This window comes from Xenopus laevis, chromosome 5L, assembly GCF_017654675.1.
Source record: "Xenopus laevis strain J_2021 chromosome 5L, Xenopus_laevis_v10.1, whole genome shotgun sequence".
Classification (NCBI taxonomy): domain Eukaryota; kingdom Metazoa; phylum Chordata; class Amphibia; order Anura; family Pipidae; genus Xenopus; species Xenopus laevis.
The window spans coordinates 12878946-13023124 of NC_054379.1; the positions used below are offsets into that span (position 1 = coordinate 12878946).

General features: G+C 39.5%; 1 protein-coding gene across 2 annotated transcripts; it reads left to right on the top strand.

Moving 5' to 3' along the window:
• Positions 1–16512: 16512 nt before the first annotated feature.
• Positions 16513–91463, top strand: kcnk2.L (potassium channel, two pore domain subfamily K, member 2 L homeolog). 2 transcript variants are annotated; one of them, XM_018262591.2, is made up of 7 exons: positions 16513–16968; positions 26568–26878; positions 43819–43936; positions 71823–71983; positions 72970–73156; positions 73661–73800; positions 89967–91463. In XM_018262591.2, the coding sequence occupies exons 1-7, from the start codon at positions 16965–16967 to the stop codon at positions 90282–90284; spliced, it is 1239 nt and encodes a 412-aa protein (XP_018118080.1). In that variant the 5' UTR covers positions 16513–16964; the 3' UTR covers positions 90285–91463. The 2 variants fall into 2 exon arrangements, with proteins under 2 accessions (XP_018118080.1, XP_041418475.1); XM_041562541.1 differs by lacking the exon at positions 16513–16968 and adding an exon at positions 17397–17479.
• The last annotated feature ends 52716 nt before the right edge of the window (positions 91464–144179 follow it).

Consider the following 144179-nt stretch of genomic DNA (forward strand, 5'->3'; position numbering starts at 1 on the left):
CATTCATTTTTTAGAGTTGAATTCCTTATAAGGAAAATATAGTGGTAGGTAGGAAACACGACACATTTAGGTTTAATTGAATTGTCACAAAAAATTGTCAGACCCCTTGCTTTTCTTTATATCTTTTTGCTTAAAAAAATGATACAACCCATTACATATATATATAAAAAAGAAAACATTTTACTTTTCGAATGGACTTTGTTTACCAACTAACTCCAAGAGTGGAAATTTCCAGACCTGTATATCAGCCTGTAAATAATTTAATTTATTTCAAAGTCGCATTAAAAATGAGCAAGAAGAGACCAGTTCTGCCAAACATAGAGAAATAGGACTGACATGGTATTCTGCAGACTGGCTGCCCTTTATTCTCCTTGCATCCTAATGGGTTATTTATCAGGCCATGGGGGATACTATATTCCTCTTTAAGTTTCTTCACTCGTTGCATCAATGGAGGGATCGTGACAAGAGCAAATACTTTGTTCTTTTTTCTTCAACTGGCGTTACTCTTGGTTCTGTGACTTTAATAATTAATGCCTTCAATCTTATTTATATCTGGCCTTATACATACTGTATATGTATTTGAGACACTAACTTTAATCTAGCTATAAACTGATTTTGAATTTTGCCTGAAGGAAAACAAAAGACAGCAGTATTAGGTGTTTAAAGAGCAAAAACAACATTTAATACAGAGATAATAGTCTCTGGGAAGGGAGTGTGACTGTGGGATAGCAGGTATAGTAGGGAGAGATGGTGCCTATAGTAACAGTGGGATAATAGTCTCTGGGAAGGGAGTGTAACTGTGGGATAGCAGGTATAGTAGGGAGAGATGGTGTCTATAGTAACAGTGGATAATAGTCTCTGGGAAGGGAGTGTGACTGTGGGATAGCAGGTATAGTAGGGAGAGATGGTGCCTATAGTAACAGTGGGATAATAGTCTCTGGGAAGGGAGTGTGACTGTAGGATAGCAGGTATAGTAGGGAGAGATGGTGCCTATAGTAACAGTGGATAATAGTCTCTGGGAAGGGAGTGTAACTGTGGGATAGCAGGTATAGTAGGGAGAGATGGTGCCTATAGTAACAGTGGGATAATAGTCTCTGGGAAGGGAGTGTGACTGTGGGATAGCAGGTATAGTAGGGAGAGATGGTGCCTATAGTAACAGTGGATAATAGTCTCTGGGAAGGGAGTGTGACTGTGGGATAGCAGGTATAGTAGGGAGAGATGGTGCCTATAGTAACAGTGGGATAATAGTCTCTGGGAAGGGAGTGTGACTGTAGGATAGCAGGTATAGTAGGGAGAGATGGTGCCTATAGTAACAGTGGATAATAGTCTCTGGGAAGGGAATGTGACTGTGGGATAGCAGGTATAGTAGGGAGAGATGGTGTCTATAGTAACAGTGGATAATAGTCTCTGGGAAGGGAGTGTGACTGTGGGATAGCAGGTATAGTAGGGAGAGATGGTGCCTGTAGTAACAGTGGATAATAGTCTCTGGGAAGGGAGTGTGACTGTGGGATAGCAGGTATAGTAGGGAGAGATGGTGTCTATAGTAACAGTGGATAATAGTCTCTGGGAAGGGAGTGTGACTGTGGGATATCAGGTATAGTAGGGAGAGATGGTGTCTATAGTAACAGTGGATAATAGTCTCTGGGAAGGGAGTGTAACTGTGGGATAGCAGGTATAGTAGGGAGAGATGGTGTCTATAGTAGCAGTGGATAATAGTCTCTGGGAAGGGAGTGTGACTGTGGGATAGCAGGTATAGTAGGGAGAGATGGTGCCTATAGTAACAGTGGGATAATAGTCTCTGGGAAGGGAGTGTGACTGTGGCGATAGCAGGTTATAGTAGGGAGAGATGGTGCCTATAGTAACAGTGGGATAATAGTCTCTGGGAAGGGAGTATGACTGTGGGATAGCAGGTATAGTAGGGAGAGATGGTGTCTATAGTAACAGAGGGATAATAATAGTCTCTGGAAAGGGAAGGGACTGTGACTGTGGAATAGCAGGTATAGTAGGGAGAGATGGTCCCTATAGTAACAGTGGATAATAGTCTCTGGGAAGGGAGTGTGACTGTGGGATAGCAGGTATAGTAGGGAGAGATGGTGCCTATAGTAACAGTGGATAATAGTCTCTGGGAAGGGACTGTGACTGTGGAATAGCAGGTATAGTAGGGAGAGATGGTACCTATAGTAACAGTGGATAATAGTCTCTGGGAAGGGACTGTGACTGTGGGATAGCAGGTATAGTAGGGAGAGATGGTGCCTATAGTAACAGTGGATAATAGTCTCTGGGAAGGGAGTGTGACTGTGGGATAGCAGGTATAGTAGGGAGAGACGGTGCCTATAGTAACAGTGGATAATAGTCTCTGGGAAGGGACTGTCAACTTAGTTCAAACTGTATCCAATTTTTGGACTTACAGAGGGGCTTTAACTAAGAAACTCTGACAACCACTTAGATATTTGGGTCAGTAACAACCTCAAGCACAGTTGCATTTGGCCGCAGTCAGTGAAAAATCCCATTCATGAATGAATTAAAGATACAGTATTTGCCTCAACATGTACTCCTTACACACTTGAATAGTTACACTTGATGCAGATACTCTCCTCCTGTCTAATATACTGAATTTTGTGCAGTTGCATTAATTAATACAGGGAAACCCTGGGATACAAGCGTCACTCTCATGTAGAAGGACAAAAATGACATTATTTGGACTTTCAGAGCAAGTCGGTGTGATTCTAGCCAAATCATGTTTGTTTGCATCCAAAATTGCATTTTGGTATTTTATTTTACGAACCAAATAATATTTGTATCATAACTTGCAACAGAGGGACAGACAGACAGAGGAATTGGCCCCATTTTCTCCAAATTTCCTCATCACAGGGAACAGAATGAAAAGTTTAAAAATAACACAAATAAATGACATTAGGCGATGTTTTTTGGCTGTTATTTGTCTTTTTAATTGTATATCAAACAAGATCTTCTGCCTGAAAATGAATGGGGTTTGCCAATAAGATCCACTCACGTTTCTCTAAATATTTAAGTATCGTGTAAGTGTGTATGTGTGTGTTTATGTAAGTGTGTGTGTGTTTAATTGTGTGTGTGTCAGTGTGTGTGTTCGTGTAAGTGTATATGTGTGTGTGTAAGTGTGTGTGTCAGTGTGTGTGTTAGTGTGTGTGTATGTAAGTGTGTGTGTAATTGTGTGTGTGTAAGTGTTTATGTGTGTGTAAGTGTTTATGTGTAAAAGTGTGTGTGTGTGTAAGTGTGTAAGTGTCAGTGTGTAGGTGTGTGTGTGTAGGTGTGTGTGTGTCAGTGTGTGTGTAAGTGTTTATGTGTGTGTGTGTAAGTGTGTGTGTTAGTGTGTGTGTGTGTGTGTATAAGAGTGTGTGACAGTGTGTGTGTGACAGTGTGTGTGTGTGTAAGTGTTTATGTGTGTGTGTGTAAGTGTGTGTGTTAGTGTGTGTGTGTTAGTGTGTGTGTTAGTGTGTGTGTAATTGTGTATGTAAGTGTGTGTGTGTGTGTGTGTGTCAGTGTGTGTGTAAGAGTGTGTGTCATTGTGTGCGTGTGTGTCAGTGTGTGTGTGTTAGTGTGTGTAATTGTGTATGTAAGTGTGTGTGTGTGTGTGTGTCAGTGTGTGTGGGTGATTGAATGGAGCTGAGGAAAGCAGCAGGAAGTGTGAATTGTAAGACTCATCTCCCAGTGATCGTAGGGACCTCGTTACTTCCAGGAAAGACAAACAGACGCATTATATTAATAACGAGTTGGTCAGATATTGTGCTGGGATTGGGACTGTTATGTTTGTAGGATTAGTATCAATGAATGATTTTATAGTTCTTATAAATAAAGCTAAACATGAAATGCTGTAAGATTAACAACATCTGGTGATTTATGAAGTTGCAATAGAAACAATGGAAATATTAGACTCGTTCGTATAATCTGATTCCATATGTTTTCTCTTCTCCATTAAAGGACAACTAAAGGCTTCTGTACCAGCCCAAGGCAACCACATCCCTTTAGCAGTAAAGATCTGTGTCTCCAAAGATGCCCCAGTAGCTCCCCATCTTCTTTTCTGCAGATTCACTGCACATGCTCTGTGCTGCTGTCACTTACTGAGCTTAGGGACCCACTCACAATATACAGTACATATAGAATAGAAATGTCACAATATAAGGCTGATTAGTAATTAATACACATAATTACTACATGGCAGCACAGAAACCAGTGCAATTTGTATTGCAATTAATTTTTGAAAAACTCCCATAAACTACCATGAACTCGAAATTTAACTAAAATTCGACCAACTGCAATTTATTATAAAATTCAAATTTTTCAAACACAGGTGAATGAGATCAACCTGCAAATTCGAATTAAATTTTCTGAAAAAAACTTGATTTGCAGGAAGACTGCAAAAACTAAAAATTGAACCGATGATGTCCCCCATAGGCTAAAACAGCATTTCGGCAGGTTTAAGGTGGGGAATAGTCGAATTCAAATTCTTAAAGGGCCGGTACATGATAAATTTTTGAGATTCGAATTTATTAAAAAACTTGAATTTTAACAATTCCCTATTTTTTTCCCTAGACAGTTTTGGCCATAAAAAACTTGAAAATTAGAATTCGGAATTCAAATTTGAAAATTAGAATTTTCACTAAAACCCTTGACAAATGCAAACCGTCGACAAAAGTCGAAGTGAAAATTTTAAGTAAAAAAAAAAAATCAAATTTCAAGCTATTTTTGTGTACTTCGACTAGGGAGTAGTCCAAATTCGATTTGATTCGAATAAAAAATAGAACGTTCGAATATCTAAATTAATCATGTCTCTTTAAAACTTCGACTGCGACCATTCGCCATCTAAAACCTGTCGAATTGCTGTTTTAGCCTATGGGGGACCTCCTAGAACCTACATGGAGTCAATTGGCCTTTGAAAAATCAAAGTTTTATTTTTAAAATACTTCGAATCAAATTCAATCTTACTTCGATTCGAACGATTCGAATGCAGCCTATTCACCCGCAAAAAATTTTTTTAAAAATAAATTTCGGTTGGTCTTTTTTTATTCGAATTTCGAAGTTATGGGAGTTCAAAAAAACTCCCATTACTTTGAAATTCGACCCTTGATAAATAAGTGCCCTAAGTGTCTGGAACATAGACCTCATACCATTGCACCTTCCACGCAGAACCCACTTACCATCCAGATTTCTTGGCTGCAGCCCCTGTTTTCCTGGCTGCAACCCAACCTAATGTGATATGTGCCCACGTGCTGCACCCACGGATTGGAATATGAAGATTGTTATGGGTTTAGAAGGTAAGTTCATGCCTGAATGCCAATGCAAAGTGTTGGTAGCCAGGTACTTCTGCCTTACTCTTGCTCTGAGTTCAGCCTGCTCTGTAGGTGCCAGTATTTTTAGGGTTCCCTTAGCATGTAGCACCTACACATACAACTGACATACTTATAGTGAATCACAAACTGATGCTATTAATTACACTCTCGCACATTAGCACACTACACGTGACACCATTCACACTAAGGGGCACATTTATCAAGGGTCGATTTTCGAAGTAGAAAAAGCTTCGAAATTCGACCATCGAATTGGAATACTTAGACTATCGAAGTTTTATTACATCAAATTTGGCCATTTGCGGTCGAAGTAAAATCGAACGATGAAATCCTCGATCGAATGATTTTTCTTCGACTTCAAAAAACTTAGTGGGACATTCACTAAAATCCGAAGTTGCGCTCAGGGGTAACGTAAGGTTGCGAAGTTGCGCTACGTTGATTCGCTAAGCGAATCGAAGTTGCGCTAGCGATGGTTAATTTGCATACGGCGCCAAATTCAAATTTCAATGGAGGAAAATGTAGCAGCACTACAAATGGCTGGGAAACCTTCAAAATATCAAATAAAATATTTATTTTGCCCTACACATGTGCCCACTGTATAGTTAAGTTGCCATGAGTCAGGAAATGTAGGGGGGAAAGAGGGGAGCCGCAAAAAAAATTCGATCTTTTTCAGCCTATCACCCATAATATAGAAAAAACGCCAGCGTTTTTTGGGACTTAGATATAATTGTAACTTTTTTTGAAGCAATCCGTATCTACACTATTGCACTTCGCCTGGTCTGAGGTGGCGAAGGAAGTCTGGCGTAAAAGGTAGCGTTCAGTACAATGCGCGTTAGTGAATTTGCGTAGTTACGTCCGTTGCGCAAATTCGCCAGGCGTACGGGTGCGAAGTTACGCCAGCGTTCGTTAGTGAATTTGCGAAGTAACGAAAATGCCCAACGCTAGCCAATTGAAGCTAGCGTTAGGCGCTTCGTCGCTTAGTGAATTTGCCCCTAAGAAACATGCTCTAGAAGGTCCTTATAGCCTAACATAGCACTTCGGCAGGTTTAATTTGGTGAAGTATTGAAGTCGAAGTGTTTTAAAGAGACAGTACTTCAAATTGAATTCGAAATCGTAGTAGCCTATGCGATGGTCGAAGTATCAAAAAAATTACTTTGAATTTCAAATTTTTTTACTTCGATAAATACTTGATAAATCTGTCCCTCTGTGTCAATGGATGATCCAATGGAAGACCATGAGAACAACACATGGGGAAAGATTTACGAAGGTTCGAATTTGAATTCAAATTTTGGAGTTGGGATTTTTGGTAAAAACATTCAATTTCAAGCTATAAATTGCTCATCTTAAATTCAAACTCGAATTCGAATATGAGATTTATTACAGTCAGACCCTTGATAAATCTGCCCCAATGAAAACCAAAGTATTGCTAATTTGTGTGCACGCTTTTAAACAGACGTTCTCCATGATGCTGGAATTCTTGAAAAAAAACTCTGCACTCCGGTTAAAAACAAATTGCTTACATTATTTCCCTTTTAATCCCAAATTTATCTTATATTTTATATAATTTTTTTACATTATAATTTACAAATATTTATATTCCTCATTCAGCCACTAGGTGGCACATGCAGTGAGAGCTCTCTGCTAAATCTCTGACCATCGACATTGCTGCAAAGGCTTCAGATAATAGTGAAACCAGCTCTGTCAGCATTATTCCTCCCCCCAATCCCTTGGGACCTCTTTGTAGACATGAGAAGAGCAGAATCCAGCTCAGAGATGTCTACTTGCCACATACTGTATCTCGTAAAGATCTGGAAAATTTAGGCCACACCCCTGCATTCTAAAACCACACCCACTCACTCCCAGTACATTTGTTCTCAAATTAAAATTAAGAAGAATATCTTGGGCAGAATGTACATGTAAATTCCTCTGGATGTCACTTTAGGTGTTAAATCCACTGCAGGGCACCATGGGAACATTTTGTGGAGCGCTGCTTTCTTATCGATCCCTAATGGTTAACTTTACATGAGTGTTCTGAAATGCTTTAAGCAAATTTCCCGTCCCCATAGCAACCGCAGAACGTGGAAGAGATTTTCCTTCTGTAACTGACTTCTCCGGTGCCCCCTACGCCGACACAGACGATCAGGCCTTTTGGTCCGATGGCCCTTTCCGGGCTGGAGATGCCGAGGGCAAGTAACACACGTCAAACACTAACAACATCAATTAGGATAATTGTATTATTTATTTTGTGTGTTTGTTTTTGTATAAGCAAAAGCTTCGGCCCAATTTCTACATTTTTCTTTGAAAAGATGGAGCCGGCAAAGAAAGACAAAATAAAAACTGCCTAATTATCAACATATGTAAATATGTTTGTTTTTTTGGCGCATAAAGCCAAAAAATGATTTCTGTTCAATTTACTGACAACATTTTTCATTGGGGGAAAAAGGAGCAAAAAGACATTCGGGGCAGATTTATCAAGGGTCAAATTTCGAAGTAGAAAAAGCTTCGAAATTCGACCATCGAATTGGAATACTTTGACTTCGATATTCAAAGTTTTTTTATCGAATTTGGTCATTTGCAGTCGAAGTAAAATCATTCGATCGAACGATGAAATTCGAATTGATTGATTTGAAGGATTTCATCCATCGATCGAACGATTTTTCTTCGACTTCAAAAAACTAGAAGGTCCCCATAGGCTAACATAGCACTTCGGCAGGTTTAATTTGGCGAAATATTGAAGTCAAAGTTTTTTTAAAAGATACAGTACTTCGATTATCGAATGGTCGAATAGTCAAAGTATTTTTACTTCAAATCGAATTCAAAGTCGAAGTCGTAGTAGCCTATTCGACGGTCAAAGTATCCAAAAATTACTTTGAATTTCGAATTTTTTTACTTCGAAAATTCCCTCGAATTCACTTCGACCCTTGATAAATCTGCCCCTCTGTGTCAATGGACATTCCAATGGAAGACCATGATAACAACACATGGGGAAAGATTTACTAAGGTTCGAATTTGAATTCAAATTGTGGAGTTGTAAAGTTATAGATTCCTCATCTTAAATTCAAACTCGAATTCGAATATGAAATTTATTACAGTCAGACCCTTAAAAAATTCTAATTTTATTATTCTCCAACTAAAACTTGCCGAGTTCATGTAGAAGTCAATGGCAGAGGTCTCTTGAACTATTTGAGGATGTTAATAATAGTGATGAGTGAAATTTTTACCAAGTCTCACCACGAAAATGATTTCCCATTGACTACAAAAAGAGAAAAAAATTTTGATACTCGAAAGTCAGGGGTTTTTTTTGGAGGAAAACTCACTTTAAAATTTCATTCGAATTCGATTCAAGTTTTCGGGTTGGGACTATTCGATTGAATTTTAGACATTCTAATTTTTTGATGAATAACATACTATTCAAATTTTGAATAAAATCGAGTTGTGGTACAGATTTATCAAGGGTCCAATTTCGAAGTAATGGGAGTTTTTTTGAACTCCCATAACTTCGAAATTCGAATAAAAAAAGACCAACAGAAATTTATTAAAAATGTAAACTTATTTTCTTTGGGTGAAAAGTCCATATTTGATCAAATTCAAATTGTACAAATTGAAGTAATTGCACATTCAATTGAATTTGAATAGAAGTTTAAAAAAAAAAAAGTTTTTTTCCAAATCGAACCAATTGACTCCAAATGTGTTCTAGGAGGTCCCCCATAGGCTAAAATAGCAATTCAGCAGATTTTAGATGGCGAATGGTCCGAGTTGAATTTTTAAAGAGACAGTACATGATAATTTTCGATATTCAAATTTTTGAATTTTTTTCAAATTCTAATCAAATTTGGACTATTCAAAGTACACAAAAATTAGCTTGAAGTTCAAATTTTTTCAATTCAAATTTTCACTTCGACCTTTGATAAATCTGCCCCTCAGAGTTAAAAAAAATTCACATTACTCTAAAATTCGACCATTGATAAATAACCCCCTTATTCTGGCGTAAAAAATTTTTCGCCAACTTTTCAAAGCCATATCTTTATAGCATGCGGATAGTGTGTCTCTGCAATTGTAGCTTACCTTGTTCCATTGTAAAGTAATGAATTCTGGGACTTGAAGTCCCTCCAGATATTCACCCACTATGGAAAGCAGAGGGACGTCAAGTCCCAGGATCTATCAAAGTGAGGGGGGCGGTTGCATTACACTGTGAGCTTAAAGGGGTGGTTCACCTTTATGTAAACTTTTAGTATGTTATGGAATCGCCAATTCTAAGCAACTTTTCGATTGGTCTTCATTATTTTTTTTTTATATAGTTTTGGAAGTATTTGCCTTCTTCTTCTGACTCTTTCTAGCTTTCAAATGGGGGTCACTGACCCCATCTAAAAACAAATGCTCTGTAAGACTTCAGATGTATTGTTATTGCTACTTTTTATTACTAATCATTCTATTTAGACTCTCTCCTATTCATAGTCCAGTCTCTTATTCAAATCAATGCATGGTTGCTAGGGCAATTTGGACCCTAGCAACCAGATGGCTGAAATCACCAACTGGAGAGCTGCTGAATAAAATGTTAAATAACTCAAAAACCACAAATAATAAAAAACGAAAACCAATTGCAAATTGTCTCAGAATATCCCTCTCTACATCATACTAACAGTTAACTTAAAGGTGAACAACCCCTTTAAGGGATGCGGGAAATGGTTATTAAGGGTATCATGGCTTCCTTTCAATTAGTAGAATCAGGTGTGTCTGTGTAAAAAAAAATACTTTCTATGTATTCCTAGAAATTTAGATAGTGTTTATGCATCTCTTTATAAAATCAGCTGAAAGAGCTCATATCAAAAGGAATGGTATATTTTCCCTTTAAATAACCCTAGCATTAACAGCAGGAGGCACTTCCAATACTCCCTTGGTGTGTTGTACCTACACAAGCTTTTTGCACTAAATGCATATGGTGGAATCAAAAATTGGGCCAACTGGGGAGGGTGCATTGATGCCGAACCTGGAGGAATGTTGGTAGAAGAGGCATATGCCCAGCCCCCCCTAGTTTTGCCTGGGCGCGTGCCTATTATTATCTGGCTATTATTACCTACATAATTGACTTGTTGTCTATTTATCTGAACCTGCACCTGTAACATGAAGTTAGTTGAGAAAGCATTTCCAATGTAATGTCCTGTTGGATGGGGAGGAGCCAGGTGACATTGACTCTCACTGTGTGGCTGGTTGGAGCAATAAACATTGTATAAGACCATCCCAACCATCTATCTTGTTGAAGGGGGACCCACGGAACGTGGCAAATGATACTTCAAACACTATTGGATAAGACAGAGAGCTTCACTGGGGACAACAGACGTTCTGGGGCAAACCACATCAGGTAACCAAGGAATTAACAGACATAGAAAAGGCAGAAAATAGAAACATAGTGAAAGTCAAGCAAAGGATCAAAGCAAGTGTTAAAGGAGAAGGAAAGGCTAAAACTAAGTAAGCTTTATCAGAAAGGTCTATATAAATACACCAGTAAACCCTCAAAGTAATGCTGCTCTGAGTTCTCTGTCAAAAGACACACAGCATTTCTTTCCTTCTATTGTGTACTCATGGGCTTCTGTATCAGACTTCCTGTTTTCAGCTTAAACCTCCAGGGCTAGGGCTTGAGCATGCTCAGTTTGCTCCTCTCCCCTCCCTCCTGTAATTTGAGCCCAGAGGTATGAGTGAGCAGGGAGAGACTCAGGCAGGAAGTGATGTCATACCAAGCTAATATGGCAGCTGCTATCCTAAACAGAGAGAACTTCTAGAGCTGTTTATTCAGGTATAGTAAAGCATTCTGCAGAATAAATATAGTGTTATAGCTTGCACTATTGTGGCTCATCTATTGGCAATAAACAGCTTTGGTAGCTTTCCTTCTCCTTTAATAGCCAAATCTGAGAGACAGGCAATGGTTTGGGCAGCCACCAAGAGTCATGATCCAAGAACTGGCAAGGGTCAGATACGATGACAGAAAGGGGTGAATGAAGTCCTGGAGAAGGACAATAGAAGCCATTTGCCTTGTAAATCAGTAGAACACATGACAAAGGGGTTGACTACACCATATCTGCCTCCCAGTTGACTTGGCAGTTTATGACAACTTGTTCTTCAAACACTTTATTGCAAGGGAAAGCAATTTATTTCCACGGAGATGACTTTATTATCAGTTTCATTGTGCCACACGGCTCGGACCATTTTAGGTCCTTCAAATGGGGAATGTCCTTGCGAGGAGAGGCTGTGCTTCCCATCTCTCTTACATTTTGGTGCCCTTCAAGAACTAATACCTTACATTTCATTGAACGCTCTTTGAATTATTCCCCATTGTGAAAGTTCAGTCTGTAGATTTTTTTTTAATTGTTCCATACTTGTCATTGATTTCTTATGAACCAGCAGTTAATTGAAATAATTGCCGGTGTAAAGAAAAGGAGGGGAAAATGCAACTGAGGGGATTCCATCTTCAGGCTTAATCAAAAATGAAATAAAAAAAAACCCTCAGAAAAAAATACTTCCTGTGTTGTTTTCTGGATCAGTCATCTTAATGATTTCTGTTAGAATATAGATTTCGATTTCTGGCCTCGTTTCAGCGGCTGTGCGCTATGAAGGACTCATTAAAGGAAAGATATTTCAGATAGATCTGAAATTCCCATAAAATTGCTCAGAGTGCTCTTTTAAGCACTTTTGCCATTTACTTAATTTTTTTTTTTTCAAGATATTAGTCATTTTTACATTGTTAATTTGAAACAACTGCTGTTCATTTCAGCCAGATGTATCAGTCTGTTGAAAATTGAGTTATTGATAAAAGGAGCGTCTTCTGATATTGCTCTGAATAGAAAGTAATGTTAATAAGCATTGACTGACATTTCTAAAGTCAGTAAAAAGCAAAGATTTTCCTTGGCTCACTAACTTAATTTTCCACCAACTGTGACCACAATAACCAATGTGTGACGCTGTATTATATGTTTAAAAAATGTAACAATTATTTAAAGTGTTTGGAAGGGGACTCCAATAAGATTGTTTTGCCTCCAATAAGGATTAATTATATCTTAGTTTGGATCAAGTAAAAGCGACTGTTTTATTATTACTAGGGATGCACCGAATCCACTATTTGGGATTCGGCCGAATCCCCAAATCCTTCGTGAAAGATTCGGCCGAATACCGAACCGAATCCGAACCCTAATTTCCATATGTAAATTAGGGGTAGGAAAGGAAAAAGTGGAAAAAATTCTTCTTTTGTGACGAAAAGTCATGTGATTTCCCTACCCGCCCCTAATTTACATATGCAAATTAGGATTCGGTTCGGCCAGGCACAAAGATTCGGCTGAATCTGAATCCTGCTGAAAAAGGCCGAATCCCGAGCCGAATCCTGGATTTGGTGCATCCCTAATTATTACAGAGAAAAAGGAAATAATATTTAAAATGTGACTTATTTGGATAAAATGGAGTCTATAGGAGACCACCTTCCCATAATTCGGATCTTTCTGGATAACGGGTTTCGTGATAACAGATGCTATACCTGTATAGTGCAGGCTGTTGTAGCTCGGTCCTTGTACAGGTATTGGACCTGTAATCCAGAATGCTTGGGACCTGCGGTTGTTCAGATAACAGACCTTTCTGTAATTTTGATCTTCATACCTTAAGAGCAGTAATAGGTAAAAAACATTTAAACGTTAAAAAAACCCAATAGGATGGTTTTGCTGGTTCTGAGATTTCTGTACAGGGATGGGACCTGTTATCCAGAATGCTCGGGACCTGGGGTTTTCCGGATAACGGATCTTTCTGTAATTTGGGTCTTAATGCCTTAAGTCTCCTAGAAATTCAATTAAACATTGAATAAACCCAATAGTCTAGTTTTGCTTCCAATAAAGATTAATTATATTTTAGTTGGGATCAAGTACAAGCGACTGTTTTATTATTACACAGAAAAAGGAAATAATTTTTAAAAATTTGGATTATTTGGATAAAATGGAGTCTATGGGAGACAGCCATTCCGTAATTCGGAGCTTTCTGGATATCGGGTTTCTGGATAAGGGATCCTATACCTGTATAACAAGTTTTCGGATAACGGATCCTATATCAGTATAGTGCAGGTTATTGTAGCTTGTTGCTTGTACTATGTGTTTAAGCAAGGAAGGAATATTCCATTCCTGTTGTAAACCCTCTGATTCCATAAGGACGGTAATAGAAGATGTGTCTTCCCACAGTCCAAACACATAATTTTAGGTTCATGGGTTTGAAGGAGAACCAACCCCTTGCTAATAAAAACCCCTGCCCCCTACCCTACATAGACACCCCCTCCTAGACACCCCCACCAGTCTAGGTGGTACCTTTGGTAAATTACCCTAACTCTTTACTTACTCCTCGGTGCAGATTCAGGACATCGGAGTTCACAGGCACCATCTTCTTATCTTCAGTAATCTTCGGGAAGAGATCTGCGTTTTGGTGCATGGACCAATCTTCTGCTTCGCGACAACTGCGCATGTGCCAAAAGTCCCGGAAATCGCCGAAGCACCGAGTGAAGACCCGAAGATTACCGAAGAGAAGAAGATGGCGCCCGTGAACTCTGATGCTCTGAATCTGTACCAAGGAGTAAATAAAGAGTTAGGGTCATTTACCAAAGGTACCACCTAGGCTGGTGGGGGGGGGGGGGGGAGCAGAAAGGGGTGTCTATGTAGGGTAGGGGTTTTTATTAGCAAGGGTTTGGTTCTCCTTTAAGGGAAATTAGAGTGTAAGCTTACCTTTGGCAGGGACTTAAGTCATACATTCTTGGTAGGAAATTGTATCATCTTTTAACAAAGCAAAATAATATAATTATCATTTATTGTCCTACTTATTTTTGAATTCCTGGCTTGGAGGCAAGTTTTGGTTGCAAAAAAAACCAGATGTACTGTCAAACAGATCCTCCAGTAAGCTGCAAGTCCACATGGGGCAACCAAATATCCAATCACAGCCCTTATTTGGCACCCCCAAGGAAGTTTTCATTTTTAAGTTGCTCCCCAACTCTTTTTACATTTGAATTAAGTTTATGGGGTTGGGACCCCTGAGAAACAATAAATAATATGGTTTCTTTGAACTGCCCACCCTACTGAAACTTCACCAAAGAACACGTCCAAAACACAGGCTAAAGCAATGGTGCCATTGTATAATTTGAACTGTGGGGAGATGGAAGAGGTAAGCTTTACTATGGAGCAGCAACCCAAATTTTGTCTGTGTTTAATTTGTAGGCCAGGCCTGTCCAACTGGAGGCTGTGAACTGGATAGTGATTTTTGTGATCCCTCCAGAATTCAAGATCTCCTATTTCTCTTGGAAAGACTTGAAAGCCCCAACACCACTGTCTTATCTTTGTCCCATTTTACTAATAATTGACTTTACTAGGCCCATTATATAGCCGGCATCTGTCCAGGGCATGGCTAAATTGGCCACACAATTGTGTATCTGTGCCGTTTTCCAAAGAACAGGTGTGGTTTTCCCATTCCGTAAAACAGTCAAATCAGATAGATGGAAGTAGTTACAAGCACCAAGCAGAGCAGCTGGAAGGAAGGGGAATTCTTTCACGAGCTTGTGCCTAGATTAGCCCCTCAACTGGAACCAGTGTTTATTTATAAGGGTTCTATAAACAACATGGGGTGGCACTGGGCCAGGAGATTTCTTGCAAGAGATGTTCAGCTCTTGTTGCTAAATATTTGATATGAATCATATGGAGTTATTTTATTTCAGAATTAAAAGACTCAGCAGATGCTACCTTAAACTATTGACCAATGGAAAAGAAACAAGCTGAATTTATAGAATACACAACAGCCATGAAGAACCTGTAGAATATATCCTTATAAGCAGCGTTGAATGATGTCATCAGACCAAGTTAAGTCATTTCTATGCGCACATATACACGCAAATATGTTTATTTATGGAATAATGTATGCACTATTGCAAATTATGAGTTCCATGACTTCTATAAAAGCACTCAAGCTTTCGTGTCATCTCCATCTCTCCCTACTATACCTTCTATCCCACAGTCACACTCCCTTCCCAGAGATTAGTATCCCACTGTTACTATAGACACCATCTCTCCCTACTATACCTGCTATCCCACAGTCACACTCCCTTCCCAGAGACTATTATACCACTGTTACTATAGGCACCATCTCTCCCTACTATACCTGCTATCCCACAGTCACACTCCCTTCCCAGAGACTATTATCCACTGTTACTATAGACACCATCTCTACCTACTATACCTGCTATCCCACAGTCACACTCCCTTCCCAGAGACTATTATCCACTGTTACTATAGACACCATCTCTCCCTACTATACCTGCTATCCCACAGTCACACTCCCTTCCCAGAGACTATTATCCCATTGTTACTATAGACACCATCTCTCCCTACTATACCTGCTATCCCACAGTCACACTCCCTTCCCAGAGACTATTATCCCACTGTTACTATAGGCACCATCTCTCCCTACTATACCTGCTATCCCACAGTCACACTCCCTTCCCAGAGACTATTATCCCACTGTTACTATAGGCACCATCTCTCCCTACTATACCTGCTATCCCACAGTCACACTGCCTTCCCAGAGACTATTACTACACTGTTACTATAGGCACCATCTCTCTCTATTATATGTGCTTCAGTGATGCCAGGTCAGTTGAGAGGTAAAAATGCTTAGCATAACTGTGCTTTCCCACTCTTATTTGCATATACAGGTCACAAGGGACTTTGCATCCTATGGGCCTTGAGCTTGTGTGAAATACAGCTGGAAACAACATCCTTCTTTGTGACATAAAAAATATTGCAATAAATGACCCAAAATTCATCAGTAATTAAACATTAGGTTACACCTCTAAAAAAAAGTGTAATAAAAAAAAGGAGTAAAAAAAAGTGTCATCTGGCACCTGTTTAGTATTCAGATATCCTAATTAAAATTACCATATGTCGTTGAGTTATTCATGTTGAACCTATTAATCTTCTTCCTATTGAAAAACCCCTACCATTGCAATGTCTGCTGTATCCGTGAGTTGCAGTTCTACATCAGCAGGAGGGAAGCAGGCACATTTGATAATTGCAGTTCTCCCCCGGGTGAGGTGTCCTTGCAGCCCCCATGTGAGGTGTAAGCCCCTCTCCTCCCTCATTAGGGCAGGGTGGCATCAGTCAGAATGGCTCAGACAGGGAGGAGATGGGCTTGGAGTCTGTTCTATATCGGCTGAAACATTGAGTCTGTGGAGACCAGTGCTGAGGCTGAAACACACACAGAGATTGCTGAGCTGATCTGCTTCCTTCCTCCAGTTACATAACGACCCCCCAATCCTTGCACCTGCCTCTCCCCCTGTCCCTCCCCATTCTGCTCCTTATTCCCAGCTCATGTGGCCAAAGTAGACTTCTCCTCCTTTCACTCTTCCTTTCTCCCTCTATTCTGCACATTTCCCTTCTTTTCCTTTTCTGCTACTCCTCCCTTTTTTTATTCCTCCGAAGGGGAGCAGGAGACTAACCCTGTGGATTATCACCATTATCTATTTTTAATATTAGTCCTTTTTTTTTCCCTTTAAACAACCATTTATTCCTGAACTCGACAGCAGCCCCATCCTCAAACAATGTCTTGCTGTCCAGGAAAGAAGCTGCACAGAACGTGGAAATGAGTAAGTAATGCTCCTTCTCAACTGTGTCAGGGTAATGCTGCTGCTGCAACTGTCATCTGTGAGTCCTGACGGCCAGCGGGGGAGAAGGCAAGGGATGCAGCACCCAGGGAACTGTCTTATATATATTATTAGTCCTATCCTTGGGATTTCTGCTGTGCATTATATAGACAGCCTAGCATTTGAGACACTGGAATCCCCCTTGGCTTTCATGCACCGGAGAGTTTTGCAAATTATTACTTCCCCCCATCTGTCATTTTATTATTCTGAAAGGAAATTGTGGGGGAAACAGGGGAGGTGACAATAGATGGGAATATAGTGCAAAACTGTAAATATTTCAGTGCCTGACAATTAAGCATGGGCATAGGAATCTACAGGTTTGGTAACACAGGACGAGATCTGGTCAAGTCCGGACTTGGAGAATAGGGGACCCTGACAATATCGGAAAGCTCAGGACCTTCTCTAAGGGTCTCTGGATCCAGGGAGCTGCATTTTAGCACCAGTGTATATACAGGTATGTGACCAGTTATCCAGAATGCTCGGGACCTGGGGTTTTCCGGATAACGGATCTTTCCGTAATTTGTATCTTCATTCCTTAAGTCGACTAGAAAATCATGGAAGCATTAAATAAACCCAATAGGCCGGTTTTGCTTCCAATAAGGATCAATTATATCTTAGTTTGGATCAAATAGAAGGTACTGTTTTATTATTACAAAGAAAAAGGATTTTTTTAAAAAAAACTTTGAATTATTTGGATAAAATGGAGTCTATGGGAGATGCCCTTTCCGTAATACGAATTAATACCTAATTAACACCCTGTTGCATTTTATGCAATGGGTTTCCCCCCAAGACAATGAAGCAGCATATCCACCCCTCCATTTATGAGTGAGGCTGGTAACCATCTGCAGCGCAATACGAAATGCTAAAATATGCCTTTGCCTGTTAACAAAGTGACGGAGCAGAGGTGGGAATTACCATTTATTGATCCGATCAGCTCTTTACTGATGAGTGCAGAGTCTATAGCAGAGGTGCTTCTTGGAGATCCCCAAGCGCCACTTTAAATACACAGTTGGAGGAGGTTTGAGTTCAGCTTTTATCGAGGAAATGTTCACACTTAATATTTGGAGAAAACACCACAATTGATGCAGTTCTCATAGTGTGACTTTATAACTCCCATCATCACAAGTCCATGCCATACACCGGTCAGGAGCAACGTTCAAGGTGTGAATGAATTACCTCTCCCAGGATGGCAGTTGGGAAAAGTTGGGCATTTTAGGGGAGAGGAAGGGTGCTGGATGGGTATTGCTGCTTTAAAATGAATTCATATTATGGGTGATATGACATTATAACATCAATTATCCAGTATGTTTGGGACCAGAGGCAACAGGGAAATCAGCCAAAAAATAATGATTGGAAATTGGACCTCGTAGCTATAATATTTCATTGGTCACGGTTATAAATTCTTGGTTGAGAGTGTCCTGGTTATTATTGGAAAGTTCCCATCCTTTACATTCTAAGCCTAAGTTATTCTGAACATAAAGGATGATTTTTTAACTTGTACTGGGTCACTTGCCCTTAAAGGAACAGTAACACCAAGAAATAAAAGCATTTTAAAGTATATATATATATATATATATATATATATATATATATATATATATATATATATATATATATATATATATATATAAATAATGTACTGCTGTGCTGCATTGGTAAAAGTTCTGTGATTTCTTTAGAAACACTACTATAGTTTATATAAACATGCTGCTGTGTAGCCATGGGGGCAGCCATTCAAGCACAGGATACACAGTAGATAACAGATAAGTACTACTATAGTTTATATAAACAAGCTGCTGTGTAGCCATGGGGGCAGCCATTCAAGCACAGGATACACAGTAGATAACACATAAGTACTACTATAGTTTATATAAACAAGCTGCTGTGTAGCCATGGGGGCAGTCATTCAAGCACAGGATACACAGTAGATAACAGATAAGTACTATTATAGTTTATATAAACAAGCTGCTGTGTAGCCATGGGGACAGCCATTCAAGCACAGAATACACAGTAGATAACAGATAAGTACTACTATAGTTTATATAAACAAGCTGCTGTGTAGCCATGGGGGCAGTCATTCAAGCACAGGATACACAGTAGATAACAGATAAGTACTACTAAAGTTTATATAAACAAGCTGCTGTGAAGCCATGGGGGCAGCCATTCAAGCACAGGATACACAGTAGATAACAGATAAGTACTACTATAGTTTATATAAACAAGCAGCTGTGTAGCCATGGGGGCAGCCATTCAAGCACAGGATACACATTAGATAACAGATAAGTACTACTGTAGTTTATATAAACAAGCTGCTGTGTAGCCATGGGGGCAGCCATTCAAGCACAGGATACACAGTAGATAACAGATAAGTACTACTATAGTTTATATAAACAAGCTGCTGTGTAGCCATGGGGGCACCCTTTCAAGCACAGGATACACAGTAGATAACAGATAAGTACTACTATAGTTTATGTAAACAAGCTGCTGTGTAGCCATGGGGGCAGCCATTCAAGCACAGGATACATAGTAGATGACAGATAAGTACTACTATAGTTTATGTAAACAAGCTGCTGTGTTGCCATGGGGGCAGCCATTCAAGCACAGGATATACAGTAGATAACATAAGTACTACTATAGTTTATATAAACAAGCTGCTGTGTAGCCATGGGGGCAGCCATTCAAGCACAGGATACATAGTCGATGACAGATAAGTACTACTATAGTTTATGTAAACAAGCTGCTGTGTAGCCATGGGGGCAGCCATTCAAGCACAGGATACACAGTAGATAACAGATAGGTACTACTATAGTTTATGTAAACAAGCTGTTGTGTAGCCATGGGGGCAGCCATTCAAGCACAGGATACATAGTAGATGACAGATAAGTACTACTATAGTTTATGTAAACAAGCTGCTGTGTAGCCATGGGGGCAGCCATTCAAGCACAGGATATACAGTAGATAACAGATAAGTACTACTATAGTTTATATAAACAAGCTGCTGTGTAGCCATGGGGGCAGCCATTCAAGCACAGGATACATAGTAGATGACAGATAAGTACTACTATAGTTTATATAAACAAGCTGCTGTGTAGCCATGGGGGCAGCCATTCAAGCACAGGATACACAGTAGATAACAGATAGGTACTACTATAGTTTATGTAAACAAGCTGTTGTGTAGCCATGGGGGCAGCCATTCAAGCACAGGATACATAGTAGATGACAGATAAGTACTACTATAGTTTATGTAAACAAGCTGCTGTGTAGCCATGGGGGCAGCCATTCAAGCACAGGATACACAGTAGATAACAGATAAGTACTACTATAGTTTATGTAAACAAGCTGCTGTGTAGCCATGGGGGCAGCCATTCAAGCACAGGATATACAGTAGATAACAGATAAGTACTACTATAGTTTATATAAACAAGCTGCTGTGTAGCCATGGGGGCAGCCATTCAAGCACAGGATACATAGTAGATGACAGATAAGTACCACTATAGTTTATGTAAACAAGCTGCTGTGTAGCCATGGGGGCAGCCATTCAAGCACAGGATACACAGTAGATAACAGATAAGTACTACTATAGTTTATATAAACAAGCTGCTGTGTAGCCATGGGGGCAGCCGTTTAAGCACAGGATACACAGTAGATAACAGATAGGTACTACTATAGTTTATGTAAACAAGCTGTTGTGTAGCCACGGGGGCAACCATTCAAGCAGAAAAAAAGGAGAAAAGGCACAGAGAAAACAGATAAGCTCTGTAATAGCAAATAATGGGATTCTACAGCGTGCATCGGCTATGCAACCTGTACCTCAAATGGCTGCCCCCATGGCTACACAGCAGCTTGTTTTTTTTAAACTTTGTAATCTGCCTGAAGTAAACACACCAGGTATACCAGTGCAGGGAAACAGTAATTTCACTTCAAAACACTTTAATTTTGTTGATGTTACTGTTCCTTAAAATTGTCTATGGAAATCTGAAAGCCAATGTTCCTACTTAGCAGATTGAATGAGGAGGTGGATCAGTAACTGTGCATCACTCTATGAATAGATTGTATTGTTTGTGTAGACCAATATTTGCCAATTACTGTGCTTTGTTTTTGAATATAAAACAAAGAACTAGTGTAATTGTTGTGGCATCCCTATTGGACTAGGCACTTGAGGTTCAGCCAATATAATGCTATGGCTAGTCTTTAGTCTGACCCACTCTTGCCTACAAACTAGCCTACATCTTATATGGTTATAGATGGTGACTTACATCCCTATCCTTAACCCAGCAGTCCAAGGGTAGGATCGAGAAGGGTCCAACACAAATTTAGTTCTGAAGAAAGAAAGTTTCGCACAAACTACGCAGTAACATATTTGCACAAAGATTCCTTTATCTAAGCAAACCTATGACAATACTTAAACCATATTTGTAAATTTTCAAAACATTTGGGAGATGTGATTTTATCTAGCGTGGTGCTCTGAATTTTGAACACCTATAAAAATAATCTACTGTTTGTATAAATATTCATTTCTACAAGGCACGTTCTTTAAAAAAAAACTAGTCTTCTGCAAGTGTCCTTTGGGTTCTAGGAGATAAATCTTGAAGGTCTTCAAAATGCTCTAAGCACTGATTAACAAGCCCAAGCGGCATCAATCATAGCCATGTGCAAAAAAGTTTGGGTTGGTGGCAAACAAAGTTAGTAGTGTTGCTCAGTTTGATGTGCCCAGGGCTCTATCTTCAAGGAGTTTCTATGTCGATCCTGGATCTGAGTTGGTTTCCTGCGGGTGCTCTGGGTTCCTGCCAAATTCCAAAGACAAACTGGTAAATCAGTTTGATAACCCTAGTGTCTATGATAGGGAAACTAAATTGTAAATTCTACCAGGACAGGGACTGATGTTCTTTGCTCACTGGTGCTTCCTAAATTGAGCATCTATATGACAATTAGGGGATGCCTACGTACCTTCCCCTGCCTGCCACTCATGAGTGCTGCTGAATGCAGTGCTGTATTCATGTGGATAATGAGGGTCTCTGTACTTCATTTTGGAGTGTAGATATTCTAGGTCAGTGATCCCCAACCAGTAGCTCGTGAGTAACATGTTGCTCCCCAACCCCTTGGATGTTGCTCCCAGTGGCCTCAAAGCAGGAGCTTATTTTTGAATTCCAGGCTTGGAGGCAAGTTTTGGTTGCATAAAAACCAGATGTACTGCCAAACAGAGACTCATGTAAGCTGCCAGTCCACATAGGGGCTGCCAATAGCCAATCACAGCCCTTATTTGGCAGTGCACCCCCAGGATCTTATGCTTGTGTTGCTCCCCAACTCTTTTTACATCTGAATGTTGCTCACGGGTGAAAAAGGTTGGGGACCCCTGCTCTAGGTGCAGAGCAATGCAATAAACATGGTGGGTTGCACCCATTTTTTACACGTTGCACCTTGCCCTGGATGTAGTAAATGACCCATGCATTAAACCTTATTTGCTTATCTCTAAATACCAGGGATGCTACAGTTTTGCAAGCCTATACAATCATCGTTCTGATTATACAGGGGTAAAAAACTCAGTGTTCTCTGTATCCATCTTTATCTGTAGCTTCTTTTGAGTTTAGGCAAATCGTTTCTTCACTCTCAATCTGCAAGCTATACAGAACAAGAATGCCAGAGACCTTGAACATCTCTTTTTATGATTCCATAAATATCATTTCCAGATTTAATTTGCAATATATTTATATTATGATGCTCAGAGAGACCCACATAAGGAACACAATATTTAATGAAATGAATCCTGTAGAGCCCATACATTGAGAATGCTGTTTCTTGAATGGAGTTCGTACAAAGCATTTAAGATTTATTTTGCAGTTCTATTGACTCGTGATGTTACAGTCTGTCTAGCAACAGGTGTACGTGAAGAGGCAATTCAGCATATTCAGGAACCATTAGGAACGTGTTTTCTGATCTGGGCATCTGGCAGGCAGATATGTTGTCCCTTAATAAGGTGTTGGGAGAAGAGTTCAAGCAGAGTCACAGCTGGATGACGGTATGGGTTAAGCTGAGACATTATAAAGTCCCACTGATGCTTATTCAGTTAGCACTGAATTTCCCCCTCTGTAATAGAATTTCCCTACCGTGACAATACTGCTTTCCTCAGCTATTGTTGTGTGGGAAATAGACGGCAGAATAATATAAAGCAGTGTAATTACACTTGTCCTGGGATTCAGATCACTTGGTCAGCATAAACCTGATTAATGAATCCTGAAGATGTTAAGATGTAACTAGGCTCCTGAGTATCAGTAGAGGCATATTGGGATTATTATCAGGATAATTTGAACATTTTGGCAGATGTGTACGAAGTGATTGTGATTTGGATATGAACTGAATGTAAATCAGGGCATCATGGTGGCACAAAGTTCGTTTTGTTGCTTGGTAGGATCTTGGTTTGATTGTGCCCAGGGCACTATCTGTAAGGAGTCTGTATGTTCACCCTGTGTCTGAGTGGGTTTCCTGTGGGTGTTCTGGGTTCCTGCCAAAGTCCATAATGGTAAATCAGTTAGTTGATAATGAAAATAACTGTAGTGTCCATAATGATGTCTATCTGCCAGGGCAGGGACTGATGGCCTTTGCTCACTTGAACATCTAAATGAAGCCTACAAACTTTCCCTGCCTCTCATGAGTGCAACTGAATGCAGGCAGTGTTGTATTCATGTGGATAATTAGTGCTTCATCTTGGAGTAGAATTGTAATGCCTCTACGTGCAGGGCAGTCCAAGAAACATGGTGGGTTGTGCCCATTTTTTGCACCTTTCAACCCTTTCTTTAAAGGAGAAGGAAAGTCATCTTGCACTTGGGGCTGCCAAAGGTTAGGCACCCCCAAGTGATTGTAGTTACTTACCTGAAACCCTGGGCCGGTGCTCCTATCATCAGAAAACTGCACCGGCCCGGGGTTATACCAGTGAGTACCCTGGAGCGATCCTTTTCCGTCTTCCTCTTTCTTCGCGTGGCTGTGCATGCGCAGTAGAACAAGAAGCCGTACTTTAACTAAAAAGTCGGCTATTTTGTTTAACTGCGAATGCTTTTGCCTCAGGAAATTTGAAGCAAGTAGAAGCCGGAAGAGATTCGCTCCATGGTGCTCACTGGTACTTAATGGAGTGTAGAATAATATTCTTCCTGTTTTGATTAACAAGAAATGTGTGATAGAGACAGATATCTTGAATTTAGATCTAGAAGATGTCTATGTGTGTGCTTTGTGTATTGGTATTTAAAATGTTATTACATAATCCAGTTGAGAGACAACACGGACCTATGAAGCCTATATGGAACTATGGTTCAAAAAAGACACCAAGAACCTGTTAAAATTAGTCTTAATAAAAGAAAATAAATGTAGCCCCACGACTCAAGTGTGGACCATAAAAATAGGCCTAAATACAATGCTGTGTTTAAATGAACAGAAATGATTGGAACGAAATGCCTGCAGCAAAAGGACCAGATTAATTAATTACAGTTTCTGCTTATGGCATCAGATCTTATCATATTCACATTCATGCCGGCCAAATGTTTTCCCTGAAAACCGAATAAAAAAAAAAGAGAACACAGGGAAACATCAGGTTAGCGAGCAGGAAAATACCATTTGTCGAGAGAAAAACAAGTTGTTGTGGAGGAAAGAATAATTGTAGAAGCTTGTATCCTTGATGTATGTTTCCAGGAATCGCTTCCATCCATCACTCTAAACACATCGCCTGTTTGGGACTATTGCAACACGGAGCTCCATACTCATTGGGTCTGAAAAAGATGTTTGTCCATCAGGTTCTAAGTAAGTTAAAAATCCTTTTGTTGGAAGAGAAGGCAAGGAAAGTCATATGTAACATAATGTATTGTACAACAAAGTGAGACTCAAGTCTTAAAGCTAAAAGCCCTTGGAATTATGAAGCTATTCCTGACTCTACTTGATAATCCTAAATTGTTCACTGCGCACTGCCTGCCTACAGACTTCCATTTAACCTTCCTAGGCCCTCCCAGTGTCATATTCCCATTACAAGTAGCCTGCTAGTGGTATTGCCTAGTGACTGTATAAACCTATTTGGGTTGAATAAAAGACAAAAGGCCATTAAGTTCAACCTTTCCAAGTAAAACCCAGTGTATTTACACATACATATACAGACCTATAAAGCCAAAATGTTGACTTTGCATAAAATCAATCTGTTGGACCAAGATAAGACCTGTGAATGTTGACTTCCTTCAACACATGAATATCTGGAACATCAGGTGTTTCCTTTTTAAGTCAAGTTAATGTAACCTCCTTAGTTATCCCTCGTGTGATATTTTTCATCATGTTTGTAAAATGTATATATAGGCCTTCAAACTTACCATTCTCCATTGTCTCATCCTTATTGGCTTTATTAAACCGTTTTATCCCATTTCTAGTCTAGTTCTAGTGAAAGTGTCCACTGATGATGACTATTGATGTAACATCAAAGTATTCTTACCACAATTTTCTTTAATTAGTAGGTCTTGAGCAATTCAGTTAGATCTTCTACTTATTGTCTTTTGTTGTGTTTTTTTTGCATATTTCCCAAATGGGATCAGGGGATGGAAACTGGGGGCTGACACCATTGCCCCTTTTTTATGATTCTATTTTCCTTTTTTACATGAGATGTTTAGATCTTATTTATGTATGTGCAGTTATTGTATCTGTCTTCTGGAAACCCACAAGGGAATCATTATAAATTCTTTATTTTGACTGATTCCATTTTTTCTCTTTAATAATTAGGCAATGCCATGTACTTGCTGCTAACTAATCCAGCAGCAATCCATCTTAATGACAAATGACTGTAATTGGTATTTTGGGGGTGGGTGTTTAAATGCTATAAATTTAAGTCACAGTGCTTCTAATTATATAAATTCAACTTATCTAGAAATATCAGTCTATTTGGATAATTGTCCAATAGGATCAGCAAAACTTCCTTTGACTTCTATGGGACCTCAACTGTTTTTATTTGGAGAAATTTTGTATAAGAGTTTTTTGTGGTTTTTACACTTGATAAATTTCCAATATTTAGAGTTTTAGGAAAATAAAAAACAGACATTTTTAGAGAAAAAATACTATCTGTAAAAAAAAAGGAATCCACATGATAGTAAATAGGCCCCTTAAGGTCCCACAAAGGGTGGGGATGACTACATGCACCCCTCACATCCTTCATTAATACAATGCTTAGAGACCTATGGCAATTCATTTAGTCTGGGAGGTAAGATGTAAAATGCACAAAAATGTTGGATTGCCCCTTTTTTTGCACTTTGCACCTTGTCTTCTAAGTGCAAATGACTCCTACTCCCTGCTGTAAAGCAAGACAACACTAGACCAGATAATATTCTGATCGTTCTTGTATTATTTTCCCCAAAAATGGCCTACTATACAATATTTCATATTATTTATTCATTGTTTAACCTGATGACAGTATCCCTTTAATATGACAATTCTGTTTGATATATAATTATGTTTTAGTGGCCCAATAATAACAATAATAACAAACATAAAATTTACTATTCTTGGTGTTTTTTTTTTTTTTTTAGTGGCAGCACCAGATTTACTGGATCCCAAATCAGCAACACAGAACTCAAAGCCAAGATTGTCCTTCTCTGCAAAGCCGGCCGTGGTGTCCACCAGGGACAACAGGGAGATAACAGTTAATGTAATGAAATGGAAAACAGTATCCACCGTTTTTCTGGTAGTGGTTCTCTATCTCATAATAGGCGCCACTGTGTTCAAAGCTCTGGAGCAGCCACATGAAAGCGCACAGAGAACCACCATCATAATTCAAAAGAATAATTTCATCTTAAATCACTCGTGTGTCAATGTCACGGAACTGGATGAACTCATTCAGGTAACTTCAGGGAGAACCACCTCCTTCTAATTTCTGTTTTTGAAAGTTTTTGAATTCTGTTTATTTTTTCCCTAATGTGGACATTATGGAACATAATTTTTCACCGACTTACAGTGTCTTGCCATATAGTTACATAGTTACTATGTAAGACACTGTAAGTCAGTGAAAAATGATGTTCCATAATGTCCACATTAGGGAAAAAATAAAATAAACAGAATTCTCACCCTGGTTATGGTACCAATCCTTACCAATCCTTACCCAGTAATGCAATTAAATGATTCAATAGCAGGTATTCTATAAGAACACAATGTGCAGTCTGTGATGGTCTACCAGTCCTTATATATACATATTGTATTTAGATTATGTCAGCAAATTTTTTGCAAGATGTAGGAAGAAGTAGAACACTCTGTATCATAGCTTATTTTCATGAATGTTCTTAATGTTCTCTTCATCTTTTGCCTTCAATCCAGTATCAGTGGGAGCATGGTAGCCCTGTCCGTACTACCTGTCATACATGCTACCTAGCTTGAGCATCTGAATGAAATGTAAATTAGGGGGCAGGATGGTATAGGTCTATGTGCCTTTCTCCACCCACCCCCATGAATACAGTGCTGCTGAATGCAGCCAGGGCTGTATTCATTGGGGTAATGCAGGTCTCTGTGCTCTGTTTTGAAGTGCAAAGCTTAAATAAATAGCGGACTGTGTCTATTTTGTGCACTTTATGCCCTGCTTTGCATTAAAGGGTGGCTGTACACTGAGGACAAGACTTTTTAATAGCAAACGAAAGTTTAAATCACTGGGGGGGATGCCAAATTGTTAGACATCCTCCAGTAATTAAAATCCCTTACCTGATACCCAGACTGTTGTTCCTGTTTACTAAAAACTGCACTGGCACAGAGTATTTCTGCAAAAGATCTTTGTCATCATATTCTTTGGATTCTCCCATCTTCTTTTTATTCTGGTTCAGGCAGATGCATGTGCATTTTTGGGGGGTTTAATCAGAACCTTTAAATAATTAAGTTGATTTTGAGTTCAGATGAGGTTAGTATCCATTTCAGCAAATCTCATCAAAAACCCATAATAACTGAGGCAGTTCCTAAATGATATCTCATTCGATAAGCAATAATCTACTCAAACAACAGGCAAAATTGAAATGATTTTTTATCCAGTGTTCCTAGATTCGTTTTTCTTTCCCAAGAAAAAAATCCTTTGTTACAGGGATATATATTAAGGGGTTGCCAGGGGCCGACTCTCAATTTAAAAGGGTAATAACTGAATTTATCATGTGAATCAAGTGATAATTAGTCCCCGGACACAGTTAAAGCGCTGACAGATATTTGACTTATTTCAATATGTTTAGGGAGGGAATGCACAGTCAGTTGCAAGTAAAGGTCTGGCACTTTATTTAAGTGTTAATAATACCCTAGGGTTCTACCTTGACAACACCAGCATGTGACACAGTGAAATAGCATAACACCAGTGCTTAGCATCTCCATACTATCCCATTCACAAGTTTGCCTTGAACAACAGCCATTCTGTCAGATTATTATGGTTCTCCCTAGATGTTTGTGCATCTAGACAATTAGGCTCCACTGTGTTCCACCAGGGATTGTAGTTCTAGAAATCATTTTTTGATTTGAGCTGAGGTTGCTCTGTTTAACTGCCTGAGAATAAGAGTTCATGACATAATGGAAATCATTGTTGTTCGGAAAATATGTCGACATTTTGCACCAGATTTTAAAAAATATGCTTACAAATTGGCGTAGCAAGCAGGATTAAACTGGCACCACATTGAGTGCCTATAGGTGCCTTGTCAAAGCTAGTGTTAGTTACTGAGAATCCTTGTGCCTTAGTTTGCTGCACTGGCACCTTGGTAGGATAATTAAATGTGCATTCGGTGGGTGCAATTCTGCACCTAGCACTGCACCATATACCATTAAATGAACTCTATGACCTATTACTATTTCTCTCCTTATAGTTTTCAGAGAATTCTGGTTATAAGTCAGCTCCTTCAACCCAATTTTTTTTCTGTTACATTGAACTGATGCTCTGAACCCCAAATTGTATTATAAAGTAATTGCCCCAGGTGAAACCTGTTATCTTATAAGAGCATATGTAGGTTATAGACTTGCAGTCTGAAGTTTGAAATACCCAACTGGTGGAGAATTGAATTCTGCACCTAGCACTGCACCTTATGCTATTAAATGAGTTCTATGACCTATTACTATTTCTCTCCATATAGTTTTCAGAGAATTTCTGGTTTTAAATCAGCTCCTTCAACCCAATTTGCCTGTTATCTTATAAGAGCATATGTAGGTTATAGACTTACAGTCTGAAGTTTGAAATACCCAACTGGTGGAGAGCATAGTTGAGTTGTCTGCTTGGGTTGAGGAAGAACACTAATGATGCCTTTAATTTCTCATAAAGCACAATGAAAATAACTGGATGAATCCACATGGTTTGGCTGTATTATATAGCTATAGCTAAATCTTTCATGCCTTTTTTTGCCGCTGTGCATCAATAAAACCTGACAAACCTCTTTCACAAGCAAAATGGCTTATTTGTCTGCATAATTGGCAAGTCTATAGTGGCCGAGCCTTAGTAAATTGTTTTTGCATTGAATTTCAGAATGAGGTTTTTAAACTCAGTTTGATTGATGGGCTGATTTAAAAAGTAAACATTCAAGCTTCAAAGATTAGAAACACACCAAGTACTGGGCCTGTTAAATCAAAGTAGGAGCACAGACTATAGAGAGATAAGGGGAGGATGAAATAGGGAATGAAAGATAATTGGGTTTTGAGAAAAATGTTTGGATTGAAGGTTTAGGAAAAGTGATTAGTATGTCAATAAATAAACAATGTGAAAGAGAGAGATAAAATAAATTCACTGATTATATTGCATCAGATATTAGTGGTTTGTAGTCAATCCTGCAACTAACATTTCAGGGTTACTTTCAGGTTTGGGCAGCTGAGGAAGGGAATAAAGCAAAACCTTGGTTGAAAATCCCTGATTAACCCAAGGCTTTGGCTTGTTGTATATGTATTTATAATGTATATACCTGCAACCGGTCACCTGAACAGCAAAGTGCTACATGACTCCCTGCCTGGACCTGGGGATTATACTATCCAAATGATTACCATTTAAATTCACTTATTATCATATGCTGCCACTTCACTAGGCTATAGCTGTATGCCCCGAGCTTTTATTTTAAAAGTCAGTAACGGAAAAACTATTCGCAATGCGAAAAGTTATGCCTTTGTGCGATCAAATTTAGCTTTGTGCAAAATTAATATAGCGTTTGCGAACCCGGAAACTGTTTAGCGACCACTTCCGACAGTGTAAGAGAGTTTGCGAATTTTATAGTTTGCGCCATTGCGCAGTAAATGTAAAAAAACTTCTTATTGAAAAAGATGTTGGGGCTCATTTATAAACTTTGTGTAGGGCAGATTGGTTTGCGCAGTGAATATATTTGTCCTGCACATGGTGCAATGTCGAATGTCTATAAGAGCTTTTTAAATATGGCAAAAATTGCAAATTGCAAATATTTTGTGAACAGAGAAAATATTCGCAAAACAGAACAAAATTGCGAATTTATGTAACTGTAAACTCTATTTTCGCGCACAACAACCTCGCACTCACGCAAACAGCTGTCTCAACCATTTGCAAATAAATATGTGCTGTGCGAACTTTATAAATGACCTCCGTTATGTTTGCTCCAAAAGATTGCAACACCTTCCAGAATATTACATTGCCAGATGTGAATTTTTATTCTTATTGGTGCAAAATTGTTTTGCGACTTTTATTACATTGCTCCCATATATCAGAAACATCATTTATTTTATACATGAGAACACAGCAGATTTGGAAAGTTCTGTCTCCTGAATGTGCCAATACCAAATATACAGTATATAGTCTATGGAGATTTATCACTCGTATAAGTCAAAAAATCCAAGCAGTACACTACTAAATTTCCAAAGCACCACTCCACAAAACTGCATACTTCTGATTTCAAGGCCAAACATTCCACTAACATTAGGTTTACTGCACATTATTGGAAGGAACAAACCCATACAACACATACCTTTCCGATCAGTGCCACTGGTAACAAGCTATAAACTGCAGGATCTGGACAGCACTTTACTAGGAAATTAGATTATTTGTGCAAATCACTGTACTACTCCTCTCTGCACTGCCCATCCCAACGTTTTCAATAGTATGAGTTAACATGAATAAATTAATGAAACTGCTCTGCTTAAAGAGAAGGATTCTAGGTACTGAAGGCATTGCATTGCAGTTCTAGGTTGTGATAGGCGAATACATTCGGCTGGCGCAAATTCGTGGAGAATTTCTGCTTTTCACTGCCGGTGAATAAATTCACAAAACTGCGCCGGTGAAACTGTCGTGCATCAACACTATTTGGATGGCCATTGACTTTAATGTGGGCGTCAAAATTGACATGGGCGTCAAAATTCGCGTTATACTAATTTTTTGGGACAAATTCGCCCATCACTGATACAGATATCAAATCTGTTATCCAGAAACCCGTTATCCAGAAATTACGGAAAGGCAGTCTCCCATAGACTCAATTTTATTTAAATAATCCACATTTGAAAATAAATATCCTTTGTTCTCTGTAATAATAAAACAGTAGCTTGTACTTGATCCCAACTAAGATATAATTAATCCTTATTGGAAGCAAAACCAGCCTATTGGGTTTATTGAAGGTTTAAATGATTTTTCTAGTAGACTTAAGGTATGAAGATCCAAATTACAGAAAACTCAGGGGTTCCGTGAATTCTGGATAACAGGTCCCAGACCTGTGCAATTCAAAGCAGGAGCCATCCTAGAAATGAATGTGACGTATATAGATTACAGATACAGGGTCAATTAATGTGGAGACTAGAGAACATTTTGGATATTCATTGAGTCAATCACAATACAAGATTCCAAAGGAGATTTCTCTTGAGTTCATCCCATTTCTTTGACCAACAAAGCCAAAATTGCAAAGAGAGAGAGAGAGAGAGAGATAGATGTCTATAGGAGATTTAAAGAAATGTTCTCACAAGCGCTTAGATGAGACCACAAACACAGTTTTGTCAAGGAAGGTTACATATATTGAGCCTTTTAGACATTAGAAGAAATTAGCTTGATTTTGCTTTACCAAGTCTCCAAGCCTTACTAAAGTACATTTCAACTAATGACCAGTAACCGTATGTTCACGCTCTACTTTTAATTGCCTCACTGAATTCCATTTCTGTAGCTTACAATAATTTCCAAGGCCACGTACATAATCTTTTCTCGCTGCTACAGAATAGAATATTGTAAAGAAAGAGAAAAGGTCTGAATTTAAAGGAATTGTTCAGTGTAAAAAAAAAAAACTGGGTAAATAGATAAGCTGTGTGAAATAAAACATGTTTTCAAGTTAGTTAGCCGAAAATGTATAAAGGCTGGAATGACAGGATGTGTAACATAATAGCCAGAACACTACTTCCTGCTTTGCAGATCTGTAACCTGTTACCAGTCAGTAACCAATCAGCGATATTAAGGGAAGCCACATGGGACATAACTGTTCAGTTATTTTGCTTTTGAATCTGATGCTTGGGATCAAAAGCAAACTAACTGTGTAGTTATGTCCCATGTGGCCCCCTTCAAGTCACTGATTAACTAACAAGTTAAAGAGCATCAAGGAGGAGGTTAGAGGTTTGATGTCTCTACAAAGTCACTGCAAAGACCTGGTTTTGTCCTGTTGGGAACTGTCCATGTCAGTAGCCTGGGGTGTTGGGCATGTTAATTAATCCCCCTACTCCTTAGACACGAGGGTTATAGGGGTATATTTATCAAAGCGTGAAGTTAGAAATCTCCACAGTAGTGATGGGCGAATAAATTAGCCAGCGAAAATCCGGCAACGGCATAAAATGGAAAAGGCACGCGTCGGAAAAGTCGCTCGTGTCAAAACTGTCACGCGTCAATGTTATTCGGATGGCCATTGACTTTTTACGCTGGCATCAAAATTTATGCGGGCGTCAAAATTCAAGTTCACGGGAAATTCACGTATTTTTCGGCAAAACAGGAAAAATTTGCCCATTACTACTCCAAAGTCCTCAGAGTGAAATACCGCCTCTCTCCATTCATTTTTATGAGATTTTTAAAGGTGTATTTTTCAAATGGAGAACTTTCACTATCACCCTTTGATAAATACGCCTTTAAAAACCCCATAGAAATGAATGGAGAGAGGTGGTATTTCACTGTGGACTGTGGAGATCTCTAACGTCACTCTTTGATTAATATAATGTTAGCTCTACAGAAGAGGCACCCATTGCGCCTCAATATCTGTTTGCAGCACTGAATATACTTAATAATGATACATATATACAAGCTACAACAATAATATATAAAACGATAAAAAAAATACAGTATGAGGATGATAGTGGAAAATAGTCATCAGAATTTGCAATCTTACCATTATTTACGTTACAGATTACTTGGAGGGAAAGTGTAATTTTTCTTTGTGGCACCATCCTCCTAGAAATAAATCTTCCCTTCCGTTTTGGGATTTTGCCTTTACCCAAGTTCTGCTGGTAATGATATGAGTTTGTTTATTCTACCTGTATACATTTGTGCTCCCAACTATATCACTTTGGAAAATGTACAGATACAGACCAAATAATGTAGATTAAAAACAAACCTTTTGCAGAGAAACGTAGATGGTCAATAAATTCAGTTGGATCCAGTGAGAGGGCCAAGAATTGCCAATATCAGGATGAAGGGTAGCCAATAGTCTGGGTTTTACAGAGACAACCCGGTTTCCAGAATTTTCCAAATTAGGAAAAACAGGCAGGACTCCCATAGATTGACATGTCAATCACCATGTCACAGACCCCCCTCCATTACACCATCACCCTGCCCCGCGACATCACAACCACGCCCCATGTGACATCACCTGCCACCTCCCATTTTGCTTTTCGAACAGGGAAAGATGGTGATGATCTGGGAGACATAAATCCAAGCAGATTCTGAATTAGAACAATACCAATGGCTCATCTACTTTAAATTATTTTATGATACATTATGATACACTACACACCACAGCTGCCATAATCAATACTTATTATTATTATTATTATTATTAATAATAATAATAATAATAATAAAACCATCAGTATAGGTATTCCCTTGCAGGAGCAGCCCTCTATGCTATCTCCTCAGCTCTCTTGATGCCATAAACTTTATATAATCTCTGTAATCATTCTTTATTTTCCCCCAACCTGATCTGTAACCAGACTTTCATGCAGGTACAACATGCAAAACACAACATTGTTTCAGTGGACAAACAGCCTTTTCCTATAGGAAGCAGTTGTTTAATTAAAAAAATCTTTTCCTTAGCTGTCATCAATGATAATATCTATTTTGAGGAAATCCCTTTTAAAGAATAGTTTGTCAAAATTATGACAGAGCTGCAGAAATTGGCACTTTTTCAGCCAAAGGTCCCTGACTGACCCGAGAAGAGTCTATGCATTATGGTTTCTAGACAACTTTCTCTCTCACATAAAGGAGATACCGTATATACTCGAGTATACGCCAACCCGAGTATAAGCCGAGGTACCTAATTTTACCTACAAAAACTGGGAAAACTTATTGACTCTGGTATAAGCCTAGACACAACTACAGCCCCGTCTCCCAGCAGCGCACATTCTGCAAAGCGACCCCCCCCAGCGATCAACCGGACTTCTTTGCAAAGTTGATGGTGACAGAGAATTGCCAAACGGATTACTGTGTGCATTGTCCCACTGTCCCACTACCATGTGCAGAGGGTGCTGTTTGATATTGCCATCACTGTTAATCTTTCGTATAACCAACAGAGGGCGCTGTGTGATATTGCAGTCACTATTATTCTTTCATATAACCAACAGAGGGTGCTGTGTGATATTGCAGTCACTGTTATTCTTTCATATAACCAACAGAGGGTGCTGTGTGATATTGCAGTCACTGTCAATCTTTCATATAACCAACAGAGGGCACTGTGTGATATTGCAGTCACTGTTATTCTTCCATATAACCAACAGATGGCGCTGTGTGATATTGCAGTCACTGTTATTCTTTCATATAACCAACAGAGGGTGCTGTGTGATATTGCAGTCACTGTTATTCTTTCATATAACCAACAGAGGGCACACTGTTATTCTTTCATATAACCAACAGAGGGCACTGTGTGATATTGCAGTCACTGTTATTCTTTAATATAACCAACAGTGGGCGCACTGTTATTCTTTCATACAACCAACAGATGGCGCTGTGTGATATTGCAGTCACTGTTATTCTTTCATACAACCAACAGATGGCGCTGTGTGATATTGCAGTCACTGTTATTCTTTCATATAACCAACAGAGGGCGCACTGTTATTCTTTCATACAACCAACAGATGGCGCTGTGTGATATTGCAGTCACTGTTATTCTTTTATATAACCAACAGATGGCGCTGTGTGATATTGCAGTCACTGTTATTCTTCCATATAACCAACAGATGGCGCTGTGTGATATTGCAGTCACTGTTATTCTTTCATACAACCAACAGATGGCGCTGTGTGATATTGCAGTCACTGTTATTCTTTCATATAACCAACAGATGGCGCTGTGTGATATTGCAGTCACTGTTATTCTTTCATACAACCAACAGAGGGCGCATTGTTATTCTTTCATATAACTAACAGAGGGCATTGTGGGATATTGCAGTCTCTCCCCAAGTGTACTGTTGGTATAGGAATGATTAAAAGTGACTGCAATCTCGGGTCGGGTACCGCTGACCCAAGTATAAGCCGAGGTAGACTTTTTCAGCACATTTTGGATGCTGAAAAACTCGGGTATATACGGTACACTTTATTTATTTAAAGGAAGATATGTTCCAATAAATACATCATATATATTTTACAGGGACTCATAAGCACTGAGCACTTCTTTTGTTCCCAATCCAGAATTACCCAGGGTCCGACACACAGACCAGCTAAAATGTGTAGAGCAAGGAGGGTCAGATCTTTCCGGGCAATACAATGAAACAATGGTTTATTGAACAAATAAGTATTTTCTTTGTGCACTTAATTACTGGGGTGATAGATCCAGTAATATTTGTACAACATTCATTAATGTTTAATCTCACCAAAGTTGTAGCCTCAGTGCACTTGGATATTCAATGATGCTTCGAAAGAAGGTTCTACCCTTAGTCATATGAGCAACTGAAAGGGGTATTTGATTTGTGAATAATACAGATGAACACAGTGTTTGTACCAAAAGATTGAGCTGACACAGGTTGTATAATTTACAGGAGACAAGTTTTATTGTGGACATGAGCCCTCCCACACTGAAGTACCTATGCTGGTGGGAATACTAACCTCAGTACTTCTCCTTGGCAGAACACAGGACTTTTCTTGCTCACTAGTCCTGACTACTGTAAACCCTTGACATGTACTATAACATAATGTTACCCTGGTCTCACTAAGTGATGATAACCATAGGCTCCAACCTCTTCTCCTTGAATACTGAGGCCTACCTCTATTGCAGGTCTTCTGGGAGATCCATCTCCTGTCATGGTGGAATCAAGTGACAAGCACATGTTCTCTCCCCTTTAATACACTAGAGAACCAGGAAATGATGTAACACCCCAGGACCAATGGGGAATACTTCCCCCTCCCCAAAGGACATAGGTTACTAACAAGGGACAGTGGAAACGTTAACACTATGGGTCCTTTACAGAATCTGGAACTGGAGTGCCCTTATACAGCCAGTAATATGCTTGTGCTCTGTTCCCCTGTTCTATTTGTTGCCTAGGGGTGGTGGAGCAAATAACTTTTTGATTTTATAACTTTTCCAAGTCCCTGGAGATAATAGACTCACTACCTATATATTATACAGCCCATAAACTACTTCTCCTATCTGCCTAACACGCTCCATTGTTGACTTTCATGGCATATTCATAATAAAAGAAATCACCAGCTGAATCCAATCCTGCTGTTTGAGTAATGCAATGTTCTCGGCGAATATCTTTACAATCTCTGCTTTTCTACAATGTAATTCTGCTGCTGATGGTCTTATTTCTTTCTATTCTACACCGATCACCTTTCTGTGGATCCTTTAACAACTGCCCCCACTCTTACAGTTAAGATATAGCAAAAATGCTATCTGCTGTGCTTTACGTTTTTGCAGTTTATTGTTGGGATTTAAAAACCCAGAGAATTATCCTGGTAATAAAACAATTGTATACCTGCAGGGTTTGATTCTATATTAACTACAGGGTTATTTATAGAGAGACTATATTGACCAATTATGGCTTTGGAAGACCGTGAGTATTTTTTTGATTTGGCTTGTTACACTTACTAGTAACACTGAGGTACTAGATAATTAATTCAATAGTTACTAAATCCAAGCAACTATGATACCAGTTTGAGAAATCTTTGGCCACTTGAAGAGTCAGTTTCACATTAGAATTTATGGGTAAGGTTAAATATGAATGGCTGTCCCATTCAATAACATTATAGCCAATTCCTTGCTTTATACTTATATAAACTGTCTCTTGAGTCCAATAAATTATAGTGAAAAGATGTAGGTATAAAGTGTTTCTTGACGCCTCTTGATTACACCCCTTGATGCCATAGGGAAGGCTAAAACAATAATGTTGAGGTGGGTAAGAAAAGACGTGCTTTTAAGGCTTTCAAGTTAACTAGGACAGCCTAATCATTTATAAGATACAAGGAGGCCAATAAATCATGCAAAGAAGCTATAAGGCAAGCTTAAATTGATATAGAAAAGGATATTGCAGCACGCAATTAAAAAAATCTAAAATCCAAAAATCCATTAAATTACTATAAATATGTTAATAGTAAAAAAATGAAGCAGGAAGGGGTGGGACCCTTACTATCAGAGGGGGGGTCAGCTGGTTGATGAAAACAAAATAAAAGCGCAGATTCTGAACTCATATTTTTCATCTGTCTACACAAATGAGGAACCAGTAAATGAAGGTTTCCTTCTTAATAGTCCCAATTCTAGTAATACAACTAATGATGCATGGTTCACACATGAGGAAATTCAAAAGAGACTAGAACATGTTAAGATTAACAAAGGTCCGGGGCTAGGTGGTATTCATCCCAGAGTACTTAGCGAGCTTAGCTCTGTGATTGCCAAACCTCTTTACTTAATTTTTCAAGATTCATTGAGATCTGGCATAGTGCAGAGAGACTGGCAAATTGCTAATGTGGTGCCTCTATTCAAAACTATAGGCCAGTTAGTCTGACATCTGTGGTAGGAAAGCTTTTTGAAGGGTTAATAAAGGATAAGATACTGGACTTCATAGCAAATCATAATACTATGAGTTTATGCCAGCATGGTTTTATGCGTAATAGATCTTGCCAGACTAACTTAATTTCTTTTTAGGAGAAGGTAAGTAGAAACCTCGATTCTGGGATGGCAGTGGATGTGATTTACTTAGACTTTGCTAAAGCATTTGATACAGTGCCACACAAAAGGTTACTGGTTAAATTATGGAATGTTGGCCCGGAACATAGTATTTGTATCTGGATAGAGAACTGGCTAAAAGATAGATTACAAAGAGTGGTGGTAAATGGAACATTTTCTAATTGGACCAGTGTTGTTAGTGGAGTACCGCAGGGCTCTGTACTAGGTCCCTTGCTTTTTCAACTTGTTTATTAATGACCTGGAGGTGGGCATTGAAAGTACTGTTTCTATTTTTGCTGATGATACTAAATTGTGCAGAACTATAGGTTCCATGCAGGATGCTGCCCTTTGCAGAGTGATTTGTCTAAACTGGAAAACTGGGCAGCAAACTGGAAAATTAGGTTCAATGTTGATAAATGCAGGTTATGCACTTTGGCAAAAATAATATAAATGCAAGTTATACACTAAATGGCAGCGTGTTGGGAGTTTCCTTAAATAAGAAGGATCTTGGGGTTTTTGTAGATAATACATTGTCTAATTCTGGGCAGTCTTGCATAAAAAAGGGCATTAAAAGGGATGAAAACATAATTATGTCTCTTTATAGGTCCCTGGTGAGGCCTCATCTGGAGTATGCAGCGCAGTTTTGGACTCCAGTCCTTAAGAGGGATATAAATGAGCTGGAGAGAGTGCAGAGACTAAGTGCAACTAAACTGCTTAGAGGGAGGGAAGAGTTAAATTATGAGGGGAGACTGTCAAGGTTGGGGTTGTTTTCTCTGGAAAAAAGGTGCTTGCGAGGGGACATGATTACACTTTACAAGTACATTAGAGGACATTATAGACAAATAGCAGGGGACCTTTTTACCCATAAAGTGGATCACCGTACCAGAGGCCTCCCCTTCAGACTAGAAGAAAAGAACTTTCATTTGAAGCAACGTAGGGGGTTCTTTATAGTGAGGACAGTGAATGGAATGCACTGCCGGGTGATGTTGTGATGCTGATTCAGTTAATGACTTTAAGAATGACTTGGATGATTTTTTGGACAGACATAATATCAAAGGCTATTGTGATACTAAACTCTAATTCAGAGCACACTCTGGGCTGCTGTCACTTACCTGAGCTTAGGGATAGGCTCATAATATACAGACTATAAATATAATATTAAATTGATAGTACACGGCTAATTAGGAATTATTCACATTACATGGCAGAGTAGAAACCAGTGCACTTTGCATCAGAATCGATTCATGATCAATCCTATAACATTAACTTCATGTTTGTAATGATTTCTGTTTACCCCTGTAGGGGATATTCAGTTATCTGAGATCACTTGATGTAAAAGATAAAGTTTATTTGACACAAGTGGATTCTGAACTCACAAAGAGTCAGAACCCTGAACAAAGTAATCACAGGGTTTTATAGAATTGGGAATGTATGACACGAGAGCGTACAGGTGCAAAAGGGAGTCACTGGTGAGAGAGCTCAGAGATATTTCTTCACAGCACAGAAAAACAAAGAACTGCTCTTATAGCCAATCAGGTGGTTCTGCCTCAAGGCCAGGGTACCAGTGACCAAGGATAGCTTGAGAACAGAATCCATCCAATTCAGGGGGCTCAAGGGAGAATCTGTATACATAGAATTTCATTCTCTCTCAAGCTTCTCAAACAGCTGCCCAGTGCACAATGCACTGCACACACATACAATGCCACTGATATACAAACATAGTCTACCAGGATACACGTTAGGGAGCTTCTGGGGACAGCTTTGAAGGCCTGGGTCATTACTATTATAGGAATTCCAATCCTTTGACTAGTACAGTATGTTCTGCAAATAAAATACAGCATTTCTAGCCAGAAAACTTTTTAGGCTTTAGTACTTTAGTTATAGCTTGTTTTGACTTTGAATGTGAATTTATGACACTTTTTATAAGGTGGAATTTTCTTGGCCCTATGAGGGATGGTTGTTAAGTGAAAGAGAGTTGTGATGGTTCCAGGTAATTCCTGACATGGCATAATGTGTTAAGCCATATATAATTGTGAAGATTTATTTTCTCTGTAAGATACCAGAGATGGTAGAACATACCATCTGGTGAACATAATTCCACTATTGTGTTAAAAAATTGTCATCATAATGCTAAGGAGTTTTACACTGTATGAACAGCTTCCTTCTCCATCATGCTTTTTTGTGTTTTGGATAAGAATCAAGAGAAAATTGCCCATATTGGTGTCTTTATTAGATTTTTGTGGCACAGGCAGGGAAGAACACAGCCACTCTGTGAGCCATTACCTTTGTGGATCCAAGATAAACAGAAGATTTTTAATTAGAGTGTGGTTATTTATGGTTCTAATTCCATGTTTCTACCATGTTTCTTCTTGACATCATAGTTTAGTCTTAGGGCTAGTCCACACGGGGAGATAGCCACGCGTTTGCGGTCGCGGCGACAAAGCGCCGCGCCAGTCGCCGCGACCGGCGCAGGCGACAGTTTTGTATGGGCGCCTATGTAAAAACGCCTGTGCTAACCACACGAGGCGATGCGCTTTTCAACAGTCGCCTGAAAAAGCCTAGCGCGGCGCTTTGTCGCCGCAACCGCAAACGCGTGGCTATCTCCCCGTGTGGAATAGCCCTAAAGGTCCTTTACTCTCCAGGGAATCCTTTCAAAGACTTGTAGATCAGTGGTCACATCTAAATGAAATGATTATATAAAGATTAAACAACTGTGAGCTTTTAAGGTCATCCTAAGAAATACATGGACCTAATCTAGATATAAATACATTCACAAGAATGAACCTGTGTCCCCTCTGCAGTAGTTGAATGGCAATGTTCCCCTGACAATTTTTCAGTGTTGACCTTGAGCCTGTCTATTTGCATTCATGGCGTCCCATCAAATATATGTCAATAACAAGTGCTTTTTTAAAAAAAATATACATAGGAATAGCAACTGCAAGTTCCAGGGATGAGGACACGCTTTAAGAGTCCAAGGTCAACATTCTTCCATTCTACTCTCTTCTCCGGGTTAATGAAGGTTGTTAAAAGGCCTTTGGGGACTGAGGTTGGATATTGTTGATGTTTAGACTAATATATCCTAATAAAATATCCTTTATTTATAGACTGAATTTTTTCCTCACTGGGTGCCATACGTTGTAAATATGTGAGAATTTAGGTCTTATTGTATTGAAGGTCCTGGATGTGATGTAATGCAAGGGTAACTAGGAGCCAGTGATTCTTGGTAGATGGCATTTGGATGCTGTGATATTGTTCAGATACCATTATTTGCTCTAATGCATCACAAGGGGCATCGGAGACAAGGTGATGAAATGCAGAGGGCACTGGAAGCCTGCAGGATCATCAACTGCTTATGATTCAACCCATCCAATAGTTATCAGCCCTAATTATTTTCCCATAGTCTTGTGTTACTGTCACTACGTCATTTTACAAAATCCTGATTAGGTGCCCATTTCACTCTCCCTATGAAAGGTTAAGTTCACCTTACGATTAACTTTTAAAATGATAGAAATAATGGAGTTATACTATAACAAGGTTTGCAATTGGTCGTCATTTTTATAAAGTGTTAAATTATTTAATTCAGTGCCAGGCCAGTGTTTAGGGAGGCAAGTAGTGAGAAAAATACTTCAAGGAACTAAAACTGTAAAGAATTAATGTAGATGTGTTACACTTTAGGAATCATTTAATTTAAATCATTAATTGGCATAAGTGTCAGAGCGCTAAGGGGGAAAACGCATATACCTTATTGCTCCTTCATGCTTGACTTATGGAAGGTGCAAATCACAGCAGCCCGATATGACCTCCCCCCGCAGGGCTTCCTAACTTGTGCTCCTGAGTTCAGTCTGGTCAGGAAGACCTGTGCCGACTTAGACTCATTGACTGGCAGTCCAACATGCACTCGGCACCCAACTCTACTTGTAATGGGTTAACTTACCTTCTTACCCAGGGAAACCACAAAAAAATGTAAGTAACATCACTCTGAAGGCAGATCAACTGGATAAGGGGAAAAAAGTCACTTATTTTGGGGGGAGATGAGAGGGGAACACAACCACACTTTACCTTGTTAGCAAGGCAGGGTACCCATAGACCACCCGCATGGTCATAGAATTAGAGACTTTCCTGACGGTTCAGAGACCTGAGGCAAATTCTTTGTTATTGAGGGTAGAGCGCAAGGTGCCGAAACATGACGGAATACACCTGTTACATTTCTTGCCTTCCACATCATAAATCACCCCCATAAAATTATAAAAAAAAAGACCAAGGACACTGTTGCTTAGATTGCTTTCATCAAGGTACTAAATAGGGCCTACTTCACTTTAAGTTTTCTCCCATACATCATAAAAACATTACAGAAGAGTAGGGTTCGTTTACAAACACAAAATGCTAAATTTCTCCAAACAGGCCAAAGGGGTGCATTGGCACTAGCCACAAGTTACAAAGCAGCATGTATGGACAGTGGTACATCTGTGAATACCATCAATGTACAGTTAATTTTGCTTCCCCTTCAACACTTTCCACCGGCGCTTGCTTTATTAAATCAGCCTTGCAATTCTATCAAACTCAGAATTAACCACATCCCATATCCTGAGGAAGGATAGCAATACTATATAATAACCTGCTGCCATTTAGCATAAGGCAAGTTCCTTCACTATTCTAGAGAAAACATTGTTCTGTATACTGTTCCATTCATTCTGGTGGAATCCACAAATGAGCTGTGTATAAAGGGCAGATGAAACCATACAAGCCTTGTCATGGCTGCTGTATAATAACAAAATATTTCAGTTGAACTGTTAAATGAAGGTGTCGTTATAAGATCTAGGGTTTTCCATTCTCAGGCTTTTTTGGTGCCGTATAGTTATGCAAAGGAAATTTAAGTTCTGCTTATTGCTCCCTCTGGAACCGAGGATAATACATAGAGGCCTCTGAAGGAAAATTGCTTTGAATAATGCATTTTTTCCTCCAAATCAGGAGCTATCATCAGATGACATTATTTTCTGGATGAGTGCATATTGTATTTCAACTGAAAATATCACGTCCCAGCCCGTAGTGATTGCAGAACTTGTTTACTAAGGGTTAAATATGGAACCAATGGAAATTAAAAATGGAACCAATGGACTTTCCTAGATCAGGGTCTCAGCTGCTGGAATAATTCTGGTAAGGGCAGTGGGAAATGAGTAAAGTTGTATTATACATGCTAGATGGCTGGGTAAAGCAGTTATAGAGGTGCCCAATTGAAATTCTGTACCCACGACATTCTGACAACTGTATAACTTGACTAGTAACTCATAGCAACCAATCAGCAGATAGCATTTACTGGTCAGCTGTTTAAAAAGAAAATCTCATTGGTTGCTAAAGCTTACAAGACCTGGGCAAACTTATACCATTTTATTACATTACCCACTAAGCCCTATGTGTTTGTATTTTGCCATGAGTAGAGCTTTGGGAATGCTAACGGTCCTCAAGACTTAACTGTTCTCATCATTTCTTTCTAATCCTACAGCAACTTATGGCAGCTATTAATGCGGGGATCATACCTATAGGAAATACCTCCCATCAGAACAGCCACTGGGATTTGGGAAGCTCTTTTTTCTTCGCTGGCACCGTTATTACTACTATAGGTAGGACATTTGCTTTGTTTTTTATGGAATTAAAATGGCTTGGCTTGTGATGGCTGAAAAAGTGAACAATGGGCAGATAATGTCTTGAACCTGGTATGTAAGTAGGGGTTGCCTTGCATTTAGCTCTGGTGTAGCCACAGCTATCTCTGATTGATGTCTCAGGCTTCGCAGAAAGTTATAAGGAGTTATTTACTATGTCCGTGGGAAAGTGCAAGAGCTCAGAGTGTCAGAGTGAGATCCCAAGATGTATCTTATGGTTTGTCAAGTCAAAGCTCTGTCGAAGTCTACAGGGTAATGCCACATTGACTTAGAACAGGGGTCCCATTCAAATGTAATAAAAACTTGGGGAGCAACACAAGCATAAAAAAAGTCCCCGGGGATGCCGAATGAGGCCTGTGATTGGCTGTTTGGTAGCCTCTATGTGGACTGGTGATATTTATTCTAAAACAAAAATAATATGTTACCATATTTCACCCTAGAGTCATTTATTTTATATAATATATGAGAGGCCTAATTTCCTGGTTTCCCGTTACAATTGAAATCCTATTTTCATTTTAGTCTAGCGCGACCTAATAGTCTTGAAGAAATTGTGGTCTTGCTATAATATATATGAAGCATTCTCAGTGGAGGATTGAAATAGTTTGGAGAGTGATTTTGTGGTTAAGGTTATCTGCAGTGTCAAACTAGGGGGGATCTGGGCCCATTGGGGCTGCTACAACAGGGGCCCACACATACCTCCCATGCGACCCCTGAACTCCCCTCCACCAACTCCACGGGGCCAGCCACAAAGGTTCACACCTCCTCCTGCCTCCCCCTCTCCTGTACCTGTGTTTCTCCTATTATTCGTGTGGGGGAATGTCAGGTAGTGCAGATAGTTTTAGGGGGTTATTTATCAAAGTCAGAATTTATCTCAATATTTTCTGCTACAAACTGAAATCAAATCCACTCGGATTTTTAACGCTTATTAATAATTACATTTTCCAGAAAATTTGCTTTGAGGGAAAAAAATCTGATTTTTTATCCGTTTTTCACGATTTTTGAGGATTTTTCACCCGAAAACTCAGATTTTTGCCAGAAAACATCAAAAAATCATTAGGAATTCTCCCGTTGACTTATATGCAACCTCGACAGGTCTGAGATTTGGACTTCTCCATCCTCTGGGTTGAATAAATTCCGAAAAATTCTTGATTTTTTTAAAAGTCCGATTTTATAAAAACAAAAAAAAAGCACAAATTTTTGCATTCGGAGTTTAGTAAATAACCCCCTTAGTTTTGGTTTTATGTGTTTGCACCATTCTGTGATGTCAGCCTTAGACCCAACAGTCTTATGGATCCCTAATAGGTTTATCTCCAGCGCCAGGTGATTGAAAATTCCCAGGCTGATGCTGGGAGTTCAATATTCCTTCACTGCCAATGTCACATGGCTTTTGTTGGGAAATGTATTTCGTGCTACACTAAACAATGCCAGGCGACTTGCTAATGTAGATATTTCCATTGCAATTTCCCACATAATCAGATGCATAGATGCATTGTATAATGATAGGAGTCCCACCTGAAACCTTTGAGGACAGTGGGAGCTATAACGAACAATAAACAGATTTAGAATCTTTCCACTGGTTGACAATTGCTCACAGACCATAGTAGTGTCAAGACTGACAGAGCTAATGAACAACGGATCTGTCACGCTTGATCTAGTCCTTCAGAATGTGAGCGCACTTAATCTGCTAATTTGATACAATCCTTATTGTGTGCGAGAAGCAGTAAAGACTGAACGTGAGCGGCAGTGGAAATGATTTGCGAAGTTGTTTCAGTGGTGTAATGAGCCGGAATGAGCATTGTAAATGTCAACGGAGAAGCCGAAGAGGTCTCCTCACTTTCTTTCTCTGCAGACATAATAAAGCCTAATGATTTGCCTTGTGGAATAATGTGGAGCAGTCTCTAGCCAGTCTGTACTGAAGACTTGTTTATACCTGGATTCATCTGCTCAAAAGAGATATCGTATTGCACTTGCTTTCATGTACAACAAAGTCAACATTCTCTTTGTGGTTAATAAGATGTGCGGTGGGGAGGTCTGAACAAGTCGGTAATTGTGTATACATAAAAATAAAAGTGTCTTGCGTAGGTTTATGGTGTCATAGGTTATATGTGCACATATATATGAAATCACAAGCATACGATAATTTGTCAAGCGTGGAACAGTAGGGCCTGGGGGCAAAAAATAGAAAGTAGTTAAAAGCACATATTGTATGGTGTCACAATTGTTTGATATTTTCAGGAATACTAAGGTTGGGGCTACTAGGAGTTGTAGAAAAATTAAGAGACCTGCAGGTTGGATATTCCTGATTTATGTCATGTTTTTATCTGTGTTTCTTCATTGCCAGGGGTTTATTTTTCTTCAGCACCAGTCCTAGTCTGAGGTATCTGGTGATACATAGCTGTCGTAGCGAGTGTTTCACAGGACCTTCCTCTAGGTTTGTAGGAAAGAGTTCACAGGTCCTTCCTTTCTCTCAGTCTTGGTGGGAAAAACAGATCTGCCTCTACATTAGGGAACCATGATACAATATAATTGCAAAATATCCTGGTCATTATGGGATATTTATAGAGTATAATATTGATTTTTGGGCCCAGTAGGACTTGTGCAAACCATTACTAGATAGTCCACATTTGATTTGCTGTAGGTTTAGTTGGCCATCTGGGAATTATTTTGCTCATAAATAATGGTTTGGTTCTCAAGACGATTTCACTTGGCTTTGCAAGATGAGTTACAGTAACAACTGCTATTGGTATTGTCCAGCTGGAACCTTTAAAGTTATTGTCAGCTTCTAAAAACATATATTTTTACGTGGGTGGCAAGAAGTCTGCAGAGGCAGCTTTATTGATGACATGGTCCTCAAGAGCTGACCTACAGAGAAATGAAAATCAAAGAAACTGAAAACTCTGTATCAGCTTAAAGATCAATTGCTGACTCCTCCACTGTCAAATGAACTCCACAATAACACGACTGTGTCTTAAAGGCTTAGAGGCCTTAAAGGAAAGGGTTGAAATAAGCAGGAAAGTCCATCTATTGAGTGCCAAGCTGGATATATGAAATTTGTTCCATACAAGGTCACACGTGGAGTGACACTTCCCACCTATCCAAAATGGTAAACCCCTTCCAAAGTTTATAGTAGATCAGCAACCCCTATGTACAAAGTACAGAATGTTTTTCATTGAATTGAATTCCATTGAAATGGAAAACTTATCTTAATTACCCAGCAGAACCCTGAAACGTGTATCTGTATAAATATCTGCAAGATGGTTCAGTGGTTTCCAGGCTTTGTGCAAAAATGGCAGCCTAAAGCTGCTAGAAGGAAGGCATGCAATTTGACCTGCAAATATAACAGCCTTTCTTTCTTTTTTCTTTTTTGACCTCACAAAACTGTAGGCTCTGCTGATCTAAGACATATCCTTTCCCTTGTTATACACTCTGCTCTCATGTTCATGAAATATTTTATTCATTCTTGAACCAGTGTGAAACATTTACCCAATCAATATTTTATCCAGTACTAAGATCTGTATGAGTAATGAAGTGCCTTCAGGGAGCCTGAGTAAGAATTGAATACTTGTATGAAATGAAAGAACAAAAGGTCATTAAACTTAGATGCAAGAAGTCCACAAGTACTTTTTATGATTATTTTCAGATTTAAGTTTTTAGATGTAAAATACTAAAATTCTAGAGATTCAGCAACTAAAAAAATCTTGAAGCCTTGAATTTAAAAATTGGACTACCTGGACTTAATTTAGCTTCCATTTCAAATATTTTTAAATACTATGGGTATGGGATCTGTTATACGGAAAGCTCCGAATCATGGGAAGGCCATCTCCCATAGACTTACCTTTTTCTCTATAATAATAAAATGAATTTGTCTATTTGTCTTTTTTAAATGGCACCCGATAATAATCCTGGTGTCTTTTTGGAACTGTGTTGTTTCCAGTATTTACACATTTAGGGGCAAATTTATTAAGGGTCAAAGTGAAAATTTAAATTCGAATTCCAATTTTCAAATTTTTTTTTGGTCAAAACTCTTCGAATTGTGAATTATCCAAACTCAATTTGAGTTTTAATTCGAATTAGAATTTCAAGATTTATGATACTCTGGCCTTTTAAGAACTCAAATTTGACTATTTGAAACCTAAAACCTGTTGAATTACTGTATAAGTCAATGGGAGAGATCCAGGGATCAATTTGATGATGTTAGCAGTCCTCCTGACATTAAAATTATAAAAACTTTATTCGAGTTTTGTTAATTTATATCTAATTCGATTTCTAATTCGAGTTTTCGAGTCAATTCAATTCGTCTGACTTTTAAAAATTACATTTTAATAATAAATTTAGAATTTATCGGAGTTTAAAAAACTCACATGAATTTGAAATTCGACCCTTGATAAATGTGCCTCTTAAAGTCATGTCCTTTCTCTCCCATAAAACCTCCTAATTATTCTTTAAGTTCTAATTTTCCCTGATATCTCTCCCTCTTGATGGAGGATTGGAATTTGCTACAGATGACCTCCCCTTACAAATAGGGCTTGATTAATCAAACATTCAGAACTCTTTAACGGTGATTGGAATTCAATTTACATATGAACTATGGCTCCTGGACAAATTAAAAATATCCGTGCAGATTTTTCCTTCCGTCATTTGGCATCTTCATTTCTGTGGCAAAACAAATTGATAAAATGGGAGGTTTGAGACAGTATTGTGCCTGCTAAGCAGGTTCTGGTCAAATCAAAGCTTTTTATATCTACTTTAATTATAAATTTGCTTATGAGAAGTGAAATTATCAGTGGTCAGAGAGCAGTAAACCGGTAAATTGATTCAGCCACTGCAGAGCTTGGAATTTTTTACTATTGGTTTGCCCTGGATAAGCTAATATATAATGATATCTAGGAGACTGCATCCTCAAATAGAAACTTTAAGGTTATGTAACACTATATTAACATATTTTTGATTAAATGCATTGCTTTATATTAGTGATATGCGCACCTTATGAAAATGGGTGTCAGTGATATATAAAAAAATACATTTTTATGTGAATAGTTACAATGCTCATTTTAACTTTCACAGGGCACTACCTAAACTACAAGGGGATTCACCTACCCAAAAGGTGACTTGTACACCGGCCATGTATGGGGTCTACTGACGTATCTGCCCAATGGGTATATGGCCACTAAATAGCTAGATATTATTTGAGCAGGTTTGCTTTTCCAACCAAAAAGAAGCTCATTGGCATGTTGATGTGGTCCTCATCCAGAAGTAAGCTCCTCTGTATTATCTGATTGTTGATCCCCGGGCCAACACCCAGATCAGACCTATTCGGCCAGTATGTGGGTGGTTAAATCAGACCCAGATCCATTTGTTTAGTGACCTTGCCATGTGTGGCCAGCTTTAGTCTACATTTTTTAAATTCTGAGGCTGTCAGGAGTGCCAGGAGGGTAGGAGCCACTGGAGAAGAGCTTAGCAGTTAAAACTGCTTTAGTGTACAGCAGGAGCTCACAGGTGGTGGTAGCAGGCCGTGTTAGAGTAGAGAAGAATCCGTAGACAGGCAGAGATCGAAGGGCAGGCGGAGTTCAAGCAAACCAGAAACAGGCCGAGGTCAGAAGGCAGGCGGAGTACAAGCGGTAGTCAAAACAAGCAGGGTCGATAGGCAGGCAGAAGTCAAGCGGTGGTCAGAAACGGGCCAAGGTCAAAATCCAGGAATCAAGTTCAAAGAGAGGTACAACAGCAAAGGTTCAGGAGCAAGGAAAATAATCACCAAGCGCTGTTTGCTTTTTTCGACGAGGATAAATAGGGACAGATTGGCGCCAAACGTAAGGACGCAGCGTCAGGACGCTGTGCGTCAACTTTAGCGCGCCCGCGACCGTCGCGACGCGCGCGCGCCCGAATGAACGGACGCGCGCCCGCGCAAAGACGCGGGCGCCGGAAACAGACGCCAAGGATGCGCAGAACCCTGCACACCCCTGCGCCTGCGCCCACGAGAAGACTGAGCTGCGACCAAAGGTACCTTACATTGCCCCCCCTGAGGGGCGGCCTCAGGACGTCAAAAGCAGGCTTGTCAGGATATTTCCTATGAAAGGCTGTGGTTAACCTCGGAGCATGAACATTGTTCTTTGGTTCCCAGGAGTTCTCTTCATTTGGAAAACCTTTCCACTTGACGAGGTACTGCAACCTTCTGCCACGAACACTGGAGTCCAAAATCTTTTCCACTTCAAACTCAGCCTCGCCTTGACAAGAGATAACTGGAGGAGGTGGAGACACACGACCTGGAAAGATGTTAGGCACAAATTTTTTAAGCAGAGCAGCATGAAACACAGGATATACTTTAAGAGAGTCAGGAAGTTCTAATTCAAAGGACACAGGATTAATGACCCTCTTGATAACGAATGGACCCAGAAACTTTGGAGCCAACTTCTTGGAAGGAGTAGCGAGCCGAAGATTCAAAGAAGAGAGCCAAACCTTGTCACCACTCTTGAATTCAGGATCCTTCCCTCGTTTTCTGTCTGCGAAAGTTTTGAAATTTTGTTGAGCCTTACTTATCTGTTCCTTCAAAAAAGACGTATTTTGTTTAAGAAACTCCAAACGATCTTGTAATGCAGGAAGGGTCACCTCAGAAAGGACATCTGGAAACATGATAGGATGAAAACCCAGATTAGAAAAGAAAGGAGTCTGGCCAGTAGAAGAGTGCATAGAATTATTATAACAGAACTCAGCACATGGAAGAAGTCACACCCAATTGTCCTGCAAATAGGAAGAAAAAGTACGAATGTATTGCTCCAGCGTCTGATAGTCCTCTCGGTCTGCCCATTGGTCTGTGGGTGATAGGCTGAAGAACGAGACAAAGAGATACCAAGGGATTTACACAACACAGTCCAAAACCTAGATGTGAATTGGGTACCGCGATCAGAAATAATTTCTTTAGGAAGACCATGTAATTTAACTATTTCTTTAATGAACACATCCGCAGTCATGGCAGCAGAGGGGAGCCGGGGAAGAGGGATAAAATGTGCCATCTTGGTAAGGCGATCGACAACCACAAAAATAGTATTGCACCCATTGGATGGAGGCAGTTCAACGATAAAATCCATGGAAATAGAACTCCAAGGTCTCTCAGGAAGGGGTAAGGGACGGAGAAGACCCACAGGTTTGTTGCAAGAAGACTTGGATCTAGCACAGGACTCACACGATCGCACATAAGCAGTGCATTCTTTTATTAACGAGGGCCACCAAAAAAGACGTCTGGCCAATTCTAAGGTCTTTCGAATACCAGTGTGCCCAGCTAAAGGATGATCGTGAACTATTCTCAAGGCCTCCACCCGAAGATTTGGTGGAACCACCAACTTATTGTTCCTCAAAAGTAAATCATCTTGAGCAAAAATATCTTCAACACCAGGATAATCTGTTGGAGCTTGAGGAACCTTCTTTAGACGATCAATAAAAGAAGACTGCAGAAGTAAAAATGTCCAGACTGAAGAATTGTATCAGGAACCATGGACACCTTCTCCACCGGAAAAACTCTGGACAGGGCATCAGCCTTTGCATTTTTGGCCCCAGGTTTGTAAGTTATATGAAATTGGAAACGAGAGAAAAAGAGTGCCCATCTAGCTTGACGAGGATTTAAACGCTTTGCAGATCTTAAGTATTCCAAATTCTTATGGTCAGTGAAAATGATAAAAGGATGGACAGCTCCTTCCAATAAATGACGCCACTCTACCAAAGCACCTTTAATCGCCAACAACTCACGATCTCCAACATCATAGTTCCTTTCAGTAGGAGTTAACTTCTTAGAGAAGAACGCTACCGGATGTAAGTTGTCTTTGGGGCCAGCTCGCTGTGAAAGAATTGCTCCAATAGCTACCTCAGAGGCATCCACTTCAAGAACGAAAGGTTTGGAAACATCGGAATGGACTAAAATGGGAGCAGAAATAAAAAGTCTTTTAAGAAGTTCAAAGGCTTGTTGAGCAATTGGGGACCAGGAAAATTTAATTTTACAACTTGTAAGATCTGTGAGAGGTTTGATGATGGAAGAGAATTTATTGATAAACCTTCTATAAAAATTTGCGAATCCCACAAAATGTTGAACCCCTTTTCGGTCATTCGGGGGTGGCCAGTTAATAATCGCCTCAACTTTCTTAGTGTCCATCTTGAAACCTTGACTAGAAATTCGGAATCCTAGAAATTCAATGTGAGATCTCTCAAACTCACACTTAGAAGCTTTGGCGTAGAGAAGATGTTTCCTAAGACGAAGCAGAACCTCACTCACATGAGAACGATGATCTTCTAAAGAATTGGAGAAAACAAGAATATCATCCAGGTATACGATGACAAATTGATCCAGTAAGTCATGAAAAATATCGTTGATAAAATATTGAAACGTGGCAGGAGCGTTACAAAGGCCAAAGGGCATGACGGTGTATTCAAAATGACCATATCGGGAACGAAAGGCAGTCTTCCATTCGTCCCCTTCACGTATTCGAATCAGATTGTAAGCACCCCTCAAGTCTAACTTAGAAAAAACTGTAGCACGACCAAGTCTTTGAAACAGATCAGAAATGAGCGGCAACGGGTAACGATTCTTAATTGTCACCTTGTTGAGTTCACGAAAGTCAATGCAGGGTCTTAGGGAGTGGTCTTTTTTCTCGACAAAAAAATACCTGCACCGGCAGGAGAGGAAGAATGACGTATGAAGCCTTTAGCCAGATTCTCATCAATATAGTCCTTCAAAGTAGCTAACTCAGGCTCAGATAAAGGATATATTCTTCCAAAAGGGATGGATGCGCCAGGGAGAAGATCGATCGGGCAATCATAACTCCTATGGGGAGGAAGTGAGTCAGCCGCTTTCTTGTTAAAGACATCAGCGAATTCATGGTAGACTTGTGGGACAAATTGGAGAAGTTCATCATCGGAAATGGTTGCACCAAGCATCTTTGGAGGAAAACAATTCAAACGACAGTAATCCGAGTTGAAGAAAACTGTTCCAGCCTGCCAGTAAATAGTTGGATTATGACCCCTCAACCAGGGAATGCCAAGAATTACGGGAAAAAGAAGGTTTTCCATCACATCAAACTTTATTAACTCAGAGTGACCTCTTAAAGAAGAAGCAAAAATATATGGGGTTTCTTGCGAAACAGAACCAGAAGAAACAAAATTACCATCAGCCATTTTAACAGGTATTGGCTGGGCCTTGGAAATAAAAGGAATCTTGTATTGACTCGCGAAGTCTTGGTTTATGAAGCACCCACAAGCTCCGGAGTCGATTACGGCATCCACCTCAATCTTTCTTTGGTTCCACTGCAAAGAGAGACGTAGAAGAACATAAGACTGGAGAGAGGGAACCAAGGGAGTATTAGAAGATTGCTGTGAGAGGAAATTACCATTGTGTCGAGTGGGGCAATTCCTTAACAAATGTCCAGAAAGACCGCAGTATAGACATAAATTTAGCCGTCTTCGCCGCAGTCTTTCCTCCGTGGACAGGGTCTTGCGTACCACCCGATTTGCATGGGCTCGCCATCAGAAGAAGGAGAAACAAGACTGGAGGAGGAGCTGTAGGAAGCACCCATTCATGGCCCCATGCCTGACTTGGCATACTGGACCCTCTTTCCTGACGTCTCTCCCTTAATCTTCTGTCAATCTGGATGGCAAGAAGAATCAACTCTTCCAAAGAACCAGGAAGACCCACTCTAGCCAACTCATCCCTGAGTTGATCGGACAAACCCTTGCGAAACTGATGCCGGAGGGCCCTGTCATTCCACAAGGTGTCTGGTGCCCAACAACGAAAGTCCGTCACGTATTCTTCCACAGGTCTACGGAGTTGACGTAAATTACTGATAGCCGCTTCAGCAGTCTCTACTTTATGAGGATCCTCATAGATCTTGGATAACGCCTGGATAAAGGAATCAGTGGAGGCAAGAAGAGGGCTATTCTGTTCCAACAAACGATGAGCCCAGGCTTGTGGTTGCCCTTGCAAAAGGGAAATCATAACCCCCACTCGGATTTGATCTGTGGCATGAGAGTGGGGCTTGAGGGTAAAGAGGAGGCGACAACCATTAATAAAAGTTCTAAAAGTCTTAGGATCGCCAGAAAACTTGTCGGGCATCGCTACCTTGGGTTCCCCATGTGATGCACTAGCAGCTGCAGTTCCCGAATCCGACTGTCCTGAAGAGGAAGGAGGCGAGGCAGCAGTGGACATCCGAATGTCTTGAAGTTGTTCTTGGACATTCTGATAGTCTCCCCGAAGATCCCTCACAATGTGGGTCAGAGCAGCAATCTGTTGAGACAGATCGACTAGAGTTGGCAACTCTTCTGATGGCTCCATTCTGGCTTGGTGATTCTGTCAGGAGTGCCAGGAGGGTAGGAGCCACTGGAGAAGAGCTTAGCAGTTAAAACTGCTTTAGTGTACAGCAGGAGCTCACAGGTGGTGGTAGCAGGCCGTGTTAGAGTAGAGAAGAATCCGTAGACAGGCAGAGATCGAAGGGCAGGCGGAGTTCAAGCAAACCAGAAACAGGCCGAGGTCAGAAGGCAGGAGGAGTACAAGCGGTAGTCAAAACAAGCAGGGTCGATAGGCAGGCAGAAGTCAAGCGGTGGTCAGAAACGGGCCAAGGTCAAAATCCAGGAATCAAGTTCAAAGAGAGGTACAACAGCAAAGGTTCAGGAGCAAGGAAAATAATCACCAAGCGCTGTTTGCTTTTTTCGACGAGGATAAATAGGGACAGATTGGCGCCAAACGTAAGGACGCAGCGTCAGGACGCCGTGCGTCAACTTTAGCGCGCCCGCGACCGTCGTGACGCGCGCGCGCCCGAATGAACGGACGCGCGCCCGCGCAAAGACGCGGGCGCCGGAAACAGACGCCATGGATGCGCAGAACCCTGCACACCCCTGCGCCTGCGCCCACGAGAAGACTGAGCTGTGACCAAAGGTACCTTACAGAGGCTCTACTAAGCCTAATATATTCAGAGCTTACAATTTAGCTCTACCAAAGCCTATTTTAGAGCCCTTATACTGGCTGGACCACATTCATGAGTTTCTTGGTCCGAACCTAAGCTGGTCATATATGGAGAGATCCAAGGTCACCAAATGAGCACCAATAATTGAGGTATACAAGCATACAAGATCACCTAAAGAGTGGATACATAGAGCTGAGTTTTACCATGCCACAATGCAAATTCAACTGCTCAAAGAGATGGCAGTAAATACCACAGGTATCAGATTTGATAATAGTGTGGACATTGTTTCTGAAGCATTACCTTAAGCTTTGATAAATATTGCACCTTCCATGTCTGCCCAATTTGATAATCCATCCCCTATGTTATCTTACAGAGATCATGTATGCAGTTATGTAACTAGATATTACTCGGCCCCACAGCAAATGTAGGGCCCCCAACATATATACCAGAGGTTGTCCTTTTTTTACAAATATATGTTGAAATTGCTCATTATTTAGGGCCTCGTGGGGGCCCTATACTTCAGCCACAGCCACAGGGTCTGCTTCCTCTCTAGATACGCCCCTGCATGTATGCAATAGCTCAGAAATAAGCATTCAGTACATCTTATATCAATCAAACAGTTTGTACAGTATCCTGCCTTTCTAAATTGGCTCTTACTCTGGGCGCACCTTTTGACAAATCAATAAACAGCCATTCTTTCTAGAGTGGTGCCAATTATCCTGTAATGTTCTGTGCATCCTGCAATTCCTTATAATTAGGCTTTGTAGATTGGATATTGTTGCTTTCCAGTAGATTAATCGATGAATTACTCATCACCAAAGGGTCTGTATGATCAAGTATAAAATTGATGATGGGGCGATATATATAGACCAAGTTGAAAAGGTTTACAGACAGTTCTATGCAAGATGCTGCCACACACAGGGAGCATAGGGCAGACAGAGTATGACACACACAAGGAGAATAGGGCAGGCAGAGTATGGCACACATAGGGAGCAAAGTGCAGACAGTGTATGGCACATACATGGAGCAAAGGACAGGCAGAGTGTGATACACACAGGGAGCATAGGGCAAGCATAGTATGGCAAAAATAGGGAGCATAGGACAGGCAGAGTATGGCACACACAGGGAGTATAGGACAGGCAGAGTATGGCACACACAGGGAGCATAGGGCAAGCAGAGTATGGCACACACAAGGGACATAGGGCAGACAGAGTATCACACACACAGGGAGCATAGGGCAGGCAGAGTTTGGCAAAAATAGGGAGCATAGGACAGGCAGAGTATGACACACACAGGGTGTATAGGGAAGGCAGAAAAGTGCAGGAGACAGGGAAACCTATCAGGCCCCAAATGATACGGCTTTTAAAACTGTCTCATCTTAAAGCATAACAAGCCCCGATGCTGATTCATTTAACAACCATATGTTACATGGCAGGTTGCACATTCATTGTAATTCTGTTGCTAAATTGATAGCTATATCATCAGTAAGTATAAACTGTATCAGCGGTAGCCCTTCACAAGACTAATCCTTCCCTGAACAATATTGTCTTACAAATACATTACCGAATGTACTAATGAAGTCATTTAGTAAATAGCTGTGCTGTTCTGAGATGTTTGTGTTGATGGCAGTATAACTCACAGCTTTATTAGCATTATGTTTATAAGCAGTGGAATCATGGGGGGGGGATTTCACACTCAAGTCAATCTCGGCAGAGGTATTTTGGACATAGCTTTAGATTTTAATAAATACAGCAAGTGAGCAAAGGTTTACATAGTAACATAGTAGGTTCGGTTGAAAAAAGACACACATCCATCAAGTTCAACCTTACGTATGTATATAACCTGCCTAACTGCCAGTTGGTCCAGAGGAAGGTGAAAACCCCACCCCCCCTCTCCAATTTGCCTCAGAGGGGAAAAAATTCCTTCCAGATTTCAAAATGGCAATGGGACCAGTCCCTGGATCAACTTGTACTATGAGCTATCTCCCATAACCCTGTATTCCCTCACTTGCTAAACACCATCCAACCCCTTCTTAAAGCTATCTAATGTATCAGCCTGTACCACTGATTCAGGGAGACAATTCCACATCTTCACAGCTCTCACTGTAACAAACCCCTTCCCAATATTTAGGCGGAACCTCTTTTCTTCTAATCAGAATGGGTGACCTTGTGTCAGCTGGAAAGACCTACTGGTAAATAAAGCATTAGAGAGATTATTATATGATCCCCTTATATATTTATACATAGTTATTAGTGATGGGTGAATTTGCAGCAAAATTTGCGAAACGGCGAAAAATTTGCAAAACGTTGCTGGCGTCTTGTTTTTGACACCGGCGTCCGTTTTTTTGACGCTGGCGTCCGTTTTTGACACTGGTGTCAGTTTTTTCGCCAGCGAATTTTCACGGGCGTTTTGTGAATTTATTCGCCGGCAGGGGAATCGCGCGAATTTGCGCCTGGCGAATAAATTCACCCATCACTAATAGTTATCATATCACCCCTTAAGCGCCTCTTCTCCAGCGTGAACAATTCCAGATGGTTGACTTTTATGGAGGCTCCTTGTTCAGCCTCAGTGCTATATTGATTATGCATCATACAATGTATACAATTAGTGATGAACAAATTTTTTCACCAGTTAGAAATTCCGTATTTCCGCACATTTTTCAGCGAAACTACAGCAAAAAATTCATCATAAAAAAACACCCATTGACTTCAATGCATTTAGAACAATAAAAATTGCCGCGCACATAAAAAATGTTGCTCGTTAAAAAATTGACTTCGTCATTTGTCGAATTTTTCAGCGAAACGGGACAAAATTTGCTAAACACAATTCTTGAGCAAATCTCATCGGAACAAGTCAGAAAACCGTCAGAAGTCAGAAAACCGGGTCAAGATCTGAATCACTCTCATTGTTGACATCTTTGGATCAATCACTAAAAGTTGAAAAAGAGGAGAGCACTCATACGCAGATTAACCGCTTGTGATTATTTATTATTCATGCTGCTTTACACGACATGTTTCGGGCAGGTGTTGCCCTTTCTCACTTGAGAAAGGGCAACACCTGCCCGAAACATGTCGTGTAAAGCAGCATGAATAATAAATAATCACAAGCGGTTAATCTGCGTATGAGTGCTCTCCTCTTTTTCAACTTTTAGTGGATATCCTGGGATGATTGGTACATCTCTGTGAGAGGATTGATGCATACAACTGAGAAGGAAGTAAGGCAGAGCGCAAATCTACACAGTTTCATCTTTGGATCAATACTGGTGGCACCAAGATTTGCACTAGTTTGTGAATTGCCATTGCAGTTACTCAGTATAAACTGGAGTGGCTCACTGCAGACTCTATACATTAGCGTTGCATTTGACCCAGGCAAATCTCGCTTTACCTAATCAGGGTTCATTGTCTCCCTGTGCCTAACTTGGATTTAAATGCTTCTCTGGACCAATCTTTTTTAATTAATTAGTAGTAAAAGTTAAGTTTTAACCTTGTTCCGTGGGTTTCAAGGCTCCTGGATGGGGTGGTGCAATCTCAAGGGTTAACTTTTTCTCTTCCTTTTTCTCAATATTTATCTCCTTAACCCTGCACACCATCCGCTGGATTTCTCAATTGATGGGTGGTGCTCCCTTATCTTGTTTGTGATCACTTCGCCAAATAAAACCTGCCAAAGTGCTATGTTAGCCTATGGGGACCTTCTAGAGCATTTTCTAAGTTTTTTGAAGTCAAAGAAATATCGTTCGATCGATAGATGAAATCCTTCGAATCGCTCGATTCAAAGTATTTCATCGTTTGATCGAACGATTTTACTTCGACCGCAAATGGCTAAATTCGATGTAAAAAAAACTTCGACTTTGATATTCGAAGTTGAAGTATTCCAATTCAATGGACGAATTTCAAAGCTTTTTCTACTTCGAAATTCGACCCTTGATAAATCTGCCCCATAATGTTAAATAAGAATGCACCTGAACTTAGACCCAGTAATATATATATACATATATACATACACACATATACACATACATATGCAAGTACACATACATATACAAACGTACATTCATCTCCATTTAATCCGAGCATTATTAAATTGTATTGAATATAAAGAGAATGTAAACCGCTTTTCAAGAATAATAACACGTTACATCGAATTCGGATTTCATACCGCAAGGTATTCTAGTTTTAAGATGAAAGATCCAATATACTTCTCTTCGAGACAAAATTTTAGATAGATCACCTCCCTGGTTATTGAGATAAACTTTTTCTATACCTTGATACTGAAAAAGTTCAAATCTCCAGCGTTACACAGATGAAAATGTTTAGAAACCTTAGTCTCTTTTTTGGTTTTTATATCGGAAATATGTTCTCGAATTCTTTCCTTCAATTTAAGTGAGGTTTTGCCCACATATTTACTCTGGCATTTTAGACATGTAATTAGGTATATCACATTTTTTGTATTGCAATTAATATAATGTTTAATTTTATGGATTTTGCTGTTTACATTATCACTTTTTTTCATGTATGGACATACTACATATCTCTTTTCTCCGCATATAAAATTTCCTTTTGTCACTAGCAAGGTGGTGTGCGATTCTTTTTTGGTATTGACCATACTAGGAGAAAGCATGTTATTTAGAGTGAGACCAGTGAGCACCACGGAGCGATCCTCTTCCGTCTTCCTTTTTCTTCGTTTGGCTGCGCATGCGCAGTAGAGCAGAAAGCCAAACTTTAACTAAAAAGTCGCCTATATTGTTCAACTGCGCATGCGTCTGCCCCGGGAAATTTGAAGAAAGAAGAAGCCGGTAGAGGATCGCTCTGTGGTGTTCACTGGTATAACCCCAGGCCAGTGTAGTTTTCCCAGTCAATACAATCACTTGGGGGTGCCTAATATTTGGCACCCGCAAGTGCACAAAGTCTTTCCTTCTCCTTTAAGAAGGCATTAAGTATCTTGGACCATATTCCACTCCTTTCTTTTTCTTATGATGACTAGTGATGGACGAATTTATTCGGCAGGCGCGAATTTGCGCGATTCACCGCCAGTAAAAAAAATTTTGCCGCGTCGAAAAAAAAAACGGACGCCGGCGACGTTTTGCGAATTTTTCGCCGTTTTGTGAATTTCGCCCGAAATTCGCAAATTTTCCGGCGAATCGAAACGGCGCAAATTCGCCCATCACTAATGATAACGCACAACCATCCCACTTTTGTCAATGAGATGCCCATGTGCTGCCCACCCTTCCTGTATGCAGCAGCACTGAACCACTGAACACAACTCCTTGTCCTTTATTCTCATCATCATCATCATCATTATTAATTCATATTGAGCCTGTGAGTTAAGCAGAAACAACTGCACCTCATGCTGTTATAAACTCATTCAAATTGCTCCACCTTTGTAAATGGAGAAAAATTCAAACTTTGACACTTTACAAATAAGGTCTAAAGCTCCCCATAGACGCGACGATTCTTCTTGCCGAACGACCGATTTTAGAGAAGGCCCGAATTATCGTGCGGTTAGTGGGATTCGAACGATCGTACATCGATTTTTCGGCCGACATCTGTCAGGAAATTGATCAGCCAGGTCAAAAAATCTTTGTCGGTCCCAGTGTAATCTATCTATGTTTGCAGGGCCAAGCAGGCAGCTCCCCTTTGTTTTCCTGCCAAATTGGTCTTTTTAGTTGATGGTCAATTCGTACGATCGTTCTGAGAAGATCGTGGTCTCACGATCAGGATCTGATCTTTTAAAAATCTCAACATCTATGGCCAGCTTTAAGTTGTACAGGTTTCGGCACTAGCTAACATCTGGTTTAAAAATATATGCGTTGTGTATTCCATATTAATACATTGCTTTTGTTCTTCATGTAGCTCCATTTTATCTTTGAATAAAAATAAATCTGCCTAACAGATAACTGTCTTTGCATGAAAACTCTTTGTGGCTTGAGTTGACTTGTTTTTCCCATTTCCAAGATAATGAGCCTGTTTCTATAATCATTTTCCAACCAGCTGCATTACACGAGCAATCTGCTGGGGATCGTAGTTATTATTTTTGTCCAAGCCGAAGACATATAACATCATGACATCAATTGGTGGCTTTTTCCTTTGAACATTGTTTACCTGCATGTTACCAAGATAGGAATGTCACATACTCTGACATCACTCGTACCTTCTAAGATGTAACAGAGGTTTATAGTTTTGTAAGCATATTTATAGTTTAGATTTAAAGCCTTAGGTGAGAGTAAAAACATAAACGTATAATAAGAAACAGATTAGAATCTTAGGGGCTGATTTACTAACAATTAGGGGCAGATTTATCAAGGGTCGAATTTCGAAGTAGAAAAAGCTTCAAAATTCGACCATCGAATTGGAATACTTAGAAGTTTTTTTACATCGAATTTGGCCATTTGCGGTCGCGGTAAAATCGTTCGATCGAACGATTAAATCCTTCGAATCGAACGATTAGAAGGATTTCATCCATCGATCGAACGATTTTTCTTCGACTTCAAAAAACGTAGAAAAATGCTCTAGAAGGTCCCCATAGGCTAACATAGCACTTCAGCAGGTTTAATTTGGCAAAGTATTGAAAGCAAAGTTTTTTTAAAGAGACAGTACTTTGATTATCGAATGGTCGAATATTCAAACTATTTTACTTCGAATTTGAAGTCTAAGTCATACTATCCTATTCGATGGTCGCAATATCCAAAAAAATACTTTGAATTTTTTTACTTCAAAAATTCCCTCAAATTCACTTCGACCCTTGATAAATCTGCCCCTTAGAGTTCTATATTTTCACAAAATGTATTTATTATACCCCGAAGCTGGGAATAGTTCAAATTCAAAAATTCACGATCTGAAACCTTTCGAGGTCATGTAGGAGTCAATGGTAGAGGTCCCTTGAACCATTTGAAGATGTCAATAGCCTTCATGATTTTCAGGTTTTTTTTGGTGGGTTCCGCTCGAAAACTTGATCAATTTGAGTGATTCAAGTTTTTTTTTCACCTACACCTCAATCTATTGGAGTTTTTGGATTGTTAACCCAAATTGACTGATTCTAGTTTTTTACATTCAAGTTTTTTCTTAGACTAAAAAGTAGTGAGTTCATTCAAGGTCTACAAAAGCTTACAAAGCTCTAAAATTCTAACTTTTCCACTAGAAATTGTCCAAAAAAACTCATTTATCAATACTAGGCACATTTACCCATGGGCAGTAACCTATAGCAACCAATCAGTGAGTGGTTTTTTTTAGTGAAAATGCAACAATGAATGCAACAATTTGATTGGTTGACATGGGTTACTGCCCAGGGCAAATTTGCCCAGTGTTCATACAGTAGATGACCCCTAATTAACTTAATCGTGGTTTCAAAAAGTTCTAATACCACTAAAATTCAACCTTCAATAAATGGGCATCCCTGTATCTTATTAGATCGAATACAAAGCCTAAGGGGCAATTGAGAATGAAATTTATAGTAAAATAAAGGGCTGTAATTATTTATCCAATGATGGAGCACTCACAAAATCCTTATTTAAGCTGTCAGGATAATATCTTCCTTATTGAGCAGATACATGTGAACTACCTCATTTTCCATATATTTGCATATATTTATTTTTTCAATTTTATAAAGCTCAGGTGGATTATATAAAACTATAAATGACCACAAAACACATTATTGCATCATCACAATCTTTTAGTTCTATGCAGGATGTAGAATTATTTTGCCCAGTCACTTGCATAAGACAGAGGGGTATATGAAGTCAGGTTGACATCAGCATGACTTACCCATTACTCTTTTTAATACTGATACATTTTGCCTAATACTAGGAGATAAGAGTGTGACAGCTCTCCTTTGTTTTTTGTTTTTCTTCTTGTAGGTGATATTGGCCTCACACAGGACACTTGACTGATGAGTCCATTCCTAAGGTGAAGTTTATTGAAGCACATTGTACCAAGGGTGGCATCAGTGAGCAGAGACTTAGGGTTATGAAGCCATATGTTTACTTCTGATGTCTTACCACAGTTGGAGATCTTCCATTCTGTATCTTAGGAAGGTATACAAAAACAATTAGGGAAACATAGTTTATTCTTTATCTGGCGTCTATCCTTGTTCCTCAGTAACGGCTTAAACAAGTGGCCCACCATAGTGATGAAGTTGATGTTCATTAGTTGGAAAGATGAAGCCATTTCCTATGGATTTCTATGTTTATACCTCTGGTTCTGTGTTTGTTCTTTGTAGAATTGTTACTGGCTTCAGGCGTAGTTTATTCCCATTCTTTTTTGATATTATAAGCTGAAGTGAGGTTGATATAAGGTGGAAACTTCTCAGTGGGGCAAATTCACTAAGCGCCGAAGCGCCTAACGCTAGCGTCAATTCGCTAGCGTTGGTCATTAGTGATGGGCGAATTTATTCGCCAGGCGCGTTTCGCTGCCAGCGAATAAATTTGCGAAACGCCCGCGAAAATTCGCGGCAAAAATTCGCCGGCGTCAAAAAAAATTTTTTCCGAAAAAACGGACGGCGGCGTCAAAAACGGGCGCCGGTGTCAAAAAAACGGGCAACGGCGTCAAAAACGGGCGGCGTCAAAAACGGGCGCCGGCGCCGTTTCGCGAATTTTCCGCCATTCGCGAATTTCGCAAATTTTTCGGCGAAGCGAAACGGCACTAATTCGCCCATCACTATTGGTCATTTTCGTTACTTCGCAAATTCACTAACGCGCGCATTGTACTGAACGCTACCTTTTACGCTAGACTTCCTTCGCCACCTCAGACCAGGCGAAGCGCAATAGAGTAGATAGGGATTGCTTCAAAAAAATTTAAAAATTTTTCTAAGTCCCAAAAAACGCTGGCGTTTTTTCTATATTATGGGTGATAGGCTGAAAAAGATTGAAAATTTTTTTGGGGCTCCCCTCCTTCCCCCCTACATTTCCTAACTCATGGCAACTTAACTATACAGTGGGCACATGTGTAGGGCAAAAAATTTTTTATTTGATGTTTTAAAGGTTTCCCAGGCATTTGTAGTGATTGTACGTATTCCTCCATTGAAATTTGAATTTGGCGCCGTATGCAAATTAACCATCACTAGCCTAACTTCGCTTCGCTTAGCGAATCAACTCTAGCGCAACTTCGCAACCTTACGCTACCCCTGAGCGCAACTTCGGATTTTAGTGAATTTGCGGAGCGCTGGCAAAACTACGCCTGGCGAAGTGTGGACGAAGTGCGGCGAAGTTACGCCTGGCGCAACTACGAATCTTAGTGAATTTGCCCGAGTGTGTCTTTCCTTTGAAATTGTGTAGCGTGCCCATGAGTGGTAAATCGGCAAAGTCCCTGAAACCGGTAACGCTGGCGAATCTTCGCCAGCGTTAGTCACTTCGCCCTTTAGCAAATCTGCCCTTGAGGTGTCTAAACTACAGAGACAAACTCCCTGCGGAGATGCCTAACCCTCAGGGTCTCTACATTTGTGTTTTGTATTTTTGTTTGGATATTGTTTATTGTTTGTGCTTTGTTGCTAAACACAGTAGCTACTAATTCAATATTAAATGCATGGAAATGCTAAGTTAATTTGCTCAACCGAATATGCCATCAATGAATACTAGATGAGAGATAAGCCAATGAATATTTAATTCTTGATTTCTGCAGATTGGATACATTTTCTCTTGGTTAAGACCAGCAGATCCATGCAGATCTTTTGTGGTTTAACTTGAGGAATCGATTGGCAATGCTGTTAAAGGAAATTACATTTGTATTGTAATTGGATGTTGCATTGTAATGTACATTAACTCATTTGCTATAACACGAATGATATAGCGAAAGGACAAAGGGGCAGATTTACAAACTTTCTAATTTATTTGTTTTCCGGAAAAAAAAAAAATCTTCTTGAATAATTTTTTTTCACAGTCATGAATTTTCCTTGACAACTAATAAATTTACAAATGAATTTGAATCAAAAAACTCAATTGTGTTAATTCACAAAAAAACCCGATCTCTGCAAAATTCGAATTTTTCAATTCATTGTTAGAAAAAAAATACTGGAATTATAAAATAGCTTGAGTTTACATAACGTACATCCCATAACATTTACAGATATTGAACCTGTTATCCAGAATGTTTGGGCCAGGGATTTTCCGGATAACAGCTCTTTTCATAATTTGGATCTTCATACCTTAAAAAAGGTAAACATTAAATAAACCCAATAGGCTGGTTTTGCTTCCAATTACGATTAATTATATCTTAGTTGGGATCAAGTACAAGCTACTGTTTTATTATTACAGAGAAAAAGGAAATCATTTTTAAAAATTTGCATTATTTGGATAAAATGGAGTCTGTGGGAGACGGCCATTCCATAATTCAGAACTTTCGGGATAATCGGTTTCCGGATAATGGATCCCATACCTGTAATAGGCAGGAATCTACGATAGAATATATTGAGTGTGTTGACCTTTGTCAGGGGTAAAAGCTCTAGAGCTATAGATGTTTGGCAAGTTTTTATTGGAAATTTTAATACATTTTTAAGGGGCAGCTTAATCAAGGGTCGAATTTCGAATAAAAAAAAACTTAAACATTTGAAAAAAAAAGACCAACAGAAACTTATTAAAAAAATCTTTTTTTTTTCCTGGTGAAGAGGCCGTTTTCGTTCGAATTCGAATCGTACAAATGAAGTAATAGCGCATCCGATCAAATTCAATTCAAAGTTTTTTCAAAAAAAACCTTAGATTTTTCAAAGTCCACCAATTGACTCCAAATGGGTTCTAGGAGGTCCCCTATAGGCTAAAACAGCAATTTGGCAGGTTTTAGATGGCGAATGGTCGAATTTGAAGTTGTAAAGAGACAGTACATTTCGATAATCAAATTTTTTTTCAAATTCAAATCGAATTTGGACTATTCCCTAGTCGAAGTACACAAAAATAGCTTGAAATTCAAACTTTATCAACTTTTGACCCTTGATAAATCTGCCCCTAAATATTAAATTACATTTTCTTATTTTTTAAATAAAAATGTTCAATATTTTCAAATGCCTAGCTGTGATTTTCTCGAATTATAGCAAAAGCTTGAATTTAATTACATTCATCCTATAGTGTGGGAAAGAGGGGTAAAGGGGTCCAGTGGCAGGAAGGAACAACTTCTTATTGCAGCTTGATATCTGCTACTAAAAACAACCCCAGAGCCCAAAGATATGATCCCAAATAAAATAAAAAGAAGCATGAACAGCAATATGCCCTCATGGGTTTTAAGAGCATAGAAAAGAAACAAGCTGCTTATACACATGATTCCTTTTTTGGGTCTTTATGAAGAATTTCAGTCTTAAATAGTTAGATAAGTATATATTTCAGTTAGATAAGTATATATTGATGTCGCTCGCATAGATTAGGTTCCTCTTCACTACAGCTCTATGAGTGAAGTGAGACCAATCCTTTCTTTGTCTAAACACCAATATGAATTTGCTACGAGTCCAGTACTTATTGCAGATGCCAATATTATGTACTGGGATTTTGAGTAAATGCTGTGTATTCAGTGAGACAAAGGACTTCAGATAAGATTAGTTCTGCAAATATTAACATTTTGTAATATGTATGATCACTAAGCAGAGTATTAATAAAAGGAGAACTAAAGTGTAACTAAAGAAATAGCTAGAAATGTTGTACATGATGTTTTGTGCTTCTGTACCAGCCCAAGGCAACCACAGTCCTTTAGCAGTAGGGATCTGTGTCTCCAAAGATGCCCCAGTAGCTCCCCATCTTCTTTTCTGCTGATTCACTGCACATGCTCTGTGCTGCTGTCACTTACTGAGCTTAGGGACCCACTCACAATATACAGTACACATAGAATAGAAATGTCACAATAATAAGGCTGATTAGTAATTAATACACATAATTACTACATGGCAGCACAGAAACCAGTGCAATTAGCATCAGAATTTAATAATCAGCAAACCTGTAGCATCAGCTTATATTACAGCCAGGGAAACTCATTTTCTGCTGGATAATTAGTGACGAGCCCTAAGCTTAGCTTCTCAACAGCCAATCAGAGCCCACTGAGCATGTGAGTGTCACAGACACTTTCCAAGATGGTGACCCCCTGTGACAAGTTTGAAGTCCTGGATCATTGCTGCTATTGACAAGCTGAAACTTTATGCTGGTGCATTAAGCTCAGTGTAACGAAGACTCACCCTGGTAGTCTAGTGGGGGGACGGCAGGGACGCCGTGCCGCTTCTCTTCTTGCGCCGGCTTCTTAGTGCATGCGCACATGCGCACTTCCGGGTTTAAAGGCGCATACGCACTGGCGTAATGACGTCAGCGCGCAATGGCGCCAAATTTAAAAGTATTAAAGGGGCATGCCCACTGATTGTCATTGCCTGTGATAGGATTGATATCCTGGTGCTTCTTGTGCTTGCTGATCCTGACCTTGATTATTGTTTGATAACCCGTGTTTGACCCTGCTTGTATACTGACTACTCTGAACTCTGAATATTGACCCAGCCTGAACTTTGACCACTCTCTTGCCTGATCCCATCTGTCTGATTGATACCCGGTTTTGACCCTTGCCTGCTTGACGATTCTGATATCCACCTGCCTCGATCCAGCCTGTCTGACCATTCGCTTGCCTTGACCTTTGTACCGTGACCTTCGGCCTAAAGACTCTGCTAAACAGTTGTGCCCCTTTGCCAACCAGAACATCTCGCCTTGCACCCCTCGTTAAGTCCAGGTGGCACCCAAGTAAGCTGATGGCTCCTCCCGAAGCCCAACTGTGGTCACACTACTGGTGAAGCCGAGCCGAGACCAGGGTGCTTGGCATTTGTTCTGGTATCGGGTGCCGGCCGTGACACTCCGTATATAAAATATGGCATTTTTAGCCATATTCTTTTTTAGGGTTTAGTTCTCCTTTAACATAATGCTATCATTTATTTAACAAATACAAGCATAACTCGTTGCTCCTAATATTATGATAATTCTAAAATTTGTTTATACAAGTAATGAAAACAACATGCTAAGAGTAATCCAATCCAAATACCTTTTCGTGTCCTCAAGTTATAAATTCAGGATCCTGTCTAAATTATAGGACATAAGCTGAAGATACTGTTCTATAATTAAGAAATACCTTATATAATTACATCTACATTGCTCCTCTGATGTCCTCTCTGGTGTTTTTATACAATTGTAGGTGGATATTTTTTGAATCGGTGATGGTATTAATGAGGCTGGCAGGAATTTCATTGTTTACACTGTAAATAATTCACTCTACCATATAAATAATTCACTCTACTCTATCACATAAAATTTTATTCATGAACCATATAAATATATATGTAATATTGTTGTGTAGGAGCCATCTCAAGTCATTTTGCCTGATCCTGTGTGTTCAAAAAGACCCAATGCTTCATGTTGGAATTGCTGTCAGTTAAGCTATTGTTTCTCCTACTCAATGTAACTGAAGGAGTCGCAGTGGGACATGGATTTTTACTATTAAGTGCTATTCTCATATCTACCAGGGAGCTGTTATCTGGTTATCTTCCCATTGTTCTGATGAAGGGCTGCTGGTGGGGGGGGGGGGAGGTGGGGTGATATCACTCAACTTGCAGTGCAGCAGTAAAGAATGACTGAAGAGGACAAGTCACATGATTGAGGGCACCTGGGAAACTGAAAATATATCTAGTCCCATGTCAGATTTCAAAATTAAATATAAAAAAATGTGTTTGCTCTTTTGAAAAACAGATTTCAGTATAAAATTCTGCTGGAGCAGCACTATTAACTGATGCATTTTGTAAAAAACATGTTTTCCCATGACATCCCTTTATCCCTTAATCCCTTTAAAGACCTAGTGCTGTTATTGTAGATTTCTGCGTGGGAAATGAAAGCAGAACAGTCAATAATGTTTCCAACACTTTCCTCTTGTCTCTTCTCCTTTGTCTCTAAATTTTGAAATGTACTAAATCATCCTTATCATTCTATTTAGGGGTACATTATTCTCTATATCGTTCAAAAGGGAATATTCGTGTGCAACCAGTAACGCTGGCCCTACACTACTAATAAAGTCATAAGAAACAATTAATTTTTACTTTGCTGATGATACTGGGATATCTATTACTGTGCTGAGAGTTTTCTGCTATACCTATGCCTCTGTGATAGATATGTGTGTGTTTAAGTGCAATACACAGAAGGGCTCATTTATCAACACTGGGCAAATTTGCCCGTGGGCAGTATCCCATGGCAACCAATCAAATTGTTGCATTCATTGTTATACTTGCAGCTGGCTTTAAAAAGCGAATCACTAATTTGTTGCTATGGGTAACTGCCCATGGGCAAATTTGCCCGTGTTGATAAATGACCCCCAGTGTCTTTAGTGTAAGGGTCCCCAATATTTTTTACTCGAACTGTGAACTACATTCAGATGTAAAAAGAGTTGAGGAGCAACACAAGCATAAAATATGTTCCTGGGTGCCAACTGAGGGTTGTGATTGGCCATTTGGTAGCCCATATGTGGACTGGCAGCCTACAGGAGGCTTTATTTGGTAGAACACCTGTTTTTTATACAACCAAAACTTGACTCTAAGTCAGGAATTCAAAAATAAGCACCTGCTTTGAGGCCACTGGGAGCAACATCCAAGGGGTTGATGAGTAACATATTACTCATGAGCCACTGGTTGGGATCACTACTTTATCATGAAAGAAATAAGCAACTTAAAGGGGTGGTTACCCTTTTTAGTATGTTATAGCGTATCCAATTCTAAGCAATTTTTCAATTGGCCTTAATTTTTTTCTTTTTTATAGTTTTGAATTATTTGCCTTCTTCTTCTGACACTTTCCAGATTTCAAATGGGGGTCACTGTCCCCATCTTGCTACGTATTTATTCCTCATCTTTCTATTCGGGCCCTCTCCTATTCATATTCCAGTCCCTTATTTCAAATTAATGCACGGTTGCTAGGGTCATTTGGAACGATTCGTGGATTTGTACGATTTTCGGTCCGTGTGTGGAGAGTCCCGACATTTTCCTGCGGAGATCGGTCGTTTGGTCGATCATACAGGTTAGAAAATTTCTGTCGCCTGCCGATTATATCTCTGCGTGTATTGCCGATCGTACGATTTTCAGTGGGAGACTGTCACCAGCTTTGTCGGACATAACTTTCATACGATTGCTGTCAGGGGCAGAACATCGGCTGATCTGTTCTTTTACTACTTTATTTTGATAAATGGTAAGACTTTGATCTGAATGGTTAGTGGCGGGTCGGGAAATGGGAAAGTCTGATCTTAGGTTGATTCGTACGATTGGATCTATGCATTTATGGCCAGCTTAACATAGCACTTCGGCAGGTTTAATTTGAAAGTATTGAAGTCGAAGTTTTTATAAAGAGACAGTACTTCGATTATCGAATGGTCAGATATTCGAACTATTTTACTTTGAATCAAATTCAAAGTAAATTTGAAGTCGTAGTATCCTATTCGATGGTCGAAGTATCAAAAAAATTACTTTGAATTTCGAATTTTTTTACTTAGAAAATTCCCTCGAATTCACTTCGATCCTTGATAAATCTGCCCCTAAGTGATTGAGTACACAATGGCTTTAGTATTAACATTAAAGGCATGTCGTTTATAATCTCTAGCACCCCACAATTACGTTATACCTTGCTTACTAAGGTGGATGTCAGAGACATTGATTCTCTCTCTCAGTTTTAGAATCTAATCCTTGCTGGAAATTCTATACTAATATCTGAGCATTAGAGACAAATAAGACATAGAGCGACACAGTGTTCCACTGACATACATTAAATTCTGGGCATCGGTTCAAGAAATGAGTCATATCTAACAGCATCGAGATCCGAGTAAAAAAAACTGAATGAGTTGTTTCAACACTTTCCCCGCTCACTGGATTGTGCCAGCATGTGCATATTTACATTTCTTTTTCATTTCAACTTTTGTACAAGCTGATGATTTATATTTGATTACTTCTGCAACTTTTTTTCTCGAATGCTATGCTGCATTTATTCACAAAGAATCACATTATTCCATTCATTTTCAATGAGGCTAAAAACTTAAATGCTTTATTGAACTTGGAAAACAAAGTTTAGAGACATTTCCCAATGACTTTTATTGAACCTTGCCAGAGTATTTTTCTGGCAACTTTTCACAGGTTTTTTTTTTTTCTTTAATAAATACTGACTTTTTGAGGTTCTGAAGAATAGTCTCAAGTTTATTTGTGCTCATGTTTTGTCGCTGCGTTTTCCATCAAATTGTGAAAAAAGCAGACTCGAATTTTGATAAATCAGCCCCTTAAGGTACAATCTGATATAGATAGGGCTTATTGTATAAGGAATGTGTTGGATTATTTGGGGGCTGTGTTACAAGAATATCTAGAGAGACTCAAGCAGGAGTGGTCATTAATCAGCAAACTTTGTATGCACAAAACAGATGGAGAAGACGGTCTGTATGACCTTGACAAACCACAAAAGAGTTGCATTGTCTAGTCAAAAGAAGTCTACAAATATAATTTGCATTTGTAGATCTCTACTCAAGAAGCAAATAGGCCGTAGGCCCAGGTAGGGCTTCACACTTTTATTCCATGTAATGCAGTGACTTTCCATCACCAACATTTGCCGTCCCATTCCAACACTATAAAGATATATACAACACTGTAATTTACAGTAACTCATTCTGCTGTAGCTCCAGCTATCTCAGATCCCCCTAAATGACCTTCAGGAATATCCAGGAAAACAGCAAGTAAGATATATCGCTGATCTCTCTTTAACAAGCCCATATATTGGCACCCCAAGTAGTAGTGATCCATATAAAAAAAAAAAATGAAGGGACTTTCACTTCACACAGTAATGGAATAAAAAATATATAAGAGTATAGCTTGATGCATTGACCTCAATGTACTACATCTTTCAAAAATGTATTTCTCAAATTCTTAGTTATATGTCTAGGATGTTTTTCTCTTTTTCTTTATAGGTTTTGGAAATATTTCCCCACGCACAAAAGGTGGAAAAATATTCTGCATTATTTATGCCTTATTGGGAATTCCGTTGTTTGGATTTCTTTTGGCCGGTGTTGGAGACCAACTAGGGACCATCTTTGGCAAAGGAATCGCCCGGGTGGAAGATATGTTTGAAGTAAGAGGACATGCAGTACTATAAATACTGTAGCTTTATCAGGTGGCAAAAATAGACGTTCTTAATGTTATATCATGTTTAGACCCTATACCAGTTTGACTACTGGGCTTTTAATGAGAAATATAGTTAGAATAATTGTAGAATTTTCCATTAAGACTCAAGCCCATGCCCTGTTTCAATAACCAGCAGAAAGGGACACTCCAAGGCAATGCTGTTCACTTTGTTGGACATTTATACTTATCTGTCACCTTGAAGTGCCCCAACACTGTTGTAGTTTAATGTACTGATACCTACTATACTGAATACTGGACTTATTTCTCTGGCAAGGCCAGGGTGTATTTACAAACGATTGATCCAATGATAAATAAATATCCTTTGCTTTAAAAATACAAGCAGTCACCAAGGGTTAAGCAAAACATGTCTCAAGAAATTAATCTCTGCTTGAGAATATGATTGACAATCCTAGGGCTATATATCTAAATATTATATGACGTGTTGGCGCAATTACAATTTCAGAGCAAATAGAACAGAAATCTATTTACAGGGACCCAGTGAGGGATTTGGATTAATACAGCCTAAAATACACAGAAGCCATGAACTCACCTTATAAATAATGGAGAAGATTACTGTGTCAAAAAATAGAATGCGGGCCATCAGTGTCTCTGCCCATGAGCTAACGGACAGGGAAGTAAGTCTGGAACACCGAAATCACAACCTACAGCAATAATCCTCCCTAGAACATTTCCCCACTAAATCAATGTACACTGCCGTGTATCATTATCTAGTTTCACTGGAACATATTAAGATATTAAGATGGATGTGTTCCTCCAGTTTGGCCTCCTGTCAATGCAAGCCTAGGGTGAACATCTAATTTTCTCCAAATAGGACTGATTGATGACATCGCCTAGGGTAAGAGCATGCTATGGTTTCAATACGAGCACGATCAGTTCTAAACAAATAACAATACTTTTGCCTTTTTCTGACAGAAGTGGAATGTAAGTCAGACGAAAATCCGCATCATATCCACTGTAATATTCATCCTGTTTGGGTGCATCCTGTTTGTCGCTATTCCAGCTGTCATCTTCCAGCACATAGAAGACTGGCATACGTTGGATGCCTTCTACTTTGTAGTTATCACGCTAACCACAATTGGATTTGGGGACTATGTCGCCGGTAAGATTTTATTCTCCAAATAAATAAGCACTCCATTTAACGGATTTGCCTCCACCCTCCACAAGTCAAGCAGGGTGGGATTGTATAAGATAATATTTATTCTACAAACTCTAAATGCTTACAAAGCATTTGTTTTCCTTGAAAGTGGATAGTAACAAATAACCTTGACAATACATTTGGTTGACATTTCAAGTTTGACATCGAGAAGTAAAATTTTAGCAATTTTACCAAAGCAGCTGCCCTAAATGACACCCTTCCATTCAGGAAGAGCTAATTTTGTGCTGTTGACTAGGGATGGGTGAATTTGACCCTTTTTCGTTTCGACAAAAATTCTTTGAACCATTAACATCATTTAACTAATTTAAACAAGGAATTGAAAAATCGGAAAAATTTGAAAACGGGCCGCATTTGGCCTGACTTTGGACAAGCCTGGTTTAAGACCTTCAGGTTTTCACCACATAACTGTCATTAACGTATTGTGCCTTTGTGTTTTATCTCTGGTAGGTGGATCAGATATCGAATATTTGGACTTTTACAAACCTGTTGTATGGTTTTGGATCTTAGTGGGACTTGCTTACTTTGCTGCAGTGCTCAGCATGATTAGCGACTGGCTTAGAGTCATCTCTAGGAAGACAAAGGAGGAGGTGAGTTCTAAGTTCAGTTGAGAATGAGTTGGCTGAGAAATGACAAACTTTATATGTTTGATAAAGGTATTGGTCATCAAACCATTTATTAGTGTTTTTGAATTATACTTTAAACTTACCAATCTTTTGTATCTTGCAATTAAGAAACATGTCTGCATGTTTCTGTGCTACCACCCCAATGTAATTCGCAAAGTTCCTCTAATTTACTCATAAACTCTGTGTTATTCTAGCTGCACATTGTCCCTTTGTCTCTAGCACCTTCTGATGGTTTTCAGAATAGCATTCTGGGGGAAAATACTGTATGACATGTTTAGGGTGCATCTTAATGAAGAAAGATTTAAGGATTTTTATGGATAACCAACTGTGCAACTCTAGACAGTGGCACGTAAGGTCATACACAAGCAAGGGCATTGACCTAAGGAATGAAAGCTTACTTTTGCCTTTGTATAGATCCATGGTAATGCCTCACCATGGAGTATGCAGAGCAGTTTTGGGCTGCAGTCCTTAAGAAAGATTTAATGAGCTAGAGAGAGTGCAGAGACATGTAAATAAACGGGTAAAAGGAATGTAAAACTATGAGGAAAGACTGTCAAGGGTGTGGCTGAGAAAAGATGCATGCAAGAGGACATGTGGACATGTTATTTTTTACAAGTGCATTAGAGGAAATTATAGACAGATAGTGGATGGTCTTTTATGGTCTAAGAAGCAGAGGCCATCCCTTTAGAGGTACTGAACTTTCATTGGAAGCAGCAAAAAAGGTTCTTCACAGTGAGGACAGTGAGATTGTGGAATACCCGGCCAGGTGATGTTGTGTGGCAGGTTTTCTTACCTTTAAGACTGATACAGTTAGTTTATTGTTGGTATCTCTCTCTCTCTCTCTCTCTCTCTCTCTCTCTCTCTCTCTCTCTCTCTCTCTCTCTCTCTCTCTCTCTCTCTCTCTCTCTCTCTCTCTCTCTCACACTCACTCTCTCTCTCTCTCTCTCTCACACTCACTCTCTCTCTCTCTCTCTCTCTCTCTCTCTCTCTCTCTCTCTGTATATGTATATATATATCCAACCCAAATCTGTTGCACACAACAATACAGAAAAAAGTTCACTGCCTGGGTGCTGGTTACTAGTAAATAGATAATAGGGGGCATATTTATCAAGGGTCAAATTTCGAATTGAAAAAACTGAGAAATTCGAATTCAAAAAGACCAATCAAAATTAAGTCAAAATTTTTTTTTCGGGCGAATAGGTCAGTTTTTCGATCGAATAGGTCCGTATTCGGCCGAATTTGAATCGTACGAATCGAAGGAATATTGCATTCGATCAAATTCGAAATTTCCCCAAAAACTTTTCAAAGTCCACCAATTGACTCTGGGAGGTCCCACAGCAATTCGGTAGATTTTATGACTTATAAATATGTAATTTGTAACATTTCTGCTCAAAATTTAAGCCCTTCAACTGGCTGTTTCAGATGCAAATGATAATCAGTGGAACTCTTTTAGGTTACGAAGCCCTTAAGGTCTTCAAAATTTCATGGGATGATGCTTCACAAACATACAGTATAGTGCCTTTTGGACCCTTCAACATTTGAGCAATTTCATGGAATAATAAATTGTACTCTGAGATCCCAGGTGTGAGGCCAATTAAAAATCTGTGAGGCATTTTGAAAAACTAAGGTGCAGGTTCAGGAATTATGTATCTGATCTGGAGCCAAGCTGCCTGGAAGAGTAGGCCAAAATCATTTCCAAATTTAGTGCAAAGCTGGTATCTAAAAGTGGAATAAAATTTCAGTGTATTCAGTGAATTGGTCAAGGGTCTAAAAACCTTTGCGAGGCAGTATAAATTAAAATTTCTCCACTGGTCCCTTACACTTCCATTGGCAAAATCTATTGCCCCTCCTGTTACACCTCTGAAATCTCTCCAACATTAAATAAAAACAAGTAATTATAAAGACTATACAGAAGATATTACAATATGTAAGCACTTTGTTTTCATTTCCTCAGCTAATGCATCATCTTCCGCAGCTGTGACACTGCCTGGGACCAATATGCAGATTCATCTTGTCAGGCTTTTACAATTTGTCTTGCTCACAAACACAATTAATATTCTGGCCCAAGAAGCACTTAAAGCAGAGCGGGCCCCAGAAGTACATTTCTCTGCATGGTTAAAAGGGAATATTGAGATGGCACTAAAGGCAGCAAGGACAATAAATTAATAAAGGTTAATGGAAGAAACAGAATGATGACAGGAACGCATATTTTCCTACCAACCATAATAACAAATAATGACCTATAATTAGTCGTATGTAAAAGAAAGTAAATTACTGCAAAGAGCATGGTTAATATTCCAGGTAATGCCACACTCTCCAATGTGAGCTGCAAAATAAAAGAAATGGGATTCTCCTTTATCTTTTGGGACACAGAGAGGCCTATTTACCAAAATTAGAATTTGTGTAATTTTTTAGGTTTTTTCTCCTTCGAATAAACTCACATTTTTTTTTAAAAAAAACCAATGTTTGGTTATTTATTAAAAAATCTGAAAATAAGAAACTTGATAGAATAAAATTGTGGAAAAAATGGAATACCTCGAATTTGTGAGATTACAAATATTTTGAAAAACTCAAAAAACTAAATAAATAGAGTTTTCATTTTGCCTGGGACATCTCCCATTGACTTTTATATTTCAGTTTTTATGGCTTAATTAATACCTGATTTGAGGTTACCATTTTAGTTTTGAAAACTTGAACTGTGGTTAAAAACCCAAATTCAATAGTTGATAAATCAGCCCAATAAAGCATTAATTAAGATTTAAGTATTTGTTGTTAAGAAAGTAAATAAGCTGAAGAGCTGGTCTAGGGCAGGATCCTGTGCTTTCATGGAAACACATGTGGTGTTACCTGATGCTTTCAGCATAACACCCCATAATAACTTCTGCCATGTATGGGGATCAAGGCTTAGACTCAGGCCTTCCTATAGTTGCTGGTGAGCCTCACAATTAAGTTCTGGAACTTGGTAACATTAATATTTCTGAACATGTTTCATGAACCGATAATTTACAACCATATTCAATTCAAAGAGTTGAAAGATTTTTTTTGTGTCACAATTTTTTGTGTTGACAGTTCAATTGACTGCACATCATGTGGGCCAGCATGTTTAGAGGTTGCTCAGAGTTCTGTGTTTCTGTGAAAGTGGTACAGGTATTGTTATGGATTATGGCTGAGGGTGCTGAGGAACTTCTGCTTGATCCAGATGATCACATTTGTATAAAGTAGAAGCTCCTCGGCCATAATGCATGAAATTGCAGCAACAGATAGTCTTGGGCCTTTCCATTCTTCTTCCAAGGGTTTCCTATTAGCAAATAGGATCTTTAGTATTTGATTATATTTTGCCTGTGCAGCCTACCCTTTTAGGACAGTTTTATGGATTCTGAAATATTCATGCAGATCAACTACCAAACTCTTCTAAATATGTGAGGTAAGATGGGGGAATCTTGGCCTCCTGGCCTTCACAGAAGATGTTGGACCTTCACTGTTTCATCAGGCTGTTGCTATACTCACAGGGCAGCCATCAGGGGGGGACAGGGGGGAGAGTTGTAGGGGGCCCCGAGGGTAAGGGGGGCCCCAGCCACAACACACTTACTTGATTAGCTGGGCCCCCCATCTTTCTGAGAGCTGCTGACTTCGGGAAGGCAATGACGTTTAAGGGGCCCTGGCCACCAATTTTCTTATAATGTGGGGGGGGGGGCCTGGCAACCATTTTTTTTTCTCATGTGGGGTCCTAGCCACCAATATCTTTTTATTTTTTATTAACATGTGTGAACCCTAGCCACCAATATTTTTTTAGTTTTTTTTACTGTGTGGTGGGGGCGGACCTGTGGGTTGGGGAGGGCTGACCTGTAGGTGGGGCTTGTGGTGGGCGCAGCCTAGGGGGCCCAGGAAATTTTGTCATATAGGGCCCTGTGATTTCTGATGGCTGTCCTGTATACTCACATATGACTTGGGAAACTTTGGCTCTTTTTAAGAGTCCAGAAGGTTCCTCCAATCATGAGTGTGGGTGTTCCTACATAACAACACTCAACACCCATAGTCTTCTGAAGGTTTGTGCTGCTGTATTGATAATAAGGTAATACTGTATGTATCATTAGATAGACTGCTAAACAAATTTAGAGAAAAGTATTAGTATCTTATGGGATGTGGGGGGCTGATTTACTTAGATGCAAAATTAAAGACAGTTAGACAAAGCAACCAATCATATTGTTACTTTCATATCCTAACATGTAGTAAAACAATAGTTGACTAGTTGCTATGGGTAACTGCGCCAGTGCAGTTTATCTCTATCTATCATCTATCTATCTATCTATCTATCTATCTATCTATCTATCTATCTATCTATCTATCTATCTATCTATCATCTATCTACTGTATAATAATGAATCAGCCCCAATTTATTTATGTAATATTATAGTCCAGAGGAGCAGGTTGAGGAACCTGGAAGAAATTACAATACCATTGAATGTTCTTTGATGAAATAATGCCTGACACTGAACACTGATTACTTAATCAGCTATTCTGTAGGATTGAGATATTGAATCCTGGAGAGCGCTCTTTCAGCATTAAATTGATTGTCATTTTCTCAGAATCAGAATTTGATGAAAAACTGTAAATGACTAAATCTAATTTCAGATTGTTTTTGGTGTAGATGCTCTCAATTTCTTGATTTATTTTTTGTAATCTTGTTTTGGGGTGACCAGTAGAGTTTCACATTACTTGTTGGATTTCTACTTTTATGCTGGGGTTATTATCTAAACTTCTTGGTTGTAGAACCAGTTCGTCATCTCCAGGGCTTTGTCTTGGGCTTTCCTTTTGAGTAAATTGAGCAATACTTTACAAAATGTTGTCCAGCAAGACTTGAAGATAAAAGTCTTAGAAACTATCAGTCTTGTATTAAGGCTAGTGCTGTATTACATTGCATACATTTCATATCTTTCTTGTAGTCAGTTTTTCCAGAATTCTACTCTTACTTTCTATTCCTAGACCTTTCAGGCTTGAGAGCTTTTATAAAGTATTTTTTCATGAATTTATATTTATTTTGGTGTTACCGCTCATTGAAGATAATGCTCCTGCTACTTGCCATAAAACTATGGGACATTCACAACCTGCAGGGCAAAGTGTAAAGAACATGCACAATCTAAAGTGATTTCTGAGGTTTGAGTTTTGTCCTGCTAGTAGACAAATTGATGCTTCCTCACTAATTCTGCATTTGCTCTTATGTCCAGGGTCTTCAAAAATTACCCCTTTTGTTTTCTAAGACCATGGGGCATATTTAATAAAAATTTGACCTGGGAAAACCAGAAGGCGATCCAGAAGTTCAAACTACATACTTATTTAACTGCACTTTTCTAACAGTTCAATGTGTGCTAATGTGTCAATTCATCTGAATTCAGTTTGAATGGGTGTCGGGACTTGGCACTGATCAGCAGCAGCGCTAAACTCTAATTACTGTCTGAATCCTTAATCCCCAATACAATTTGCTTAGGGGGGCAAAGAGTCAGGATTGGGACCATTATTTTTCCTGGTTGATTGATACACTTTGTGAGATGACTGTGCCAGCTGTGGATAGTTGTTGTGACAAACAGTGATGGGCGAATAAATTTGCAACACAAATTTGTGGCATATTTCTGCATTTTACCACAATCAACAATTCACTGGCAAAAAAATCCGCTGCATCAAAAAAAAATTTGAAAAAAATTGTCAAAATTGGAGCCAGCATAAAAATTTGTCGCTCGTTAAAATTATTCGGACGCTCATTGACTTTAATGCATTTGGAACAAATAGTCGCGCATATAAAAATTGTTGCATACATCAAAATTATTTGACACCCATTGACTTCAATGTTTTTTGCGAATTTTTCGCCGTTCCATGGCACAAATTCGCCCATCACTAGTATAAAAGTTTCGTTGTGGTTTTATGAGCATGAAAAGATTGAAGGTACAATTGTTTGCTTGGGATTTTGTATTGTAACAACAATCAGAAAAGGAATATTGTTCCCAGGTTTACTTTGTGGGGTACAGTAAAAATAAAAAGGAAAAAGTTACAAAATGCAATGTACTCAATTGACTGTTTTCTGTTCTTTGTTGCTTATTAGAATGGGGAATTAAGAATTCTCGGAAGGGATTTGTTTATTTATTTTCCATGTATTTTTTTCATCTGAATGTATTTATTTTAAGTATTCAAGGTGAAGTTATAAGGGACAAAAGTCCATACTAACCCTTGAGAAAAACACAGTGACATTGGAACTTGCAGTACTTCTGTCCATGTCCATCTGCTGTAATAGCCAAATTACATAGACAAGAATAACTAATACTAGAATGAAAACTGAAGGTCCTAAATGTTTTTACATGTTATTCTGTTGGATGTGATCACATATATTTTGGAGACGGCGGGACAAGAGTCAACCTGTAGCAAAGCAATAGATTGTTTTAACAGAAAAATAAAGGAAAAGTTAAAGAAAACACAAGTATAAAATACATTTTCCCACTTTTTCTCCCAGTTTGTTATAACCATACTTCGTTCACCTGGCCAGAGTGGTTCATCTGATTTTTTGGATTTTCTAAGAGTATTTAGTGGCTTGTAAAAAATAAACTTAACTACACCATAAATGTATTAATTTATATGTGGTTGTGGTCCTAAATGGTTGCCACTTGCTTGTATTAGATACAGTATTAAGCCTTAAATTTTATCTTACCTTGCATTTTCTGAATGCCATTTATAAGGTCTTATTTATAGGTCTAAGAGCAGAATATTTCTTGAACTGAGTGCAGTAGACCCCGTAACCCATCCCAGCTCTTCCTTAATGCTTTTTTTGTGTATTGGGTTCTAAACCAAAAGATGCTCTTGAAGATGTTGTCACCGCCGGCACTCGATACCAGAACAAATGCCAAGCACCCTGGTCTCGGCTCGGCTTCACCAGTAGTGTGACCACTGTTGGGCTTTGGGAGGAGCCCTCAGCTTACTTGGGTGCCACCTGGAATTAACGAGGGGTGCAAGGCAAGATGTTCTGGCTGGCGAAGGGGCACGGCTGTTAGCAAAGTCTTTAGGGCGAAGGTCACGGTACAAATGGAGCAAGCGAGAGAATCGTCAGACAGGCTGGGTCAAGGCAGGCAGATAACATGAATCGTCAGGCGGGCAAGGGTCAAAACCGGGTAATCAAACAGAAGGGATCAGGCAGAAGAGTAGTCGAAATGCAGGCAAAGGTCAGAGTTCGGATATCAGAATAGTCAGGAACAGGCAGGGATCAAAAACCAGGAATCACAGATAAAGTTAACAAGAACAAACAGCGCAAGGCTTCAGGAGCCACTAGAATAACAATTCTATCACGGGCAATGACAAACTGTGCGATTGCCCCTTTAATACTTTCAAATTTGGCGCCCTTGCGCGCTGAAGTCATCACGCCAGCGCGCATCCGCCTTTAAATCCGGAACTGGGCATGCGCACTAAGAGAAATCCGGAAGAGGAGCAGCGTGGCGCGGAGGCCGTCCCCCCACTAGACCACCAGGGTGAGACTTCGTTACAGATGTATTTAGTCCATACCTTAGATAAAGGGTATAATAAGAGTCTGTTGCTACTGTGCAGTGCACTTGAAGTCCAGGGACTGATTACATTAACTTCTAACTCAGCAGTTATCCCTGCATTACTCTGGGGTCAATGTACTCAACAGGGCCTAATCTACTGCACTTAAGGCCATTTCGTGTCTTTGCATACTGTAGACCTATAATAAATGAGCTCCACTGCTCGAGATCTAAATTCACATTTGCTTTTATACAAATGTAAGAAAATTACGAGCACTGTAGAATAATAAGAACTTGAATTTGTTTTGACCCTTCTCCACAGCTTGGAATCATCCTACTTCCATAGCAGTCAAAGGGACTGATTTATAAGAACCGGTTACCCATAGCAACCAATCAGAAATTGTATTATATCATTCATTATTAATTATCAAACATTTTGTTATAGTTATAAAATAATGAAAATAAATCAAATATTATCAGTAAGTATCTTCAGTTCCAAAATATTCCAAGAAAAAAAAAAAAACAGCTTCGGGGGTAATTCAGAAGTTCTCGGAAGTAGAAGTCCATCTTTAAAGATTAATCAGCACTTCCCATAGTAATTGCCAGTGTTAATGCATGCTTAAAACAGTGTATTTGTGGTGGTGGAAGTGTCAAAAGGATTTGAAATGCTTTATTTAATCTCCCCATGGTAACTGTCCTCTCCTGCCTTTATGAGATACAAATTAACTGGTTCTAATTGGTTTCACACATTAAATGTTGCTGTGCATGAAAATCACCAAATAGCAGTAAGTTTGGATCCTGACCAATAGAATGATGCGAGCTATAGTACTTATATTTAATCAAGGATTAGGAACTTGTGCCCAGCGGCTGTGTGCATGGACTGAATGTTAATGTATGCTAGGAGGAGATTTACTGGAGTCTTTGAACATATCTGCAAAGGCTTTCATGTAAAGCTCAGACAAAGAAGCACTGATTATGCTGTAATAACTAATAATATTCCTGAACTTTGCTGGATGAGTCTGTTATTTTCTCCTACGAACCAGACAATCAACAAAACAGGCTCTAATGGGAAATTAGTTGACTAATGGTTAGATGCACCAGTTCCTCACACTTTCAAAAGAACATATATAAATGGTCATCATGACGCCCAATGGGTGAAAAAAATTGTCATGCGTCAAAGAAATGTTGTCGCCCGTACACTTTAATGCATTTGAGTTTTTGGTGAAGCAAAATGGTCAGATTCGCCCATCACTACTGAGAAGTTTAGGTATTGAAGTTCTCCAGAGAAACCTGTACAAAGAAAGAATAATTAAGTGATACAAGAAGATACTTGGTTGATTCATGAAGATACTAGGAAAGTCCACACTTTCAAAAAACATATATAAATGGTCATCTTGCCAAGTTTTCTTATGAAAATGACGCCCATAGACTCCAATGGGTGAAAAAAATTGTCAAGCATCATAAGATTTTTGTCGCCCAAACACTTTAATGCATTTCAGTGAATTTTCACAGTTTAATGAGTGTTCGGCGAAGCAAAATGGGTCAGATTCGCCCATTGCTACTGAGGAGTTTAGGTATTGAAGTTCTCCAGAGAAACCTGCAAAAAGAAAGAATAATTAAGTGAGTTTAATGAGTTTTCGGCGAAGCAAAATGGGTCAGATTCGCCCATCACTACTGAGTTTAGGTATTGAAGTTCTCCGGAGAAACCTGCAAAAAGAAAGAATAATTAAGTGAGTTTAATGAGTTTTCGGCAAAGCAAAATGGGTCAGATTCGCCCATCACTACTGAGGAGTTTAGGTATTGAAGTTCTCCGGAGAAACCTGCAAAAAGAAAGAATAATTAAGTGATACAAAAAAGAAGATACTTGGTTCCTTCATGAAGATACTAGGAAAGTCCATCTGCCCCAATATTTTGAATACTGGCATAGGAAAAAAAAAAACCTCAGTGAGGCTGGAACTTTGGTGAAAAAGACTTGTTTTTTTTCTTGCTGATGTAAAAGTAGCTAAAGTGATGCTAGTATCGAACTCCAAATCAAGAACGGTCATCAGTGAGGACCAGAGTTTCCTCAATTGATTTCCATGTCAACGTCAGCTGAGGCGACAGCACATTCCATGATTGCCCATGATAAAGTTTTGGTTCAACATGTGTGCAAAACAGCCAGCCATCCCCTAATAAGATAAAGCAAATCCGTCTGAAAAGTGAGATCTGAAACTGGAGATGTCTTTCTCACCAGAGATTAGAATGGATTGCCACCAAAAACTGTATTTTTTTGCATAATGAAAAAAATTGTCATTCTCTTTGTGATTCTCTGATTGATACTTTTATTCATCAAGGTAGCATTTGTAATACTAATCAGAATTTATAGACACATTTTTTGAACACGTGTGCATTGTTTAATGCAAAAAGCGATTATTGGATAGAATTCGCCTTTAATATTTTTGCATTAGTGGGTCCGTTTTAAAAACTCCCAGGGGAACAAATCAAAAATAGGAAAATTAGAGCAGAGAGTAGAATCAAATATTATTATTTGTGCATTTGTTTTGGATGTTTGTTGGTCTTTTCTTAATGCCTGCTTTCTCGGAAACATGTTGTTTACTTTTTTCTACCCTTTCTACCTCTTATACAAGGAATAATTTATATTCTTGCATGTATTAGAGGTTCATGTGCTGTGCTTTGAGGAATCATTGATTGAAATTCACTTTCATCTTGTAAAAAAGAAGCATCTGAATTATGTCTTCTTTTGAAATTATTGCCGAATGTAGTTTAGACTCAGAAATAATTCAATAATGAAGGTGTTTACATGGTTTATGCAGAAAAAATACAGTAGAACCTGGATTTTACTTACCCAGATTTTATGTACCAGGATTTTATTTCTTCTGGGTATTGACTCCATTTTTTTATTGTCCCAGGGGTAATGGGTGAGGGGTAGGGGGGGACCGAGGAAGAATGCACAAGTGATGTCACACGCCGACGCACTGATGTCACACGTTGTGTGCATTGATGTCACACGCCGTATTCAGCGCAAGTGACATCAGCGCGCTGTGCGCATGGCGTCACTTCTGCATTCTTCCTCGGTTTCCCCCTACCCCTTACCCCCTCAGCTCCATCACCGGATTTCCTATGGAATCCATGGCAGAAGATGGGGAGGGTTAAAAAAAAAGGAAAAAAGTAGGCCCTAGGGTGCCTATATATCAATATGGCCCTGCCTCTAATATACTTGTAAAGTGTAATCATGTCCCCTCGCAAGCGCCTTTTTTCCAGAGAAAACAACCCCAACCTTGTCAGTCTCCCCTCATAATTTAAGTCTTCCCTCCCTCTAACCAGTTTAGTTGCACTTAGTCTCTGCACTCTCTCCAGCTCATTTATATCCCTCTTAAGGACTGGAGTCCAAAACTGCCCCCATACTCCAGATGAGGCCTCACCAGGGACCTATAAAGAGGCAGAATTATGTTTTCATCCCTTGAGTTAATGTCCTTTTTTTATACAAGACAGAACTTTATTTGCTTTAGTAGCCACAGAATGACACTGCCCAAAATTAGACAACTTGTTATCTACAAAAACCCTTAGATCCTTCTCATTTAAGGAAACTCCCAACACACTGCCATTTAGTGTAAAATTGCATTTATATTATTTTTGCCAAAGTGCATAACCTTGCATTTATCAACATTGAACCTCATTTTCATGTTTTATAACAGAATGTAAACATTTTTTCACGTATGCTGTGAGTGTCAGCGGCAGGCTGATTAACCATTCATAGGGTCCTGGGCGATGATTAGCTCCCTCCCTTGAGATGCCCCAGCTCAATCCTGATTCTGTCCAATTCTTTCTAAGCCCCATCCCTTCTCTAAGTTTTTGGCTCCCTTTTATCCATGGGCCCTGAGTAACTGTCTGGATAGGACCTATGGAAATCTGCCAGCAGGACAGCGGCTGCAGTTGTTGATTAACCTTGTCCAACAGAAATCAACCACATCATAGGCTGAACTGCCAAACATCAAGGTTGAGTTGTTTGCAGAAAGAAAAAAATTATATCAGGAAACATCATTAACAAACCAACCTCTAACTCTCAAATACTAAAAGAACAGTTTTTTAAACATTTACTGTAGTCAGAATGCCCTTTCTACAGGTATGAGATCCATTATCCGGCAACCCATTATTACAGAAAAGCCATCTCCCATAGACTTAATTTTATCCAAATAATCCACATTTTTTCAAAATGATTTGTTTTCTCTCTAATAATAAAACAGTAGCTTGTACTTGATCCCAACTAAGATATAATTAATCCTTATTGGAAGTTGCTCACAGCAGCCCCATATTTTCTGTTCATAAGGCCATTGTTGGAGTGTCAGTGGCACCGCACATGCTCACTGCACATTTTCAGAGACTCAGATCTGCTGAAGGGCGGTGGTGGCTTTTGGCCTGGTACAGGTATAGAAGCCCAAAGCTGTGGTTGAGTCTTTGGCACCAGGGGTGGGTATGGGCAATAGACAGAATAATATGGAATGAGATATTATTATTATTGAGAGAAGGGAAATGTACGGCATTAGGAAAATACACTGAGTATCTTTTCTACATAAAAAGGCAGTGGGTATTCAAATATAACATTATCTGTGCGTGCTAATATTCAGAATAATTTACTTATCTCCTTCTTGTACTGTGTGAAGCTAATAAAACAAATGTACGAAGTCTGACAGGAATTAAGTTCTCCCTAAACAATCTGCCATCTATATCCGTGCCCAAAAGGCAATGTTTCAGATATAAACAATAGCAGCTGATCTGAATGCTTGTGTGCGAGTGTATGTGTGCGCGGGGTGGGGGGGGGATCCACAAATAGAATTGAGTTTATATAAAACTATGTAATTATCCAGATTTGCATTTTGTCATTTTATAAATGCATTTTTCTGACAAAAGATGTTAAAGGCAGTTACTGGTTGGGGATCACTAGTCTAGAGGAAGGTGTTGTTGCTGAACTGTAAATTTAGGTGGCTTGACAATATAAGGAATAACGAAATGGGCACCAGTGGTTCTTAAAGGAATTGTTCAGTATAAAAATAAAAACTGGGTAAATAGATAGGCTGTGCAAAATAAAAAAGGTTTCTAATATAGTTAGTTAGCCAAAAATGTAATGTATAAAGGCTGGAGTGACTGGATGTGTAACATAATAACCAGAACACTACTTCCTGCTTTTCAGCTCTCTTGGTTTACACTGATTGGTTAGCAGGCAGTAACCAATTAGAGACTTGAGGGGGGCACATGGGTCATATCTGTTGCTTTTGAATCTGAGCCGAATGCTGAGGATCAATTACAAACTCACTGAACAGTTATGTCCCATATGGCTCCCCTTCAAGTCGCTGACTAACTCAGAGTTAGAGAGCTGAAAAGCACAGCCTATCTTATTTACCCAGTTTTTATTTTCACACTGAATTGTTTCTTTAAAGGAGAATTCAACCCGTAACATAAAAAACTCTACCCTATGTAGACCCTATGTAGACCCCACTGCCTCCTCCCCCCCAGCCTACCTGGTACCCGGGGCAAATGCCCCTAACTTTTTACTTACCCCTCGGTGCAGATTCTGTCCTCGGGAGTTCACAGAGTTCCCAGATAGAGCACCACTGAAATGTGACCCACGGAGTTCGGATTTTATTAAAGTGCCAACTTGAGTAAATACTAACCCTACTACTCATTTGTAGGGCACAAGACTGCTTTTGATTATTAGCCCTGACTATCTTACACCCCTGATGTGCACAAACACAGGAGCTACTCTGTTGTCATGAGGTGCATAGGGTCCATGTACCCAATACTTCAGTAAGGAATGCTTACCTTAAGGCTTGGTCTTGGACTCCTGAACTGAGGCCTACCTTCATCTTAGACCTTTTGGTAGAACAACCTCCTGCTGGAGTGCAGTCCAGGAAACCAATAAGGGGGTTATTTATTAAGTCCGAATGCTGAAAAATCTAAAAAAAAATTTACTATGAAACCCAAATTTTTAGAGGAAAAAAACCCTTTTTTTTAGATTTATTATACCCCGATGCTGAAAAAAGACATAATCCAAAAATCCGCCATCTTAAACCTGCCGAGGTTGTACTGTCAATGGGAGAGGACCCTATCTGATTTGGAATTGTATGTGGTCTGCACTGGAATTAACCCGAAAATCCGACTATTTCTGGCTGTTTGGAAAAAAATCTGAAAAATTCTGACTTTTCGGGAAAAAAACCCCACACAATCACATGATTCGGTAAAATGCTCTGAAAAAATCATACGATTCAGGGCCCAGAAAATGTTATTACACAGGGCCCCGTGATTTCTAATGGCGGCCCTGGTGGGTTTGCCTGGCTGGATCAACGATTTGATGATCTAATATAATTTTAAGTAAAAAGCTTGTTGTTTGGGGTAAAGTGACATTCAGTTATTAACGTGATTTACATTGCCCAAATCAATTGACACACAAGGAAGCTTTCAATGTATTACCCCAATATGCTTTCTGACAGTCTGTCCCCATTACTGAGCTATGTCTCTGGCTTAGTGAGCTTTTTAATAGAAAATCTAAGAGATTGTAAACTGAAAAACAGTTCTTATATGGCCTCATTAAAAAAGAGAATTACTTTAGAAAGATTGTAGCGTTGTTTTGCCTATGTCTCGGTCTTTGCTGAATATTATCTTGAAGAAAGCGGTCGGATCATTTTGTAAAATCCAGTGACATTACCTTCGGAGTGCTGGCAAATCTGCTAACACAGCAGCGCAAATAATAATTAAAGGGACGAGATTACACAGCAGAAATGGTTTTGATGTTTTCAGCCTTGTTAGAAGGAAAGCAATTTACATTTTGCAACGCTTGGCACAACCATTCCTCACTAATGAATCAAGCTGTTTGTTAGCTGAATAGAAAAACATGGACACATATGAATTTGCCAGAATATACTGCGATCTTACAAGGCATTTTAAGAAAATTTATGTATACCTGTGTTTATATGCTACCAGAACTGAAGATCCATGGCTCCAATTGTAGCCCATAAACAAAAGCACAGATAACCTGATCCTAAATAGAATACACTTTAAGGGATCCTGTCATCGGAAAACATGTTTTTTTCAAAACGCATCAGTTAATAGTGATACTCCAGCAGAATTCTGCACTGAAATCCATTTCTCAAAAGAGCAAACAGATTTTTTTATATTCAATTTTGAAATCTGACATGGGGCTAGACATTTTGTCAATTTCCCAGGTGCCCCCGGTCATGTGACTTGTACCTGCATTTTAGGAGAGAAATGCTTTCTGGCAGGCTGCTGTTTTTCCTTCTCAATGTAACTGAATGTGTCTCAGTGAGACATGAGTGTTGTTCTTAGATCTACCAGGCAGCCAGTGGCGTATCTAGATATTACTGGGCCCCACAGCAAATTATTTTTCAGGCCCCCAAAAAATTTAGAGGTTGACTTGTTTCTCCAATATTTATTGAAATTGTATATGAATTAGGGCCTCGTGGGGCCCCTATACCTCCTGGGCCCCTATACCTCCTGGGCCCCCCTGCAGCCACAGGGTCTGCTTCCTCTATAGTTACGCCTCTGCAGGCAGCTGTTATCTTGTGTTAGGGAGCTGTTATCTGGTTACCTTCCCATTGTTCTTTTGTTTGACTGCTGGGGGGGGAGGGAGGGGGATGATATCACTCCAACTTGCAGTACAGCAGTAAAGAGTGATTGAAGTTTATCAGAGCGCAAGTCACATGACTTGGGGCAGCTGGGAAATTGACAATATGTCTAGCCCCATGTCAGATTTCAAAATTGAATATAAAAAAATCTGTTTGCTCTTTTGAGAAATGGATTTCAGTGCAGATTTTTGCTGGAGCAGCACTATTAACTGGTTAATTTTGAATTTTTTTTGTCCCATGACGGTATCCCTTTAAATCTTGCTTTGGGATTACAAAATAATGAACAGATTAAGCCTTATTATATAATTATATTTTCAACTATAATTATGTTGGTATTAAAAAAAATATTATACAGATATGTAACATTCACCCTGCTATAATTTCAGGGGTTCCCTGGGCACAAATAAGCGATCATCCCAAATCTCCTCCTAACTGGACTTCACACTGGGCCTCCTTAGCTCACAACAAGGTTACAGATATAGATAGAAACATTGGAGTAACAGTCACCCTTCTATAGTTCCAGGGGTACCCAGGACACAAATAAACACTCACCCCAAATCTCCCCCTAACTTTCCTTCAGACTGGTCCCTCTTAGCTCATAACAAGGTTACAGATAAATAGAAACATTGGGGTAACACTAACCCTTATCTAGTTCCAGGGGTACCCAGGGCACAAATAAACACTCACCCCAAATCTCCCCCTAACTGGTCTTTAGGCTGGTCCCCCTTAGCTCATAACAAGGTTACAGATATATAGAAACATTGTCATGACAGTCATTGAGCTCTAGGATATAATGATCAGTCGACCATAAAGTTCCTTCTAATTGTCCTTCCATATGGGCCACCCATCTTAGGATACCAGTGCCTTGTGCCACATACAGACTAATGATGCCTCGACTGCAACTGAAACTATTTCACTACAATTCGTCCACATATAGAATATAAAAATGACCCATTTTTATCCTTTTTTTTTGCAGGTTGGGGAATTCAGAGCGCATGCTGCTGAATGGACCGCCAACGTCACGGCAGAATTCAAAGAAACACGGCGGCGCTTAAGCGTGGATATTTACGACAAGTTCCAACGGGCCACATCCGTTAAACGGAAGCTTTCTGCAGAACTGGCCATGAGCTCTAATCCAGAAATGACTCCATGCAAGAGGACCTTGTCAGTCAATCACCTGACCAACGACAAAGAGTGCTTTATGCCTGTGACCAAATGCGAAAGTATTTACCTCAACGGCTTGACGCCACACTCAGCCAACGAGGAAATCGCCATCATTGAGAACTTTAAGTAACAGCTGATCCTACTTTCTATCCGAGATGCTTCAATCGCCATCATTAAAGACTACCAGCATTTTAAACTCTGCATGAGCTCAGAACATATAGGGACGAGGCCACACTGTTATATAAATATATCATGTAATATAATGTATAGCGGTTTCGTTAAAATAATAAGAAATTACTACTGAATTCAACGTCTGATGCCTTTAAGTGCCCAGACTGTTTTTTTTTTCTTTTTTTCTAATGTGCCATAACATACACAAAATATATTGAATATATTGTTAATAGTTTTGGTATTGAATAATAGCAAATGTTCAGGATATGACCGGTCAGAAGAATGGGAAGTTTAAGGACTATATTCTTTTTTTTATAAAAGCTGAATTTATTGTGATGCAGCCTTTACCTAAGAAACTGTCATCAGTGCCTTATATTTCGAAAGACACAAAAATCATTACCTGTTACATGTCCGTCTCTTTCCATTTTCCCTTTTGACCTAAGGAATGTATTGCATTACATTTTTCTTTTTTATCTTAGTAAATTAATGGAATTAATAAATTTAAATCCATTTTATTAAATTAATTAAATCAATAAATTACTTTTGCAATGCACTAGACAAAGAAAAAATAAAAACTTTTGGGGAATTGGGTGGGCCCTCCTTGTTTCTTATGGGCTAGAATGTTTCTTCAAAGGATAGAATGACTTTACAAATACAGACTTGCTATAAAGACAAGGACAAGTTGCACATATTTTTAGGAACATTTGTAAATATGCAAACTAAGGGGCAAATATATTTAATTTTGGAGTTGACATGATGCACTCAACTTGCAGTTAAATCTTGTTTTTTTTAGTTTTTGGCACTCTTTTTTTTTCCTGATCAAATTTTTTTTAAAGAAAATTCCGGCAGGTTTTAGGTGGTGAAATTTATTGAAACAACTTAATTGCTTAGGGAAATGGGTGACCACAAATAGATGTTCATTTATCCACAAACCAATTCTATTTTACTAAAGGGCGAAGTGGCCATCATTAGTGAAAATTTGCCAGAAATCCAATCCGCAGGGACATCGCCTATTTACTAAACCATCGCTAGCACAATTTTGCACCCAGGGCTGCTTCTGCCACGAGGCAAGGTGAAACCCTTGCCTCAGGCGGCAGCGAGCAGCCAGTTACAAGGGGCGGCAAAAAGCCGCCTCTTGTAACTTTAAGAGCCGAACTTCCGGGTTTTAACCCGGAAATTCGGCTCCGCTAGTGCAAAGAGCGATATTGCGCTCAATGCACTAGCGATACTGCCCCCTGAACCCGCTCCGACACAAATTTTTAAGCGCGGAGCGGGAGAGGGGGGGCAGCATCCCAGAACCCAGAATCGGCGCTGTTTCCACCCTTTCGCCATTTTCACTCAGACGAACGATCATTACTCCACAAATTCAGTGCGAATTTTTTGTCCAGTTTCCTTTGCCAGTTTAGGCGGTGAACTGAAGCTACAGTCTCCTCAATCTTATGTCAGTGACATCATATCCTGTATGCTGGCATTTTTTTCATTATTTACAGTGGGATTGTCTTTAAAAGTTGTAACTATTAAAAAAAAAATGTTAACCTTTTTTTTACCATTTGAGGTGCATGCCACATTTTAGGGTGGGCTCATGTCTAGGACATTAGAGGAACCCTTTTGTCTTTATTTTGTTTCCTTGGACATTTTTAATAATAAATGACCACTTCAAGCATTTGCACCAACATCTCTAATAACGACATATATATGACCCGTATGTACCAGCCTTATTCAAATTGACCTAAGCGTGAGTGTACTAACGAAGTTTCACTAGGCAGAAATGAACATTAGCAAAAGTTCTCAATGAAATGCTCACTACGCTAGCAAAACTTTGCCAGCATTCGGCTGCCGAGACGCAACTACACGTTTTAGTGAATTAGTAGTGGTAGCAAATTTATGCCTGATGTGGCGTAAATTGTGACGAAGACTTCACCGGGGAAAATTTGCCATTTAGTGAATTTGCCCCGTGTTTCTTAGGAGGGTTAAAAATGGCCATAGATTTAAAAGGGACCCGTCACCCTAAAAAAATATTCTCAATCCTACTTTATCACATTAGTCAAGCAAAATAAACTTTAATTACACTGTATAAATTATATGAATCTTGTTTTCTTTGGTCTGGGAACTCCTAATTATAACAAGCAGGCAGGAGCCATTTTGTGGACACTGTTATTAAGGCAAGTCTTACATTAACTGAAAATCTTATTATTGCACCAGAATGGGGGACCTGATGTCCATCCCCATGCCCTGGCTACACAATTAAATGGTAAAGAGAACGGGGGAATGTGGGGAGAGCAGTGACATGTAGGAAGCGCTGAATGGAAAGTGAAAGTAATTGGCTTAGACATAGAGGAGGGGCAGACAATATTTGATTGAAAACAGAGATTCTTAAATGAGTTTACAACAGCTATGAATGCTTTAATAAAAAAAGAATTTGGATTTTATGTTTAATAAAATACAGCTTTTTAAGTCTGGATGACAGGTCCCCTTTAACCTCAGCAATTGAAAAAAGCATGTCGCAGGGAACTTTATAGGCCTCAGCTGAGATTTGCTGTGATTAGCACTCCTAATATCCTCATGTTTCATAAGTGGGGGTATATTTTTATTATATACAAAAAAATTTGAACGATCATGTGACACAAGTCTCTACTTACCAATTACAGCTGATGACATCATTATTTTCTAGGTTAGCCATGGCTTTTGAGTATTACAAGACAATTCTTCCATTTCTTACCATTACTGTTAAATGATAAAACCCTGGAACAACTGCTTTTCAACTATCACAATTCTCATGCTAGAAATGCATGCAACCCATTTTTAACACCTACCACCAAAACCACTTTTGGTAGAGAACTCAATAACATGCCTGCCCATACAGTAAGGATTCCCCTCCTATAATAAATGTGACATCCCCTCTCCTCCAGTTTCATTTAATTTATGTTGGCCATTTTGTGGTCTAGACCCTTTAAAGGGAAAAAAAGAGACAATAATGCAACATGCAAAAAAATGAAGTCAGTAATGCAAGAGCCATAAAGGTGTATTAGCTAAAATGGGATGCAATTAATATCCTGTGATCTGTTTGCAATATCTTTAAAGGGATCCTGTCATCGGAAAACATGTTTTTTCCAAAATGAATCAGTTAATAGTGCTACTCCAGCAGAATTCTGCACTGAAATCCATTTCTCAAAAGAGCAAACAGATTTTTTTATATTCAACTTTGAAATCTGACATGGGGCTAGACATTTTGTCAATTTCCCAGCTGCCCCCAGTCATGTGACTTGTGCCTGCACTTTAGGAGAGAAATGCTTTCTGGCAGGCTGCTGTTTTTCCTTCTCAATGTAACTGAATGTGTCTCAGTGGGACATGGGTTTTTACTATTGAGTGTTGTTCTTAGATCTACCAGGCAGCTGTTATCTTGTGTTAGGGAGCTGTTATCTGGTTACCGTTCTTTTGTTTGGCTGCTGGGGGGAAAAAGGGAGGGGGTGATATCACTCTAACTTGCAGTACAGCAGTAAAGAGTGACTGAAGTTTATCAGAGCACAAGTCACATGACTTGGGCAGCTGGGAAATTGACAATATGTCTAGCCCCATGTCAGATTTAAAAATTGAATATAAAAAAATCTGTTTGCTCTTTTGAGAGAGGATTTCAGTGCAGAATTCTGCTGGAGAAGCATTATTAACTGATTCATTTTGAAAATTTTTTTTTATCCCCATGACAGTATCCCTTTAAGACACAATACTGTAAGTTCATTGAGAGCTACCTGCTTGTTTTACTTTTTCTTCCCATTGTACAGTTACAAAAAGTTTTTCATGCTTTGGATTCAAAGGTGGGTCCATCATTATCCAAAAATGGCTACAGGTTTGTTTGCTGTATTAAGTCTAATCTATAGATGGAGCCAGTGTGACATTTAGTGGTTCCATCTGTAGGTCTGTAGCCAAGCAAATGCCTACTAGAGAAATCTGAAGTAGCCTGATATAAACATTTGGGATAACTCTGCCGACACGTATCTGTAGGATCAGATTGCTTTGTGGTATACAAGTTGGTGTGAGTAACAACAATGGACGATGCTGAAATCAAGATAAACCAGTGTTGCAAAACTGATTGTTTCAAGCAGGAATGTCTATGACTTAATAAAATCTAGAAAACATATACTGAGAGACACCTTTTCCTTTCCTTGCCTACACAAAGGTGTATTGCCATCAAAAGGTAACAGATACAATGGGGCACATTTAGTATGAGTCTAATATCGAGGGTTTATTAACCCTCGATATTCGACCATCAAAGTAAAATCCTTCGACTTCGAATATCGAAGTCGAAGGATTTACCGCATTTACTTCGAATTACGATCGAAGGAAAATTAGTTTGATCGAACGATTTTCCTTCAATCAGAAATTGCATAGAAAGCTTATGGGGAAGGTACCCATAGGCTAACATTGGCGCTCGGTAGTCGAAGGTCGAAGAAGCCAATTCGATGGAAGAAATTCAAATTTTTTTTCATTATAATCCTTCACTCGAGCTAAGTAAATGTGCCCCAATGTGTCATGTCATGTACAGAAAGTCCCCAAAGAACAGCTCTACAATGATTTTGAAATATAGTTTTAGATCTCATAATATGATTATATCATTTTAAAAAATGGAAAGTTGCTCTATCATTGATCTGAAATAATGAACATGTGTAGAAAAGAACATGGTTCCAAACCATGCTGAAAAAAACATTTCCAAAATGGCATTTAATATTTTCAAGCAAAAAAACTTCAGTTCAAGGGGAACGGTTTCTATAAAAAAAAAAAAGCCCTAAATGATAGTAGATGTGTGGGGGCCTTTTTATCAACAGTCACATTTTTGTGGTTTTAATGGTTTTTGAAACCATAACTAAACTCAGAAACTACTACGGATGTGGTGAGATTTATTATAAAATCCGAATAAAAAAGTACAAGCTGAAAATGACTCTGAACTAAAATCTAATACTGCAAAACCCTGTAAAAAATTTAGTTTTTACAGACAAAAATATGAAGACTACTAAAAGTCTGAATTGATTTAGGGCAGCCCAAAAAGATCAGCACATCTACCATTGACTTCTGTAGGACTTTGACAACTTTTACTTGGCGAAGGTTGAAAGTTTTGTATTAGTGCTTTTCTTGGTTTTTAGACTTAATACATCTTGAATTTTTAGAGCTTTTTAAAATCATGAGAAAACCATGAATTTTTAGAGATTCGTGGAAAAAAATCGAAATCCTATTTTCGGTAAATGGCCCTCTTAGTAAATTGTTTTTAACAATCATTTATGTACAAACGATGAACCATTTATTTGTTCCTCGTCCTTACATTTTTTTCCAAGCTGCAACCAAGCTGTGAGACGAATTGTGAGATAAATTAGTTAATTCCAGCATGAGACAGCAGTTTGCAATGGCACATTCCCCCAGTGCTTATAATGCTTTACCTGAAACCCAAGGCCGATGCTCCTGTTCACTAAAAACTGCACCAGCCCGGAGTATTTTGGTAGAAGATCCTCATGGCCATCTTCTTTGTCTGTCTTCTTCAGGAGAACCAGTCTGGGGTACCAGATTAATGATTATAATAACTTGGGTGTTTTAGTTCTCCTTTAAAGGGGTGCAATGTTCAAAGCTTTGCAAGTGAGTAACCAGAAGTTTTGTTACGGCCATTTAACTGCAACACCATGCATAGTTGCAATGAATTTCCCAACAACAAACATGGAATTATTATACATGGAATTGGTGCTGCATTTATGCTGACGTGTTTTGGGGTATTATACATGGAATTGGCCCTGTATTTATCCTGCCATGAGTTTGGGGGTATTATACATGGAATTGGCACTGTATTTATCCTGCCATGTGTTCTGGGGTATTATACATGGAATTGGCCCTGTATTTATCCTGCTGTGTGTTCTGGGGTATTATACATGGAATTGGCACTGTATTTATCCTGCCATGTGTTCTGGGGTATTATGCATGGAATTGGCACTGTATTTATCCTGCCATGTATTCTGGGGTATTATATATGGAATTGGCACTGTATTTATCCTGCCATGTATTCTGGGGTATTATACATGGAATTGGCACTGTATTTATCCTGCCATGTGTTTTGGGGTATTATATATGGAATTGGCACTGTATTTATCCTGCCATGTATTCTGGGGTATTATACATGGAATTGGCACTGTATTTATACTGCCATGTGTTTTGGGGTATTATACATGGAATTGGCACTGTATATATCCTACCATGTGTTTTGGGGTATTATATATGGAATTGGCACTGTATTTATCCTGCCATGTATTCTGGGGTATTATACATGGAATTGGCACTGTATTTATCCTGCCATGTGTTTTGGGGTATTATACATGGAATTGGCACTGTATTTCTCCTGCCATGTGTTTTGGGGTATTATACATGGAATTGGCACTGTATTTATCCTGCCATGAGTTTGGGGGTATTATACATGGAATTGGCACTGTATATATCCTGCCATGTGTTTTGGGGTATTATATATGGAATTGGCACTGTATTTATCCTGCCATGTATTCTGGGGTATTATACATGGAATTGGCACTGTATTTATCCTGCCATGTATTCTGGGGTATTATACATGGAATTGGCACTGTATTTACCCTGCCATGTGTTTTGGGGTATTATACATGGAATTGGTACTGTATTTATCCTGGCATGTGTTCTGGGGTATTATGCATGGAATTGGCACTGTATTTATCCTGCCATGAGTTTGGGGGTATTATACATGGAATTGGCACTGTATTTATCCTGCCATGAGTTTGGGGGTATTATACATGGAATTGGCACTGTATATATCCTGCCATGTGTTTTAGGGTATTATACATGGAATTGGCACTGTATTTATCCTGCCATGTGTTCTGGGGTATTATACATGGAATTGGCACTGTATTTATCCTGCTGTGTGTTCTGGGGTATTATACATGGAATTGGCACTGTATTTATCTGCCATGTGTTCTGGGGTATTATACATGGAATTGGCACTGTATTTATCCTGCCATGTGTTCTGGGGTATTATATATGGAATTGGCACTGTATTTATCCTGCCATGTATTCTGGGGTATTATACATGGAATTGGCACTGTATTTATCCTGCCATGTGTTTTGGGGTATTATATATGGAATTGGCACTGTATTTATCCTGCCATGTATTCTGGGGTATTATACATGGAATTGGCACTGTATTTATCCTGCCATGTGTTTTGGGGTATTATATATGGAATTGGCACTGTATTTATCCTGCCATGTATTCTGGGGTATTATACATGGAATTGACACTGTATTTATCCTGCCATGTGTTTTGGGGTATTATATATGGAATTGGCACTGTATATATCCTACCATGTGTTTTGGGGTATTATATATGGAATTGGCACTGTATTTATCCTGCCATGCATTCTGGGGTATTATTAATGGAATTGGCACTGTATTTATCCTGCCATGTATTCTGGGGTATTATACATGGAATTGGCACTGTATTTACCCTGCCATGTGTTCTGGGGTATTATACATGGAATTGGCACTGTATTTATCCTGCCATGTGTTTTGGGGTATTATACATGGAATTGGCACTGTATTTATCCTGCCATGTGCTTTGGGGTATTATACATGGAATTGGTACTGTATTTATCCTGGCATGTGTTCTGGGGTATTATACATGGAATTGGTACTGTATTTATCCTGGCATGTGTTCTGGGGTATTATACATGGAATTGGTACTGTATTTATCCTGGCATGTGTTCTGGGGTATTATACATGGAATTGGTACTGTATTTATCCTGGCATGTGTTCTGGGGTATTATACATGGAATTGGCACTGTATTTATCCTGCCATGAGTTTGGGGGTATTATTAATGGAATTGGCACTGTATTTATCCTGCCATGTGTTTTGGGGTATTATACATGGAATTGGCACTGTATTTATCCTGCCATGAGTTTGGGGGTATTATACATGGAATTGGTACAGTATTTATCCTGGCATGTGTTCTGGGGTATTATACATGGAATTGGCACTGTATTTATCCTGCCATGTATTCTGGGGTATTATACAAGGAATTGGCACTGTATTTATCCTGCCATGTGTTCTGGGGTATTATACATGGAATTGGCACTGTATTTATCCTGCCATGTGTTTTGGGGTATTATACATGGAATTGGCACTGTATTTATCCTGCCATGTGCTTTGGGGTATTATACATGGAATTGGTACTGTATTTATCCTGGCATGTGTTCTGGGGTATTATACATGGAATTGGTACTGTATTTATCCTGGCATGTGTTCTGGGGTATTATACATGGAATTGGCACTGTATTGAACTGATACCCTCATGACTACAGGACTGCAGAATGCAGGTCCTGATGCTCCGTTTTGGACTATTGCTAAGTTTTTTGTACTTTGCACCCTGTGCTGCACTACATACAGTAAATGACCTCCTATGTCTAGTTTTTAAGCAAATCAATATCTGTAAAATTTAGCGTCAGCAAATGAATCCTAGGAATCGTAAGGCTATTGTGAAATAAAATGTGCTGGATGTAAGTATAATAGATGATACTCTTAAGTACTTGCAGGTCAAGGATGCGTTTTCTCAAAGGACAGCGCATGTACGTGGACTGATTGTACAGTAATTCAGATGAACAATTTGACATTTTCTACTGTACGTTTCCAAAACTCAATACTATCTTTATGGCTCTGTGCAGTACAATAAGGTCTACAGAGCAGATTATGGGAAGTTCATTACAGTACAAGTCAATTTTGTTTCTCACATCAGAAATAAAAGAAAAATTGTGGGCACTGATGAAACCACAGAACAATACACCAAAGCACTGAGTATCTGTCAGTAAAGTTCTGCATATCATGAAATGTTTGGAACAGAAAGAATAATGTGGAAAATTACATGATACATTGATATCTTAATAGCAACAGTTTTAGGAATTGGATGTCATCAAAAGAGAACGATATCGACCCAACAACTACTTGGTATTGACCATGAAGTCACTTCATTTACTACACTTATGGGACCTGTTATACAGAATGCTCGGGACCTTGGGGTTTCCGGATAATGGCACTGTATTTATCCTGCTGTGTGTTCTGGGGTATTATACATGGAATTGGCACTGTATTTATCTGCCATGTGTTCTGGGGTATTATACATGGAATTGGCACTGTATTTATCCTGCCATGTGTTCTGGGGTATTATATATGGAATTGGCACTGTATTTATCCTGCCATGTATTCTGGGGTATTATACATGGAATTGGCACTGTATTTATCCTGCCATGTGTTTTGGGGTATTATATATGGAATTGGCACTGTATTTATCCTGCCATGTATTCTGGGGTATTATACATGGAATTGGCACTGTATTTATCCTGCCATGTGTTTTGGGGTATTATATATGGAATTGGCACTGTATTTATCCTGCCATGTATTCTGGGGTATTATACATGGAATTGACACTGTATTTATCCTGCCATGTGTTTTGGGGTATTATATATGGAATTGGCACTGTATATATCCTACCATGTGTTTTGGGGTATTATATATGGAATTGGCACTGTATTTATCCTGCCATGCATTCTGGGGTATTATTAATGGAATTGGCACTGTATTTATCCTGCCATGTATTCTGGGGTATTATACATGGAATTGGCACTGTATTTACCCTGCCATGTGTTCTGGGGTATTATACATGGAATTGGCACTGTATTTATCCTGCCATGTGTTTTGGGGTATTATACATGGAATTGGCACTGTATTTATCCTGCCATGTGCTTTGGGGTATTATACATGGAATTGGTACTGTATTTATCCTGGCATGTGTTCTGGGGTATTATACATGGAATTGGTACTGTATTTATCCTGGCATGTGTTCTGGGGTATTATACATGGAATTGGTACTGTATTTATCCTGGCATGTGTTCTGGGGTATTATACATGGAATTGGTACTGTATTTATCCTGGCATGTGTTCTGGGGTATTATACATGGAATTGGCACTGTATTTATCCTGCCATGAGTTTGGGGGTATTATTAATGGAATTGGCACTGTATTTATCCTGCCATGTGTTTTGGGGTATTATACATGGAATTGGCACTGTATTTATCCTGCCATGAGTTTGGGGGTATTATACATGGAATTGGTACAGTATTTATCCTGGCATGTGTTCTGGGGTATTATACATGGAATTGGCACTGTATTTATCCTGCCATGTATTCTGGGGTATTATACAAGGAATTGGCACTGTATTTATCCTGCCATGTGTTCTGGGGTATTATACATGGAATTGGCACTGTATTTATCCTGCCATGTGTTTTGGGGTATTATACATGGAATTGGCACTGTATTTATCCTGCCATGTGCTTTGGGGTATTATACATGGAATTGGTACTGTATTTATCCTGGCATGTGTTCTGGGGTATTATACATGGAATTGGTACTGTATTTATCCTGGCATGTGTTCTGGGGTATTATACATGGAATTGGCACTGTATTGAACTGATACCCTCATGACTACAGGACTGCAGAATGCAGGTCCTGATGCTCCGTTTTGGACTATTGCTAAGTTTTTTGTACTTTGCACCCTGTGCTGCACTACATACAGTAAATGACCTCCTATGTCTAGTTTTTAAGCAAATCAATATCTGTAAAATTTAGCGTCAGCAAATGAATCCTAGGAATCGTAAGGCTATTGTGAAATAAAATGTGCTGGATGTAAGTATAATAGATGATACTCTTAAGTACTTGCAGGTCAAGGATGCGTTTTCTCAAAGGACAGCGCATGTACGTGGACTGATTGTACAGTAATTCAGATGAACAATTTGACATTTTCTACTGTACGTTTCCAAAACTCAATACTATCTTTATGGCTCTGTGCAGTACAATAAGGTCTACAGAGCAGATTATGGGAAGTTCATTACAGTACAAGTCAATTTTGTTTCTCACATCAGAAATAAAAGAAAAATTGTGGGCACTGATGAAACCACAGAACAATACACCAAAGCACTGAGTATCTGTCAGTAAAGTTCTGCATATCATGAAATGTTTGGAACAGAAAGAATAATGTGGAAAATTACATGATACATTGATATCTTAATAGCAACAGTTTTAGGAATTGGATGTCATCAAAAGAGAACGATATCGACCCAACAACTACTTGGTATTGACCATGAAGTCACTTCATTTACTACACTTATGGGACCTGTTATACAGAATGTTCGGGACCTTGGGGTTTCCGGATAATGGATATTTCCGTAATTTGGATCTTTATACTTTAAGTCTACTAGAAAATCATGAAAACATTAAATAAACCCAATAGGCTGGTTTTGCTTCCAATAAGGATTAATTATATCTTAGTTTGGATCAAGTACAAGCTACTGTTTTATTATTACAGAGAAAAAGGAAATCATTTTTCAAAATTTGGATTCTTTAATTATAATGGACTCTATGGGAAATGACCTTTCCATAATTCTGAGCTTTTTGGAAAATGGGTTTCCGGATAACGGATCCCATACCTGTACCATCTTGACTGCTGGTGTAAGGAGTGGCTTTGCTGATGGTCACCTGAGTAACTGTACATGGCATTCTTTTGAAGACCAGATAGGGCACTACATGGGACATCTATGGTAACACCAGCCATGAATCAATGCAGTTTCAATGAGACAGAACTAAAAGATGATATACACTGACATATGTCACCTCTAGTCCACAGCTATTGTGGCAGAATGAATCCAAAAAAATATACAAGCAATGTGATTCGTCCAAAAGTAAAGCTGGCCATAGATGTTGAGATTTTTAAAAGATCCGATCCTCATCGTGAGACCACGATTTTCTCGGAACGACCGTACGAACATACGAATTGACCATCAACTAAAAGACCAATTGGCCAGGAAAACAAAGGGGAGCTGCCTGCTTGGCCCTGCAAACATAGATACATTGCACTGGGACCGACAAAGATTTTTTGACCTGGCTGATCAATTTCCTGACAGATGTCGGCCGAAAAATTGTAAGATGTACGATCGTTCGAATCCCACTAACCGCACGATAATTTCGAAGGATTAGTTGGACTTCCCTAAAATTGGTCGTTCGGCAAGAAGAATCGTCGCGTCTATGGGGAGCTTAACTTAGCGACTTGTAAAAATAAAAGAATCCTTTATTTAGGTATGAAAAGAAGCCTAACGCATTTCATGCCTGAATGGGCACATCATTGTATATTTTACATGTTCATAAGCTTGTACATATTTAGCCTCAATTCTATTTTTTTTTTAAATTTAAACATCAGTTGAAGTTGAAGATTATTCGCCCTCACTAGACGGACACATCAAACTTGTATTATTGTCCAGTCAATGGACCTCAGTGAGTAATTGGCCCACTGAGTAGAAAGTATTCCACTTTATCAGTTTACTGTTATCAGTATTTGGTGTTTTATTATTTTCATTCCCAGTGACACATCCTGAAGTGTTGAAGTTATTATGTGGAGGCAATGTGTATTTAAGTGCTTGGTATCACCAATTAATATGGCAAGTAGCTGTTAGGCCTGATCAGAGACAAAAGAGTAATGATGCCCTCAGAGGAAAAGGGTCGTAGATAGTGATGAGCAAATTTCTCCCGTTTCTCCGAAAAATTTGCAAAACACGAATTTTGACTCCGGCATCAACATTTTTTGGACACTGGAGATAATTCCAACGACGGCGAAATTCCGACATGCATTAAAGTCAATGGTCTCCGGCATCGGAATTGTCCCTGGCGTCAAAAAAAAATTGAGGCTGCCGAATTTTCGCAGCAAATTAGCGAATTTATCCGCCAGTGGCGAAACAAAGAATTTCACCACAAATTCTCCCATCACTATTCTGATCAAAAATCAGATAAAAAATGTGCGTCCAAAAGGAAAAGTGGGATGGCCAAATTTTGGAGTGGTTTAAAGGTTCCCACAGGTATTTGCAATGCGCCCCATAATGGGAAACAGAATAAAGGATCCAATACCAGAATATGTGTATGAAACATAATCTACCCCACAGTTTTAGAGACTGAGGTTCCAAGATGATTTTATTGCTGATCCCACGAGCCACAGAGCAGACATATTTATTCAAGGAACTTCCCTTTCAAGCAATTTTGCAAGTGACTTCCCTTTCCCTTTGCAGCCTTTGATAACTGCTCTTAGTTTACACAATGACATTTTGTATATTATATCATTCTTTTATCTTCCACTATAAACACCACACAACTGGCATAAACATTTGCAGACGATTGTGTTGTTGCAGGTGTACAGCAACTCAGTAACCCATACAAAAACAGTCTATTCTTAGCAAAACCTCAGCGCTCAGGCTCAGCAATTAACAAAATAATAGGTGGGATGTGGCTGAGCAAAACGCAAATGTTGAAAAAAAAAGAAAATCAACCCTGGTGTTTAGAATTAATAGTGATAAAACACTGGATGCAATGGATTTTCTTCCAATTTTCTTATATTTATGAGTCAGCGCTTGACTTGGCCCTCAATATCAAAACTCAATGATAGAAAACTGCAGTTTCCATATTATACTTCCCTCTGTTTGGATTCCGACGAATGAAAAAGAAAATTTTCTTACATTTATGGTATCGTATGTGTTTGGGCTGGCTTTGGCATCACAAAGTGTCAGGTGGCTGCTAATTTCTTACTAATAAATATCTGGTGGAGCAGCTCTATCTCTTTCTTTGGGAGCCTTCTGAGGTGAGCAAATAAAAGAGTTGGGATCTGAAATGTATGTTGTGGGAAAAGAGATAAAATTATTTTTGATAATCAGATTTTAAGGCACCCAGTATGCCCAAGGGCTCCACAGACTTATATGATATTTTTATTTTAATATAGTTCAGGCCACAACATATAAAAACTGGCATATCACTGCTCTAGTGAAGTATTTTATAGAGAAGGAAATCACTTTGCAGTAGCCATGTGTGGGCTGGCCTGGAACCTGAGGGTTTAACTTTGGGTCGGGAGTGTTTGGGTTGAAATTGGGGAGACCATTCTATGTTTGTTTTGGGTGCAGGTCAGACTAGGATAGTACATTCCACCTTTTCACCTGAAGATTCCCTACCTTGGGCACGAATGCAGAAGTAGCATTCAGAGCTTCCCCCATAGGCCTCCCCCACCAACATGGAGGTCACTCAGACCCACAAGTTAGGGAGATTCCGAGGATGCAGAACATATCAGGGAGCACTATGAGGATTATGCTCCATGGTGATCTTGCATTTCTGCCCCATGGTCTTCTTCTGGATTGTGCGGAATGCTCTATAACCAGAAGCCCAGACCCTTAAGCACTATATTAGTACTGTTTCCCTGTGTCATTAACAGCTTGATAAACATTTCTGATTATGAATGTAAAGTGCAAAGAGCTAAACTCAAATCACCATGTTTTATCCAAAATACAGTGTTTCCCTAGAAATCCAAAGTACTAACACGTCTGAGTCTTTTCTCATGTTTGGATGCACTTTAAAAGGATTGGTGCTGAATGCTTTCGATCAGGGCTGTAGACCGGTGGGCTAAATATTGTCCTCCAAGAGATTTTTATGTCCCTACTGACTTTTTTTAGATGGCTTTATCATTGAACCACTCTATGGAAACAGTTGGACAGCACTGCCTTAGAACATTTAGAATGACTCCTTATTTTCCTTATTTTCTAAATTTTTTTTTTTTGAGGAACAGAAGGTATTTCTTCAATAACTTGAAAAAGGTCACCTTACTGTGCTGCTTTTGTCAAGACTAAGACCCCTGATGAGTAGAGACGAGCAGAGATGCCGGCTTCTGTCTGATAGCAAGCAGTGGTAAGTGCACATCAGAGCATAAATAAAATATTGAGACATTTGTTATGGTTGGAATATAACCTCCACATAATTCTTACATCATATTTGGTAGGAAGCTTTGAGGTGTATAGCATTATGGAGCTAATGCTAGAAAAGTATTAAATGAAATTATATTCAATTTTAAAGCAATGGAGAGTTGACATTACCAAGGGTACAATATCTCTGCCCATTTGTGTTTGTAAAGTGATATATATGTAATGTCATCTCTTCTGTTCAAGGCCGAAGCTATGAAAATCGGTTTCATAGGTGTAAATTCCTTGTGGTGGCCTAAATAGGGAGGCTCATTTTTCACATGTTGGATAAAAACCCATGGGACACTAATTATGCCGCTGCCCAAAAAAATCTTAGGATATTAGAAGTCACTGAGAAGTTCCATGACTACTGTATATAAAGACACAAAGCTGCAGGCTGAGTTATACAAGGAACTCTGAGCATCACTTATGTATTATAAGGGACAATGTACCCCCTACTGTAAATGATAAGGATATTAGAAGTCACTGAGGGGTTGTTCTGTGACCATATAAAGGCACAAGGCTGCAGGCTGAGTTATACAGGGAACTCTGAGTATCACTCATGTATTATAGGGGATAATGTACCCCCTACTGTAAATGATAAGGATATTAGAAGTCACTGAGGGGTTGTTCTGTGACCATATAAAGGCACAAGGCTGCAGGCTGAGTTATACAGGGAACTCTGAGTATCACTCATGTATTATAAGGGAAAATGTACCCCCTACTGTAAATGATAAGGATATTAGAAGTCACTGAGGGGTTCTGTGACCATATAAAGACACAAGGCTGCAGGCTGAGTTATACAGGGAACTCTGAGTATCACTCATGTATTATAAGGGAAAATGTACCCCCTACTGTAAATGATAAGGATATTAGAAGTCACTAAGTGGTTCTGTGACCATATATTATTATATTTATTATAATGTACCCCCTTCTGTAAATTATAAGGATATTAGAAGTCCAAGGTGACAGGGGGTACATTGATTTTTTTTTTATAATACACAAGTTTCATTGAGTCATGTGGCACAAACAGCATCACTAAACACAATTTCTACGAATGTCATATATAGAATATAATTGTGGTGTTTTGTGCATTATACAATTATCTTCACCATATATGATGAAAAGCACAATAGTAACATCGTCTAACTAATATTACCGGATCATGTCAATAATCAGTGCTGCTCTTGTCATGAGGCGAGATGACCATCTTGTCTTAGTTGCCACTTGATTTACTGTTTTTGTATTATGGGGGGTATTGATTTAGTTGCTTGGCTGCACTGATGTAGTTTAAACATACACAATCCATGCACCTCTACTAGCTGGAAGTTCTGCCTTATCAGGTCCTTGATTTTTCCCATGATCTGGTCGTCTTATCTTGTTCCTTTCACAATCTCAAGCCACTGCAGTTTCTAGAATATCATTTCTTGAGCACATTGGCAGAAATGTAAATTAGCGGTTATTGGATTCAGTGGAAACTCATCAGAAAGGTTTGCATGTTGTGCGTAGCCTGGGGAATAGACAGAGCTGGAGAAAGGACCAGATATCCTGAGGCTCTGTAGATATTAGATCAGTGGGGCATTCATTTCCAGGAAACACAGCATAAACTAAAAATAAACATGTTTGTCACATCGTTCATAAGGATATCTACACTATGGTTTCTACAGAACAAAATGTGGAATAAATGGCATTTTCTGAAAAAACTGTTTTCCAAAGCTCATTCTTTTGGATCTGACAGTGTAGTTTTTTTTAATCAATACTTACAAGGCTGCTAAATCCCCAAAGATGAAAAACATTGGTTTAGAAGCAGAGATGGTTCTTATTTTAATTGCTAATTCCTACCGTACTTCGAATTTGTCATTACTTATATTTATTTTGAAAGGATTTCATTTTATAGGCCTTTAGAGAGTCATCCCCTGGAACGCCCCAGAGCAATCTGGAAATCTCTGGGGGATGCTACGTACTAAGGAGCCCTGTACTTAAGGGTGTTGGCACATGTGGCGATTCCGCCCAGTGATTCACATATTTTGGGGAGAAGAGGAGATCTGTTGGGGGGGCGACTCATCTCCCCGGGAATCGCAACGTGCGCCACCACCCTAAAGGAGGATTCCCCCCTCTCCTCAATCTCCCATAGAATCCTCTAAGGACAAACCTTCTCCCCTGCACCAGTCTATTCGGTCACTCAACCTTTGGAGAAATTTTAATAATGCATAGTGCAATGTTTCAGGGACACCCTCCTTTGTCAAGCATAACAAAGGGGCATGTCCCTGAAACATTGCACTATGCATTATTAAAATCGTAAGGACTTGCCCTGCTAAACGCATGTCTTGTGTGCTGGTGAATTTCTTCATACGCTGTGTTGGAGGTTGCCGATTCCCCCATCACTGAGCACCAAGAGAAGACACTTGGGTACGTAGGGTGTGCGGTCACCTCCAATACTTTTGGCAATCAACCTTTGGTGCTCTTGCCAACCAGGGCACTTGAATCAAGGTACATTTTTGCCTTCAAGTGTGCATTGGCCTAGTTGGTGGTTACCACCAGAGAGCAGAGCACTGGAACTACAGTGGCTAGTTATGGAAGACAGTGAGCCTGCTGCGCAACTCTACAAGAATTTCAAGAGCATTACTGTGAAGTGGTGTTGGGTTTCTTTTCTTTTGCAATGTCCAACAGACCGCAGCACACTGACACGTTGTTTCTTGTGAAAATTTTTTTGTGATTTATTGGCTCAGTAGACAAAAAATGCAACGTTTCGAGTCTCACAGGACCCTTTATCAAGCATTTATCAAGGGTTTCTTTTCTTTGACTGGATAGAGGGGAGATGGCCACTACAGGGACCCCTGGTTAAATTTCCCCCCCACCTAGCCCCCGAGCTCCTTGATCTACTCATCAACATCAATCTAGCGCTCATTAACTATTTTATTAAAAATGGTTGATCTTAAAACATTTTCATATTTGAGACCCTATGCAATCTAGGGTAATTATACTTTCTAAGCTCACTTTTCATTATTATCATAAACCATGGTGCTGATGTGTCCGAAACCACCCCTTTTGACTTACATGGCATTAGCTGTAAATGCTTCTCAGGCAACAGCTTCTTGCAAGAGTTGGACGGCTACATTTTCTACTCCTTCACTTGCCCTAATTAAATCCAGGCAATAAAGTAGCATTCCCTACTGATTTTACTTAACACACAACCAACAAATTCTAGTAATAAGTCCTAGCAATGATGATAGTACGCAATATAATTTAACTTGAGAATATTTCATTTTATCATCTATATCTTCATTAATTCTAAAAATTCTGTTTTTTAAAGGGATTTGAAATGATATTTTTCAGGGGAACAGGAATTAAACTTGTGAAAATTGCTCATGGAGTGAGTTCAATTATTTCCTTGAATAATGGGTTTTTGCTTCATTCTTTCCAATAAGCCAAGAGCCTGCAAACATATTAGGATTATGCATGTCAGTGATTTGAGTCCTGGGTCTGACATAATGTATAATCCAAAATGACCACAAATCTCTATCTGTAAAAAAATCTGTTTTGAAATTGAAATTTATTAAGTTGTATATTCATGTTTTATTTTATCATGTAAAATTAAATTTCTGCCATAAAAAACAGTGATCATCCATCTGTGCTTTTTTTTATCGTAATTTACTTGCTGCCTGAATTTTTCCCATTGACTTGAATACAATATACCATACAAATAATAATGTAAAATAACAGTGTTAAAAACATCACTCTGGGAGCATAAAATAAAATCCACATTTTCGTTTATTAATCATTGCTTTTTACACCATTTTCCAGGCAGAAATAATTTTACACAGCTTGATAAATAGGATCAACAGTATGTCAACTAGTCACGGGGAAAACATTAAATGTGTCTATCCAGTTTAATTATTCATGGCCTACCATACTAAATCATTTGATCTGCCATTGGAGGGGCCAACGACCATACTGTGAATTATAGGTTCACTTGGAAAGCAACCAGTTGTATGAAATATTGTTGTGAAAAATAAATGGAAAGCCAATACCTTGTCTGCTACAAACGGGTGAATCCCAAACTTTATTCAATGGTGCTCACAACACTTCCATGTTCACTGAAATATTGTTGTGAATGCGGCCAACATAAGCAAGAGGTGGCATAATCCAGAGTAGGACTCAATCTCCTAGGTACCACTAGAGAACCTGATGACCTGGACTCACTCTCACAGCAATTAGATATAGATAATGCCTAATAGTATAGGCTTTTATATAGACCCATAATGTAAATAACAATGAATTGTTGGGTATTCTTCTAGGATGAGTCACTTGACAGCCTAGGCCACCAGGAGATCCACTGCTCTGGTTAGGCAGTTCAACTATGTTGGAAGCATAACTTAACAGGAGTGAAGGCACTACCCTAGTCTAATAAGATGCCACATGATAGCATAGGCCACCATGAGATCCACTGCTCTGGTAAGGCAGTTCAACCAGGTTGGAAGCATGACTTAACAGGAGCGAGGGCAGTATCCTAGTCTAATAAGATGTCCTATGATAACCTAGGTTACCAGGAGATCCACTGCTCTGGCTAGGCAGTTCAACTAGGTTAGAAGCATGACTTAACAGGAGTGAATGCAGTACCCTACTCTAAGAAGATGTCCCATGATAGCCTAGGCCACCAGGAGATCCACTGCTCTGGTTATGCAGTTCAACTATGTTGGAAGCATGACCTAACAGGAGTGAAGCCAGTACCCTAGTCTAATAAGATGTCCCCTGATAGCCTAGGACACCAGGAGATCCACTGCTCTGGTTAGGCAGTTCAACTAGGGTGGATGCATGACTTAACAGGAGTGAGGGCAGTACCTTAGTCTAATAAGATGTCCCATGATAGCCTAGGCCACCAGGAGATCCACTGCTCTGGTTAGGCAGTTAAGTTAGCTTGGAAGCATTACTTAACAGGAGTGAAGGCAGTACCCTAGTCTAATAAGATGTCCCATGATAGCCTAGGCCACCAGGAGATCCACTGCTCTGGTAAGGCAGTTCAACCAGGTTGGAAGCATGAACTAACAAGGGTGATGGCAGTACCCTAGTCTAATAAGATGCCCCATTAAGCACAAGTTATAATCAGCACCATTAATCTTATAATGTAGTAATTCAAGTGTAGGGATGTGTAGTATAGCCACCCCTAGTATTATTAAGCAGGCAGTCCCCTAGTGTTATAGACACCTAGCTGGGTCGTAAAATACAGTTGGGAGGGGTAACTGTTTCCTATTCCTGCTTTAAGCTATGCCCCTTGCTGTTTCTCACAGTGACCAGCAGATGGCTTTCAGGGTCCATTTCAGGGCCCATGCTTTCAGGGTCCATTTTGTGTTAGTCCTGGTCTGAGCAAGCAGACAGGACCCCTGTGGAACCTAAACTTAAATAGGGTTTAGTCAGTATAGTTTATATCTTTAATAGGTTGCTCTAGGAGTGACAGACAGTTAGATTATTTATCTGAGCAGTTTGAGGCTCCTACGAGGATTGTAGTGGGATTAAGATCCCAGGGTACTAATTGCCCAGAAGTAGGGACTAAGTGTACAGACCTAGGGTAGATAGATTCCCCTCAGGTTCCACTTAGGGAAAAGGCTGAAATCTGGGTGTACCTCCTCAAGGCTGCATGTATTGTTCCTATCTCTGAGGAGAATCATACTGACCAAAGGTGCTGTAAGTACTGCTTATTCAATGTAATGTATGATCCTGCAATGGTCTCTTTATGTACACTCCACTGAGGATTGTATGCTCAATAAATCTGTTCTATGGTTAAGTTATAAGAACCACTGGCGCAATTATTTGCACCCTGAATACAGTTACAGTTGCACTACACCCTGCTTCCACATCGCTGCGAAGGTTCACTCCCTAAGGTTTTAAGGTCTCATCTGGAGCATATGTACTGGGAGTGAAGCTTATAGTAGAGTAAGGTGCACTCAAATTACTATAGCGCTACACAAGAAATAAAAATCTTTCTGATCTGCTATTTATGGATTTATTTTGAAAGGAATGGGGACATCATGTACAATGTACTTCTAAATGTTATTAGGCTTCTGGAATATTCTTTGTTTTAATGGAATTTTCCAAATTGAACAACATACGTACAAGTTCTGCGTCAGCCTGAGTTCTACAAGTTACATAAAGTACAGACAGTACAGGAGAGGCGAAACATATGGTGCACGTAGATTCAAACCTTTACGGCTCATATTTCAGTAAAGTCGTCAGAGAATCCAAAGCACAAACATATCAGAGAAGTCAGGCTTTACGCCGACATCTGGCAATTTAGGTGACAAATTATTGACATTTGCCTTTGCATATGAATGAAGTACAGTACAGTTTCAGGACCATATATCACCATGGTGTATGTAACACAAATTCCAGGGAAAATATAAAGACAAACTCGTACATAAGCGACATTGCTCTAATTTATTTTATTCTCACTAATAGCCTAGTGGCAGTGATTCGTCATTTCTTCCCGCAGGGCTGGTTTTGGAGATTTCTGTGACAGTGATTAATGGTTTATTCAGCATGGAATATATTTGGCTGGTTAAAAAGTGAGTGGAGCTTACTGAAACCTGTGTAAACCCAAAGGAACAGCCTCTTTTGTCCATGTGCATTCATACTTGGTGATCTACCTTGATTGGAGACCTTGTCTCAGAGATCATGAAGACAAATCCATGGTGGGAAACTGGTGGCAGTATTTAATTTCATGCATTCGAAAGAGAAACCAGAACAATGGTCCTGTTGTTGTAGTAGCAAAACAGCTATCTGATTGGGCTAGAAAGGAGCATTGGGCATCAGGTTATTGTGATGTCACATTTCCCTATTTTCTCCCCCTATTTCAGACAACATTTGGCCAGGGCCTCCTTAGCTCATATCAAGGTTATAGATGTATTCAAATATTGCTATCAGCCACTGTTCCAAGAATATCTAGTGCATCAAATATGTGTTTATCCCAAATATTACCCTAGCTGATCCTCAAGTTTGGCTTTTAGATGTATCTTGACAAGTATATAAACTCTCCTCCCAAATCTTACCAAAAATTAGCCTTCAGTCTGAGCCTCACAGCCAAGGTTCTTCTGGGGGGCTTGGACGGGCATACAGGTTAAGGACCACTGCCCTATTCCAAAAGTGAAACCTAAACAACATCAAACCCCATGCCGAGTAAAGAATCTCATACTGTGGAAAATTTTGAATTTTAGAAAATAATGAACCATTTCCCCTCATCTCACTGTACATTTACACAAAGGGGCAGATTTATCAAAGGTCGAGGTGAATTTTCGAATGACAAAAATTCGAATTTCGAGCTATTTTTGTGTACTTCGACTAGAGAATAGTCCAAATCCAAGTTTTTTTGGGGAAAATCAAATTCTATCTAATGCGCTATTCCTTCGATTCGTACGATTTGAATTCGGCCAAATACGGACTTATTCGATCGAAAACGGACCTATTCGCCTAAAAAAAAACTTCGACTTAATTTTGGTTGGTCTTTCTGAATTCGAATTTTGAAGTTTTTTCAATTTGAAATTCAACCCTTGATAAATATGTCCCAAAGTGATATTCATTTTGATTTTAACCACTGTATAATGAGAACATTTTCAGTTAAACTTTTGGAACTACTGTTTCTTTAATTAGTCCATTTTCATTCACACAGTTACAGGGATCATTGAACTCTGGCAGTCGAGAGTTTCCATATGGTCATAAGTTTGGTTATGCAAAATGTTTGATTTAACTATTATTTTACAGTAGTTGTGATTGTCTGGTATTGTCTTAGATCTTCAACAAGCAGTAATCTCTAATGTTAATAAGACCCTACTATTTTCTTTAGTGGTGGCACATATATAGCCTCTAACAGTGGGTATCAAATGTTGTTAATGAGCTGATTTATTAACATTTTGTTTTTTATGCAGATTGAGTTTGGAATTTTCGAGATTTATTCATCAAAAAAACTGTCAAAAACTTGAATTGATTTGGCAGCTAAAAGTTGTGCAAATTTTATAGAAGTCTTTGCAGGCACATTTTTAAGATTCACACATTTTTTAAGAGTTTTTGAAAATGTAAAGATTTTATGGGTATTACATATAATAGTTGCTGGAAGGTATTAATACGCCTTTTGGAGGTGCTTTAGAAGTAAATGGGAGGTGTGCTGATCCTATTGGACCATTTTAAAGGTATTCATATGTGGGGTTTTTTGGGTTGCTCAGCGTTTTTTTTTTGTTCGAACTTTTTTAAATCTAAACTCTCATTAAATTATATGACAAATTCAATCGTGGTTTTGTGATTTGTTTAGTGGTCGTTTCAAAAATCTCTAAAACCACGATTAAATTTGAATTTGTCATTTAATCCAACATTGGGGGGCCCATTTACTTGGTTCGAGTGAAGGAATAGAGGAAAAATAGTTCGAATTTCGAATGGTCGAATATGGCTACTTCGACCATCGAATGGGCTACTTCGACCTTCGACTACGACCTTCGACTTCGAATCGAACGATTCAAACTAAAAATCGTTCGACTATTCAACCATTTGATTATTCCTTCGATCGTGGTTTAGTAAAAAAGGGACCCAAGAAAGGTGGAAGGAGGCATGTAAGCATCCCGTAATCCACCCCTATCAGACAGGGGGCCACACATGTGCTATTGTGCCCCTTAGTGCACTTGAACTTGAACTGTTTCTAGAAAAAAACATATATATTAAAAGGTCACACATGTATATGGCAATTACAAAAAGAGAATTCAACAGCGATTCTTCAGGGAGCTCAACAAATACAGTATTTGATAAATGGCCGATTTCACTTCAAAATAAATCAAGCACAAAACATAAAGATATATAAAAATGAAAGACATAGACAAATTGTTTCTATCAGAATGAGCCAAATGTTGCATACTGTGTGTGGGATGCGTTATGCAACTACTAGAAGAACACCTCAACTAAAATGTGCAAAAACATAAGATGATGGTTATACGATTTATTGTTATAAAATAAGAATTGTCATGAGATGATGGTTTCTTCCAATTCTGTATCTACAAATGACCCAGCCACAACCTAATTGGATCAGTTGGCTGTTTACATTTTCAATGTGGACAACCTGAATGATCCCTGAGTTGTCACATGTCCAGATGATACCTCATTTGTCATTATGGTCCAACTGCTCTACCAAATCTACACATGGATGGTCTTCTTATAAAATGTTTCATGTTGTCTATCCACTGTTCAGAGTTTTTCGGATTTTGTTTGCCTTATATATTTTGAAATGAAGATGTTTGTGTATTTTACTACTAGGAATACAGCAAACGCAAAACTGTTATCTCTCTACCATCCCCTGAGAGACAATTTATAGCTGAAATCCAGAACACACAATATCAAAATATGTAAAGTCCAGAGGCTAAAGGACCAACAGCTGAAGAGGGTATTCCATTTGACAGCTAAAAGTAAGAAATGGTAATGGATGGAAAAGCAAAAACTGTCAATCTGACACTGCGAGGAAGTGTAGGAACATCTATTAATATCAAGCTATCAAGTCAACCTTTCCATCTACCAGGAAATGGCTAGAGGAATTAATAGTGGTGTGCCATTTTATATGTTGTCATGTGCAACATACAATACACTTGTTCTAATACAGATCAGCCTGTGAGGAAGAGCTTTTCTTCCCACACTGCTCTGTCGGTTACATCTTTTATAAAAGCTTCCCTACATTTGGGGTCCACTGCCTGGAATGGGGCAATTTTCTTCCAAAAGAGGTTTCCACTGAAAAGGATCCATTTCACTGAGGTGTCAACTGGGGAGATAATTCCTTTACATTTGCCCTGTCTCCTGTGACTATCGGTGGTCTGATATTACATAAAACTGTGGGTGGATTCATAAATAACTGTGGTTTATAATGCATTTTTTTCATTGAGAACCACCAACACCTATTTCTTATTACACAAGATATACTGTATATACTGTATGGTAAAACTTACAGTTTGGCTGAATTAAACCTTCTTACAACACATTTAGCAGATGCTAAATAACTTCCATTACCCACCACCCTGTTTGAAGAGATGTCTCTGGACCTAAATATCATAGGGATGCACCAAATCCATATTTTGAGATTATCCCTTATCTCAAATCGGTCATAAGAGAATTTGGAATTTGGACAAATCCCAAACATAATACTGACCCTAATTTGCATATGCAATTAGGGCATGGATGGGCTCAGTGCATGGAAAAAAAACCCCAAAACTTCCTTATTTGTGTGATGAATAGTCACGTCATTTTAAGGATTCAGATTCCAATCAGCCAGGTACTAGGATTTGGCCAAATCAGAATTCTGCTGAAAAAGGTCACATCTTGGCCAAATCCTGGATTCAATGCATTTTTAAAATTCATAGAACCCAAGAATAATATATGATTAAGGGATCCCTTGAAAAATGTTTTTGCTGTATGCAATTCTTCATACATTTCCACTTACTTTCTGGATAAAACAAAGGGGATCATTAACGCCTGCAAGAACAGTGAGCAAAGTGCAATTTCAAGCACAATTACCACATTTTTTTTATATTATGCAGGATTGTCCCCAGAATCCCAGTGTTGCATTATACAATAGTAGTGGATGCGTCCAAATTAATGCAACTGAGCTTGAACTTTGCCATCGGAAAGACTCCCAAGTCCATTTGGCATCATTTCAGATGTTTGGCGTGACAATGATACATGTTTGTGTGCCCAACTATTAAGGTGCAAATGTTCTGTGTCAACTGACGCATAGCACAATGGGACAACTGGAAAACCTCAACTGAAATGTGTAAAAACACAAGATGATGGTTATACGATTTAATTGTCATAAGATAAGAATTGGCAATTAAGATGAGATGATAGTTTCTTTCACTTCTGTATTGTATTGTATACTATACTGTATTGTTAGCACACTTATGCTTAGGTCAATTTAAATAGGGCGGGTACATATAGGTCATATATATGTCTGTATTAGTGATGTTGGTGAAATTGCTTGAATTGGCCACTTATGTAAAGGAAGCAAAATAAAGACAAAAGAGATCCTCTATTGTCGTAGACATGAGCCCACCCTAAAACAAATGTGGCATAACCTTCAAATGGATAAAAAGAAATAAAAAATATATATATTTACAGTTACAACCTTTTAGTAAATTGACCCCCTTTACCCATGACCATCTGAATAGAATAGCTCAGCTCTTTCTCTAGGGAATTGTCCTCTACGCCTTTTAGTAAATTGGCAATGTCCCTGCGGGTTGTCTTTTTGGCAGATTTTCGTTAGTGACTGCCACTTCGCCCTTTAGTAAATCTGTCCCATGGTGTTCATAAGTTCATAACTGGAACACAACAAACCCAAGAACACCCTCATCTGACCAACCATGTTGTCAGCTTGCCAACCATCTACCCTTTTACCCATGACCATCTGAACAGAGTATCTGAGCTCTTTCACTAATGAATTGTCCTCTACGCCTTTTAGTAAATTGGCAATGTCCCTGCAGGTTGTCTTTTTGGCGGATTTTCGCTAGCAATGGCCACTTTGCCCTTTAGTAAATCTGCCCCACGGTGTTCATAAGTTCATAACTGGAACACAACAAACCCAAGAACACCTTTATCTAACCAACCATGTTCTCAGCTAGTCAACCTTCCGCCCCTTTTACCCATGACCATCTGAATAGAGTATCTGAGCTTGTTCGCTAGTGAATTGTCCTCTACGCCTTTTAGTAAATTGGCGATGTCCCTCTGGGTTGTTTTTTTGGCGGATTTTCACTAGAGACGGCCACTTTGCCCTTTAGTAAATCGGCCCCATGGTGTTCATAAGTTCATAACTGGAACACAACAAACCCAAGAACAACCTTATCTGACCAACCATGTTCTCAGCTAGTCAACCTTCCACCCCTTTTACCCATGACCATCTGAATAGAGTATCTGAGCTTGTTCGCTAGTGAATTGTCCTCTACGCCTTTTAGTAAATTGGCGATGTCCCTCTGGGTTGTTTTTTTGGCGGATTTTCACTAGAGACGGCCACTTTGCCCTTTAGTAAATCGGCCCCATGGTGTTCATAAGTTCATAACTGGAACACAACAAACCCAAGAACAACCTTATCTGACCAACCATGTTGTCAGCTAGCCAACCTTTACCCATGACCATCTGAATAGAGTGAATTCAGGTATCTATCTCCTGTTAAAATACCTGAATATTTTACACTTATATTCAAACTCTATTTAAAAGAACAAGTCATTACTTGGCTCCAGTGGAGTTAGGCATTGCTTTCTATCTCCCCTTTGGCACTCTAAACAATCCTGGTGCGTGATTCCCAAAGATCTCAAACGTGTTAATATATTACAGCCATTAATGCTCACAAAGTAATATTACTTCCATAATTACCGGCAGCTTGGAAAATAGATCCAGACATACTGTGTCTGAATGAATGAATTCAGCGTCCCTTATTTAAAGCAAAGCGATTTGCCTCAGTATTTTTAGTTTAGGGAACAGATTGTCTTTGTGTTCTTTATAAAAAAGCTAGACAAGAAGCAACTGTTGGAAAACCTTTATGAAATGTTTATATTTAGCATGTTGTTATATTCACAGCATTGGAACAGATGTTTGTTGGGCTCGCTCCATTGTTGACCTTTTCTGAAATCTAAATCTGAAACCAAAGGAAAATGTACAGTATTGTGTGTTCTTTTCAATTCATCACGGTTTAAGACATTTACCCTCAATGACATTTTTGTTGGATTACAGTTCTTTTTTTAAACAAAATACATCTGCAGAAGTAAATTCACATATAATAGAGTTATATTAATGTTATTTTTCCAAGGAGGTGACAAAAAAGGAAACAGCAGCCGTGTTCCATATGTCTTGAGCACAGATGCCTTGAATGTACTTTTAAAATGCAAAATATCACACAATTGTAGATTAACTATTTGTAGTTAAAAGAGTATGTTTGTGTAAAGGGAAACTAAAGACCCCCTAGTTTAGAAAATGTGCTTGAGGAACTAGAACCCTAACTCATGTTTGCACACAGGGAGCATAGGACAGGCAGAGTATGCCACACAGGGATTGTAGGGCAGGCAAAGTATGGCACACACAGGGAGCATAGGGTCGTCAGAGTATGGCACACAGGGATTGTAGGGCAGGCAGAGTATGGCACACACAGGGAGCATAGGGCAGGCAGAGAATGGCACACACAGGGAGCATAGGACAGGCAGAGTATGGCACAAACAGGGAGCATAGGGCAGGCAGAGTATGGCACACACAGGGAGTGTAGGGCAGGCAGAGTATGGCATACACACTGAGCATGGGGCAGGCAGAGTATGGCATACACACTGAGCATGGGGCAGGCAGAGTGTGGCACACACAAGGAACAAAGGGCAGGCAGAGTATGGCACACACAGGGAGCATAGGGCAGGCAGAGTGTGGCACAAACAAGGAACATAGGGCAGGCAGAGTATGGCACAGGGTACCATCTTCCACCACTTTGTAAACTTTCCGGGCTCAACACAGACAAGAAGCCTGCGAGAGCATGCGTAGCTAGAGCCAAGTCAGGAATTGGATTCTACTGCGCATGCTCAAATTGGAGCAGAGCCCTGAAAGAATACAAAGCTGTGGAAGAGGGTGCCCTGGAGCTCTGCTGCTCTGGATTTTAGGGTCAGATTTTTTTTTAGGGAAGGGGGCAATGGCAGGCAGTTTAGGGGGCTTTAGTTGTCCTTTAAAGCTTACACAATGTAATAAGTCAAAGCAGGCAGACTTTCATATTGGGGGGTCACACAAGGAGCGGGTCGCGGGCCACCAGTTGGAGAGCACTGCACTAGTGTATATTTAGTGGTTGGTAACCTTAATTAAACCATTGTATAGCCACCTCTAATCTTAAAGCATATTTGATTCTACTGGTGGATGGAGGTATTCAATGGCCACCAAGCTGGTGGCAGTTCAGATAACGAACCTCTTTGGCCAAGATATGATTTTATATTTACAAAGAGTTTGCTAAATAACACAAATAGTATTTTGATTAATTCTGCTTCCGTTGATTCTTCCATATAATTACAGAAGGCATTCAGTTATATCTGTAATGAGTGCCGACAACCAATAAGTCACTTTTATTGATGATTTTGGCCCCATGATGTTTGGCCACATTGTCACTGAATTGAACAATCAGTGAGACCCATTTATAGATGCTATAGACTAGAGTCCTGCAGCGGGTCGGGTACCACCGGGTTACCTGCAAAAAAAACGGTACCCTGTAGAATGAGGGTAGGCTTTTCAGGTGGGTATAGATACGGGTCTGCGGGGTCGTAGGACGGGTCTCTTCCTGCTGCAGCTCTCTCCCTGCAGCTTTTCCTTCACTCGTCTCCCCGTCACATCTGACTTCAGGCACAGCTCTCTTACATCATACGGCGCGCTTCTGTCCCTCTCCCTCTCGGCTATCACCCACGTTTGATGACATCACTTCCGGTTTGCAGCAACACCACTTGTTTGATGGTGGTTGGCGAGTTGCGGGTCGGGTTGCGGATAAGGCAGTTGCGGGTCCGGGTTGGGAATCGGTTCATAGAGGGTAAATATGCAGGTTGCAGTTCGGGTTGTGGGCTGCAGTTTCGGTTCGGTTCTGGGTCTTAGAAATTTGTTCCGCACATGACTCTACTATACATCATATGGAAAAGGATAATACAGTGACAGATTAGAGAAAATGATACATTTTTTTCTTTAGGACTAGGAAACAATGTCAGTTTATTACAGAGTACAGTCATGTGTAAAGTTATTCGACGTAGGCACAAGTATGTACTGAATAGGGATACTAATAGGAAAATACCCAATACTCAAATAAATGGGAGGTGAATTCTTCACACAAGTAACAGTTTGGGATCACAAGGGACTAGGAGGAAAGACAGGAGATGTGTATGGTATAAAGCGGGTGCAAAAGCAAAATATGGCGGAGTGAAGGGAGAAGCAGGACAGACTGGAGCGGGAAAGAGAAGCAGAACAAAAATAAGTTCAAGGCAGGACAAGAGCAAGTGTAAAAAAAGCCAGGGACAATCTTACTGCTCAGGCCAGAAAATGATGCAGGAGATGAGTTTCAGTAGGGTGCACAATCTCTTATTGGCTGGCCATAAAAAACTATTATAGAGATACTGACATCAGAAAATAACCTTTTTTATTATCTATCATAACATTATCTTTGAATGCTATTTATAATGTTGCCATAAAAGTATTTGCCTGATGCTTTTACATTACCTTTCTTACTACTCTGTTTCTCTATGAGGGGGCTGCCATATTTGTGCAGCAGGAGTCCGTTAGCATTAGAAACTATAACTGACAGATTAAGAAGGGACAGTCAGGTTGGCAAAACAGTCAGGTTTAGGAATTTCAAGTGACAATTACTTACAAAAGCAGAAACACGATCAACATGACCTAAAGGTAACTTTTAATGTAGATTAATATTTTAAAAATATTTTTTTTTATTGGCAGTATCACTTTAAGGGGCAAATTTACTTAACTCTGTAGATCCGCCTGCGTTGTCTTTGCCGCACTTCGCCGAACTGCGCCAGGCGTAGATTCGTCAGGACATTCACGAAGATCCGAAGTTCCGCACAAGTTACCAATCGTTTCCGAAGTTGCTCTAGCAAAGTTACAAAGTTGCGCTAGCAAAGGCTAATTTGCATACAGCGCCAAATTTGAATTTTAATGCAGCAGCGCATGCAGAACACTACACAAGCCCAGGGAAACTTAATCAGGGCCAGATTTACATAGTGGGCGCCCCTAGGCCCACTGCCGTTCTTTGCCCCTGTCCCCTGCTCTTTATTCGTGCAAAAATCATCTGGACTGAAGCAATGGGGATTGGCGCACAGGAAATTTAAAAAATGATTGTACCTCCAGCGCATCCCCAACGTTTTTGAACCAATATGGGTGTGGTTGGGCAGCATGCCGCCCCCCTAAAATCCTGCCGCCCTAGGCCCGGGCCTAGGTGGCCTTTCCATAAATCCGGGCCTGAACTTAATAAAAGTTTATTTAGGTGTTCTAATGCCCTACACATGTGCCCACAGTATAGTTAAGGTGCCAAAAATGTAGGGGGGAAGGTGGGCACCCTAAAAAAAATGTGATCTTTTTCAGCCTATCACCCAAAAAACGTTTTTTCATTTTTCAACTTTTTTAAAAAAAACTCCTATCTACTCTATTGCACTTCACCTGCTCTAACCTGGCAAAGTAATCTCTGGCGAAAGAGGTCACATTCAGAAAAAGACCAATGTTAGTAAATTTGCGTATTTTCGCCCCCTTCGCCAGAGTGCAACTTCGCCAGCGTTAGGGTGCGAAGTTGCGCTAGGCTATCAGCATCGCTGGCGAATTTTCACCAGGGTGACTGTAAATTTACGAAGTTGCGAAATGACTTAGTCACTTCGCCCTTTAGTAAAGTTGCCCCTAAGGCTCTTGGAATGTATTGGGAAAGGCAGATGAAAATACCTTATTCCCCAGGAACCTTCCAGCTGCCCTGCTGTTCTAATAGCTAAGCAAAAAAGGCCGTAACTAGAAAGTTCCTGGTTCAAATCCCAGCAGATACATAGAGATAAGATCCAGTTTCTTTATTTCTTAATAATAATAATTATAGAGATGATTAAAATGTGACATTATTAAAGAGATCCAATCTGCATGGATTATTATTATTTCAGCAGAAAATTAGTGGAGGTTGGAGTGACGCATATCAGGCATAATAAACAGTAACCAAACCAGGTACCACTGTCAAAAAAAACTCCTAAATATCTTGGAGGGCAATTGAAGAAAACAAACAGAACAACAATTAAATACACTATTCCCCAGGATGGCTGATGGTGTGATTGATGTTACATTCAGAACAAATATATGAGCAGGTTTCTCAGTTGACATTAAATATTGCTACAACACTGCCATAAATTGCTGGAAGTTAATTAAATGTCAAATCTCAGGCTTCGGGAGCAAATAGGATTATAAGCATTTGTTTTCCTGTGTGCATAGAGTACTTACAATGAATTCTAACAATGAGATGTTAATATCTTAATCAATGCAAGCAGACGGCCTACGGATATAAGTTATAATGCCCAGCATGAAGGACTTTGGAAACTGTAGACCAGTCATATTGATTATCCATTCTTGATTAAAGGACAAGTAAAGTGATCACAATCCCTAACCATTGACCAAGGGCTGGTGCTCCTCTACAATGAAAAACCAACACCAGCCTGGGGTGTATTCTTATCATTGTCATGCACAGTCCCAGATATCTGAAAGGGAAGCGGCTGAACTTGGTCGCCCAGCATTGATAGAAATACACCCTGGGGTGGTGCATATCTCATTTGCTAAGATTGTAATGCTCTGATTGGCTGCAGGTTGGTTCTAACTCGATCCAGTTTAAAGTTCATAGAAATATGTACAGAGCAGAAATACAATGGGTGACTTGCAGTACTGGGGTTCTGAGCTTGATTCTCACCAAGGCACTAGATGTTTGATATTCTCAAATTAAGAGACATCTCGTATAGTTTCTGATTCATATTACATAATAACCTGGTAGGACACCAGCAACATCAACAACTCTGAATACTAATGGTATCTGAATATCAAATTCATATACCATTAATTGCTATTCCAGCTCAGTGCTCTTTGCAAAAATTATAATGAAAAATAGAAAGGTGGCCAACAAAAAAAAAACCTTACATTTTTAGAGAGTATTTTCGGATTCAGATTTTTAGCAGCTTTGGAGTATGATAATACTCCAAAGCTGCTAAAAATCTGAATCCGGAAATACTCCATCTCAAACCTGTCGAGGTCACGTAGAAGTTGATAGCAGATATCCCTGAAGTTGTGTCTTGACATTGTGATCTGCGCTGGATAATCTGAAAGGTTGGGGTCGGATTATCCGAAAAAGTTTTTACAGCGAAAATTAGATAAAATCTAGTTTTCGGAGAGTCCATACAATACAAATTGACGCTTGATTTTGTCATGGCGTGTAGTCATTCCAATTTTTTCGAGAAAATTTTATTAAAAATGTATTAAAAATTCTATTATTGATAAATAAGTTCAATTTGTAGAAGGGTGCTTGGTCAGATTTGCTTTCATAAAAAAAAATTAGATTAATGTGTTTTATACTGGTAGGTCAGCCACAAACCTCATATAATATACCTACAGGGCTTTTGTGCTTATAATGCCAGGCCAGAAGGGATGCATATATCTGAAATCCAGGGGTGTCTTAAAGGAGAACTAAAGCTTTTGCACCAGCCCAAGGCAACCACAGCCCTTTAGCAGTAAAGATCTGTGTCTCCAAAGATGCCCCAGTAGCTCCCCATCTTCTTTTCTGCTGATTCACTGCACATGCTCTGTGCTGCTGTCACTTACTGAGCTTAGGGACCCACTCACAATATACAGTACACATAGAATAGAAATGTCACACTATAAGGCTGATTAGTAATTAATACACATAATTACTACATGGCAGCACAGAAACCAGTGCAATTAGCATCAGAATTTAATAATCAGCAAACCTGTAGCATCAGCTTATATTACAGCCAGGGAAGCTCATTTTCTGCTGGATAATTAGTGACGAGCCCTAAGCTTAGCTTCTCAACAGCCAATCAGAGCCCACTGAGCATGTGAGTGTCACAGACACTTTCCAAGATGGTGACCCCCTGTGACAAGTTTGAAGTCCTGGATCATTGCTGCTATTGACAAGCTGAAACGTTAGCCTCGTGCAATAAGTTCACTATATAAAATATGACATTTGTAGTCATATTCATTTTTAAGGTTTTGTTCTCCTTTAATATCAGTGAAGCCACCCAAGAAAGCTGTAAGGGGCTCTTTCATTACAAACACAACTCCTTAGGTTTTTCCTCCTGTATTCTAATGGGATATATTATAAATCAATGCCAGGTATTTCCCTGTATAATTCTGTTGGAAAACAGTGGCTCTTTAAATGCTGGGAAGCACATTTAATACAACAGAGCAAATAATGTATGACTTTGCCTTGGCCCTTGCAGTGAATTTATTCTCCACCACAGCATGAGATAGAGTTTAATAATATAAACATGCAAACAACATACTAATGTCACAGCAAATTATATCCATGGCTTTGGTTTTCCGCTAGAGGTGATTTAATGCACATTAATGAAGAAATAATGGAGGCATATCAGTAATAAACTGTTCATTCGCCACCAATACGGAGATCCATTATTCAAGTTTATTGACACTAAAAAGATTAACAAACGCAAAAAAAAATGAAACCTCAATTTTGATTTTTATATCTCCCATCTCCACAAACACAGTCCATGGGGTAAGTAATTGTATCAACTAGGAGCCACATGCAATTAAAAACAAAACAAAAAAAAAGAAAGTCATTTCAAAAATATTAGAAAATTTGTAATAATCAAATATTATCATGGTCTTATGGGAAAAAACAATGTATGATTTTTTTTTCAGGATTTCAACGTACAGCAGCTGTGACATTCTACTCATGATCCGGTAGTTATAAAAATTTCTCTGCCTTATTGGGAATCAAAAGTGCCAAAAACCAGATTCCAAGAATTCATTTTTAGGGACAGAGTCACTTAAAGGGATACTGTCATGGGAAAACATGTTTTTTTCAAAATGAATCAGTTAATAGTGCTGCTCCAGCAGAATTATGAACTGAAATCCATTTTTCAAAAGAGCAAACAGATTTTTTTATATTCAATTTTGAAATCTGACATGGGGCTAGACATGTTGTCAATTTCCCAGCTGCCTCCAGTCATGTGACTTGTGCTCTGATAAACTTCAGTCACTCTTTACTGCTGTACTGCAAGTTGGAGTAATATCACCCCCTCCCTTCCCCCCAACAGCCTAACAACAGAAAAATGGGAAGGTAACTAGATAACAGCTCCCTAACACAAGATAACAGCTGCCTGGTAGATCTAAGAACAGCACTCAATAGTAAAAGCCAAGTCTGAGACACATTCAGTTACATTAAGTCGGAGAAATAGCCTGCCAGAAAGTAATTCCATCCTAAAGCGCAGGCACAAGTCACATGACTGGGGCAGCTGGGAAACTGACAAAATGTCTAGCCCCGTGTCAGATTTGAAATTGAATATAAAAAAATCGAAACGGGAGAAATTCGCCCATCACTAGTATTTGAGCTTTTTGAAACCATGATAAAATTCTCTATAAAACCATAAAAGTTTTTAAAAGATCGAATATATATAGTAGGAGTGAAAAAAACACTGAATGATGTGCTATGAAATACAAGTATCTATAAAACCTCTAAGAATTAGGTTTTTTTGGACAATTACTAGAGAAAAAAATCCATAAACCTCTAAAAGTCTGAATGGTTAAAAGAAAATGTCCAATAGGATCAACACTGCTCCCATTAAATTCTCGATTGCTTTACTTGGCAAAGTTTTGTATTCGAGTTTTTCGTGTTTTTTTACACTTAATAAATCTTGAATTTTTTGAGTTGTTAAAGAAGAACTAAAGCCTGACTAAAGAAATAGCTATAAATGTTGTACATGATGTTTTGTGCTTCTGTACCAGCCCAAGGCAACCACAGCCCTTTAGCAGTAAAGATCTGTGTCTCCAAAGATGCCCCAGTAGCTCCCCATCTTCTTTTCTGCTGATTCACTGCACATGCTCTGTGCTGCTGTCACTTACTGAGCTTAGGGACCCACTCACAATATATAGTACACATAGGGGCAGATATATCAAGGGTCGAATTTCGAAGTGGAAAAAACGTCGAAATTCGAACATCGAATTGCATACTTCGACATTCGAAGTCGAAGTATTTTTTATATCTAATTTGGCCGTTTTCGGTCGAAGTAAAATTGTTTGATCGTACGATTAAATCCTTCGAATCAAACGATTCGAACGATTTAATCGATCGGTCGAGCGATTTTACTTCGACTTCTAAAAACTTAGCCAAATGTTGGCTATAGGTTCTAGGAGGTCCCCATAGGCTAACATAGCAATTCAGCGTAGTGTCGAAGTCGAACTTTTTTAAAGAGACAGTACTTCGATTTTCGAAGTCGAACTTTTTTACTTCGAATCGAAGTCGAATTTAGGCCTATTCAGTGGTCGAAGTACCCAAAAAATAGTTTGGAATTCGAAAATTTTAACTTCAAAAATTCACTTCGACCCTTAGTAAATCAGCCCCTTAGAATAGAAATGTCACAATATAAGGCTGATTAGTAATTAATACAGATAATTACTACATGGCAGCACAGAAACCAGTGCAATTAGCATCAGAATTTAAATATCAGCAAACCTGTAGCATCAGTTTATATTACAGCCAGGGAAGCTCATTTTCTGCTGGATAATTAGTGACGAGCCCTAAGCTTAGCTTCTCAACAGCCAATCAGAGCCCACTGAGCATGTGAGTGTCACAGACACTTTCCAAGATGGTGACCCCCTGTGACAAGTTTAAAGTCCTGGATCATTGCTGCTATTGACAAGCTGAAACTTTAGCCTCATGCAATAAGTTCAGTAAATAGTGATGGGCGAATTTATTCGGCAGGCGTGAATTCGCGCGAAAAAATTCGCCGGCGTCAAAAAAAAATGTTTTCGCCGCGTCGAAAAAACGAGACGTTTCACGAATTTTTCGCAGTTTCGCGAATTTCGCCCATCACTATCAGTAAATAAAATGTGTAATTTTTAGCCGTATTCATTCTTAGGGTTTAGTTCTCCTTTAAAGAATTTTTTTAAAAATACACATTTTTTGTGAAAAAGTACGATTCGTGAAAAAAAATAGAAATTGGAATGTTAGTAAATGGGCCCCTAAAACTTTGTAGCCCAGTATATCTTTCAATTATTTACTCCAAATGCTCAGTGAGATTATCATAAGGACGGGATAAGGATCATCTGATATTGCGCTACAGAGCATATCCATACCGTGATATTGCCACCATCATATCCAATTAGCAAGTAATTATGCAATGGGAAGCAATTCTCAGGGAAAGTGATTCAGTTCATATTTATCATCAGAAAGAATCCCACAGAAATCCTCTTTCCCTTTCCGTTAGCCAATATAGGTCACAGGAGGGTATTTATTACAACAAATGTTGTTTTGAAAGTGCATGACAGTCATATCCAGTAAATATAAGAGATAAATCTGATGCCTGCAGTTCTTTTTACCCAGAGAGAAAGAGACGTTGCGCTTTAGCCCTGCACACTAATCCTGGAATATATACTGGAAATCATTAGCGGGTCACTACTGGGTGGGAATAGCAGTTGCAACTGGAAACAGAACCGCTCCGTTTGATAAAACAGGTGGGAGCATTTATCTGATGAGCCGATCACCGGGAATTAATCTGTCACTTTCAGAAGAGCAAATGCCTTTGAGCCCGAGTGCTAAACTCACAGGGACATAAATGTTCTGACTCAGTATCATTTCTCAGGCTTTTCGACAATGGAGCTGTACAGGAATTATTCACATTAATGTGACATGATCATTTCAGCTCTAATAAAAATCAATGTTAAGCAAACCAGATGTATTCGTATAAAGCTCCCAACGCTGCTTTTAATTGCCATATATTTCCCCTCAGGGCAGAGACGCACGGTCAGATTCGGGGAGATTAGTCGCCCGGGGACAAATCTCCTCTTCTTTGGGGCGACTAATCTCCCTGAATTGCCTTCCCGTCGGCTAGAATCAAAATCGTCAGCGGGATGGCACTCGGAGCGCTTCATCTTCTCCTCACGAGGAAACTTCATGCGACTTCGGAAAATGTAGAGCTCTGAGTGCCATCCTGCCGGTGATTTATATTCTAGCTGACGGGAAGGCAATTTGGGGAGATTAGTCGCCCCAAAAAAGAGGAGATTTGTCGCCGGGCAAACTCACAATCCTCTGCAACCAGAAGTGACATTTGCTGGAAGATTTACGATAGAGCAGTCGCTCTCTATTCTGCAAGGAAATCTCCACCACTTTGAAAGTGGCTGAGATTTCTCCTCCATGGAAAAACATAATGCAGTTACTGAGGACCTTGCTGTTGCTGTTGAATTGGACATCTCCATTAGAGGAAATTAATTTCAGGTGCTCATGGACAGACTGGAGACCCAGTGAAAGAGAGGCAGGTACCTATGGCAAAGGCCATAGACAGAATGTTCTCTCGTGTCTTGCCCATCATTAACTGCACAAACCCCATCCATGTTAGTTTGGATGAAAAAAGAGATTAGCATCAACAGCAATTGTGTATAACTGATGCATAAAAATGGATCCAACTGCACTTACATTTTGCCAAAAGCCAGGTGCAAGTTGCTTGGGGGTTGCATCACTTCCAGAAGGTGCATTCAAAGCATCTACTTCCCCGGGATCAAGTCTGGTTCCAACACTGTGGAAACCCTGAAACTACTGCCAGGTCAAGGGTGGAGGTGGCTCCAGGGTTCCCCAGCATCAATAGGTGCAGCTGAGCCTCATTCATGAGAAGTAGTAAAATGGACACATTCAAAAACATGTGGAAGCACAGGAGTATGTTTGGATGTAATTGTGTCTATATTTGCTCACTGTTGTCTACATATTATAAATGATATAAAATTTATATAATTCCAGTGTCCAGCAGTAGGACGGAAACCGGATTTGCCTGACTCGGTTCTCATAAAGCCTTTAGCTTTATGAGAACCGAGCCAGGCAAATCCGATTTCCGTCCTACTGCTGGACACTGGAATTATATGAATTCTCATCTTGAGCCACTGATAGGGATCATACACACACCAACATAGATATGAACCCCCAGTGTAAATTGCATTCCATTACTCCTTATTTCCACATGGCAGACCAGTTCCAGGGAATGAATGGAAATGCCCGTGAGGACATAATGACGTTTTCCACTGAATATGAAGAATACAAATCTCATTAATCCTTGGCTGATAGATTAGAGGCAGAGGGATGGGTTGAAGAGTTCCTTGTGCAATGACACAATTTGCATTTCTCTGTGATTAATAGATGCGTGATACATGACACCAGCATGAATATGATATTCTGGCACAATATTACCATATTTGCTGAACCACAGAAGAAAAGTGTTTGTACAGCTAACAGCAAGTTCTTAAGTGAAGTACCATTCCAACATTGCTAGACCATGATCAGACAGGGTTGGCTTTTCTAAATGGCCCCTTAGAGCTGCCATACACTGCCTGACTCTGTGACTTACCTATTGGCCACCCCAGATAAGTGTGAGGAAGCTGTGGTAGAAAGAGTAAAAAGTTTATATAGACCCTTCTCTCTTCTAGGATCAACCACAGTCTCAAAAATGCTCAATGGTTCCTGCCAAAAAGTCTGAGTGTTATCTAATGGGATCCTGAGGCTGCCAGGCATGGGTCTGAGGGTCTGGTAGTGATGCTGAAACTGATTCTATTCCAGCTCCATATATTGCTGACATGGTCAGCCCTCTCCTTAGTTTGCTGGTGGCTGCTGTAGCAAGAAGCATCTCTGGATGCAATTACTAATTAATTAATTAATTCAACTTATTTCAGTTAATTACTCTCATATGACAGTTCATCCAATTATCTGACATTACCCAGCCAATAAGGAAACAAAGAAGTGTATAGAGTGCACAGTGCAGTAATAATAGTGAGGATAAAGAGGTCACTCAAGTCTTCCATTATGGCAGACAGAGCAGGGATTCCACTGGGTCCCATAAAAAATAACCATAGAACTAAGAGAGCGATTTTCATTCATCCAGTTCTCAAAGTGTTTTTGTTGGTTGACAAATCTTTTCAATACAATTAGTCACCTCTAGTTTGTATCTTCAAACACAGCTGGGATCTGTATTTATTCCTTTTAAAAACTAAATGTATAAACAGGGAGATTTTTTCCCAGTTACTGTATGATTCATAAAAAGCAGCCCAGTCTGTGCTAGAACACGTCATCGACCTCCTGGTGCATCAATGCTGCCCCCTACAGGACCAGCAGGTAGAAATGATAGAAAATCCAAGGACAGAACTGTTTTCCTATTGGGTAAAAATGTTTGGACAACAACCCTGTATCAAGTGTAAAAAAATGAAGACCAATTGCTAATTCTGTCTGCACAATAAATTGTTGATAATAAAATAGTTATATATATTTAATCCTAATTGTATAATCCTGCACTAGGTCAGGTACCCATGGAATACCCAGAAAGACGCCGGGATTTGACCTGAAAAAGCCCTGGGGGCAAATTTACTAAAGGGCGAAGTGGCTAACGCTGCCAAAAATTTGCCAGCGTGACGTCAGTTCAGCACTTCACGATTTACTAAGTGAAGGACATAGACTCTGGCGCAACTTTGCACTCTAACGCCAGGCAAATACTCGCTCTGGCAAAATAGCATTACTACGCAACTTCAAGTTTTTGATTTTACTGAACATTACCTCTATCGCCAGACTTGCCTTCGCCACCTCAGGCCAGACGAAGTGCAATAGAGTAGATAGGACTTGGTCCAAAAAAAGTTGAAATTTTTTCTAAGTCCCAAAAACGCTGGCGCCTTTTGCTTTTTACAGGGTGATAGGCTGAAAAACATAAAAAAAATTTTTTGGGGTACCCTCCTTCCCCCCTACATTTGATAACACATGGCACCTAAACTATACAGTGGGTATATGTGTAGGGCATTATAACAACTCTATATCATTTTATAAAGATTCCCTCGATGGCAAACTGGCCCATCAGTGTTGTTTTTTAGTGTCTGTCCCAACCCACTACTTCTGATTTATAGAGATTTCCGCTAGGGGATGGGGTGGTCATAGGAAGCCTCTTGATTGTCTAGTTTTAGGTAGGCAGAATCTTCAGGGGTAATGCAGGTGCATGGGTCCAGGTTAAATCATGGAAGCACGAATCCAGGTCAGGCGCAGGTCTGCTAAAACAGATCCATGAAGGACTTTACTAAAAATCTCCTGCACATTCACGAAAGAAGAAAATTAATATAAAAAACATAAGGGCTCATTTAGAAATGCAAGAACAAATATGCCCCAGGCTGTTCAGATCATATATTGTTGCTTTTCAATACCCTAGAGCAGGGTCTCCTACTTTTTTTACCCATGAGTCACATGCAAATGTTAAAAGAGTTGGGGATCAACACAAGCATGAAAAAAGTCTCTGGGGTTGCAAAATAAGGGCGTTGATTGGCTATTTGTTAGCCCCTATGTGGACCGGCAGCTACACGGGGTTCTGTTTGGCATTACACTTGGTTATTCAATTAAAACTTACCTTCAAGGCTGGAATTAAAAATTAGCACCTGCTTTGAGGCCACTGAAAGCAACATCCAAGGGGTTGGTGAGCAATATGTTCTCAGGAGTCACTAGTTGTGGACCACTGCCCTAGAACTACCACCACTTTCAGGGTAGTTCCCTAGGGCATTGAGTCAACAGGCACGCCAGATTTGTGCCATAAGGATCACACCCTTACACTATCTTATTGCCATACACTATAAATAACACTATCTATATATAACACTATATATTAGCCACAACCTTCTGCCGATTCACAGACAAAAGCTCGCCATTTTGACATTGACGTATAGGACACACTTTTTATGAACACAATTTATTATTGCAGCAACAATAACGCTTGAATTCATGGGGGGGGGAGTTGCATTCTTGGTAAAAAAAAAAGTGCCAAATTGTGTTTAAAATTGCACTTTGCACACGGAACCTGCATTAGTAAATGACCCTTATGTTCTCTAGTGATTTCTATCCATTTTCAGATCCATGTATTGGAGTAATGCAAATGAAGATCTATTAATTATGAGAGTGCACACGCTGCCTTAAACAAGCAGAAAGGTTCCTCTCACAGTGACAGGTTTATTGCTACCAATCAATTCTCCCCGTGTTACCGCAAGTTGTACTGAGCAATCTATTTAAATAGACAAGTTGATAAAGTGTCTTTATATGTGTCATTACACATGGGGCAAGTCACCGTAAGTCCTGTGCCAAGGACAGCTGAATGATGAAGTAGAGAAAGTGACACTAAAAAGCCATATTGAGGACTTGTAGGTTATGGAACATCAATAGAATTGTGCACTGGACAACAGAAGAAATAGACTGTATTGGTATGGAACATGTGGCTTATGGAACACCAACAGAATTATGCAATACTCCTTATGCAACACATATGGGGCAAATTCACTAAGATTCGTAGTTGCGCCAGGCGTAACTTTGCCGCACTTCGCCGCACTTCGCCAGGCGTAGTTTCGCCAGCGCTTCGCAAATTCACTAAAATCCGAAGTTGTGCTCAGGGGTAGCGTAAGGTTGCGCTAGAGTTGATTCACTAAGCGAAGCGAAGTTACGCTAGCGATGGTTAATTTGCATACGGCGCCAAATTAAAATTTCAATGGAGGAATATGTAGAATCACTACAAATGCCTGGGAAACCTTCAAAACATCAAATAAAAATTTTATTTTGCCTTACACATGTGCCCACTGTCTAGGTAAGTTGCCATGAGTTAGGAAATGTAGGGGGGAAGGAGGGGAGCCCCAAAAATTTTTTCGATCTTTTTCAGCCTATGACCCATAATGTAGAAAACACGCTAGCGTTTTTTGGGACTTAGAAAAAATGTTGACTTTTTTTGAAGCAATCCCTATCTACTCTATTGCGCTTCGCCTGGTCTGAGGTGGCGAAGGAAGTCTAGCGTAAAAGGTAGGGTTCAGTACACTGCGCGCGTTAGTGAATTTGCGTAGTTACGTCCGTAGCGAAAATTCGCCAGGCGTAAGGGTGCGAAGTAACACTAGCGAATCTACGCCAGCAGTCGTTAGTGAATTTGTGCAGTAACGAAAATGCCAAACGCTAGCGAAGTAACGCTAGCGAAGTAACGCTAGCGAAGTAACGCTAGCGAAGTAACGCTAGCGTTCGGCGCTTAGTGAATTTGACCCATAGGCTATATTGCACAGGTTGTCTGACTTTTTCTTTTCGGTTCAATCCCCCACTGGAATCCAACTTTTTGGTCAGCGCTCCTTTTAGCTCATACCAAGGTCTAGCATAAAGAAAAACATTGATGCAGCAGCCATAGTGACGTCCATATCTAGGACATACATTTGTTTTTTACCCCAAATCTTACCACAGCTGACCTTTAAGCTGGGTTTTCAGGTGTATTTATGAGAGCAAATAGGCATTCTCCCCATATTTTACTCTGTTTGGTCATCAGGCTGATCCCACTACTGCGCCAGGCCACCCAGGCAGGCAGCCCTACAGTTTGGGAAATACTGATATGTTAAACATGTTCTAAGCAATTGTAATTCCCACATGTATGCACTAATCTTATACTAACTGGTTCTTATAGGATGCCTTGGGGCAAGCTGCTAGACATGGCCTGTGAATTCACAGGGTTCTCTAACCACACAATTGTTAGACCCAAGAATGCACTGCCAGGGGCCAAACAAGTCTATGGAGGGGCAATTGCCACTGCACTTCAAGCTGGAAATACATTTGTGTGGCAGGGCACTGCCAGAATATGAGGTATCTCTTATTTAGGTATAGACTTGGGGATAAATTTACTAAAGGGCGAAGTGACTAACGCTGGCGACAAATCGTTAGTGTTACCACTTTTGGCCACTTCGCTGATTTACTAACGGGCGCAGTCGACAATTCGCTAGAGAAGGAGACTTACACTAGAGCTGATTCACACTCTAACACCAGGCGACTTTTCGCTCTGGCAAATGGACGTTACTCCACAAATTCACGGAACGTTACCTCTTTCACCAGACTTGCCTTCGCCAGCTCAGACCAGGCAAAGTGCATTGGAGTGCTTAGGACTTCCTCAATCTTCTGTTACTTACATCATCATTTTTGAGTGGAAAATCTTCTAAGTCCATAAAACGCTGGCGACTTTTCAGTTTTTCAGGGTGATAGGCTGCAAAAGGCATAACATTTTTTTTCGGGTACTAGGTTTCCCCCATACATTTTCTAACATATAGAGCATTATTTTAAAGTGGGCTCATGTGTAGGGCATTAATACAACTGTATTGGCTTTATTAACGTTTCCTGGACATGTGTAGTTATCAGTGGAAATGTAATGTACTAGCTGCAACATGTAACATGTAACATACAGACTTCCATTTAAGTTTAAATTTTCCGCCCTATGCAAATTAGCCTGAGCAAAATCCTCTAACAAAGTTGCGCTAGGCAGACTTGAATGCTTTTTTTCTGGTCAACATTTTTAGGGGGAAAACTCTTTAGAGACTTATCATATCCCAAAGCTGTTAAAAATCAGAATCCAAACATATGCCATCGCAAACTTGTTGTTTCTTGACATCGTGATCTGCTCTGGATAATCGGAAAAAGTCGGGGGGGGGGGGTTCTGTCCGATAATCCGAAAAAGTTGAGTTTACACAGCGAATCGTGAGATATGAATTGATGCTCATTCTCGACGCAACGTTTTATTGTTTCGATTTTTTCAAGAACAATTATTGATAAATGAGCTCAATTGGTGGAAGGGAGTTTGGTTGACTTTGTTTTCATAAAAAACTAAGATTACCGTATATACTCGAGTATAAGCCATCCCGAGTATAAGCCGAGGTACCTAATTTTACCTCCAAAAACTGGGAAAGCTTATTGACTCGAGTATAAGCCTAGGGTGAGAAATGCAGCAGCTTCTGGTAAGTTTCAATCAAAAAATTTAGGGTTTCTGCTCCCATTGGAGGTGCCGGCGTCTCATTTTTGGATGCCGGCAACCATTCTTGGACGCCGGCGAATATTCTTGGAGACTATTCTTGGATGCCAGCGACTATTCTTAGGCGCCGGCGACCGTTTTTGCGCTTGACCCGAGTATAAGCCGAGGTAGAGTTTTTCAGCATATTTTGGGGGCTGAAAAACTCAGCTTATACTCGAGTATATACGGTAATTCATGTTTTAGTAAACAAGCCCCTGAATGTGCAGAATTCACTTGAATGACATCAAGAGCCCCAAAGACTAAATATAGGAATATCTTACATGAATATGTTGTGCTGCATTTGATTTCCTTTCATTATCTTCCTCCTTCAGCGAATAAAGACAACATTCTCGAAACCTGGACATTTTTCTCTTTTCCGCTTTGTGGAAGTGGACACCTGTCAATATGTTTTCGGCTGGCAGTTTAAGATACGCAACCTGGAAGAGAAGTAAGAATACACAGAGCTCTAATGTAGCCAAGAACAGTATGTGCCAAAGCGCTTGTTGATGCTGAAATTCCACTGTAGGAAATAAGAGGGAATAGAGTATGTGACAGCAATATAAATAAGCATCGTGCTATCGGCACTAGCAGTCTGAAGTCTAACACTATTCTAAAGGGAATACATTAAAAACTTATTTTTTTTTCTTTCCTTCTGGATATGTTAAACAATGAAAATACACTCTTTTCAATAGCAGTTATTCTATAAAAGGCATAGGTTATTCTGCAAGGCAGAACAGAAACCAGGGCAGTGAATGAACTGTAAATTGGTCCTGATTTCATTGAGGGAATAAGTGGATGGTCTTATGGGTAAGCAGAATATATCCATTGCCAAAATATAGGTAAAGCACACCTATTCTCTTATTAGGGCTGTCTGTTGTCAGGGAAAAAAACAGACAATGTGGATGCCTTGTATTTAAATCAGACTGTATACCTTGTATTTAAATAGAACTGTCCATCCTGTGGCCCTTCGAGGGTATCAGTTGTGACATGAGCATGCCTTACATTGTGTCTCAATAATAACTAAAAGGTCATAAACACTGATTTAGAATATTTTTGTCACCATCTTGTTAGAGTGTCTCAGCTTGCCTACTGTCATTATCTTGCCCAACAGCTGCCTGCTTAGTCTACTGTCGCCACTTTGGCCTAATGCACCTAAATCTAATCACTTACCACTACTATTATGTGGGGCCCCACAATCTAAAGGGTTCTGTACAATGATAAAACTATTGGCACCAACTGTTTGTATTGGACATTCAAAAACGAGGTCATTCTGATGATGCAATAATCTGATGTTTTTGTTTGATGCTGTATATAGCTGAGGTTGGTCATGGTAAATGTACAAAATCTAACTAACAACAAAGAAGAACGTTTTATGTAGGGATGCACAAAATCTGAGCCTTTTCGGCTGTATCCAAGAGCCTGGCCAGAGCTGGAAAGAAGGATTCAGCTGAATGCGTACATGAACCCTAATATTTTCCACCACATGTTTATGTTCTATACGTTGCAGACAGCTTTTGGGCTGAGAGGCAGCAGCTTGAGAACTTCCTTTGAGTAGGACAGGACACCAACCAGGATTTGTACAAACAAAGATTTAAAAGGGTACTCCCTCTCCTCATTTGATGAAACTCCCTAAACTCCCCCTCCCCCCAGTCAGTTGCATGTAAAACCAATTTCATTAAAGGGACTTGTGTGGTATTGCTCAGTTCTTCCTGCCTTCCATTCTGAATTGAGCACTGCTGCTCCTATTGATGCAGGGGAAACCTGGAGCTACTAACACCACCTACAGACCAGGTGGGAGCTCCAGTGTTCCCTCAGTGCTGAGTAAATTGGTGCAGTCCAGTTGCACTTAAAGGAGAAGGAAATTCCCTGGGCGCAAAAACCCTCCCCTGTGTCGCCCCCCCTCACTCCCCCCTGGCCTACCTGTCCTGCCTGGCAAATGCCCCTAACTTGTTACTTACCCCTCTGCGCAGGTCCAGTCAGCGGAGTTCACAGGAGCCATCTTCTCCCAAGCCGTCTTCTTCCTGCTTTGACCTGCGTTTTTGGCGCATGCGCAGTAGGAGCATTTCACCGGTAAGGATCTACTGTGCATGCGCCAAAAGTCACAAAGTGAAATTGGAAAACTTTGCATCTTTTGGCGCATGCGCAGTAGATCCGTACCGGTGAAATGCTCCTACTGCGCATGCGCCAAAAACGCCGGTCAAAGCAGGAAGAAGACGGCTTGGGAGAAGATGGCGTCTGTGAACTCCGTGGACTGGACCTGCGCAGAGGGGTGAGTAACAAGTTAGGGGCATTTGCCCGGCGGGACAGGTAGGCCAGGGGGGAGGAGGGAGGGGGGGCAACACAGGGGAGGGATTTTTGCACCCAGGGGGTTTCCTTCTCCTTTAAAGAATAGGGTGCACAAGTTACTTGCATGCCGAACACCAGAAGCGACACCAGCAAACACCGGAAATGACGCCATGTAGACTTTGGTCCAACTTTGCCCAATTTGCGGTGTGACACAATCGCAATTGAGTTCATTGTGGAGAGTCAGACACAACTGTAAGCACATAGGATATGAGTCAATAGCATCAACCCTTGAGGCTGAAATTCTGAGATAAAAAAATGCTGCATTGTGGGGGAAAAAATGCAGATTGATCTCAAAATTGCACATTGCTGACTGCACATGTGGATGTACATGTGCCATAGTACAATGCATGGTAAGGCTTATATGCAGGAACCTTTCTCAAAATGGATTTCCTTACCAATGTTCCTGGATGTACATTTCAATTTGAGGTTTTCATGGCATCTGATGTAAGAAGTTCATGGCTACCTTTTGATCCTACTTTTTCCCCTGGGATTTAAACGTCTTATTCAACATATTAACTTTAAATCTGTGCAGTTAAAAAACTGCCTTCTGACAGTTGATATAAATAATTCAGAAAAGCCTTAGGTATGAAAAAAAAAGATTTACTGTTTCAAAAGATCACTGGAGAATATGCCTTTAGTTATGTAGAGTAACAGCATGTTCTGGAGACGTGAAGGCTGCCTTTTTTCTGTTCACGGCGGGAATGATCGTTCGATTTGCAATAAGCCCATTAATACAAATGCAAAGCTCTACAAAATTCCATGATTCCTCTGTTTTTTTAATTGAGAACTTTTGTTGTATTTAAAGGGATACTGTCATCGGAAAACATGTTTTTTTTCAAAACACATCAGTTAATAGTGCTACTCCAGCAGAATTCTGCACTGAAATCCATTTCTAAAAAGAGCAAACAGATTTTTTTATATTCAATTTTGAAATCTGACATGGGGCTAGACATTTTGTCAATTTCCCAGCTGTCCCTGGTCATGTGACTTGTGCCTGCACTTTAGGAGAGAAATGCTTTCTGGCAGGCTGCTGTTTTTCCTTCTCAATGTAACTGAATGTGTCTCAGTGGGACATGGGTTTTTACTATTGAGTGTTATTCTTAGATCTACCAGGCAGCTGTTATCTTGTGTTAGGGAGCTGCTATCTGGTTACCTTCCCATTGTTCTTTTGTTTGGCTGCTGGGGGGGGGGGGGGAAAGGAGGGTTGTGAAATCAGTCCAACTTGCAGTACAGCAGTAAAGAGTGATTGAAGTTTATCAGAGCATAAGTCACATGACTTGGGGCAGCTGGGAAATTGACAATATGTCTAGCCCCATGTCAGATTTCAAAATTGAATATAAAAATATCTGTTTGCTCTTTTGAGAAATGGATTTCAGCACAAAATTCTGCTGGAGCAGCACTATTAACTGATTCATTTTGAAAAAAATGTTTTTTCCCATGACAGTATCCCTTTAAAGCATTTTAAATACCCAATAGGAGAAGAATGAGCTAAACATGTATGTGTTTGTAAGAGTTCCTGCTTTGTCTATTTTAGTAACATAGTAAGTTAGGTTGAAAAGGGACACACATCCATCAAGTTCAATCTTAAGTCTGTATATAACCTGCCTAACTGCCAGAGGAAGGCAAAAAAAAAACATTTGAAGCCTCTCCAATTTGCCTCAGAGGGGCAATGGGACCAGTCCCTGTATCAACTTGTACTATGATGAGCTACCTTCTATAACCCCGTATTCCCTCACTTGCTAAACACCATCCAACCCCTTTTTAAAGCTCCTTCTCAGCCAGTACGAATGATTCAGAGTACGACTGATTCAGGGAGAGATGAAATGTAAAAATATGGGACCCGTTATCCAGAATGCTCGGAACCTGGGGTTTTCTGGATAAGAGTCTTTCTGTAAATAGGATCTCAATACGTTAAGTCTACTGAAAAATGTAACCATTAAATAAGCCCAATAAGGTTGTTTTCCCACCAATAAGGATTCATTATACAGTATCTTAGTTGGGATCAAATACAAAATAATATTTTGTTATTTCAGAGAAAAAGGAAATATGTTTTACATTTTTTAAATTATTTGATTAAATGAAGTCTATATAAGACCACCTTTCTGTAATTAGAAGCTTTCTAGATAAAAGGGTTTCAGATAACGGATCCAATAGATTGGGTAGACCAAGAAGAATGAGGGTAATTTTGCGCAAGCAATATCATGGGTCATGGCCAATTATAATTTTAATATATTTAATAATTTTAATATCATAATGGAGTGAAGACTAATGTGCTATCGTTATGCAAACTGAGCATTCTTACTGTAGTTTCATATGTATAAAGAGCAATATAGAAGAATTTTCCCAGGATCTCAGTCTAATAAGCCTAGGAACGTCATCCATTGCTTTGGGTCCTACAGGAAGGCCAGGGATTGGGAACCTGTGTCCTAGAGGCTTCTTCTTTGGCACTGTCCCACCTTCAAAAAAAAACTTTGGAAATTCCATCATTTTTCACAGCAGAGTATTTATATTATTCAAAGCTACACTAACAAATGTCTGTGCTGAACTCTTCGTGGCCTCATTAAAATACACCGGAAAGAAAAATGAATCCCTATCAAGCAATTAGCATAGAATGACAGGGATAATGAAAAACATTGAATGCAAAAATAAATTGAGATCATTCAGAAAAAACATTGAATGCAAAAATAAATTGAGATTGTTCACTTTTCAGAGCAGTGATTAAAACTACTGAAAATTAATTTCTTATTTGCTGTGATACATTAACGGCGTAGCCAGTGCCTGAACCAACTGCCTGACGGGGTTCTAGAATGATCCACGTTGTGCACAGAACATAATTCTCATGAATTTACATGAAGCCTGACTTCTTTACCAGCAACTGTGATAAAAACTAACATACCGTGCATACACACATGCTTTTATAGTCTCTATCCAAGTCTCAAGTGGTTAGCCTATGGAGGTTGTAAGCTCTAATGAGGAGGGGGCCCTTTACCTTCTGTAATGGTCAGTATTTGTATGTTATTTGTCCATCAACGATAACGTCCATTGATACCAAATTTGCTGGGACATTTTAATAACTTGGTATTATTAATAATAATAATGATCTCTATAGAAGCTTCATTGGTAGTGATGCCTTGTTTTCTACATCGCCTATATTTTTCACCCAACATTCCTTGTGCACACTGCAAATAACAAACAATGACTAAACCCAAGATCTAAGATAAAACATGATAAATGGGAAGATTTTGCATATTTATTGCAGGAATTACATGGAGAGCTGGGGCATTCAGTGAGGGAATTGTATTGGGTGGATTGGGGCATGCAATGGTGAGTTGCTTGCAGGCCCGGATTTGTGGAAAGGCCACCTAGGCCCGGGCGTAGGGCGGCAGGATTTTAGGGGGGCGGCATGCTGCCCAACCAAACCCACATTGGTTCAAAAACACTGGGAATACGCTGGAGATACAATCATTTTCTAGATTTCCCATGCGCCAATCCCCATTGCTCCTGTCCCGCTGGAGGGGACAGGGGCGACGAAGACAGTGGGCCTAGGGGCGCCCACTATGTAAATCCGGCCCTGGTTGCTTGAGGGAACTGGGACATTTAAAGTAGGAGATGCTTGTGGGAATTGGGATTCTAGTTTGTGGTGTTGCTTGGGAGCATTGGACATTCATGAGGGGAGTTGCTTGTGGGGAATGGGTCCTTCATTTGAGAAGTTGCTTGAAGGGACTAGGTCATTCACTAAGTTGCTTGGAGGGATTGGGATATTCATTAGTTGTGTTATATGGGAGAATTAGGACATTCATTAGGGGAGTTGCTTGGAGGGATTAGGACATTTCTCTGGTGGAGTTGCTTGAAGGGATTGGGATATTCTTTGGTGGTGTTACTTGGGAGAATTAGGACATTCATTAGGGGAGTTGCTTGAAGGGATAAGGACATTCACTGGTGGAATTGCTTGGAGGGATTGGGATATTCATTGGTGGTATTGTTTGGGAGAATTAGGATATTCATTACGCGAGCTGCTTGTGGGGAATGGGACCTTCATTTGAGGAGTTGCTAGAAGGGACTAGGACATTCACTGGTGGAGTTGCTTGGAGGGATTGGGATATTCATTGGTGGTGTTACTTGGGAGAATTAGGACATTCATTAGGGAAGTTTCTTAAAGGGATTAGGACATTCACTGGCGGAGTTGCTTGGAGGGATTGGGATATTCATTGGTGGTGTTACTTGGGAGAATTAGGACATTCATTAGGGAAGTTGCTTAAAGGGATTAGGACATTCACTGGCTGAGTTGCTTGGAGGGATTGGGATATTATTTGGTGGTGTTACTTGGGAGAATTAGGACATTCATTACGAGAGCTGCTTGTGGGGAATGGGACCTTTATTTGAGGAGTTACTTGACGGGATTAGGACATTCACTGATGGAATTGCTTGGAGGGATTAGGATATTCATTGGTGGTGTTATTTAGGAGAAATAGGACATTAATTAGGGAAGTTGCTTGAAGGGACTAGGTCATTCACTGGGGGAATTGCTTAGATCGATTGGGATATTCATTGGTCGTATTGTTTGGGAAAATTAGGACATTCATTACGAGAGCTGATGTGAGAAATGGGATCTTCATTGGGGGAGTTGCTTGAAGGGACTAGGACATTCACTGGGGGAGTTGCTTGGAGGGATTGAGATATTCATTGTCGTTCTTGCTTGGGGCATTGGGACATTCATTGGGGAGTTGCTTAAGGGGACCAGGACATTTATCAGGGGAATTGTTTAAAAGGATTAGAACATTCGTTGGGGGAGTTACTTAGGAGTATTGGGATATTAGTTGGCGGAGTTGTTTGGGGAGAATGGACATTCACTGAGGGAGTTGTATGGGGGTGGAGGAGTGTAGAGGAACTCAAAGATCTTTTGATGCATTAAGATATTCACTGGCAGAACTACTTAGGGGGACTTGAACATTCAGTGGGAGAGTTTTTTTTAGCGTTAAGTGTTAGTAGAATTAGCGAACATTAGTTGGCTAAATGTATCTGGGTGATTGGGACATTTATTGGCAGAGTTGCTTGGGGGGGAGGATTGGATATCCACTGGGGGGAGTTGTTTGTGAGATTGGGACATGTCCTGGGGGGTTATACAGGAGATTGAGCATACATTGAGGGAGTTACATGGGAGGATTGGGGTGTGAAAGGCCTATAATGGCTATAGGATCGAGGTCGAAATACTGATATACTTGGGCCAATGGGTTTTTGTAGTATTTTTTTTTTTTTTTTGTCGAATAGGTCTGCTTTCGATCTAATACGTCCGTTTTCGAATCATACGAATCGAAGGAATATCGAATTTGATTCCAAGTTTTTTCCCAAAAAAACGTTGATTTTTTTCAAAGTCCACCAATTGACTCCAAATTGGTTCTAGGAGGTCCCCCATAGGCTAAAACAGCAATTCGGCAGGTTTTAGATGGCGAATGGTTGAAGTCGAATTTTTATAAAGACAGTACATGATAAATCTCTATATTAGAATTTTTTTCAAATTTGAATCGAACAAAATTTTAATTTTAATTTTTTTTAATGGAAAATTCACCTTCACCTTTGATAAATTTGACCCCACCCCTTTCGTTGACCAATTCAGGGAATTACAAAATATGCAAAAATAAGTCTACCAATCAGGAAGCACAAATCATGATGCTGCAACCAATGATCCACACTGAGGCATCGCTAGAAGGCATTGGGCTCCTCAGCAATCCTATTAGGGCACCCCGATCCCCATAGAAAAAGTGTAAAGCAGCAAAGACCCGGTCCCCCTGCCTCTCTAATGCAGCCCTTTGGTGCCCCCTACAGGAGTGTTACTTAATGTGCAATTAAAAGTCATCAAGCCAAAGTGAGAGGGATGAGGGAGGACCAATATGAGGGGGGAAGGTTGTAGACTGCAGGGTGAGTGACATTACCTATATAGAGTGCATCTAGAAAAAAAACGCTGCACCATTTATTTTTCTGTAAAATGCAGAATTAAAGGGAAAATTCACCCCCCCCAAAAAAAGTTTTTGCTTAACAAAAATATCATTCAAGGCAACTTTCCAATATACATTCATTGCACATTTTATTGGCTATAAAGTTTTTTGCAACAGCAACTTCTATTAAAGGGGAGGTTCGCCTTTCAGTTAACTTTTAGTACGATATAGAATGGCTAATTCCAAGCAACTTTTCCATTGGTCTTATTTATTGTTTCTAGTCCTTTTAATTATTTGCCTTCTTCTTAATCTTTTCAGCTTTCAAATGGGGGTCACTGACCCCATTGAAAAAACAAATGCTCTGTAAGGCTACAAATGTATTGTTATTGCTTTTATTACTCATCTTTCTATTCAGGCCCTCTTAGGGTGACCCAAGGGCATTTAATCCCACTCCCTTTACTCGCCCTTTATTTATGTTTGGCCCATCAGTTTACCAGGCGTCCTTTATGCACAATCAACAGAAGTTGTAGTTAGGGACACATCATACAAAACTAACCAGACTGAATTCAAATTGGTGCATGTATGTGGCCAGCATCATTAAGAATCTGTCATATGGGTATGAGCTGCCCAATAGAATCTCTCAGATCAGGGACCATGATGCAATGCATGTATTTAGCCGGGGACCTCTCGGGCTGTCATTTTCTTTTTGACAAGGAGCACCCTCTGGTGGCCTTTTGTACAAACAACACACTCTTTACAAATATTATTATTATTATTAACATGTATATTATACAGGTATGGGACCTTTTATCCAGAATGCTTGAGACCTGTGGTTTTACGAATAAGGGGTCTTTCCGTAATATGTAACTTCACATCTTGAGTCTGCTAAAAAAACTCAATAGTATTGTTTCCTCACCACTTTCTCAGTTGGGATCAAGTACAAGGTAATTAAAATGAAGACAACCTTCCAGTAATTCTGAGGTTTTTTTTTTACCAGGAACATACAGTGGCTGGAACTGAACCCGGGACCCCAGCACTGAGAGGACAACTGCTACCCACTGAGCAGTTTATGAAAAAGTTCAACTGAAACAGTTTACTGAATGTGTTATATCCAGTATAAACCATGCGTTACTGCCTGCTCTG

Bases quoted from the DNA above. Each gene is read 5' to 3' on its own strand.
- kcnk2.L (XM_018262591.2), top strand. The intron at 71,984-72,969 runs GTAAGAGGACAT...TTTTTCTGACAG, and splicing joins GGGTGGAAGATATGTTTGAA to AAGTGGAATGTAAGTCAGAC. The intron at 73,157-73,660 runs GTAAGATTTTAT...TATCTCTGGTAG, and splicing joins ATTTGGGGACTATGTCGCCG to GTGGATCAGATATCGAATAT.